This window comes from Leucopleurus acutus (genome assembly GCF_964270905.1).
Source record: "Leucopleurus acutus genome assembly, chromosome: 14".
NCBI lineage: Eukaryota > Metazoa > Chordata > Mammalia > Artiodactyla > Delphinidae > Leucopleurus > Leucopleurus acutus.
Window position 1 is genome coordinate 1394427 of NC_139156.1, and position 142645 is coordinate 1537071.

Consider the following 142645-nt stretch of genomic DNA (forward strand, 5'->3'; position numbering starts at 1 on the left):
CCAAATCCGACAGAACCCGCTGCAGAAGGGGGGCACCCATGTACCTTAACTCGACATCAAGAGACCCTGAGAAGACCGTCAATAGATCAAAACTTAGTGCTGAGAAAATACAGGACTGACTGATGCATGAAAGACCCTCTCCACAGATGCCAGAGAACGCCGCGGAAAACGGTACCGACCAGCCCAATGCTGACTTGCGTTTATGCAGCGGAGCGGCCTGGCCACACACCCTCGGAGAGGCTGGGGTCCTCGGGCATGGAAGGGCCTCTGTCCCAATCTGCCAGGGACCACGGCAGCCTCCCAGAGTCCCATGCGTCTTAGCAGCCCCCCTGCCCACGCCCCGGGCTGGGAGCGCCTTCTGTCTGCAGGCTGCCCTGCTGAAGCCTGAGAGCTTATGCAAAGTCAGGTGGAAAGCTGGAGGAAGCGTCCCGGAAGGAGGCGTGGAAATAGGTCACTGCACAGTGACGCCCCCGTGGACGCCCCTCCAGCAGCCCGCCTCCCTCCACACGCTGCCAGGCTCAACCAGAGTCTCTCCTCCCAGACAGGAGCCTCCAGCCTGCACCACCTGCTCTGTGAAGCCCCCGTGCCCTCGGGGACCTGCCCCCCTTCTAGCCCCTGACCGCATGCAGGCGGGGGACCCCGGCTCCAGGGGACGAGGCCCAGGTCGGACATACGCTGCATGGAGGGATTCTCCCCGATTCAGAGAGCTTTTAGCTACAGGAACTGCCGTGCGGCCAAGGCCTGAAGATGACCCGTTTCAGGGCAGCAACCTGGAACATCTGCTCTTGCGTCGCGAGCGGCGGGGACCAGCCTGGGGGTCTGTGAATGGGCTCTGGCCCAGCCGGGCACCGGCCACGGGCTCAGTCCTCCTAGCGCTGCACGCGGCAGAGGAAGCAGGGCCGGCCCGGAACGGCTCCTGGGGACGAGCCATCAGCAGAACTGCATTTTTTGCTGTATCTGCTGCTTTTGCTTCTTTGCTTTGCTTTGTGGCCACACTGCACGGCTTGCGGGATCTTAGTTCCCCAGCCAGGGATCGAACCCGTGACCCCTGCAGTGGAAGCACGCAGTCTCCTAACCACTGGATGGCCAGGAAAGTCCCTTTATCAGCTGCTTTTCAAAGAAGTGTCCCTTTGTTGCTTTTTTTATACGAGCTCCTCTCCCTTGTTACAGGGAAGGACGGGTGCGGGCAGCACACAGTCTGGCTGGTCTTCGCACACGCGTGTGGGCAGAGCCCGGCCATGTGCTGGGAGTCGCGTGAACACAGTTGGTGGCATCAGTAGGAAGACCCTATCCCTCCCGCTTCTCCCCAAGGACCACAGTCACCGGGTCGGGCCCCCTCCCGGGTTGCGAGTCTGCTCTCTGAGGGCTCTCGTGAGGTTGGCAGGGGTACAGACACTTAAGTTCTAGAGGGTTCTCTACACGAGGACCAGGGGAGGGCGGCCCATAGTTGCGATTGACTGAACCAAGTGTGGACCCAGCGAGCAGCCGGACGTGCCCCGCCGTCACCCCGAGAGCCCGGCCAGCGGCACCCGCTCTTCAGAGCACACACCTGGGCTCCGGAGGTGAGAGAAGAGGACCGGAGCCACCCTGGCCACCAGGAGCGAGGCCGGACTGGACTCAGATGCTCGCGCTCGAGCCAGGCTTTGAAAAGACAGACACTGACTGCCCACAAACAAGCAGGCGGCACTGGCCAAGGACCATCAGCCCGGGCGCTGCCGACCCACTGCTGCAGCTGACGGCGCCCGGCGGAAAATTCAGCTTGAATTACGAGCACGTGCTGTGGAGAGTCGGGGAGAGAGGCAGGTGCCACCCCACCAGGGGATGTTGGCACAAGACAAGGGGGAGGGGTCTGAGGGCCGGGACCCCAAGGGGAGAAGGCCAGTTGCTGGGTCCCTCAATGCCCCAGTGTCGGGCGGCACAAGGGACCACATGGGCTGCAGACCCTGGCGGCAGAGAACAAGGGAGCAGCTCGCTCCCCTCCTGCAGACCCGGGTCCCAAGTTCAGACGGTATTAAAAAAAAAAAAAAAAAAAAGTGAGGGTTTCCCTGGTGGCGCAGCGGTTGAGAGTCCGCCTGCCGATGCAGGGGACGCGGGTTCGTGCCCCGGTCCGGGAAGAGCCCACATGCCGCGGAGCGGCTGGGCCTGTGAGCCATGGCCTCTGAGCCTGCGCGTCCGGAGCCCGTGCTCCGCAACGGGAGAGGCCACAGCAGTGAGAGGCCCGCGTACCGCAAAAACAAAAAAAAAAAAAAAAGAAAGAAAAAGTGAAGCCAGAGTGGGCATTAATTAACACCAAGGTGGGCAGTTCACGGCTCGGACCTGCCGGCGGCACACCAGCTTGCTGACCGCAGGTGCGCTCACCCTTCCTTCCATCTGCTTCCAAACTTGACGTCATCACGGCCTGTGGGCTTCTTGGCAAAGGCTGTTTTGCTTTAATTCCCTCCCAAATCTTGCCAAAAAAAAAAAAAAGATGTTGGATTTTAATTGATTCACGCCACTTCGCAAGCCAACTGCCCTGAGCAGTGCTTCGCAAGACGAGTCGCCCCCGTGCGCGTGGCCTGTGGGGACAGCCGTGCGACCTCTGCATGACACCCCGGGGACGTGCGCAGCGATGCACCACCCCCGCTGAAGACAGAACCTGCGTCAACCTCCCAGTTAAGAGTCCAACCTGCGCAACTGCTGCTCTGGCTCCAGGAGAAACAGAACGAACTAAATAGACACCAGCAGTCCCAAGAAATCTGCCCCAGCGAGCCTCAAAGCAGCCAACGCCCTGCAACACACCCAGAGGGTCCGCCTGCCTTCCTCGGGGCAACGTGGGGTGCAGGACCCTCGGAGGACCTGGCCCGGGAGCTGGGAGTGAGGGGCGCGGCCTGCTTCCCACGGTGCCGTCTAGGGTGCTGCCCTTTCTCAACCCTCTTCCCGACTTCAGCTCCCTGACCGCGCCTAGTGGATGCTGCAGCAGCCCTGCCTCTACCTGACTCACAGCTGGCTTTGGGCGTCGGCCCTGCAGGGCTTCTGCGCTCATCGGGCTGCACGCTGGTGGCTCTGTCTGGACTCATCCACGCCCCGCCGGCCCAGTCAGCTCGACAACTCATCCGCCCTGTGTCCACCAGCTCTCTAACCGCTGGCAGGGCCTCCCGCGTTGGCCTGAGCCCCTGGGATGAGAGGTACCAGAAACATTAACCGAGAAGCTATTCCCTGAGCTTGTCCACAGAGGAAGCTCCCTGGTGACCTGCCCCGCATGCCCTCACTTCTAAGATTCTTGGTGGGCAGGGTGACCAGGAGAGAGAGAGGTGTCCAGCCTTTCCCAGGCATGCCCCTCACATGAACTGAACCCTCCCCAGAAACGCTGCTAGTTTCTCCAAGCTGTGGTTGGCACTGGCGCTGGCACTGGGATGAGAAGTTGTTTTAGGGTGTGGACACCTCATTCCACATCCTCTTCCAAGTTCACAGGGTAAGGTTCCCTGGTCCACCTGTGGTCATTCCAACTATGGCCTTGAAATCGTGACAATGTGGCCTCAAGGCTGCAGCCCCACTTTAAGGCGGCTTCTTGTGCTCACTGCCCCACCCTGGACGGAAACCAGCATCTCCAAACCATCTGCAATACTCCGTGGGAGCAAAGAAGAGTTTCAGAATTCCTTTTCAGGTAATGGTGGGCTGGTTGGGTCAGAACTCACTCACTCACCTCCCAACTAAAGGCAACAAAGGTGCTGAGACACCAAAGTCCCGGGAGCGCCTGGACGGAGAGGTAGCACATTATGGAAAAACTAAAGCAGCCTTTGCCTAAAGCCAGCACCTTCTGTGGACAAGACGGGGCGGCGTACTTGCTCCAGTGGGGAGTTCCACCAGTTACCCTCCTGGGGCTAAGCTAGGACCAAAGGGCTGACCCTCGGGGGCTATTCAGCTGTGCTCACCCCCACTGCATCCACCACCCCGTTCCACGGGGCTGCAGAGAGAGCTGCCGTGAAGGCAGCAGCCCCAGGAAGCCCAGCCCTGAGGAGTGCGCACACCAGCCGGTCCTCGCACAGCAGGAGCCCGGGGGGAACAAGGGCCTCCGGGCAGAGGAGGGGTCTGGAGTGGTTCCCAGCCAGGTGCCCCAGCTGCCCGGCAGGCGTGAGTGTGACCCTCTCCTAGAAGAGCACATTCACCCGAGGTCTCAGGGAAACCCACAGACAATTGTTCAAGGACAGCTAATGACACCAGGGAGGGCAGGGAACACGACAACAGAGACAGAACCAAGTTTACAAAACAGAAAGAGACCCGCCCAGACCTCAGCGCGGAATGAACAACTACGATCACAGAACAGCAACCCTTGCTGGGTTTCAACTAGGCTTTACTTTGGGGGGCAGCTTTGGGTTCACAGCACATCTGAGCAGAGTCCCCAGAGACCCCTTCTCCCCCCTCCCCACGGCCTGGCTCTATTTTTTTAAAAGAAATAAGTTAGAAGCTTGAGAACAACTTCATGGAGTAGAAAACGACAAGACGTAGCATCTTAAACATGAATAAAACAGAGAGCACTTTAGAAAAACAAATAGAGTAACTGGAGTTAAGACACAAGGGACACCTCGTAGCATAAGACTGAACTAGTGACTGGAAGATGACCCAGAAAACATGACCCAGAAATGAGCACGGAAAAGGCAGCACAGAAAAGAGAGGCGAGCGAGGCAGAGATAAGAGAGGAGAGCAAGGCAGAGGCAGGATGGGAAGGGCTCTCAGAAGGAAAAACGAGGGCGAAAACGTGGATGCAAGATTTGCAGATGCGACTGAGAATTCTCTGAAACTGATGAAAGACAACCGTCCAAAGATTCAAAGTCAGTCAAACTCCAGACGCATCATAATGAAACCTGAGGAAAAACGAGACAGAGGCAAAGAGAAAATAATAAAATCTGCCGGAGGAATGAAAGCTTACGTTCAAAGGAAGGACGGTTAGACTAACGACTAACTTCTCGTCAGAACAACAGAGCCATAAGACAACGGAATAAAGGAGGAAACGCACTTTAAACAGCACCTGCCCAAGAGGAATTCAAGCCCGAGTCAGAACAGATTCCACCTTCATTCTTGAAAGGAAGATATTTTCAGACCCCCCGAAAAGGAAAAAAGGAACCGAGAGCGTGGATGCCAGGACTGAACAAAGGAAACTAAAGGATCTGCCTCAAGCAGAGGAGAACGGTTCTAGAGGGACCTGAGAGGCCAGAAGAACACGGAAAGGCCGCAAAAGTGCTAAATATGTGAGGAACTAGAAAAATAAATGAGTGTAAAGAACTAACAACGATTACTAGTGGTGTTACAAAGTAAACGAGTTAGAAACAAAATGCCAAACAAGAAAACATAAAAGTTAGGAGAGGGAGAAACTGATGGAGAGTATCCCAAGTCCTTGTATTACCTGGGAGGAGGGTTCTGGTTCACTGCAGCCTTGCAAAGTTAATTTTGCCTGCTGTTTTTTGTTTTGTTTTGTTTTGTTTTGTTTTTTGTGGTACACGGGCCTCTCACTGCTGTGGCCTCTCCCGTTGCAGAGCACAGGCTCTGGACGCACAGGCTCACGGGCGCAGCCGCTCCGCGGCATGTGGGATCCCCCCAGACTGGGGCACGAACCCGTGTCCCCTGCATCGGCAGGCGGACTCTCAACCACTGCGCCACCAGGGAAGCCCTGTCTGCTGTTTTTTAGTGATGGTCATGAAGATGATAGAAAATAGAATATACGATGTTTAAATAGAAGAGAAGAGGAAAACCTCAGTCAATGCAGACGAAGGCAAGAAAGAAGAAAAGGGCGCAACAAATAGGAAGCAGAAAATGAAAGAGATTTCAACCCAAATACATCAATGGAGCCATTAAGTGGAAATTAAGAAATAGACTTCTGAGCTGGAGGCGAAATGGCTGCCATCATTCTCGAACCCCCCCAAATTTCCTCTCAATACTAAACAGAGCCACCAGAAAAGTAAAACAAAAAACAAACTAAAAACATCTTCCACAAAAAGATGACAAGGCGCTGCCTCTCTTCCGATCACTACTACCTGCCGGCTTAGAACAACCGTCTTACTTCACTGGGGTTGTGTGGTCAGAAAGGTGCGCAAAGCTTAGCGGGAGGCTCACTCCTGCCCCAGGTGGTGTCTGGAGCGGCTGCACCCCAGCTGGGCTCCTGCTCTCACTCCCTGGGTTCTGGGGGTTCTGCTTTGGGCGGGGGCTGGGAGCTCAGGATCCCTCAGCCTCTTACCTACGGGGGCTGTGCCGTCACAGTGGGCATCCCCAAAGCGAGCCTGCCAGGAGGTCTCTGCAGAGGCTAACTGCTTCCTGACACCCAGCCCCGGGCCTCACAGCATCACCACTAAACCCCACAAAGGAGCCCAGACTCCAGAGGAGGGACTTTGCAGCCAGCTTCACTCTGCCAGCCACTACTTCCAAACCACCACCACCAAACCCCTAAGTAACCGTGCAGGAGCTGGTGAGCCTGGGAAAAAGGATGTGTGATGGTTCTGAGAACTGGGAACTCAGAAACCACTAGCAAGTGTGCACCTCAAAACGGAGTGGTCCCCCTGAGATGGAGGCTTGGTGGGATAAACGCGTATGTGACTTTGCATGGGAAAAACAACAACAACAAAAGAAAAGCCTACCATAAGCAAAGTTCAATAATAAATGACAAAACAGAGAAAATATATGCAACTTATATCATAGGTCAAAGGCTAATATATAATGAACTTCCGAAAATTGAGAAGAAAAAAGCCAAACAACCCCAGAGAAGAAAGAAAAAAATGGGCAAGACTTACGAATAAACTGTCCACACAAAACACAATGCAAAAAGCCTTTAAATACATGAAAAGATGCTCAACTTCACTCCTGGTATGAGAAATGCAAATAAAAATACACTGAATTTACCGTTTCTCCCCTACCTGGCAAACCCCCAAAAGTTTGACAACATTGTCTGTTGGCAAGGCTGTGAGAAGCAGGCTCTCATGCGTTGCTGGTAGAATGCCACACGATAGTGCAACTCCTGGGGAGGGGATTTTGGCAACATATAGCAAAAGCACACAGTCATTTCCCTTTTGGCCTAGAAATCCCACTTCTAAGAACCTAGTCAAAGATATACTTGAAAATATATAAAAACCATGCGTGCACAAGGATATTCAACTGGAAACAATCCAAATGTTCGTGGACAGAGAGCTCGTCGACTAGGTTAAGATCCAGCCCCTCGGGGAATGCTAGGCAGCTGAGGACAAGAATGAGGGCAGTCTCTGCACAGCGATGCTGAGACCTGGTACTAAGTGACCACAATGAACAGTACAACAGGCTCATAGCAGGTTCCCCTTCCCCTAAGACGGCACAGGGCAAGTGGAAATACACATGCATTTGCCTGTATTACTGTTAAGTAGAAACATAAATCAAAAACTACTTTAAAAATATTACCAACAGAGGACAGAGAAGAGGGTTAAAAAGACAAAGATGGGGCTTCCCTGGTGGTGCAGTGGTTGGGGGTCCGCCTGCCGACGCAGGGGACACGGGTTCGTGCCCCGGTCTGGGAAGATCCCACATGCCGCGGAGCGGCTGGGCCCGTGAGCCATGGCCGCTGAGCCTGCGCGTCTGGAGCCTGCGCTCCGCAACGGGAGAGGCCACAACAGTGAGAGGCCCGCATACCGCAAAAAAAAACAAAAAGAAAAAAGAAAAAAAGAAATCAACCTTTTTCTTTACTAACCATACTCTCTTAACACATCGATATTATTTTGAAACTAATAGAATAAAGCAAAGAAGTAATCTTATGAACATCTTAGGAGCCAAGAATCTCAGCCTAAGAGAAAGAAGATGGACATATAAAAATAAAGCAATCATTATCTATAGTCTTAAATTTGAATTAAAATTTTCAGTATAAAATCACGATGCATTTTCTCTTAGAATTGTTTCTAGTGCTGTCCTCTGAAAATACACAAAGTCGAGACCAATGCAGAAGCCATGAGTTCCGCTAGCACCCAGCCGTGTGGGTCTTCAGATAACATTTCCCCAAAAAGACCTGGAGCTCCCGGGGCAAGTGGCGATTCCAGCCTCTGCAGGACACGGGCCAGCTGAGCCTCTCAGACCAGAACACGAGGAGGCTGTCCAACACTACTGGGGTCCTGTCAGAAGGGCACAGGGAGAATATGCAGGAGAAGACGGCTGGGACGTGGAGGAGGGCACGTTTCTTTGACAAGACACACAAAAAGAAATAACCACACACACACACACACACTCACACACAAAACCTGATCAATTGGACTTTCTCAAAATGTAAAACTTCTGCTCATCCAAAGGTCCACTTTAGAAAATGAATAAGCGAGACACAGATGGGGAGAAAATAGTCGCAAGACCTATCTGACAAAGAGCTGGCCTCTAGGATATACAAAGAACACCTACAACTCAATCATAATAAGACAAACAACCCAATAAAAACAGGCAAAAGATATGAACACGCGCCTCACAAAAGGAAACATACAAACGCCCAACAAAGATGCGCGCAATGTATTAGTACGGAGGGAAACGGAAGTGAAAACCACAAAGAGATGCGACCACACACTCCCCAGTGAGACTAGAGTTAAAAAGATCAAACGCCAAACGTTGGCACGCACTTGGAGCAGCTGGAATTTGCATACCAAATGGTGCAGCCATCTGGGGGGAAGTGCTGACAGTTTCTTATAAAACAAGACACACACCTACTCTGTGACCTAGCAGCTTCACCCCTAGGAATTTCCATAAGAAATGAAGACAAACAGACTTGGACAAGAATGTTCCTCAGGGAGATAATGCAGCTGTACAAGAATCGAGTCCCCCCAAAATCTCCTCGCTAAATTCCACAAAAGAATTTCACGACATCAAAGATTCTTTGCCAAACTACACCCTTGACATTACCTGAAGACAGAGTAGCAGAACCTCCAAGTAACCGTGAGTAAAGGGAGAAAAACCAGCAAATCCCGGGACCACCATCATTCACGCCCCCGTCCAGCCCCACCCAGCCCCCACCCAGCCCCACCCAGCCCCACCCAGCCCCCACCCAGCGCCAGGACAGACGGGGCTGGCGTGGATTAGTGGATAGCACTGGAAAGATGAAAGCCACTTTCAACACGAGAACCCCTTCCTGACTGCAGGAAGGGAGCTCACAGAACTACAAGGCCCAGACCCCATCAGAGGGCACGGCATTGCTAAGAGAGCAGATCTTACATGTTCTCGCCACAGAAAACAAATGGTAACTATAACAGGATGGGGACAGTAGCTAATACTATGGTGGGAATCATTTTCAATTTATAAATGCATCAAATCAAGAGGCTGTACATCATACATGGACAATTTTATGTGCTGATTAATCTTGATACAGAAGGTGGAGGTCAGGGTGGGCTGGGGAGGGCAGACATACGATGGAAAGACAGATAAAGGGCCAAGTGAGCTATTCAAAGTTAACAGATTCAAGTTAAGAGGCCAGAGTGATGTGAAAGGACAGCATGATTTGAAAGGTCAGCTTTCCAAACACAGAGCTTCTGAGGAGAAAAAGGGAAAAAAGGAAGAGAGAAACTCCTATTAGTAACCAGGTAAAGAAAGAGAAAAGAAGAAAAAAGAAATGCAGTCTTCAAGACAAAGACCCCCATCACCACAGCACACACACAACTCACGAAAACATCTGGACGTCCCCAGGATGACACAAAAGGGGGCCATTAAGCTAGGAATCTTGTAAAACACCCCAAAATCATAAATACAAACAAAAGAAAAGAAAGTCCACAGGAGACTACTGGAGAAAATCAGGAAACAAAATTTCACATAAAAGAATTGGTACAACTTCCCCCAGTTTAAAAGCAACCTGAAGCAGGAGAAAACTAAATCCATACAGAATTAAGCATCTTCAAACAGCCATCTGAGGGTGTGTAAAGCCACCCTGAATTAGAAATTCAAACACTAAAGTGAACCAAAAATGGGGAAAAGGGAAAAGACAGTTGATCAAATTCACAGAAGAAGGAGAAGGAGAAGAAGAAGAAGGAGAAGGAGAAGGAGAAAGCCATAAATGAGAAATAGGGTATAAGGTGCCCAAGGAAGAATAAACTTAAATGAAAATCTAATAAGGAGCATCGAAGATTGAAGACCAGGCCAGGAGACACCAAGAGAAGGGAGTGACATAAAGAAACAGTAAAGAGTCAGAGAGAAAGAAGGGAAGATAAGCAGAGGAGGGATAGTATCCATATCTTCAGGATCTCTAGAGAAGAAAAACAAAGCAATGGCACAAACAAAGCTAATATTTAAAGTATAATCCACGGAAACTTTCCATATACAGAAAAAGACCTGAATCTGCACATCTCAAAAGGCCCACTGGGTACCTAGAAAAACAAGTCCAGGCCAATCAACTCTGAAACATCCCTAGTAAAACTATAAGATTCCAAAGATAAAGATAAAATCCTCAAGGCCTCCAGGCAAAAACAACAGAGTCAAAAGAACGAGACTAGCATCAGATGTTTAAAACCAACACAGAAGCAAGGAAAGATGGAAAACATTAAAAAACAAACAAACAAAAACTCAGTGAAAGAAACCACAAACCAAGGATTTTTGGAACCAGCCAAGCCTGGAACATCCTGTAGTTCCAGAAAGTAAGACAATGAGAAAAAAAAATAGTTTAACTTAAGAGAAAGAAAAGATGGGCTTGCTGAGAGAGTCCAGCAGCAGCCTGAGGTTGTCCCTGAAGCCAGCGCTGGAACCATCTGCTGGACAAAATACTGTTACCACTGGATTCTAACCCATGGAGCAAAGCCATCATTCATGTGTCCTTACAGATAGGAACAAATAATCAACTAAATGGATGAGGAGAGGACACGCCTTTCCCTTCCAGGAGAATTCCAACCAGCAATGAAAAAGGAAAGGACAAGGGAGGCCTGACAGCAAACACCACAGTAATGACGCAGATGCAAGATGTGCGAGACACCAGCACTGGTGAGTGAGGATCCAGGGAAAGGAAGGATGGCCACTTCACACAGAGAAAGCATCGAGGCAGCCCTACATCACTGTCAACAAGCCGTGTGGACACGGCGACTTCCTGACGCAGTTCGTGAAGACAGGCACATGGGCGCTGGTGGGGGGGGGGGCGGGGGGGCAGAGGGGGTGGGGGTGGTCTGACCAAAAATGCATCACCTCGTTCCCAGCACGAGAAAAGAGAGATAAAGTCAATTTGAGCAGCATTTTACAAAACAACTCGTCAGTACATAGTTTCTAAAAGTATCAATGTCATAAAAGACAAGGAAAGACTAAGGAAGGGTCACCTACTGGAAGAGACCAAGGAAGCACAACAGCTGGGATCCTGGCGGGGCAGAAAAAGGGCATCAGTGGGGAACTGGTGAGAGGAAGGCTGGTTGTCCGGTGAATAGTGTAGAGGTGTCCTGGTTCTGACCATGATCTACAGGAAGATGTCACAGAGGACGTTAACACCAGGGGAACCTACAGAACTCGGTGCTATTTTTGTAACTTTTCTGTAAGTCTAAAATTAGTCGCTTGTAAAACTTTAAAAAAGCATTTGGGGACTTCCCTGGTGGTCCAGTGGTTAAGACTCCACGCTTCCAATGCAGGGGGTGTAGGTTTGATCCCTGGTCAGGGAACTAAGATCCTACATGCCACACGGCATGGCCAAAATAAATAAATAAAAATCTAAAAAATATCTGTAACACGTACATCACGGAAGGCTCCTCAGAGAAGGGGTGAACTACTCAATGTGGATGCATCTCAGAATCCCTACATGGCAGAGGGAGACAGAGACAGAGACAGAGACAGAGACAGAGGGAGACAGAGACAGAGCAAGCTCTCTGATGTCTCTTATAAGGGCACTAATCCCATCCTGGGGGGCCCACCCACACGACCTCATCCAACCCTAATTCCCTCTAAAGATCCCACCTCCAAGTGCCATCACATTGGGGGTCAAGCCTTCACAAATGAATTCGGGGGACACAATTCAGTCCACAGCAGCACCTATCCACGTGCAGGAGTCACCTATGCAGGTGTGAATTCGGGGTAGTACTGATTGTCTTGATCGCACTTCTCTATAATTTTAGAATTTCCTTTATAATCAGGAAAAAAAAAAGGGCAAAAGTCAGAGGTAAAGGGGCCCAAGTGCTTACCTAGTGTACTGGTGAAGACTTGGGAGGGGGAGTCCCTCACACATGGTGAGACTTGCACAGAGGGTCCCAGCCCTTTGGGGTGGTGACAGAGGCACCCCAGAGATCTGCCAGAGCTGAGTTGACCCAGTGCTCATCTGAGTCACAGGCTAGAGGCAGAGTCACGGAAGAGACCAGCAAGCAAGGGCCCCCCGTCTGCAGGATCTTTGCTGGATGCCGCTGTAGGGAACGTAGCCAGCCTGACAGCCCAGCGCCAGGGAGGGAGCGGGCGTCCCAAGGCTGCTTACCTGGAGTGCACAGGTGTGCCGCTGACTTAAGAGGTCTATTCCAGGCGCAGATCGGCTGGGAGGCTTGACCCTTTCACTGAGGTGGGCCGCAGGCAGGTCGCTCTCAGCAGGAGATCCTGGCTGGGTGCGAAGGACAAGGTCTCACAACTTTGCACAGGATTATGGCACAGCAGGTCGCTGGGGGCACGGCTCACAGCCCACCGACCCCTGATAGGGAGCAGGGTGAGTGTGGAGGCAAGGCAGCGCTGCTGGGAGATGGGATTGTCAGACCCCAGGGTCGGGCAGGGCAGAGCTGAGGACGCAGGCCTGGTGCGGGATCCAGGCGCCAGCGGAGGTCCCTTAAGTCCCCTGACTACGCCTAAGAGAAATGGGTCATAACGCTCGTCTGTGACTTGGGACGAGGACCTTCCCCTCCCCGGGTCTTAGGCTCCTCACTTCTGGGTGATTCACTGTGAGACCCTCACTTCCTCCCTTGCAGGCTCCTGGAGGATGTGCTCTGAGCCTGGTTCCCTGAAGTCCCACCTCTGTCCTCGGGCCTCTCCTAGGCTTCCTGCAGGGTGATAGCTACACACCTGAGCACAGGTAGAGAAACCAGAACAGTGCCTGGCATATAGCAGGTGCTACGGAATGGGTGGCATTTGGATTATGACCCTCCTCTGTCTCATCGTTTTCTTTCTTACAACAGTTTATTTATCGTATGCCATGTTCACAGTCGCCTAGATCTCGCGGGCATCACGAATGCAAACTTGTGGTGCTGAAGCCCCAGACCCCGGGGCTTGCTCACGGTGGTGCCATCCGCTGCCCTTCTGAAGGCCCGGCGGCGTTCTGGTCACGTGTCCTGGAAACACGTTAAAGGAGGAACTTCGCTCCTTAATACGGAAGTTTATGAGAAGGTAGGCAGGGATCTGCCTGCCGTGAATGTGGGGAGAAACTACTGCAAGTAGTTGCCAGATGGAGTCTTAGTTCACGGGCACAAATCAGCTCTCAGAAAGGTGCGAAGGGCTAGAAGCGCCCTGAACCCTGGCAGACGGCCTGCCCGGTACCTTTTCCCTCCACCCTCCCCAGGGCAGGGGAGCCTCCGGCCGGGTGGGCAGCAGGTCCTCCCGGCCCCTGACAGCGCCCGGCCCCGGCGTGGCAGCCGAGGCCGAGAGGCAGTTCCGATTTCCCGCTGTTCTGCAAGCCAGCGCCCCGACCCGCAGGTCCGTTCCTCGCATTTGCAGACAAGTGCAACAGAGAAGCTTTACCGCATTCCGTCGCTGCAGAACGAGGATAATGAATCAAAACCTAAGACGCCGAGCGGGAGGGAACTGCTGAGAATCGGATCCGCCTCTCCCAAGATGCAAGGTCAAAGGGAGGGGCAGGTTTTTCCAGGAAAACTGTGGAGGCTGGTGCCTCCTCTCTGACTCCTGACACCCAATTAAACCCTTTATTCTGTGGCGTCCGATTCTGTGAGCATCCGACAGCTACGCCACCACCCCCCGGAAACGCAAACACGTGAGATTAAAAACTAGACACCAAAAAAAAAAAAAAAAAAAAAAAAAAAATCGCAAGGGCCGCGCCTTCCTGAGGGAGGCTCGGTCGGCGACGCGTAAATGCCGGAGTCGCGCCCCGCCCCCGGCAAATACCTGCGCGCCCAGCCAGGGCCTATGCGCCTGCCGCCGCGCCCCGCGGGGTCCCGGGAAACCAGCGCAATCCAGAGGGGTGGCCCATGGCCCTCGGGGGCGCCTGGAGAGGCAGAGAGGACTCCTGCCCTCAGCAAGGGCGCCTTGGGGGCGTGGGACCCCGGCTTGCGGGATGTCACCCCGCCACCTTCGGGCCACACCCGACCATCTCCGGGTCAGCTCAAGGCCACCTCCGGGCCATCCCCGACCAACCCCGAGCCACCTTACAGCCACCTACGGGCCACTCCCGGGCCATCTCCGGCCAACCCTGCCACGCAGGGCGCCCCGGCCCAGGACGCACGGTGCCAGGCCCGGGCGCAGCGCGGAGGCCTGGCCCGGCCGCGGCTGCTCACCGAGGCTCCCCGCGAGCGGGCGGCTCAGGGGCTCCGGGCAGCGGCGTCCGACGGCCCGGCTCAGCCATTGCAGTGGCGCTGCGGAGGGCGGGGGGCGCGCGTCACCGCGGGTGGGGGCGCCCCAAACCCTGGCCCTCCCCGCCCGCCCCTCCCTGCCCCCGCGCGCGGCTCCGAGACACCCCACCCCACCTCCTCGTCTCCTTTTCTGCCCATCCGATTCTTCTAAGGAGCAGGTTTTCGGTCTATTAAAATCAGAAAGCCGTGTTGCCAAATATAACCCGGCTGCGGCGGGAGGGCGCGGGGCGGGGCGGGGCGGGGCGGGGCGGGGCGGGGGGAGAGGCCGGCCTCCGTGCAGCGCGCACGGCCGAGCGCCTGACCACCGGTTACCGTCCCGGTGAGAATTACTCACCCACACTTCATGTCGGAGATTAACAGCCGTGAGGAAGCACGGGATTGTTGCACGTGTGTGTTTTAACCATTAACTCTTGGCTTCCCACCTCCAAACGCTGCCTTTCTCCGCCCTGACGAGAGAAGCGCTTTGGGGAGACTTGCGTGGAGCAAATTAGTCCTTGCTCAGGATTCAGATCCACAGATCCATGGTTGAGACGCGCCTCGGGGCCTGCTGGCGCCAGGATCCCAGCGCCACCGCTGCTGCATCCTCCGGGGGTCTGGGTGCTCATCTGTAAAGTGGGAGGGATTGCCCACTCCCACTTCTTAGAGTTGGTGGAGGAGGTACAGTTATAAATGTGGCAGGAAGGAAGGGCAAATACTGTTTAGGAAAACCTGTGTACAGGCAAAAGCTTCCCCCGTGGAATACATTCCTTCCCAGATACCAAGACTTAATAAACCAGCAGATCCCAGAGTTCTGAGCACAGAGAGCAAGTGGGGACCCTTAAGTGTGACAGTGACAGGGGCCTCGCCCACTTTGCCCTGGACCCATGCTTTCTGGCCACAGGAAAACCAGTGCTGTTTATTGATTGCTGGCTGAGAACACATCTGAGAGCGCAGAAACCCAGCCTTCAAGGTTTGTTCCCCCGCTGGCACCCTGGGCACCTTACGTGGGCCATTCCTCCTCTCGGCCCTTCTGGATGAGAGACACGGGGAAGACTCAGAGGCCCCATGGGTGTCAGGCCTAGAGGCTCTCCCTTGGTTCCTTGGTCAGAGGCGATCGTGGATAGGTTAGTGTGAAAGTGAAGCAGGCACTCAGGAAGGATCCAGATGGGAAGGAAAACCACGCCCAGGATAAGCACGTCCTCAGCGAGGTTGGATGGGATGGACTGGCTGCCGGGTGGCTGCTGGGAGCCCAGGATATGGTGCCACGTCACCACTCCGTGTTGGTCTCAGCTGCTGAGAGACTGAGTGCTGGACGGCGGCCAGACGGGCCTCGGTGGGGAGAGACCTGTGTTGTTAATCCACAGACTGTCTGCAGCCATGCCGCCATTAGCACTTCTGTCATGGACTTTTTGTGCAGAGACTGGGATGGCTGGACAAGGCAGCGGCCAACATCTGAAGAATGGGCCATCTTCTCCACCTGGCTGTTCAGCGCATCCTACACTACAGGAACATCTGGTGAGATGCATGTGGAACGCAAATATTCTCACATCTGGCCCCACTCCAAAAGGTCTGTCCATCCCCCTACTTCCTCCCCAGATCTCCTTAACCCTAACCCTCCAAACCCATTCCTTCTCAGTCCCTGATCATCAGTGTAGACAAATATCTCCGTCAACTCTCCTTCCAGGTAAAGCGGATAACATAACCAAATCTATTGCTCAAAAATGGCCCACTGGCCACTTGGGCCAGTCCAGTAGGGCCAGGATGCCATCAGTCCTTTTCCAGCCAGTGCCAACTTAGCGTGACTGCAGCGGGCTCTATTTTTTATTGGTCAGTCAACTCGTTTTAGGGAACTCCCCATAAAATCAGAGATGCAAGCGGAGGGACCTGGAAAGGGCGCCTCCAGAAGAAGCTACCTGCTCCTGCAGCTTCCCTGGGTGACCAGGGTGAGCTTGAGAACAAGCTCATGTTAGTCTACTGGGGCTGCCAGAGCAAATTCCCACAGACGGCGGGTGGGGGGGGTTAGACAATAGAAATTTATTTTCTCACAGCTCTGGAGGCTGGAAGTCTGAGATCAAGGTGCCGGCAGGGCTGGTTTCTGGTTTCTCCTGAGGATCAGTGTTGGCTCAGAGTAAATGTCTGGTGATCCCCTGAAGGTCTGAATATTTTGCTCTCCCCAGGGCACCATGTGGGGAATGTGGCTGCAGGTCCTTTTCAGAAAGGCTAGGAGAAAAATTGTTGCTGTTGTTGTGTTAATACCTATGGTGCCAGCACAGGATCCGGCCCCGGGAACACCCATCTCTTCCTTAATTACAAGGACTCTGGGACTGAGAACTGACTCAGGTCTGACCACTGAGCTAGTGGCTGTGACTTCTAGCGCAGTGACTCACCAGCTGGCTGTGTTCATTAAAATTCCAGTTTGTTGCTTCAGTCAAATGTAACAAGTCCGCCCTTCGTGGGCTTCCTATCAATTTCAGTCCCGGGAACCACATGATAGCTCAGTGCCACCCAAAAGTCCTGTGGGTCAAGCCATTCTAATGACCACCCAACTCTTCTGCCGGCTGAGGTAACGGTACCCACTCTGCCCTTGGCAGTGAAGAGCTGTTGCTGGACCTGGGCACTACGGGATACAGACTCTCTCCCCTGGAATCAGGAAGCCCATTCATGGCAGCCCCTTTATCCCTGACCCACGGAAAACAGCCACTAACTGCACCGCTTCCCCAGGAATCAGGCCCTTGCCCCACCGATGTCTGTCTTAATGCACGTGATAACTCCATCCAACGTGCCCGGCTCCCTAAGGCTTTAGATTCTTTCCAGCACGTAAAGGAATTGCTTGCACCTCAATTTCATTCCGCACTGAGTTCGGGTTTCGCTTAACCAAAGGACAGGACACTTAGACCCATTCAGATTGCTCCAGCTAGCCCAGTGGATCCAGATTCTCTATTTACTCATGGATAGGCAAACCCGTGTTGAAAAATTAAGACCAATTTAACAAACACATTTTAAAAAGGACCAGTAGCTGAAAGTCTGATGATAAACAGCATTTGTAGGATAGATAAGTAGTCTCACCGTATCTCTTCCCAAGATACTTAGTAATCACAAAGGGGAAATAGTGTATCTGCAGTGGAGAAACCAGGCAGACTCCGATTGAACCTAAAAATGAAAGTTAACGTCTGCGATGGAACAAATCAAAATCAAGTGCCTCAAACGATGAGAAAAACACGATTTCATTTCTGCAGGATGCTTGCCCGGATTCACACCTGAATCTACTCGTGAGCAAACATCTGAGAAACCCGAACTGAAGGACACTTCTACAAACATAACTGTTATCCTGCAATAAAACTACCATGGAAAACAAAGCTGAGGAACTATTCCAAATAAGGGAGACTAAAGAGCTCACGGCCCAGGGCTTTCTTTCCCTAGAAGAAGCATTGTTAGGACAGAGGGGAAATTTGATGAGCAAGGAACATTTCCATGTTAATTTCCTGCCTTTGATAGTTATACTGAGGTTAGGTGAGAGCATGTCTTTGCTTTTAGGAAATAAACACTAAAGTATCTGGGGTGGTGGGGGGAGGTTTCATGCTTACAAATTACTCTCAGACGGTTCAGGAAAAAAAAATATATGCACACACATACGCCTACATGGAGAAAGAGATAAAGCAAATGTGATAAAATATTAATATTTGGGGAATCTAGGTGAAGGGTATACAGTAATTCTTTGTAAATATCAAAGTATTCTTTGTAGTTCTTTGTATTCTTGCAATTCTCAGTAAGTCTGAAACTGTCAAATTTAGAAGTTTATATATATATATATGTATAACTGATTCACTTTGATGTACACCTGAAACTAACACAATATTGTTAAGTCAACTATACTCCAATAAAAATTTTAAAAAATAGGACTTCTCTGGTAGTCCAGTGGTTAAGAATCTTCCTTCCAATGCAGGGGACACAGGTTCGATCCCTGACTGGAGAACCAAGATCCCACGTGCTGTGGGGCAACTAAGCCTGGACGGCGCAACTACTGAGCCTGCGCTCTGGAGCCCGCACGCCACAACTACAGAGCCCACGTGCCCCAACGAAAGATTCTGCGTGTCACAACGAAGACCTGACACAGCCAAATAAATAAATATTTTAAAAAATGATTAAGAGGGGCTTCCTCCTCCGCCTCCCACGTGGCCCAAGATGCAGGTGCAGAAGACAGACAAAGCGGGGTAAATACGTTCTAGCTTTCGGGCAAAATAACCAGAAGGAGATGCTCCAGGAAGCCGGGAAGCACTGGGGAGGCTGTAGAAAGGGAGGAGCTAAGAAAATTCACTTAAGAAAGTTGTTGTGAATGCCTGGGATCGCTGGCCCCAAGCAGCACACCACAGACTTAGAGGGTGCATGACGGGCTAGACCGGATCCCACTGGGTGGCGCACATGAGGCACAGAGCCAACCAGCCCTGCAACAGCTGGGTGGAGCTTTCAGTGTGGACTCACCTGCGTCAAGTGCCTGATAAAGTGAAATACATCAACAATCCCCACAGAACCTAAACAGTACCAGAGTCTCGTAACATAATATTCAACATGTCCAGGGCACAATCCCAAATTACCCAGCAAACAAGGGATCAAATCTCAGCTGGACTGTGGAGAGAGAGCAGGCAACGATAACAGTGCCGAGATGACAGAGGTGCTGGGATTACCTGACGAAAACCGTTATCTGACAAGGCAAGGATTACAGAAACGCGCCAACGAATAAGAGTAAACACTCTTGAAGAAATGGAAAGATAGAAAATCTTAGCCGAGAAATAGGAAAAACAAAGAAGAATCAAATGGAAATTTTATTTTATTATTATTATTTTTTGGCCCTGCCACACGGCTGGCAGGATCTCACTTCCCTGACCAGGGATTGAACCCGGGACCCGGCAGTGAAAGCCTGAAATCCTAACCAGTAGGCCACCAGGGAACACCCTCAAATGGAAATTTTAGAGCTAAAAAATATAATAACCAAAATAAAAACCTCACTAGATGGACTCAGTAGTAAAATAAAGACGACAGAGGAAAGAGGCAGTGAACCTGGAGAGAAATGATCCAGCTGATACGACAGAGAGGGAAAAGATTGCAAAACAAATGAACAGAGACTCAGGAGGCAGTGGGATGATGTCAAAAGATCTAACATTTGTGTCATTGAAGTTCTGGAAAAGGAGGAAAGTGTGGTTAAGAAAAAATATTTGAAGAAATAATGGCAGAAAACTTGCCAAATTTGGTAACGAAGGTGGAAAAAATCCTGAAATCAGCCAGGGGAAAATGATTCATTACATGTAGGGAAATAATCTGAATTAATGCAGAAGACGTGGAGGACAGAAGGCAGTGGAACAACGATTTTTAAATGCGGAAAGGAAACTGTCAAGATTCTATGTGCAGAGAATGGAAGTGCTATAGGCTGACTGTTTGTGCATCCCAAGTCCATATGCTGAAACCTAATCCCCAGTGTGAGGGTATTTGGAGCGGGAACCTGTGTGAGGTGATGAGGTCCTGAGTGCGGCCCTGTGAATGGGATCAGTGCCCTTATGACAGAGACCCCAGAGAGCTCTCTTGCCCGCTCTCCCATGAGGAACAGGGAGAAGACAGCAGTCTGTGAACCAGGAAGGAGGCTCTTACTACACCCTGAGTCTGCTGGCACCTTGACTTCGGACTTCCAGGCTCCAGAACTGTGAGAAATAAACTTCTGTTGTTATAAGCCGCCCGGTCTACGGTATTCTGTTACAGTCCTGAACAGACTAAGACAGAAGGTGAAATAAAATATTCCCAAATGAAGAAAAAAATCAGAATCTGTTGACAGCAGCCTTGCTGTAGATCAGGGGAGGACATCACAGGGGAGCAATGACTGAACCTAGAATATGGAAAACTATTTAGGAGCAAAGACACATCCTAAAACTTAAGCATGGAGGGAGCTTGAAAGTGAATAGATAAGGAAGAATAACACCACACAAATACCACCCTAATCCCCAAAGCCAGTGAATAGATAAGGAAAAAGAACATGACACAAATGCCACCCTAATCCCCAAAGCCAGTGTAGCTTTATTAATGTATGATAAAATAGACTTTATGGCAAAATGAATCACTAGAAATAAAGATAGTCACTTATAATAAAGTGTTAGATTCATCAGGAAGATATACGAATTTTAAATGTGTGTGCATATAATAGCGTAGCTCTAATGTATATAAAACAAACCTTGGCAGACACTGGACTTCCCTGGCGGTCCAGTGGTTAAGACTCCACCCTTCCACTGCCGGGGGAGCAGATTCGATCCCGGGTCGGGGGACTAAAATCTCCACGTACCCTATGGTGCAGCCAAAAAAAAAAAACCAATCCGTTATCAGAGCAGAAGAAATTAGCACTCCTGCCTCAATGATTATTAGAATAAATAGAAAATTAAACCACAAGCATATAAAGATTTGAACAACTTCATCAACAAACTCGATCTAATAGACCCATATAGACCTATATATATATAGACCCATATAGACCTATATATATATAGACCTATATAGAAGACCGTATTCTACAACACGCAATATTTTCAAGCCCAAACAGAACTTTTATGAATATCAAACATATTCTAGGCAAGTGTCAAAAATGTTTAAAGAATTAAAATCATACAGAGTATATCCTCTGATCATAATGCAATTAAGCTAGCAATCGATAATAAAAAGATAACCAGAAAATAGCCATCTGTTTGGAAATTAATAACACATTTCTAAATAACTTATTGTGGTCAAAGGATAAATCATAATAAAAATTAGAAAATGCTTTTAAATAAGCAATGATGAAAATACTAAATATCACACTTGTGGGATGCAGCGAAAGCTATACTTAGCTTTTTTTTATGCCTGAATGTATATAACAGGGGAAAACAGCTGAAAAGTAAGGAACTAAGCATTTATCTCAGGAACTTAGAAAAATAACAAACCAAACCACAAGGAAATAAAAGGAGGCCCTAATGAATACAAAGCAAAACTTAATGAAATAGGGGGGAAATACCCAACAGAGAGGGTAAGCTACGCCAAAGATGGGTCTTTGAAATACCCAGATATTTAATTAGCCCCTGACAAATTTATTTAAATGCTCCAGCTATTAAAAAAGAGAGAGAGCAAACTATGTAAATTTTATGCCAATGAATTTGAAAATTAGAAATGAAAGGTATAAATTCCTGGAAAGGTAGCAAAATTAACTCAGAAAAAAATGGATTCTTGAAAACGCTGAATCAGTAGTGAAAAAAATCTGCCCCCAAATAAAACTCTAAGCACAGATGGCTTTATTGGCCGTTTCCACCAAATGTGTAAGGAACAAAAGATAAAATCTTATACAAACTCTTCCGGATAACAGAATAAGGGGTAACAACTCCAACTCACTTCATGACAGTAGGAAAACCTACTGAGAACAGTGAGAGAAGGAAAGTCATAGGTCAATCTTACTCACATTAGTAGCTTAGGAAATGTGAGTGGGGAGATAAACGCGGGAAAAGTAATTGGATGGAATTCAACACTGACTCATAATTTTTAGAATCTAAGCAAATTTGGAATAGAAAAGAATTTTTGAAGCTGAAAGAGAAAGGAAGGAAGGAAGGAAGGAAGGAAAAGAAAAGAAAGAAAATCAAAGCTACATCAAAGATCTTCATAGTGGAATGACCATCACAATAAAATGATAAAGTTTCTGCGGGACGAGAAATAAGACAAGCATGCCCACAATCATAATTTCTATTCTACACCTGTATTTGGGTCCTAGACATCCTAGTACTGGATGGTAATAATAATAATGTATGCCAATTTAAAAAGAAAGAAAAAGCTTTCTTTTATATAATACCTTATGCATACTCTGGTTTCTCTTCAGATCATATAAATCCTTCACCTTTTACAGCACATGGTACAAAATTCAAAACTAAGCCAAATTAAACATTGGTGAAGTAGATAAGGTGATAAACATGTAAAAGAAAGTGAGGAAATGTTTACTATCGGAATCAGGATAGGGGCTGCCTTTGGGGGAAGGGCTGTGGGGTGGAGGGGGGCGACTACAGAGGGCTTCCATGTTCCCTTCTAGACTTGGGTGGTGGTCCCATGGTATTTACTTTATAATTCTTCTTTAAGCTGTACATATATGATCTACAGACTTTCCCGTATCACATTCAATACCCCAATTTTTGTCAATGCCGGTGGAAAACCAGGAAGCTTCCGCATGAGCAAAGAATCCCCCGAATGGAGGGAAGCGTAGAAAGGGCCCCACCCCTCACTTTCCAGATGCCCAGCCGAGGCCCAGAGAGGGGTGACCTGCCTCCAGCCACACCCCTATGGCTCTTCTGCGTCCAGCCCAGAGTCTTTGCGACACAGGAAGTACTGATTCGTGGTTATGAAGAACTTGCTTGCTGAAACCCATTAGCTTAAATGCCGAAACCCATTAGCTTAAATGCCAGAGTCTTGACAAGGAGGACCACGCCATACAGAGCAGCGCCTGGGACAGGAAGCCCCTCTGCAGGGCTGCTGGGCTGGGGAGCCGGCGCCGGTGCTGATGCAGCCCGGGAGGTGAGGGCTCTGTGATCTGGTGTCACCCGGGCTCTCCGTCCCCGCAGGGCCCTGGGCTCCTGGTCCTGGGATACAACAGCTGGACCAAGAATCCACGTGGTGGGTCTGTGGGAATCTCTCAGTGGCGTTACGATTAAAAAGCCAATGTGCCTGGCAGTGTGCTAACCAGCAAGATGGACCGTGGCTGAATCCAAGTGCGCTGGACGGGAGTGGATTGGCCCACTCCCAATCTTGCCCCTAAAATGTGGGCATTTCACGCCACGCCTCTGGCCAGTGGCATCCCTCTGGCCTCCAAAGTCCCCCTGGTCTGGCTTCCTGCTCTCGCTTGGCCAGTCTCCCCACTCCTACTGCCCAGCTGCACGGGAGCGTGCTGGCCACCCAGCACACCTGCTGGCTCCCTCAGGACCTCTGCACTGGCTGCTCCCAAGGCAGCTGTCTGACTCCCTCCTTCGCTTCCTTCAAATCTCTGTGGAGATGTCAGCCCTTCACGCAGCCTTCCCTACACAGCCCGGGTGAAACGGCCACCCTCCCCATCCACACCTGCGTCCTTACTGCTCTGTGTCTTTCTCTGTTACGCAGTCTAGCCTCTGAGATGTGATGTGTTCATTTGAGCATGTGTCTTTACGTGTTTCTCCCCACAAGACTGTAAATTTCACGAGGCTGTTTTGGTCCTGCTGGCGCAGTGTCCCCAGGGCCTAGAACAGTGCCTGTCTCTAGCAGGACAAACGCGTGCAAGGAGGCGACAAACACCTGCCGTCCTGTTGCTCCGTTTCCTCGGGGGCCCATCTTAATGGAAGATATTCATCTTCCCAAAGTGCACATCGGGTCGCAGCCATACCGTAGGGTAGCCTTTGGAAGCACCGTAAGCATCGCATTTGCCTCAGGTTAAGTGCAAAGTGCTCCACGTGGCCTCGGAGGCTCTGCACAGCCTCACCTCTTCCTGCTGCTCCGGCTCCTCAGCGCCCCGCTTGCTCGTTCTGCTCCATGGCGAACAGGTTTCTTTTCCTTAAACCCTCCTAGGTTTTGAAGCCCTCCTAGGTTCCTCACTCAAAGAGGAGCACTTGGGCTTCCCTGGTGGCGCAGTGGTTGAGAGTCCGCCTGCCGATGCAGGGGACGCGGGTTCGTGCCCCGGTCCGGGAGGATCCCACGTGCCGCGGAGCGGCTGGGCCCGTGAGCCGTGGCCGCTGAGCCTGCGCGTCCGGAGCCTGTGCTCCGCAACGGGAGAGGCCGCGGCAGTGAGAGGCCCGCGCACCGCAAAAAAAAAAAAAAAAGAGGCCACTTTTCCTCCCACGCTTATGACTCCACTTAATGGTACTTCCTAGGGGAACTTTGGATGGTTGGATGGTGGATGGATGGAAGGAGGGATGGAGGGAAGGAAGGAGGGAGGGATGATGGGCAGGTGAATAAATGAGTGAAGCTGCATTTAACTGCACTCAGTTTCTTAGAAATGCAGGCACTGCCTCTGGATCAGGTTCTGGGAGATATATACACACTCTGCAAGTCAGGTAACCAGAAGAATCCACAGAGGTCCATGAGCTCCCAGCCGACCACCTTGCCGGCCAAGCAGTGCAGACCTGCCCCTGCCAACACCTCTCTGACGGCCCCAGGGAACATCAGCTCCACACGCCCCGGCTCCTAAACCCAGCAGGTCACCACAGCTCTGAGAGACTCAGGAGCCGGGCCAGCGGCTCTAGTCCCAGCTCTCCACTTCCTCCTGGTGACCAAGACACTCACCCCCACTGTGTGTTGGATTCCTCATCTGTAAAATGGGGTAACGAGGACCAAATGTCTACATGGAAAGACTCAGATATACCACACAGCTTCTGGTGCTACGTGTGGTTACCTGGGCAACACCAAAATATTGGCATAAAAACAAGAACATGAGTAAACTGGTCCCAACCTCTCCTTCTAGCCTCTAGTTATGGGCTGACTGTGTCCTCCAGATTCACATGGTGAAGCCCTCCTGGGGGTGACAGTGTTGGGCGGTAGAGTCATGAGAGAGCTGGCTTCCCGTCTCTCCTTCCTCCGCGTGAGGACACAGTGAGAAGCCCGGCTGTCTGCAGCCTGGGAGATGGCTCTCGCCAGAGCCCAGCTGGACCTCCAGCCTCCAGGCGGTGAGAAGTCAAGTTTGCTGTGTAAGCCGCCTGCCTGTGACAATTAGGTACCGCAGCCGAGCAGACGTCTCGAGCAGACGAGCACGGCCTCTGCACAGACACGTGCCTCCTGCTCCCTTCACTGAAACGCATATGAAGCACCTGGCGTGCGCCACGCCACCCTGTGTGCACGTCCGTGTGCCGAGGACACACCCGACCCTGCGCCTCCCTCCCCGCGTCCACTCACAGCTGGGCCATGCCTGGACAGAGCCTCCGTGCCGGCTCCCGGGGCTCTGCAGGTCCCACCGTGCACACGGTGTCTGCATGCCACGTGCTACATGTAAACACCGGCCAACCCTCCACGGTGCTGCAATGTCCCCTGTCCCACCTCCCCCCACGACCGCAGTTGCTCCAGAGTCTAGGTTTTATCCACTCTTGAATCCTGCCCTTTGCAAAGCCAGACCTCAGCTAGGCTGGGTGCCTCATAAACAGTGGGTCCTCCGGAAGGTGTCCTGGGTCAGTGGCTGAGGGGGAGGAAGGTGTGTCAGGCCAACGGCTAAGCAAGCCCACGTCTCCAGGAAAAGGCGAGTCTTCCCGGGAAAGGGCTCTTTAAGGCGGTTGCCGGCCCCAGAGCGCCTCCTTAGTGCGGGCTCCTCCTGGCCTCTCCGGGCAGCACACACACCCACCCTGCTCCTCCGTCCCGGGAGAGCTCAGCTCGGCTGTACGTGCTCGCAGCACCTTCTGTCCTTTCCCTTTAGAGCCAAGTTCAATACTCAAAGGGATTCTGCACTTTCCCTCACTCTTCCTCCACCCCGGCGTTGTATTATGAAAATTTCCAGAAGTACAGGAAAGCTGAAAGAAGTGTGTGAGCCTGCACACACCCACCATCCGGGATCTTCGATTAATACGCCGCAGTCGCCAGCCCTCCACCCACCCGTCAGCCCACCTGCCTGCTGACGCACTTCCGGGTACGTTCCCGACCTTGGCGCCCATCACCCCCACACTGCAAGTTGCTCACCAGTCACTGGAGTTCAGTGTTTGTTTCTAGCTTCTCTCTCGGGAGGGAGAGATAAAAGTTCAGATTCTACGAAAGGCACAGGTCCCGTTTGGTGAGTTCTGCCGATGGGCTGCATCTTTGTCACCCAAACCCCCAACAGGACACAGAACGTGCCCACCTCCCCAGAGGGCCCTCAGGGCCCCTTCCCTGTCGGCGGTGCCCACGCTCCGAGGCCACCGTCCTCTGATATCGTTCACCGTAGATTAGCTCAGCCTGGAACGTCACGTAGATGGAGTCGCTTGGCGTAAGGCTTCCAAAGGACTGCACGGGTCAGCAGCCGGTTCCTGCTTATTGCTGCCTAGTGTCCTGGCGAGCGGATTTGCCACGGCTTGTGTCTCCTCCCCTGTTGAGGGCCACCTGAGCTCTTCCAAGCCGGGGTCTATCATGAATAAAACCGCTGCCAGCATTCCTGCACCAGCTTCTCATCTCGGGCGCTTGTAGGATTCTGCGTCTTGGACAGCAGGGGGTGTCCGCGAGCCAGCGGATGGAACCTCCAGATGGTTCCCCCAGGAGGAGAAAGCACCCCTGTACAGCCCTCCCTCGCGGGCGATCTCAGCGAGAAAGTCGTTATGCCGCGCATTAATGAATTTGTCAGGAGGACAGACCTTAGTTATCAAAAGCCGGTTATCCAATGGACGTGACTCTGGTGCCTCAAGCGCGGAGGAGTCCTCATGGCCCAGGGAGGCTGTACAGGAGGATGGGACAAGGGGAAGAGGCGGGGAGAGATGGACGAGGCCCCCTCACCACCGGGGCCGCGCCTGCGGGCACCTTCCCGAGGACCTGGCGTGGATATGCCCGCTGGTGTCCTCGTGCCAGGCCCCGGGACGGGCACCCTTCCTGGTATGCTCTGCGATGGACGTCCTCAGGGAGTCCCTATAGGGCCATCAGTGCGGCCCCTCAGTGCTCCCGTGACCTCTGTATTTCTCACGCATCATGTCCTCCCCGAGACGTGTCAAGGGCTAGAAGCCCCTGGAGACAGCTTCACCTGGACGAACAGAGTTAGGCTTGAGGCTTGAAGGAGTGAGACGCAGCGTGGTGCAGAATCTCAGTGCAGCTTTCAGAGTCACCGGGAGTCTTGTTTCAGATGCTGAGTCCTCGCCCCGTCCCCAAGCATCAGTAGGTCTGGGGTGGGCCCTGGGAATGTGCCACTCGACGGGTTTGTGCCACTGGGTTTGGAAGCCGCTGGTCTGGGCAGCTGGCGGGAGTGAGGCCGGGGCTGCAGTATCAGGGCCTGGGGACCCTGTGACCTATAAAGTCCCTATGCTCTCCAGGGGCACAGGAGTGAGCGAGGAACGCCCCCCGGGCACCGGGACCCCCGTCTCCACAGAGACCAATCTGACCTGAGGAGGTGTCCAGGGGCTAAACGTCACAGCCATCGGGGCGCTGGCTGCCCTGGCTCCTGGCTCCGCTCCCCAGCACCCCTCCTGCACCTGAAGCATAGGAGGTACGGGGTGCTCACCTGAGGGGGGTGGTCCGAGTCTCCTCCGCTGTCTGGTGGGACCCTGAACAGCAGTCCTCACCTAAACCGATGGGGTGGGGGGCACCCAACTGGCTTTTTATGTTATCTTCATTAGCAGCAGCGGCATCCAATAGTGCCAGCTATCATCACACAGCGCTGGGCAAACTCACACAGCGCTGGGCAAACTCACACAGCGCTGGGCAAACTCACACGGCGCTGGGCAAACCATCACACAGCGCTGGGCAAACTCACACAGCGCTGGGCAAACCATCGCACGGCGCTGGGCAAACCCAGTCGTCAAAAAGTATCGTCTACCCTTTAAAAATTGTGAATCACTATATTGTACACCTGAAACTTACATAACAGTGTACATCAGCTAAACTTCAGTATAAATAATAAACAAAAGGTTTTTCTTAAGTATCATCAGAAAGTATCAGTCATGTGGGAATTCCCTGGTGGTCCAGTGGTTAGGACTAAGGGCTTCCACTGCTGGGGGCATTTCCATCCCTGGTCGGGGAACTAAGATCCCATAAGCCTCGCGGGGCAGCCAAAAAACTAAAATAAAATGAGAGGAGGGAGAGGAATTCCCTGTTCAGGGAAGACCCGTCAGCAGGGGGAACTGCTTCCTCCAGCCACCTTCAGTTTCTGGCACGCCCCCGCCTTCCCCCCACCCCTGGCCTGGCGGTCCTTCACGGATGCCGGGCCTGGGAAAGGCAGCTTCATCTAAAGGCGAGTGCGCACGCGGGCCTCGGGGACCCGAGAGCAAAGCCGCCGGGCGCCCAGGGCACTAGCGGAGGCTGCCCCAGTGCAAGGACGTGGGAAAACGGTCCCTACTGTCACGCAGAGAAGCGCTCAGCACTCGGGAGTCAGGACCAGGAACTCGACAAGAGCCTCCCCCTCCAAGGTCACTGAGCTTATAGGTTTGAAACACAAAGGAGGCTGCATAGTAAGATCTCGCGCTGATTAAACACCTATCAGGCACTTTATCAGGCATCTAAGGCCTTGCTACACAAAGGCATCCGCCTGTGCACGAGACCCGCACATCCTGGAAGGAGGGGAGCTGGTCTTTCCAAGCCCAGCAGCGTCCAGACCCTCAGAGCCAGCACCTGAGAGCCCAGGATCCGGCAGGCGCCTGGAGCAGCTCAGCGCAGGGTTGCAGCCCCATCAGTCTTCATTTGTTTTGGCCACGCCCATGGCTTTCCGAATCTCAGTTGGCCGACCAGGGACTGAAAGCCTGGAATCTTAGCCACTAGGCCAGCAGGGAACTCCTCCGCACCCACTGCCGCTGCTGCCCTGTCACTCTTGCCATCACAGATGTTACTGTGTCCCCAGCAAGGACCTGTATCCTTTCTCCAGTCCTCACCAGAACTCTGTGAAGCGTGTATTCATAGGATTATATCCACTTACCAGATTGGAAAAGGGGGGTGGCTCTAAGAACACCCGTGTCTCTTTCTCTCTGCATTTCCCCTTCCATAACCCACTCAGGTATGGAAACCTGAAAACCTCTCTGAGATGTGCCCACGGGAGGGAAGGATGTAGCAGGAGGAGGGACATCCAAAGCCATCTCTCCAAAGGCCTGAGAGAGGCAGTGAGTGGCTTAGAGCTGAGTGTGCCCTTGGGGCAAACCTGGCCGCTTGTCCCAGAGGCCAGGGAGGGGCCAGCTCTCCGGGCTAAAGGGTGCTGGTGCCTCGGGCAGGAGGGCGGGGCAGCCTCCAAGGTTGACTCCATCCCCAGTGGGCAGATGGCGCGTCCAGGGGTGAAGTGGAAACGTCGCAGGGGCTGGGGAGGTTCTGCCGCTGGTCCAAGCCTAGAATAACCTGTGGCTTCAGGTGCCCGGCCTCGAGCTGAAGGACGTGGCCCTCGCCAGAGTTCTGGGCCAGCTGCGCCGGCGGCTGGGGGACCTGGCCCACCTCCCTCTGCCTGCGTGTGCCTGGGCCCCTGGCTCAGATCCACAGCCCCCTTCCCTGTCCTGGTCTCTCGTCCACACACATGCCCTCTGGACCTGTGGCGTCCAGCAGCTGTGCTCCCGTCCAGCCTGCCGTATCCTAGTGGCTCCCAAGTCCGTGTCCAGCCTGCACTCGGATGTGTGCTCCGAGACACGTCCAGCATCTGCAGCCCCAAGGGAAGCGCCCTGCCCACGCCCCTCCCGCTCAGTGGCTCCTCTGTATTCCAGACTCGGCAAATAGCATGCCCCGCCCCACCCGGTCACCCGAGTCAGCCCTGTCCCCTGCCACCTGGGCTCAGCATCTTCTGCTGAGCAATGGCCTCGTGGCCTTCCCTGCGCAGCCCCACCTGGTCCCTCTGGTGAATTCCAGAAAGAGCTCCCCTGTTCCCTGGGATGCAGGGACCAGGCCTGGCTAAGCAGGGCAGGGCTCTGGGGGCAATGTCTCAGTGCTTTGGGTGAGAGCTCTGCCACCCTGGGTGCAGCCAGGCGCTTCCACTAGGGGCAGAGCCACTGCCTGGTGGCCGGGTTCTGCCTGCTCTTCTGGGACCCAGCCAGCTCCCTTCAGTCCCTGGTCTGACGGATGCAGCCTGGACTTCCCCAGCCAGCGGTCCCCAGGCTTTTCAGACTGGTCACCTTAGCTGTACCACTGCCCCCATAGACCCTGTCTTTTTAGGGATAACGTGCGGTGAGACCAGGCCTTGGAGCCAGGAAGGCCTGTTTTCAAATCCCAGCTCATCACTGGACCTCTCCGGGCCTCAGTCTCCTTGTAAAACCTCAGGCAGGGGGCGCCTTTGTCCCCCTCACCGCTGGCAAAGGGCAGTACCCCAGGCAGCCCTCTCCCACCAAGGCAGGGCTCAGCACTTTGCATCCACGTGGTGGCCTGACCCTGCAGCTGCTCCCAGCCCAGCGGTTCAGGGCATTTGAGAGCATCAGCTCAGCCCCTTAGAGGCCCCCCTAGTCCCCCTAGTCCCTTTCCCTGGACCCCTGGTGTGCCGGGGAAGGTGGGCACGGGGAGCGGGCCGGGGGCTGAGCTCCTGGACCTGGGCTCACGGTCTGAGTTGTGCCTGCTGGGCCTGAGCGCTGAGACGAGCTTCTCCCCATGGGCGGGGCCGCAGGCATCGTGTGTTTGGTGTGTGGGCCCCTGGCCACCGTGCTTGTCATTACACACGGCGCGGCCTGCCACCCCTCCCAGCTGAGGAGCAGCTGAGCTAGTGCTTCATGGAAAAGGGGCAGAACACCAGCCCCGCCCAGCGCCCCGGCCCGTGGCCCCGGCTCGCAGGAGCACGCCTCTGCTCTGGGGCCTCGCCCTGTTTTGAACGTTTCAGGCAAGGGCAGGCTGTCATCCGAGTGCAGCCTCTCCTTGGAAAGGATCCTGTTTCTCCAGCACCACCGGGGACGGGAGCTGGAACAAACCAGACCCAGTGGGAGCACACAGTGAGAGCACACTGTTTACAGCTCGAAGTGTTTCGTCACACCGGCCGCTCCGAAAAGCAGCCTGCCACAGCCCAGACATCACTGGGACCTCGTGGTAAAGCCCATGTTTTACTGGAAGAGGACGGGAAACAGAACCGTGCAATCGGGGGCCGGCTCTGCGTCCCAGGATAGCGTTTCTGCGAGGACGCCTGAGTCTAGAAGGGAAGGAGGATAATCCCTTCCTGAAGGTTCTGGCCCCCGCGGTCAGGGTCACGCACGTTCATGTCTGGCCGCCTCCCCACCGGCAGCACCAGGGCGCTAGGGAAACAAATGACGTGCATATTCTGTCCCCAGGACAGCTCTTCCTTTCCCCTGTGAGACCCCACCTGAGGCTTTTCAAAATCATTTCCGGGTCACGCAGAATGCCCTCCACTGGCCCTGGCTGGGCCACCGTCACACCTCCTCCAGCCCCTCCTCCCCAGTGACAGCCCCGACCTAAAGGGTCAGTGCAGAGCGGGCGCTGCCTGGGCTGCACTCACACTGACTGTCCCTTGGGGCTCTGGGGACGCTGGGCCTCTCAACTGAGGTCCCTGGCGGTGGGGTCACCGCTGCTTGCTGCCCTGCCGGACGGTACCTCCAGCCTCCTGCTTGCCTTCCGGGACCCTGCTGGCCAGACCTAGACACCCCCAGGTCCCCCTCCACCCCCCAGAGCCCACCTGGGCCTGGGGAACGGACACTTTGGCCTGCTGGCCATGGGAGTCTGCGTCCTCCTGAGCGCATCCTCTATCCAGAGCAGGGTGGGTGGCATCACCCCAACTCCTCCTCCCCGGGCAAGGACTGAACAGACACTTGGGGCCCAGGGGCCTGGGGAACGGAGCAGTGCCCCCAGGGCCCCTTGGAGTGAGCGGTCGCGAGCTGAAAATGAAACCAGTTTGCATGGCGTGTCCCCTCTTCTGCTTTGCTGCTTGGATGCAGGCGTGGTGCCCTGTGTGTGTGGGGGGGGGCGGGGGGAAGCAGGTGGGTGCTGTGCTGGGAGAGGGGACGGGGCCCTGAAGCCATTTGCAGGGATGACCAGGCGACCAGAGGATGGAGACGAAGGCAGTGCGGGGCCGTGAGGGTGGAGGTGAGCGGTCTGGGTTGGGGACGCTGAAACGCAGACTGGAGAACCTACAGGACCGGCAGTGGTCACAGCTTGAGACAGAAACGGTCTTTCACTGTCTCAGCTGGGACTCCCTCCCCGTGGGAGCTGGAGCATCTTCTCACGTGCTCACTGGCCTTTTGGGTTTGTCGTTTGTGAGGTGCCCATTCTTGTCCACTTACCGGTGGGTCGTCTGTAGCTTGCTGGGATGTACTGGGCCATTTACACCTTCCCCACACGAATCCTTCACCTGCTCTGTGGATTGCAGGTGGCTCCTTCCCGTCGAGTCCCTTTATGTCTCCAAATTCCCTTTACTTCAGTAAACCGTACCCTCCTCTTATTTTTTTTTTTAAAAAGAGCAGTAATCCTCCCATCCTCCCACCTGACTGGGTTGCTGTGAGGTCAGACGGCACCTTAAATGTCAAGGCTCAGAGCTTTGTGGGACGCACGGTAAGGTGACAGAGGTTGTCATATCAATTTTTTCTTTTAAGGACATGCTGTATCTTTAAAATCATAAATAATGCCTTTTCAAATTTTCCTGCAAAATTAAACCATTTTCTTCGTATCTTGAACAATTCTTATTAAGTTTATTCTTAGATATTCTGTTTGTTGCTCTTATGAATGTTTTCCACTTTCAAACTGCTAATCTGGAAGAAAGTAGTTGATTCTTCTGTGCTAGCCTTACTACACACATTTTACTGATTCTTATTTGTTCAGACTCTCTCCATTGGTTGTCTTCAACTTCCTAGGTAAACAACTTTATTATTCTTTGTTAATGCATTAATTTCATTAACAAACATTACCTGAACACCTGCCAAAAGTCAGGCCTGGTTCTAGGTGCTCATCGTACACTGGTGAACCCAAGAAACCAATGGAAGTTCCTGCCCTCATGGAACTTACACGGGGTGGGGATGACGGGGGGTCAACACTGACCGTTTTGCATATTCCTTTTTGACATCTTGAAATGTTCATTTCTCAGGACTTCCCTGGCGGTCCAGTGGTTGAGACTCCGTGCTTCCAATGCAAGGGGTATGGGTTCGATTCCTGGTTGGGGAACTAAGATCCCACATGCCAGATTTTCATTTCTCCTTCCTGCCTTCCTGCATTGCCTCAGAACTCCAGACCAGAATGGTCACAGGTGCCCTGGCCCGTTACTGACTGCATGGAAATGCAGTAGCATTTCACTGTTAGTAGGCTTGCTGTAGGTTTCAGGTGAGTCCCTTCATAGTTGAAGTAAAGGAAACCAGCTCCAGCTGATGTCAGTGGAAAAGGGATTTTTCTGAAGGAATATTGGAGGGTGCACAGAATTGCTGGAGAGGCGCAAGGACTAGCCATGAAAAATGGCGGGAACAAAGGGCAGCTACACAGCCAGCACAGCAGAAGTCAGACTGCACACCTGGTCCAGTTAGGAAACCGCTGGACAAAACAAACGCTTGTTCCGTTGCCAGGCGGCACCAGGCACTGGAGGCTGCCGCTACCACAGCTACTCCAGGAAGTGAAGAGCTGCTCTTCCCCTACCCACCTGGGAGGGAGGCTAAGGATGTGAGACCCAGTATTTTAAGTTCCTATAAATGAAAAGTTGGGAATTCAGGCACTGAGCAGGGCTTCAGGAGTTGAGCAGCCAACAAAAATTATTAAATGTCTTCTACACATTAATTAATTAACTGAGGGCCTCCACCCCCTTCCCAGCTCACCAAGCTTGTTTTTGGTGTCTGTGTGTTGTCATGAATGCATACTGAATAATTATTTGCTTCTAAAATGATTCTTCTTTTTTTTTTTTTTTTTTTTTGCGGTACGCGGGCCTCTCACTGCTGTGGCCTCTCCCGTTGCGGAGCACAGGCTCCGGATGCGCAGGCTCAGCGGCCATGGCTCACGGGCCCAGCCGCTCCGCGGCACGTGGTATCTTCCCGGACCGGGCACGAACCCGCGTCCCCTGCATCGGCAGGCGGACTCTCAACCACTGCGCCACCAGGGAAGCCCTATTCTTAATCTTTGATCTGTCAGGTATTTCATAAGATGATCAAGATATTTTTTCTTCTTTAATCTTTTATTAAATATACTCTTACGCCGTCCTTACAGTCCCAGGAGAGACCCTCCTTGTTGTAATGTATTAATCTTTAGAGCTCAATTTGCTATCATTCTACTCAGTATGTTTGCAGGTGTATTTCTTTTTTAAAAACATTTATTTATTTAATTTATTTATTTCTGTCTGCATTGGGTCTTCATTGCCGCCTGCAGACTTTCTCTAGTTGCGGCGAGCAGGGGCTACCCTTTGTCGCTGTGCGCAGGCTTCTCATTGCGGTCGCTTCTCTTGTTGCGGAGCACGGGCTCTAGGTGCGCGGGCTCAGTAGTTGTGGCTCGCGGGGCTCAGTCGTTGTGGCTCACAGGCTCTAGAGCACAGGCTCAGTAGTTGTGGTGCATGGGCTTAGTTGCTCCGCAGCCTGTGGGATCTTCCCAGACCAGGGCTCGAACCTGTGACTCCTGCGTTGGCAGGCGGATTCTTAACCACTATGCCACCAGGGAGGTCCCAATACTGATGTATTATTATTAAAGTGCGTGTTTTATTCTTATCTTCTTCGTGTTTATCAGCCCCAGGAGGCGACCGTGGGCACCACATTTCATTCAGACTCGAGTCCCCCTTGGCTCCTCTCGGCTGTGACGGTTTCTCGGTGTTTCTGTAGTTTTGATGACTTGACGGTGGGAGGAGCGGGGAGCTTGTAGAATGTCCCTCTGCTGGGCATCGTCTGAGGTTTGTCTGGTGGCTGAACTGGGGTGGTGTGTTTCTAGAAGGAAGACACGGAGGAGGTGTCCTTCTCGTCACGTCCTCTCAGGGGCGCGTACTCTTGACACGACGCGTTTCTGCCGATGTTGACCGTGACCACCTGGCCGAGGCCGTGTCTGTCAGGTGTCTTCCTGTCCAGCGGCTCCTCCCCTGTCCACACTGTGCTCTTCGGGAGGACGTCGCTCTGCACGGTCCACACTTAGGGGGAGTCGTGCTTCCCTCCTGGGGGCACGACTTCTACGTCACTTACTCGGGATTTCTCTGTGTGGGAGGTTTGTCTCTTTTCCCTCGTTTACTTGCTTATTCAATCATTTATCTACGTTAACGTGGGCGTGGGAATTTCATTCTTTGGGTGATGACCCACTGCCACGTCATTGCTCACAGAGCTCCAGCTGGCCCCCGTGTCTTTTCAACACCCCCTCCTCACTATGGCTTCAGTGAATATTTTTAAATCAAAATAATATACACCCAGACAAAAAAATCAAAATAATACAGGTCACAAAATGAAAAGTGGAGATCTCTTATCTCACTCCCGAGAAGCAGCCATTTTTAACCACTTCTGCTTCCAGTTCTTCAGATAATGACCAACATAGCTTTGAAAAATAGATGTGAATAACTCCTTTTTCAAGTTAGGACAGCATCTACTGACTCCCTCATGAAAAATAAGAGATTAGCTCATTTCCCTATCGATTTATCCCTAGTTTTGATATTGGAACTAAACATGCTTTCTATTTAGGTCTTTTAAAATAATATACCTAAGTATCTATTTCTGGTTCTATAAACTTTAGACAGCACCTCCTGGTGTCTGCTCCCCTAGGTGGCAGAACAGAGCCTCAACGTTGCCCTTCCCCTCGGCCCCCTAGCCTTCCAACCTTGTCAGGGGGCGTGAGTGGGGAGACCTGCCCTGTCCACCTTCTGCTCCCCCTCTCCACCAGTGCCAGCACGAAAAGGGCTTCGTCAGCAGGGTGGTCTCAAGCTGGGGAGCACCTGGGTACACGGGAAGGCTTTTCAAGGAGGGAGAGACAGGATAGTTTGAAATAAATTGTCCTAAACTTTTCCTAAAACTGACCTGCCTGTGAACAGGTTCTCCCCACCCCCTTCCACCATCACCTCCACCTACTCGCATCCCTTCGATGCTGTGGAGCTTCGCTCTGGGCTGTGCAAACCATTATGTTTACAGTGATGCTGTCAAAAGTCTAGGCCTCAGGCCTCTCTCACGTGGGGTTCTCCGAGTGCTGGAACTTGCTGGGAGTTGTAGAGGGCTCCACACGGGGAGGGAAAACCAGGTGCAGTGAGAAACATTTCCGTTTAAACACTTTCAGGTAATTGCCTACAGACACTTCAGAGGACTTGGAAAATCTGTAAGTTTCAGTGAGCTTAGCAGGTTGCAGGATGCGACAGTACCCCAGTAGCCAGTATATTTCTACATGTTATCAGTGAGCAACCACATGAAATATACCCACAGTAACCACAATAGCATAAAAATATGAACACCTAGGGGCACATCTGACAAAAGATGCGCAAGCCCTGTACACCGAAAACCAAATGAAATATACCCACAGTAACCACAATAGCATAAAAATATGAACACCTAGGGGCACATCTGACAAAAGATGCGCAAGCCCTGTACACCGAAAACCAAATGAAATATACCCACAGTAACCACAATAGCATAAAAATATGAACACCTAGGGACACATCTGACAAAAGATGCGCAAGCCCTGTACACCGAAAACCAAATGAAATATACCCACAGTAACCACAATAGCATAAAAATATGAACACCTAGGGACACATCTGACAAAAGATGCGCAAGCCCTGTACACCGAAAACCACAAGATCTTGCTGAGAAAAATCAAAGAAGACCTAAATAACAGAGAAACACACGGTGCTCATGGGCTGGAAGGCTCCATATGGGCAGCTTCCCGGGTGAGGGGGACCGAGGCGCTGGGAGAGGCACCAGGGCAGAGGTGCATTGTCCGGCGGGCTTTGCAGTTTGTCCTCTGCGGGGACGCTGCTTGCTGTTGTCCCCGGCTGTACCCACTAGCGCAGGGCTGGGACAGGGCGCCGTCTGGTAAATGCACGTTGACCAAGTGAGAATGAGGGTCCAGCTGAAAGGAAGGCCGGTGCTTCCACAACCAGAGAGAAAGCTGAGAAGACCAACGCCCCTCCAAGAGCATCCTCACTCAGAAAGGAAACCAAACCCCCAAATGAGCACAGCGGTGGCTCCTACTCAGAGCTGCTGAGCGGCGAGCCCCACGTGCGCGTGTTTACAGAGACCCAGGGCGGGCGGGCGGGGAAGGGGGGCCCCCAGGAGGAGGGGCTCAGGTGGGCCCACGGAGGCGGGGGCCGTGGGGTGTGGCGGCCCACTAGAAGTGGTGCTTGGTTGGGGGACCGAACGTCGGTCATATTTGGCTTCCTCTGGTTGGTCCTGAGTGGGAGACAGGGGCAGGAATCGGGGAAGCTGTCAGTCAGTGACCAAGTCCTGGACGCTTGGGCTGATTGTTCCAGGGGCTGATGTGTGGTTTGCTGGACCAGCTGCTAGAGACACTGTCTGACTTCCTGCCGGTCCAATTTACAGCAGGTGGTCGCTGCACTGCAGGTGAGGGGCGGCCTCGCCGCCGGCCGCAGGGTGCGGGCCACAGCCCCGGGTCCGACTCTACACGCAGCCCCACTGTCAGCACCCCCATCCCTTCCCCGGCCCTGTATCTGAGGGGGCGCAGTCAGGCCTCATGCAGCGTCGCGGAAACGAGTCACCCCGCCGGGCCCCGCCTCCCGCCCGCCTGTCTCCAGGCGGTGCCCGCACGTCCCGCGCGCACCTGTTAGACGCCCGCGCCCCGCCCCCGCCCGGCTGCGCACGCGCGGACCCCTCCTCGCGTCCCGACCCGTGCACGCGTCGCACGCGCGGCACGCGCCGCGCGCCCTCGCGCACGCGCAGGCCCCGCCCCACGGCCAGTGGGCGGTGCCGCCGCTTATCCGCGGAGCTCCGGCCGCGAGCGTCAGTCATTCGGGGCCGCGGGCCGACCGCGCTCTAGCTACCGCGACGTTCCCGCTCCCTCTCCCTCTCCCTCCTGGAGCGCCCGGCGACCCCAACCCCGACCCGCCGGCCGCAGCGCCCTCGCCCTGCCGCCATGTCGCAGAGCGAGACCCCCGGGCTGCCGGAGGAGAGCCTGCACGGTGAACGGGGGCCGGGGGCCGGCCTGGGTGTGGGGGGCCTGCGGGAAAGGCACCCGGCCTGCAGAGGAGGGGCCTGCGGAGGGATCCCCGTCTCCGGGTCGGGGCGACCGAGGAGCCGACGTCGTCCCAAGCCCGCGCGGTGCCTGGTCTTCCGAGGTGCAGCCCGGTGCTGGTTTCGGTGCCGGTGCCGCTACCGGCGAGCAGGCGCCCAGACTTGCGGTTGGACTCGGCGACTCGGGTTGTGAGCCGTCCGCGGCTCGGTCCGGAGTGGCTGGGGAGGACGGGGTCCCGGGATTCGGGGCGAGCCGCCGTGAGAGGAAGAGCCCTGAAACGCTGGGCCGGGGGCGCGGCTGGCCTTTCCTTAGTTACGTTCGCTCGTCCGGGGGTCGTTCAGAGCCCAGCTCGGGGTTGACTTGCGCGGGGGAGCACGAGGCCCCGTGGCCGCGGTGCATACACCCCGCCCCCTCCCGGGAAGCCGGGGCCGGTGGCGGCCTTGACCCACGCGACTCTGGCCCCGCGGGGCAGCCCCCGGGCCGCCGCCTCCGGCCCCGGTGAGGAGCCCGAGGCCCACGGGTTGGAGGAGGGGCCGGGCGCCGACCTTTATTCTCTGAAGCAACAGTTCAGGCGGCGGCGGGAGCTCGTAAATAAGTTTTGGAGAGGGCAGTTGACGCCTTAGAGAGTGAATTTTAAAGTTTCGTTAAGATTTAAAAATCTTTATGCTGTCTGGATTTGAGCTACTAGTTTCTCGTATTCCTCAAAACAAGATTTCACTAGGCAAGACTTGGTCTACTGCGTTGTATAATTTAAAACTACAACCGCAGCTTAAAACTCCTGCAGTCGCTCCTTAAATTTCGACAGTGACTGTTTTCTTTGAAACAGATTAAGGGATTGAATCTTTGTCTTACAGAAGATCCAAGGAGTGTTTTCTAAACTGTCTTTTAAAGTCAGCCCTGTTAACAAACTACTTCGTTGCTAACACGGTCTGTTTATTAGTGGGTCAGATTTGTCGGGAAGAGTTCGGAGTGTCCTGAGCGGCTCCATCTTCGGTCCTCGATTGGCAGACCAAACTGCTGAGTCATTGGCAATGCAGAGTGCCAGCTCGTGGGTTAAAGGATTTTTCTGTTTTGTGTATTCTATAAAAAGACAGTTACACGCTGAGTGGAAAGTGTCGAGGATTCTCCGGGCTGCGCTCTCCGGCATACGTGCTGCGGGGCACTCGCTCCCCGGCCGCCCGGTGTGGGAGGAGTCACGTGGGGCCTCGGCCGCTCTGGGAAACTGAATCCGAGCAGGGATTGGTGGCTGGGGCGACACTTGTCCTCTGCTCTGTGTTGATTTGATTACCTCTTGTTTACCTCGGAAAGAACGGAGAGCCTTGGTAGCTGAGCCCGCAGACAATGGCAAACCTTTTCCCCTTTGCTTGTATCCTCGGACCAAATGTTTCCCCTGAGTTCACAGCGAAGTTGCCGTTGCCTCTCGGCCCCCTGGTCCCTTCTAGTTAAAGTTGTGAACCAGCAGCAAGATGTCGTATATGCCTTTCTTGTCCTCAGATAAACAACCCCTAATATGCAGGGAGAAGATGGAGTTTTGTGATACTGTGTCACAGCATCATGGGAGGGGCTGTGAACCTTACTTCCCAGAAGACCCACCCCCAACCCCTGCTGTGCTGGGGGGGGTCAATGCAGTAAGGTGCTCCTGGTTTACCCTGAGACAGCCCCTGCCCCTTCACGCACTGCTCTGTCTGCAGCCAGAGGGTTCTGCTGTCCCAGGCACCCAGCGGCTGAAGGTATATGAAGAGGAAGAGAATTCGCAGTTCTCGTGCCATGCAGTTTGGGAGGGAAGGGGTTTCAGGCATCTAGATCCTGGCCCAACCTCTACTTTTCACAGATGTTCACAGTGAGGCCCAGAGGTGAAGTGAGAAGCAGGGCAGGCAGGCGCGTCGGCGACAGAAGGCTGGGTGCGATTTGCCAGCTCCTGTTAAGATCCAGGAACCTGAATGACTTGCCTGCTTGACTTTATGTTCAAAATCACTTGTCAGTCGAGCCTCTCATTCCTGTCCCATCTAACTTGAGAAGCTTTTAAAAACAGTCATTTCTTAAATCCCACCTCTCCCAGGGAAGAAGCCCTCTGATGAGGGTGGTAGTTGCTCTGCCCCAGGGTTCTCCTCAGGGATTCCACCTTCTCATTAATCCCATAGTCGTGTAGGTCGGTCCCCTTGTAGTTTTCAACCCCGGCTGCCCGACATCCCCGTTACGGCTTTTTCAAAATAAATGTACCAGGGTTCCACTGCAGCATTCCCAATAAGGATTTTCAGGCCGCTGGGTTAGACTTCTGGAGAATGGGGGGGAAAGCACAGGTGGTCCTCCATAGCCAGGGCTGAGACCTGCTACCCCGGACTAGGGATACTGTCTGGATTTGAGCTACTGGAGCCTCTGCCAGCTGGGGCTGGAGGGGAGTGTTTGCCCCGGGATGTAGGAGGGCCTGGGGTCCCCCAGTGGCGGCAGGAACTTTGCGCAGAATATTTAGGATGAACAGCGTGGGTGCTATATTAAAGGTACTTGATAGGGTAAGGGTTCCTTCCACAGGTTGAAAGAGTACTGCTGTCTGTCTCTGTTTTCAAGTTGGGTAAATCAGAGACAGCTGGAATCTATTCCGCCACCCAACTAACCAAGCAGTGGCTCTGTGAACTACGGTTAACGCTTCTGCATGTGTTCCTAGCTTGCACTCAGTTAACAGCAGTAGAGTTTAGCTGAATTAAATGGCACCTGTGGCTTACGCAGTACGTAGCTGTGTGTTTGGGTAATTCCTGTAGCCTCTCTAGGGCTCTAAGATGTGATAACATTTTGAGTTACAAATCTTGGGGCCCACAGGTCATCAAAGTCAAAACATGGCCTTTATTTTCTTTGGGACCAAGGATCGTGGAGGTCACAGGAGATTTAAAAAAAAAGAAAAAAGAAATGGGTTAACTCTAAGGCCTGTGGGTTTTCTTTCTGTGGTGATGTAATATTGGTAGCCTAGGCTTTCCCTCCATCTCATCTGCCTTGTGTTCGTGCCTTGTGTCTTGTTGGCGTAAATTACAGGCCTTTGTGGGCGGGGACAGAAATCGGGGAAGCTTGCCTGGATCAGCGGCTTCACCACCTGTTTTGTTTTTTTTTCCTGAGGCCTAATTACACCAATTATCTGATAGGTTATTTGGGATTCTGAGGAAGCCTTACAAGGTTACCCTTCAGGACCTGAATCCCGTCTTTCTTGCTTAGGAAGGTGAGTGATCTTAATTGCAGATGCGAGGAGATTAATGGCACACCTTGTCTTCAATTTCCAGGAAGCTGCTTTCCCTACCCAGGTGCTGCAGGTTAATAATAAAACTGTTGTCCTTTAGTAAATCATTTCTTAGAATACAGCTTTTGGACCCAAAGCTTTTGCTGTAGACACCCCAGAATGGGATTTTTTTCTGAAGGATGCTTGAGACTTTCTATGAGATGATTCTAAAAAGCATATATATTTGTCTCCATGGAGTTTTGAGTTGGCCCTTGTGGTATAATATACATACACCTGAAACTGATAATGCTATATGTCCATTATATCTCAATTTGAAAAATATATTTCATCTTTGTCCCTGGTTCCTGACCCAGACAGAGCTCAGCTCTAAAAACCCTTGGGATTTCCCGAGAGATGTTGTGATTCATGAGGAGCCCCTTTGGTGAGCGCTTGAGTCCGCTAATGAGGTAACTCACGAGGCCCTAGGTAGCCTCCGGGTGGGGACGGGAAAGCGCATTGGAGCACGAGGGTGGGAACTCAGCACACACTCCCCACTGCCGCCACCGCCACCGGGAGGGGAGGGGCTGCAGACCGGGTTATAAGAAACTTTGAAAAAGGCTGCTGAACCCACTGAGGTCCTGGGAGAGGGTATGGAAACTGTCCCCTTCCACTCCCGCCCCCCACACCCTGCCCTGTGCACCTGGCTGTTCCTGAGCTGTAATCCTTCTGAGACTGCGGAAGTGTAAGCCAGGTATTTCCCGAGTCCTGTGAGTTCTAGTGAATTATTGAAGGGGGTGGGGGTTGTCGGAACCCCTGAATTCTTGGTCTACCAGGCATGTGAGGCTGTCTGATGGGGGGACAGTCTTGTGGGACTGAGAGCTCTTCAACTTGTGGGATCTGACACTGACTCCAGGTAGTGTCAGAACTGAATTGTTGGACAGCCAGTGGTACTGGAAATTGCTTATTGGTGTCGGTCTCCCCCCGCCCCAATTTCATGTCAGAAGTGGTGTCAGAGAAGACATTGCACCTCAAACTCCATTTATGTCGGACACCGTAAGTAAAAGTGATCTGGGCAGCCAGGCCCAGAACCTGACTGAGAACCTAGAAAAATGGAACTGTGCCCAGAGCAGGGCGCCGTGGTCCTCTTCCATGCTGTGGGGGGCCAGAGCTGCCGGGCCGAGTGTCACGTTGCTCCTGGGAAGGAAGGAGGGCTAGTGAAGGAGTCGCACGGTGGAGCCTCTTATGGTTTGCTTCAGGGCTTTCCTAACGCCTGCACAGCCACCAGAGTAGGTGGGAATAGGGTCCCCAGTCAAGACGTGCTGTCTCAAGAATGGCATGGAGTCCTTGTAGCTTCTGCTGACCTGCAGAGGCTGAGTGGCCCTGGCTTCTGTCCGGGGAGCCCTGGGCTCCCAGACAGACCCTGGCCTGCCTTGTGCGGGCCAGGCCAACGTGAAGTAACTTGAGAGGCTGAAGTGAGAAGTGTATCAGCATCTGAAAGCTGCTGGTGATCGTGTTGTTAGCAGCCAAGTGGGAGGCTGGACGTGGTATAAACTGTTCACGGTTCATTCCTGGCCCCTTGATTTGCTTTCTTCGGATGAATGTGACCTATTCTGCAGCCAAGCTGCTGTTGAGGGCAGGCCCGGGCTCTCAGGGGAGGGGCTGACGTGTAGGGTCCAGGCCCCGAATGGGTTGTGCTGTGTGGTGCCCCTGGGGCCCTGGTTTCCGCGCGGAGCAGCAGCTCTGGGTCATGGTTCCTGGAGGAGCCGTACAGTGACCACCAGCCTCGGTCGGGGTTTCAGTCCGGTCTGCGTTTGCGCTCCCCCTCCTGCACCCACCCCGGAGAGGCCTGGACCCACGACACACAGCAGAGGAACCGCCCTGGGCCCAGGAGACCTGTGTGCGTGGCCAGCTGGGAAGCAGGACGGGGCAGAGGGGACCGCAGAGGCAGTCTTGCCAGTGAACGGAGCCTGGCAGTGGAAGAGTGAATTGAAAGCAAGAACTTTTATGTTCAGCAAAAGGCTTGAGTGGAAAGGCTGTCTTTCCACAGCGAAAGTTACCTGCAACACATTCAAATGAAGAAAGGCTTGTGGGGCTTCCCTGGTGGCGCAGTGGTTGAGAGTCCGCCTGCCGATGCAGGGGACACGGGTTCGTGCCCCGGTCCGGGAAGATCCCACATGCCGCGGAGCGGCTGGGCCCGTGAGCCATGGCCGCCGAGCCTGCGCGTCCGGAGCCTGTGCTCCGCGGCGGGAGAGGCCACAACAGTGAGAGGCCCGCGTACCGCAAAAAAAAAATAAAATAAAAAATAAATAAAGGCTTGTGTCGGGAGTTCCCTGGCGGTCCAGTGGTTAGGACTCGACGCTTTCACCGGGGCCCTGGTTCAATCCCGCAAGTCTCGCGGTGCGGCCAAAAAAAGAAAAGCTTGGGTCTTGAATATCGAGCTAGATGGAGAAGGGTGGACCGCTCAGTTGGAAAGAGGAGCAGATTTCAACAGCTGCTTCAAAAAAGATGCTCTCCACATGGCCAGTAAGCAAGTGAGGAAACGTTCAACCTCAGTAGAAATCAGAGAGGCGCAGAACAAACCATATAACCTACCACCACACACCCACAGAACGGCTATATTTAAAGACGATGCCAAGCGTGAGCCAACAGAAATGCTCACATTGCTTCGGCTGCGTCGGAAAGCAGCGGCGTTGCAACACATTAAACGCACACCTAGAACTTTTCCACCCTGGAACCCTGCTCCTAGGTGTGGGTTCAGAAGTGAGAGCCTGTGGACACCGTGAAACGCTGGAAGCCAGCCTGGGTCCGCCGCACAGCGGCAACAGGATGGGGGGCCCCTCTGGTCCAAGCCCCCAGGTGTTGCTTCCGGGCCCTGACCGCCTGCCTTGTCCGCACACCTGTGGGTGGCTCAGCCCCGCTGCACAGAACTTGTACTTTCACCCCTTCAGGACCTCTCTGGGGTTCACACCTGTCCTCCTGTGGGGCTTGCCAGAGTTGATCTCATCTTCCAGCTCTTCCACCCGTCAACCCTCAAAACACACACAGCCGAGCGCGACAGCACCTCCTCCCCTGCCTGTACCCACCTGGACCTCGGCTGTGCCCGGACTGGGGACGCCTCCCTTCACGGGTGCCCCTGGAGGGGCTCTCCCCGGTCACTCCCGATTCCAGAGCCCAGCACGGCTGGTGCAGCAGAGCGCCCGCCGGGTCAGCTGTTGGCTGCTTTGGTGAATTCATCAAGTCAGCTCCCAAGTCGTGGGGCTGGAGACACAAATCTAAGCTCCGAATGCCGGCTCGTAGGATCTGGGGTGGTAGCTGCTTTGTGCTACATTTAGTAAGCAGGTGACCTTGGCGCTAAGGAGTTCTCTGTTTTGATGACACCTGGGTGTATACATGTCAGTTTTCAGTTTGAGTTAAAGAATGCTGGGTTTACTTGCTGCACAGACTTGGCTAGATGAGCACTTGGGATGGTTTGCTTGCTCTGGTTAATCAGGTTTAGTTACCTTTGTTCTATTCATCTGATGTAAGATACAGAGCAGTAATCGTAATGAATCCTGTGGGACCTCAGGGTCAGAACGTGGCGCTGGAATGTGTAAATAGGTCGTAAAGCTTTCCTTGGTGTGTAAATCCCTAAGGCTCTTGCTGACACCCTTTGCTTTCTAAGCGCTGAGTGCAGGAGAGTGTCATGGTCACTGGGACCCCACAGGTAGTCTGGGAGTGGCAGCAGGTGCACTGCCTTGGCTCCCAAGGGTCCCTGAGGAGGCTCACTGTAATGCAGGTGCCAGAGATGGGCCTCAAGGGCGTTGCAGCGTGATTCAAGGCGATGGTTCCTTGCGAGTCCCCGGCACGTCTTGGGAATGGGGGCGCGAGCTGGTTATTTGTTAGGACCAGACTCCAGAGTGGGTGGAAAATTGCAACCATGTCCTTTTTTTATCCCCATCAGGCTCCTGGGTAGAATTACACTTTGGCAGTAACGGGAGCGGGAGCAGCGCTCCAGACTCTGTTTCTATTTATAATGGCGACATGGAAAAAATCCTGCTGGATGCCCAGCGTGAATCTGGACGGAGCAGCTCCAGGAGCTCTCACTGTGACAGGTGGGCATAAACGTGTGTATCCCGGCGCTGGCAGGCCAGGTAGGAGCAGGCACGGCTGCAGACGCCCGCCTGGCCTCAGTCCAGCCCTCCCGAGACAGCGGGCCCTTCGCCCTTAGGTGGGAGGAGCGACTGGGGCCTGTGTGTGTGGTGCTGGGCCCCTGCTTCTGCTTGTTGACTGTGGGGCATCAGAGCTCAGCTGACGAGGTGGAGGGACGCTTTGGCCCTGGCCTGGCCCCAGGTGCTGGCGGGAGCCTCCCGGCCTTGGAGGGTGGCCCCTGCCTGTGGGGTTTTGCTTCTCCTGGTGGACAGAAGGTTAACACATTGTGTTTTCCCCAAGCCCACCTCGCTCACAGACCCCACAAGATACTAACAGAGCTTCTGAGACAGACACACATAGTCTTGGAGAAAAGAACAGCTCCCAGGTAAGGTGCGCACGTGCACACATTTGCGATCTGTTTGTACCAAGTTCTGTGGAATCCAGCCCTCAGAAGCGGGGGGTGGGGGGGGTGGGGCACGCCCCGCACTCCACGCTGGACCGGAAGTGGCAGGGGCTTAGGTTGGTAGGCCGTGTGGCCTGGGCGCCTCTGCCCTCACACGCTGTCCAGGGAGACAGTGGGAGTGGCCAGGGGGAGGGGAGCCGGGAGCCAGGCGGCGGGTCTGTCTGCTGGGCAGTGTGCGGGTGGGAGAGAGCCTGGGGCCCTATGTGCTGCTTCTCTGGTGGCCTCGGTTGGGCCGGGGCCAGTGCGGCCTTGCCAGGTCCTTTCTGGTTGTGATGCCTGGGGAGTGTATTTTAGGAACCCGTGGGTCCCCGACTCGCTGTGAAAGCTGTCAGGAACTGTGGGCTCGGTCAGTACCACTTGGTCCCCCCTCCGCCCGTGCTGGTCTCCCCTCAAGGCCTCCCTCACCGAGGAAACCAGGAGTCCCTGGTGCTCAGGCCTCCTCAGGGGCGGCGCCCGGCCTGCCCCCAGACACGTGGGGTCCACCCCAGCTTTGGTGCGCCCAGGCGTTTGGTTGGTTTTGGTACCGTGTTTTTGAGTATTTCCAAAATTTGAACCAATTTTTTCTCCCCCCTGATTTTAAGGAGGAATTAGATGATCAGGTACAGAGTTGTTCAAATGCAGAGAAGTAGGGGAGAAACCTATAATCCAGCTTTTAAAAGCTCTTTAATGAGTGTATTATATACTTTAAAAACTGTAGCTGCAATCAGGGGTACACGTAAGTTTTTGGCTTTTTTCTCTCCCGTTTAACATGAAAGTGTGTCTTGCTTTCATTGCCGTGCAGTATCCTGCTTGCTTAGGCACATCCCTGTTTTGGGCCATTTTAGATGGTTTCTGTTTTCATCTCTGGACGTCTGTCCTCATTTGGCATCGCTTCCTTGGGGCAGTGTCTGCGGCTTTTCGAGTCTGAGTGGGGCCTTCAGCCTGGCGATGTGTGTGGAGGAGGGAGGAGAACCGGGGGGCGCAGCCCTCGCCTCCCCCCGTGGCTGGGCTGCGAGCTCCGCCTGCTGGTCCGATGCTTGGGTGGGAGGTGAGCGTCCTGCTGCGGGTGCGGCAGGCACCATTTCGCTTTCACCATTCGCTCTGCCCCAGTCTGAGGAAGACTATATGGAGAGGAGGAAGGAAGTCGAAAGCATCTTGAAGAAAAACTCAGACTGGATTTGGGATTGGTCCAGCCGGCCGGAAAACGTGCCCCCGACCAAGTGAGTGTTTGCACCGGGGGCCTGCCTTGGCCCGGCTGGCCCGGCACGCCTCCGCTGACCAGCACCTCTCCCCCAGGGAGTTCCTCCTCTTCAAGCGCCCGAAGCGCGCGCCCACGCTCAGCATGCGGAACACGAGCGTCATGAAGAAAGGGGGCATCTTCTCGGCGGAGTTTCTCAAAGTTTTTCTGCCGTCTCTTCTGCTGTCCCATCTGCTGGCCATCGGGTTGGGGTAAGTAAGTGACTGCCCGTGTGGATGGCACAGCGCGGGGTCCTTCTAGGTCTTAGAAGCACGGGCGACGTGGGCGTGTGAAACAGCCCGTCCCGGTCAGGAAACAGAGCCCAGGGCCGAGAGCCGGGGCGGCGCTGCCCCGAGCGTCTGGCAGCAGAGGCTGGTTTCGCGCGCAGGGGCGCTCGTCTGGCTGCTTGACCTGGACCGCTGCACGCAGGTGCGGGTCAGCCTCACTCCTCGCGGGGCGGCTGCAGGGGGGCGGTGTCAGTAACGCGGGCTGCACGTGTCTGTTGGCGTCCACTCAGCAGTGAGAAGAGGGCGCCAGTTCTGACGACCGTGCGGAACAGAGGGGCAGCCTGGGCCACGGAGACGCTGCGCCCAGACCGTGCTGAGGAGCCCGAAGCTGCCCTCGGGGGCTCGTCCCCAGCCTCTGACCAGGCGGGCGGGGTGTCTCCCTGGCCCTGGTGCGGACGGACGGGCTTCTGTGGCTGCGGCTTCCTGGACGCCTGGATTCTCAAGATGGCCTCCTGACGGGGGCTGGTGCCACCGCAGGCTTCGTGAATGTGGCAGAGGAGACGCCAGCCCGCCTGCTCTGGGAGGCGAGAGCAGCGTCCCTCCCGACCTCCCGAACCCCAGCCCACAGTCCTGCCTGCCCGGGGGGAGGGCTCCCTGGCGGGGCCAGGCCCCCGGCCTCTCCCTCCTGGTTCTGCCCTGGCCTTCCCTCTCAGCACAGTGCTGCTCAGAGTCAGACTCTGCCAGTCTCACGCGGGGAGGTTGATTTCTGGAGCTTCCTCCACAACTAGCAGTCAGATTCTGTGGGGGCCTCTGCCGGGTTGAGGTCAAGATGGATTTCTGCAGCCAGCCCCCAGCAGGGGTGTCTGCCCTTCTTACCAGCCTCCAAAGCGGTCAGGATAATAAAACCCACCCCGACCAGTTGCTCTAAGGAAGCTCCCCGTGCTGGGCTGCAGGCCTGAAGACGTGCTCCCCAGCCCCCTCTGCCCGGACAGCCCTCTGATGCCCATATGCCCCTCAGTTCTGGGCTCCTGGGGGCGTGGGCTTCACTGCTCAGCAGGGCTCTTTGTGAGGTTGGTGCTGATAAACTTGGCGATATCACCTGTCCTGCAGGCAACTCTTTCTAGCAGCGTGTGGTCAGTTCAAAAAACAGTGACGGGAGTACTGGCATTTCAGGTTGGGTAGAATCCTCTCCTTTGTGCTTGTATTGAGTGTATCCACTGCATGGCTGTTAGAGCACAACTGGATTCTTCTAAATTAGATGCTGAAATGTATACACACTGATGAAGACTAAAACCCAAGTTTTAACAGTGGGTGTAAGAGAGCCAGTCCCCTTACGTAAATAAGCTGGGACCAGCGTCAGCTGCCGTCTCAGCTGTGCAGACTTGCCCGGGAGTTGCGAGACCACGTTAACCACCAATTCCTTTTTCTGTTAAGGATCTACATTGGAAGGCGCCTGACGACATCCACCAGCACGTTTTGATGAAGAACTGGCGTCCGGCTTTCTCATGTAGTGGGGATGTGTGTTGTCCGCAGCACAGCGTACAGAGGAGGCTGTCGTGGTCCTTGGGTGGCTGCATCACTTGTGTCATTTCTTCTGTAAATGCCACGTTCCTAACTCAGTAAAATAAAGACTAAGACCATGCTCTCCCATAATCATACTTATGGGATAAGTAATAAGCCTGTCATTGATTAATATCTATTAATAATTTGGTGGTAGTCTTTCTTCGGATATTATAAATATTTAAGTACAAATAATTTTAACGTATCCATGATGTATGTAGTACTTTAACACATTATCTGCAACCTTGATTGATTGAGTTAAACACTGTATTTTGAAAGAACGAATACTGTTGACATTAAAAGGACTACATGAGGGCTTATCCCGAATAAACACTGTGGCCTTACAACCCTGTTGTAGACCGTATGTAAGTGGATGCATCCGTCTACTACAGACGCCCCTCAGCTCTCTCTGTGCTGGTGGTTCTTTGTGACGTGACATGTAGAATCCAGGCTGCAACACGGGCGGGCCAGGTCGTCCCCACACCGGCACCTTGTGCAGCACAGGGCCTCTCGCTGAGACTGACGACCACCCTGGACGGCAGCCGCCGGATGATCAGTGTCTTTTATCTCGGGATTGCTAATTCAGTCTGTTTGTGTTCAGTGTTTGTGTGCTCTTAGGATCAGCTTTATTCTAAGCTATTCTGCGTCTACTTTAAAAGCCTGGAAATAGAAAACAAATGAATCTTTGCCAAATACTTCGTTACGGTATTTATGTACGTCACACAAGCTTTTTCATTAAACCAGGTGTATCCCCACTGCATGGTTTTTAAGGCCGCCCCTTTGATATACTGTATAAATGCTGTTGTATTTGTTTCACTTTTCCACACTAAATTCGGTTGTGTTAAATAAATGTAACATTCTAATTTTTAAGATATTTGTTTCTATTTGAACAATTACCTTGGCGGTAGAGGCCTACAGCCCTTTCATCTGGAGACGGCTGCTGGAGCGGCATCAAGATTCTTTATGTAATTTATCCCTAAAACATTAAGCCTGCATCCCACCGACCCACTCTGGCCAAGGGGATGATTCCCTTTTAACAGCAAATGGTGGCGGTTCAAGTGTCACGAGCACAGGCTGCACTCAGGACCTTCCAGCAAGGCCTAGCGTCCTCAGAGCCAGCACCCCTGGAGAGCTCTGTGAATCCATCACTCAGGTGACCCGGCCCATGATGAAGGCCTCTGTGCATTGATATGCAAGGCATCCCCCAGGTCTGGGGAGTTCTGAGCTATTAAGTGTAATCTCTGCCCCCCACCCCCACCCGCGGCCTCGCTCCCTTCCTTCTCTGGAGACCGATTTTAATTTATGATTGATTCCAATAGCTGCCGTCTGATTTCTTCACTTTTTAAAATCTTAGTTCTCTCTCGGCTTCTAGCTGGATTATTACTCTATTCCTCTCCTCCACGTTATGTATCCTTCCTTCCATCTCCGCCCTGTTACTGACGCTCCCCAGGGCACAGGCTGAGTTGCGTGATGGCGGCCGGAAGTACCTGCTGCAGCCAATCACAAGGTTTTCCCCTCTCACTGCAACATTCCAGTGGACGTTTGATTCTTTTAAAATGTGTGACTATATATGTAGTTTTGTTTTGACCTTTTGGGCAAGAGGATAGCAGAATGGCGACAGCCTTTCCACACACCCCTTATGTTAATGCAAGTAACAGCATCATTCATTTTATTCACAGAATAGCAAGTTTACAGAATATCCAGACAATTTTGGATTAAAATAACACAGATCCTGGGGGTCGAATCCATTCTCCCATAAACCAGAGCTCCTTGGAAAAGTGGGAATTCCAGGGCAGCATGAGGAACATTTTGGTGCCAGGAGGTGAGGCCATGCTTGAGGTGAAGGACACGGAGCCAACCCGAGGGACCTGCAGTGGCTCAGAGTGGGTCAGCCTGGTAACAGGTTCCTGGTGGTGATGGGCTGTCACCAGACTGGAGCAGGATCCCCAAGTCCACACTGATGGAGACCAAGTAAGCGGGGGAAGGGACAGTTCTTCCCGACAGAATCTAATTAATAAACGGGATGAGGGAACGAGTGACCGTCAGGCAGACAGCTGCTGACGTGGGCCCGGTGTCACTGCTTCCCCAGGAAATTACCGCCAAGGGAACCTAGGGTACCGTGGATCTGACTCCAACATCTCTGTGTTCTTGCTAAGATGTGTAACTGTAGGTTAGTCATGAGAAAATATCAAGCCATCCCAAATTGGGGGAGGTTCTACAAAATAACTGTCTGAGGTCAAGGTCATGAGGAAATGAGGATCTGTTAGAGATTGAAAGATACGGAGTGGGCTCCCCTGGTGGCGCAGTGGGTCAGAATCCGCCTGCCACTGCAGGGGACACGGGTTCGAGCCCTGGTCTGGGAAGATCCCACATGCCGTGGAACAACTAAGCCTGCGCTCCTAGAGCCCACGCTCCGCAACAAGAGAAGCCACCGCAATGAGAAACCCGCGCGCAGCAACGAAGACCCAACACAGCCAAAAAAAAAAAAAAAAAAAAAAATTCCAAGATGCGGCAATGAAATGCATCGTGGATCCCGGGCGAGAAAAAGACAACTGGGAAAACAAACACGAAGGTTTGTGGATGAGCTACAAGTACTGTGGGGTGACTTCACCCGCTTTACGTGGTGTTAATTAAACCTGGGTGATGGGTGAAGGGCAGGCAGGAACTCTACAATTTTTGCAACTGATTTAAAATTATTTCCAAATAAAATGTTACAAAAGTAAGATAAATAAACAATATCTTTTTACTCAGATAGCATCCCTGGACTGGCAGGGAATGCCCCCCCAGTCTGGCTCCTGCATCCTCGTGGTACTGGATGTTTCCTCCCAACGGGGGGGAGATGGCCAGGACCACCGTGCGGTGGACAGAGCGAAATGCAGGCGTGGACAGGTCACTACCTTGTGTGCAAAAACGGGGGGAGGGGAATGTGTCACGTTCGTGTTTGAATAAGAAAAAGTGTGGCCCAAGACGAGGCCAACGAGTTACCAACACCACCAGGCTCGGCGGAAGGGGCAACACTTCGCTATCATCCTTTTAAAGAGTTCTGAAATTTGTACAGGTGTTACCAGTTTAATACTTAAAGTAAGAAAAAACATTTATCAAAAAGAAATAATAGTATTGGCAAGGATATGGAGAAAAGAGAACTTTCACGCACCGTTGGTGGGAATGTAAATTGGTGCAGCCACTACGGAAAAGAGGATGGAGGTTCCTCAAAAAATTAAAAGTTGAACTGGCATGTGATCCAGCAATTTCACTTCTGGGTATTTATCCAACGAATGAAAACACTACTTTGAAAAGATACATGCACACCAGTGTTCACAGCAGCACTATTTACAATTGGCAGGATATGGAAACAACCCAGGTGTCCATTGGTGGGTGTGTGGATAAAGAAGACGTGGTACATATACAACAGAGCACCGCTCAGCAATAAAAAGAATGGAGTCTTGCCATTTCAGACAGTGTGGATGGACTTGAGAGTATCATGCTGTAAGTCCAAGACAAATGCCATGTGATCTCACTTATATGTGGAATCTAGAAAAACAAAGCCAATCTCGTAGCTAGAGATTGGTGTTTGCCAGAGGCAGGTGTGAGTGTGTGTGTGTGTGTAAGTATGTGTATTTATGTGTGTGCTTATGTGTGTTTGTGGGGGGGGGAGGGAGAGGGAGAGAGAGAGAGAAGGGGGGTAAAAAGGTACAAACTTCCAGTTATGAAATAAGTCCTGGAGATGTACAGCACGGTGACTATAGTTAGTAACTATCACGTATTTGAAAGTTGCTAGGAGAGACCTTGAAAGTTCTCATCACAAGAAAAACAAACTTCCTGTGTGGTGACAGAAATTATCTAGACTCACTGCGGTGGTCACTTCACAACATATACAAATACTGAATCATTATGTTGTACACCTTAAACTCATATAGTTGTGTCAGTTACACCTCAAAAAAGAAAACCAAAAACAACCTAACAACATTTCTCATAAGAACTGTAGATTTACACTGCATTCAGATAATTAGATTTTAGAAAACAAATTTTCCCTTAAAGTTAGTTCTTGGAATAACAAATTAGCTTCCCATCCTTAAAGAACACACATCTTTTTTTTTTTTAAATTAATTTATTTTATTTTTGGCTGTGTTGGGTCCTTGTTGCTGCGCATGGGCTTTCTTTTAGTTGCGGCGAGCAGGGGCTCCTCTTCGTTGCGGTGCACGGGCTTCTCATTGCGGTGGCTTCTTGTTGCAGAGCATGGGCTCTAGGTGTGCGGGCTTCAGTAGTTGTGGCGCGCGGGCTCAGTAGCTGTGCTCACGGGCTCTAGCAGGCTCAGTAGTTGTGGTACACGGACTCAGTAGTTGTGGCTCGTGGGCTCTAGAGCGCAGGCTCAGTAGCTGTGGCGCACGGACTTAGTTGCTCCGCGGCATGTGGAATCTTCCTGGACCAGGGCTCGAACCCATGACCCCTGCATTGGCAGGTGGATTCTTAACCACTGTGCCACCAGGGAAGTCCCATCTTCCCACCAGGGAAGTCCACATCTTTTAAAGATGTCCCAAGACATACAAAGATAATTTACTACTAATAAACTCTGGGGCAAACAAGTGAATCACCTCAGGACACACAGCAAACCCCAAAGGAACACGGAGCAGCCTGGTGAGGATCGGCCTCCACAACCAGCACCACAGGAGCCGGGGGCCCGCCCGGAGCCCTGGCTTCGGCCAAGGTCCCGTGTCCTGCCTGGGGGGCCAGGGACCCTGTAGATGTGCTCAGGATGCAGACTCACCCGAGTTCCGGTTGCTGGCATCACCGTCCGGAGGGTGAGCAGGGAAATGGGACCAGCAAGTCCTCTCAGTCACTCACCGGACGCTGACAGGGTCGCAGGAGATTGTGGGCCCCAGCCCCAGGCCTCACTCTTCAGATGTGGGGCAGCTGAGGGAAGCCCTCCCGGGACGGGCTCTGCGGTCCTGGGGGGGGCGCAGAGGCGGGGGTCAGGCTGGGCTGCGGCTGTCACCTTGGATGCTTCAGGACCCCCCAACCCCCCAGCCGGGACTCCTGTGATCTCAGCTGCCTGTTCCCCATCCCCCGTCCCGCCGCCGTGACTCTGCCCCTCGCGGGACTCGCTGGTGGCATGAAGGAAGGGGCTGCCGGTCGAGAGGGGCGACAGCTGAGCAGAGCGCCTGAGGTCTCCAATTCCCCCTTCCGCGTGATGTCAGGGCCGCCACGGTTCCTAAGAGATCACGGTGGCGCTCCATCCCCCGGCTCACCAGCTCTCCATCAAGGGCTCGGGTGGGACACGGACCCCGGTGACGCCGCGCTATGGCGTGTCCGTCCGGTGAGCACCGCTGGGTTGGTTCTGGGGAGCCCGCGCCGGGTGCCTGCCCGCGGCCCGCCCGGTACAGGAGGGCTGTCACCAGCCCCGTGGGCCGCACCGGTCAGGCCCCACCCGACCCCCCGCTGTCCCCGCCCTAACCACACCCCCGTGGAGAAGCCCTGGCGGGGTGGGCCCCGTGTGGCATCCCCTCCCTCCCACTCTGGTCCCCCCAGCGCCTGTGGAAGCTTCTCCCGGCACAGCACCCAGGGGGCAGTTCCTGATGGGAGGACTGTCCCCCGCCGCCCCATCATGACCCTGGGGCAGCACCGGGTCTCAGACCGGGACTTGGCACGCGGAGCGCCGTCCTCCCCACGGGGGGCGCGGCCCAGCCCGGCCCGGCCCGGCCCGGCCCGCCCCGGCTTGGTCTGCGCACCCGCCTCTGCCCGCGGGCAACAGACACGCTCAGAAGAAAAAGCCTCAGCGCCAATCCTGGACCCCCTTCGACAAAAGCGTGCAGACAGTTCCTCCTCAGACGGCCACGCAGCACCAGAGCCCCGGGCTCGGCCCGCGGGGCCTGGACCCCACCGCGCTGACCAGGGGACAGTCTGGGCCGGCTCCCAGCTGTGAGGCCACGGCTACTCAGCTCCACGGGGGAGGGAGTTTGCTGCTCGTCCTGCGAACGCCCACGACTGGGGGACGGTTTAAAATCAGACTCTGAGTCCTGTCCTGTACTGGCTTCTAGAACCGCCACTGTTCTTTAAAAAGTGCACGTTTAAATCCACACACGAGTAAAGCGTCCAACCCAGGCCATCAACCGAGACAGCGTTAAAGCTTCAGGACAAGCAGGAGCACAGAATTCTAAGGAACGATGAAAACTCACAGGATTACCTTTCAGGAACAGATAGAATTTCTCTAGCTTTCTCTAGCTTTAAACGGGAGAAAAGGGGTAAGCTTTGTAAGAACAAGAAAAACAACAGATATTTTTTAAACAAGGAATATAAAAGAAATAAACATCAAGTCTGAAACCCATAGGATTTTTACCTCATCAGGAGGGGAAAAAGGCTTAAATGGAATCAGAAGTGTCTAACGGAAAAGAACATGGAAGAAATTGCTAGACACCTCTTAAATTACACGTTTCTCAAGAGCATCTCTGAGAAGCGTGTGCCTGACTCGGGGGAGAAGAACCCACAGACACAGGGACCCCCGCCCGGCCGGTGGCAGCCACCACGCATGCGCCTTCTGCCCGGGGCCGTCTGAGAGGCAGAAGGCTGGTTTCCTGTTTGGTAGGAAATACGTCTTAAAGATGGAAAAACGTCGTAAAAAAATCTGGTAAAACATCTGAAATTTATTAAACTTTTTGGTCAAAATAGTTGAACAAGTAAATACAACCCCATCTTACTAGAACTGCTTTACCTTAAGGGCCAGGATTGACTGATACTCAGACAACTCCGTTCCACATCTCAGGTTTGTGAACTGCGTCAACCAATACGCAGTAATAGAATTACCTTTAAATTAAAATAAATGGACTTGTTGATTCTCTATTTCCGACGTAATGTGAGCTAACGTGGCATCCTGTTAACATTAATTCAGGGGAATGAGTTGACAAGACATTTGTTCTTGCATCTCCATATCACCAGTAACCAAAATACACCTTAATTTCAAGAGCAGCACGTGAGCCCCAGCTGTCCCGTCCCCTGGAGGACTGGGTCTCGGGCTCCTCTGTGAAATTTCACGACAGCAAGCGCCAATCACTTAGTGTTGTTACCTCTGTATTTTTTTGTCTTGGGAAATCTTGATTTCCGATATCAACCTACTTTTAAAGTAAACCACCAAGGTACTGGTGGCATTACATAATAATTAAAATTGTTTAATTTTTGCTGGCTTGAAATGCAGTGAAATTCGTCATGCATATAATTCCAGCAGTTTTTAGAAGCCTGTTACCCTCTTCCCACGAAGTACTGTTACAAAGGTTTAAAAAGCACGTAAGTGTCAACTGCAGTGAATTTGAGGCATGCTTTAAACCACGTGTTACTTTTTCAGCAGCGATTCTGTTACTACTCCTTGGGATTTTCTTTCTCAGAGGCAGCTGCAGTTAAGGCTCTTCCCAGACCTTACCTGGTGTGTCAGATGTACCATTTCTACAGAAACAAAAAAGTTATGGAAGTTTGTGGATACATACGTTCAGAGTTTGAAGTACTGCACACGTTCCACCATTCTGTTAACGAAGGACAAAAGATTTTTAAAGTTGAATTCTGCATAATTTCATTATATGCAATTAAATCAAATAAAAAGACGATACTGATTTTGGACTTAAAAACACTTTTTAGAGTGTGTTGCTTTTATTAGGCGGTTACACCAGAGGCGCGATGGGAGTAAAGCGGCCTGAGCCCGCTCGGCCGAATCTCCGCGCCGGCCGAGGCCCCGCCTGGGCTGAGAGAGGCTGAGGGAAGGCGGGCAGCAGCCACACACGTGGAGGCCCCAGGATGACAGCAGAGGAGGAGGAGAGCTCGACAGGAGCAGACACTGAATCTGACAGCTTTCCTCTTGGATGTTAACTTTCGGTCTATAAATTGGAAGGAAGGCTCAGACTTCAATAAATATGTTTATTTTAGCAATGGCCTCTTCTGAGTCCCGTCCATCACTCTGCTTCGAGCGGGCTTCTCACCTGAGCAGCGACACCCAGGGCTCACCTTGCTGAAGCAGAAGCCCGCGGGCACCCGCGTGGCCAGCCCGTGCAGTCTGGGCGGAGGCAGGAGGGCGTCCCTGCTCTTCACAGAGAGGATGTCGCCTGTCCTCTGGCACCAAACGAGCAGGCGCGATTCTGCACGAGACGCAGGTCCCGCTGCCTCCTTAGTTGGCCTTGTCCTGGAATATGTACAGGTTATTGGTGGCAGCCACGGCAATGATGTTCTCCACTGGGTGCCAGGCTGTGTGCAGAATCTTCTTGCTGAAGTCCAGGCTGTCCACGCTCACCTCGTCCTTCTTTCTCTTCCCACCTGCACACACTCTGCGAGGCTTCAAGCTGGCGCGAGGCTTGCTGTTCTCCCTGGAAGCTTCCAGCGTAACATCCCTCCATGTAGTCCTATCGAACATTCTGAAGAAGTTGTTGTAGGACCCAGTCATGATTGCACTGCTCAAAACAAGGACAGGAAGACTTCTAAGTGACCACCTCCAACCCCCAGCCCGGCCCGGCCCTGGACGCATGGATAGAGCTGCTTACCTCTCCTACCCCCAATTCTACACAGCAGCGTCATTTTTACAAATAAAAAATGAAAAATCATAATGGTCAGGAGAGAGATGCAGTGAGAATTTCTTCCTAAACTTCGTATACATAATCCTATCAGTAAAAATAAATACAACGGAAAAAAGTAACGGATTTACACTTTTAATTACATTAATGTGTTTTCAAACAAGGTAAAAACCCCAACACAGTCACTGCCCCAGGCTCGGGTAACGGTCTGACCTCCTGCACTTTGCCCCAATTCGGCAGGGCTCCGCACGTGCTCGAGAGACATTCGTGAGATCTGTTACCATCTTTGCTCACGACTGACCAGACAAGGTTTTAAAGTTCATTTTAATCTTAAACGCGTTTTTCTCGTGAAGGAACAGGTATATAAATAGTTAGGAGGGGCCTCAGACACGGGGTCAGCGTGCAAGACAGCCGGGGCCTTCTTTCCCGACACTCCAGATGCTGCAGCAGCGCCCGTGGTCTTTTCCCTTCCGGGCTGGTTCTGACGCCTTTCCGCGTCTCCACTGAAGCACACAGCACCGTGACGCGCTTCTATCACACTGGTGAAAACTTCGGGTCTCTCTACACAGCTAAGAGGAGAGTGGCTGGTTGCCGGCAAATGCTTCCACGTGCGTCCAGCCCCTGCCTCAGCGGGCCCGTCGGGCGCGGTAAGACCAGACTGCCCTGCGGCCTCCTCCTTGGCACCCTGGGCTCCCGGGCCATCCCCACATCATCAGGGGCGGATCTTGAGGCCCCGCAAGGCGCGTGCTGCCTCATTCACACGGCGCAGGGCTGACCCCGACTGTGCAAATCCTCATCTAAGGCGCAGGGCTGACCCCGACTGTGCAAATCCTCATCTAAATCCTCGCACCACAAAAAAAGATAAGCTCTCCTGGCTTATCTCACCTGTACTGTTGAAGCCTGGAATGCACACACCTCAGGGACAGAGGGGCCCGTGTGGCGGTGGACGCAGCAGGGCCGTGCAGTGGGGCCCAGGAGGGCCGCGAGCAACTGGCACCTGCCCGCATTAATTTCCACACTGAACACGATGTTCACAAAAGGATAAGCAACAAACGTGCTGATCTGAAGCTTACATTTGTGTTATTAAACTTAACCGCAGGGACTTCCCTGGTGGCGCAGTGGTTGTGAGTCCACCTGCCAAGGCAGGGGACATGTGTTCGAGCCCTGGTCCAGGAAGATCCCACATACCGTGGAGCAACTAAGCCTGTGCACCACAACTACTGAAGCCCGTGCTCTAGAGCCCGCAAGCCTGCGCCTCAGAGCCCGTGCGCCACAACTACTGAAGCCCGCGTGCCTAGAGCCCGTGCTCTGCAACAGGAGAAGCCACCGCAATGAGAAGCCCGTGCACTGCAAGGAAGAGTAGCCCCTGCTCGCTGCAACTAGAAAGCCCGCACGCAGCGACAAAGACCCAACACAGCCATAAATAAATAAATAAATTATATATATATATATATATATATATATATATATATATATATATATATATATATAAACTTAACTGCAGTGATTATTCCAAACAGAGACCAATGAAAGAATTTTTTCGGGAAGGAGTATTTTATCATCAATGTTGATTAGAGGTGCTGGTGCGTGACAGAAATGAAAGCGGACCAACCTTCACGCCGTCCATTACGATTATTACTATTATTCAGCAGTCCTGACGGCACCTGCATGGGCGTGGATGTCCCCCCGGCCCGCTGCTCCACACGGCGGGAATGAGAGCCTTCCCCAGCACCTGGCCAGGTGCTGCCTAGGCGGGAACACCGCCAAACACAGGAGTAAGTGGACTTGCAACTTAATGGTGATGCCTGTGTTTGCTACAAACCTGGAGCACGATGAAGTGGGGCAAAACTTAACTTCTGGGCAGCGCCGTCCCAGGCGGAGTGACTGGGATGGTGGCAGAAACCTGGCTCTGCCCCCGCCCCCGACTCCACACAAGCTTCCAGGCAGGAAGGCAGGGCATGTTGGCAGGAGTGAGGGAACAGGCAGGCGCCACCAGAAGCTTCAGGATGTGCCGGGGATGGTAATTTACACGTATTTTGCAATATCTCGGATCTACCGCGAAGCATAAAGAACCGTGCAGGGAATATTCCTATACGTGGTTGTCCTTTGAACAGTTACACGGTCTTAAAAACAAAACCGTCTTGCATGCTCTAGACATCAGATGAGTCACTTGTGTGATCGCGTACAGGTCTGCGCAGCTGTAACCCTGGCTTTCACTGTGTCTGGTCCACACCATGAACAGAGGATGATTCCTCGTCCGTCCATCCGCCCGCCCAGGGAGGAACCCCGACATGGCTCAGCTGCCTCCAGGGCATGTCTTGGAACGTGTTTTCTTGTCTGTATATTCGAGAGGTTCCCGGCCCACCCGGCCACTGCCAGGGAGCCTCAGAAGAAGGGCAGTGGCAGTGGTCATGCCCACTGGCCTCCACCTCCACCCCAACATTTCCGTCACTCTGATGGATGTGAAGGGACGTCGCTGTTGCTTTGATCTGCTGATTACTAATGAGGATGTGTTGTTATTCATTCCCCCCGTTTCTGTTAATTCCCATTCATGAGTAGTTAGGACTTTCTCACTGACTTACGATTCTTCACGTATTCTGGATATTCATCTCTTTGTTAATTTTACGTGCTTTTGTGGGTTTTATTTCCATTGTTTTATTATGATATAAAGAAGCTTAAAGTCAATGTAGTTGGATCTCTTTGGGTTTGGGGCCTTGTTTAAGGCACATTCCTGCATGATCATTTATCTCTGGACACAATTTCAGGAAGCGAGTCAGAAGGGATCACGACACACCGCATCAGAGCGCCTTCCGGCTTCCACTGCCGGGCCGAGAGGTCTGCTCGCGGTCTGAACACCCTTTCTCCGAAGGCAATGGGTCTTTTCTCCCCTGGCTGCTTTTAAGATCTTTTCTTGTTTTTGGTGCCCTGTAACTTCATTATGATCTGGATGTGGATTTCTGTGCTTCTTGAATCTGTGTATTCATTCAGTCTTGCATCAGTTATAGAAAATTTCCTGGCCATTAACACTTTAACTGCTACTTCTCCACAATCCTCCAATTTGGACACTTCGTTACGTTGGACCTTATCTGACCCTCCATGTTTTCCAAGTTTTTTCTGTCTCTTTGGCTCTCTGAGCTGCATCCTGGATAATCTCTCCTGATCTTCCTTCTTAAAATATTTCTCATCTTCAGTTCACTAATTCAAGATCTTTTCAGCTTCACGGGGTCTGCTAAACTCACACAGTGATTTCTCAACGACTACAGTTTTCATTTCTAGAAGTCCTGCATGATGCTTTTCCAGATGTCCTGGGGGGTTTTTAATGGCCTTGTGGTTCCATGTTCAGGTTCCGGTTCCGTCCTTTCACCTGTGAGTATTTCCATGCTCTCATTTTATATTCTGTGGCATATGATCTCAGGACCTGATTTCTCAGAGGTCACAGTTCTGTGGCTGTTTCTGCTGGCTCGCTCACACTGGCTTTCCTTCATGTGTTCGGTGCTTTTCACCTGTGAGCTCCTGTTTAAGTGATTTTAATCTGGGGAAATCCTGAGCCCTGGAGCACTGGGAAAGACAAATCCGCCACGGGTGCCAGGCACCCCTACGTGTTTTCAGTGCGTTTGCCAAGAATGCGTTTCTTCAGCGCTCTCTACCTGGGCCACATCTCAGGGCTGCAGCCTTGTTTACCACTCTCAGCTTGACCCCCAAGCTCAGTGTGTGCTGGTGTGAGGCCAACCCCGCTCCATGAGCGGCCTCTGCCCGGGCCCCCTGTGTCACCCCCCAAGGCACTGTGACCAAGCTCGTGCTGCTCTGCTGTGCTGTGAGGAGTGAGGTCCTCTCCTCTGACCCAGGGGCCCTGTGTGTCTGCAGCAGGAGACACTAACAGGTGGCACGTCAGCCTGTGAACAGTGTGGATGCCCGGGGCTGCCTGTCTGCTGGGACTTACCCTCAGTGAGCTTCTCCAGGTCAGTACAAATACAAACACACGTCCCTGGCGGGGAGGGAGGCTCATGGTCACAAAGGTCAGGGGACTTCATCCACTCCAATCCAAGGTCTCAGACAGATACATTTCCCTTGGGACGCATCTGAACGTAGATGGATGCCTTTTCCATAACCCCGAGGGTCCCAGTTTCAACTGCCAACCCTGTGTGGGTCCAGGGCCACAGCTCTTGTACCATCCTGGGCTGCAGGTTCCTGGTTCCAGCTGGTGCCCTGAGGCCAGCGAGGGCTCCCTCCTAGTTCCTGCTTCCTCTTCACTCCTGGCCTTACTGGTTGTGAGCTCAACTATACCCACAAAGACATCTGATGTTTCTAGGTGTTTGTGCCAAAGGGTTTCTCAGAATGTCCGTCAGTCCCTCTCTGAAAGTGGCGAGGTCCTCTGCTCACTGACACCCTTGACAAGCAGCACACGGCACAGAATCCATCACAGACGATGCAAGCTCATCTCCTTCCATCACGTGAGGTGCGACATTTCGTAGAATATGAAACAGACCTCTCGGCAGCACTAGTACTGCTGTCACCTCTAAGACACGCACAAAAAGGTGGCGGAGGCCTCAAACCGCCTCATCACGAGGTAGACCGTGGAGTCACACCAGCCACCCCCACTCTGTCCAAGCACAGCAGCGACTCTGAGGTCTCGTCCTCCACTTGTCCCCAAAGGCAAACTGGAACGTGGCCATCCCACACACGCCACAGTAACTACAGTAACTAACCTCCCCACCGCCTTCCTTTCACTCATCTTGGAAATAACAACAAAAAAAGAAATTATCATCCACTAAGCGTTTTAAAAACAGCCAACATGAACCTTGTACTACGCTTGCTGTTTAAATACAAGGTGGAATCATAAGCAAGGTGAGAAGTGTGCCCAGACATCCCATGTTTCCACCTTGCTAGGGCCACCTCACAGATGGCCTGGAAAACCAAGGCCATCGGGACTCCTCCTGGCAGCCTGGCCCGCCTCTGAGGACATCAGCGTGCTTCGGGCCTGGTCACGACGCAGGTCTCACCTGTCGGAGCCGTTCCAGCAGCACTCAAACTTGTCAAAGATGCAGTCATTTTCGTACAGGGAACACAGCTTGCTTCGAAGGTACTCGTGGACCTTAATGAAAGTACAGGAAGGTCAGAGGGACGGTTGTGTGCAAGACGTGGCAGGGTCCATGCCGCGGCCTCACCTGGTGGGTCTCGACAGGCCGGCTCTCCATGTTGAGGTCCCACACCTTCACCGACAGGTAGTCTCGGGTCATCATGTACCGACCGCTGTGGCTGAATTTCACGTCGGACACAGAAGAGATTATTTCTGAGAAGAAGGACCTACTGCTGGGGTCTTCCGGCTCTTCAAAAACTGGAAAATACAATGTTTTCAGCTTCTGTTTAAAAACCAGAGAACAAATCATTTTAAAGTCCAAGCGAGACTTGGGCCCTCCCCCAACACCGCTGCGGCCTCCCATCTTCCTGAAGCGCAGGCCCCAGGCTCACCCAGGCCCTGGTTGCAACCCAGAACGCTGCTCGGGCACTCAGTGCATCCTGGTGAGGCCTCTGCAGTAACCTGACGCTTCCCTGCAGATCCTCGAAAGCCAGTCCCTAGCAAACCACGTCCCATCCTGTCCCTGGCACAGAAAGACACAAAGGGCGCTACAGCAGACGCCGACACGGTGCCCCGAGCGCCCTGGGGCCGACGAGCCTGCGAGTGCACTGCAGGGCCCGACCCTTAGCCGCGAACGCCTGGGTCAGATTTTAACACCGGAACAGTCCCATCTGCCAAAGCCTGTCAGGAAAGGGGTTTTCCTTCACTATTCAACAGTCGAGACTTACGCTAACAAAACCGAACTACTAGTTTCAGAAAGATTCTACAGGCGTCCATGGCAGACCTTTCTTTCCCTGACACTTTTGCTTTCCCAGCAGTAACTCGAGTGCCCCCTCACTCGCCCCCTGCCCATGCGCCAGACCCCAGAGCCCCCAGTGCACTGTCGAGCCAGTGGCTTGGTGAACTTTGGGTGAGGATTTCTGTACTTCCTTTCATTTGCAGAGGCTTGTGATTTTCTTTTTTTGTTTTTTTCTCTTTTATTGCGGTACGTGGGCCTCTCACTGTTGTGGCCTCTCCCGTTGCGGAGCACAGCCTCCAGACGCGCAGGCTCAGCGGCCATGGCTCACGGGCCCAGCCGCTCCGCGGCATGTGGGATCTTCCCGGACCGGGGCACGATCCCACGTCCCCTGCATCAGCAGGCGGACTCTCAACCACTGCGCCACCAGGGAAGCCCTGATTTTCTTTTTTTTAATGTAGGAACCTATGTTTGTTGAGTCTGCATCTGAAGTTGATTATAAGCAAGCTGGTGGCAATACTCTGAGCATTTACTCAAATAAGTAACTTTGCTGACAAATAAAACTACTCTTGGAATCTAAAATTGTTACTCACGAGTGTTCTCTTGAAAACATAGGCCAAACATTAGAAAAGACTCATTTTTCACTGCAGGAATTCTACTAAAGTACAAAGTTCTTTTAAAACACACTATAGGGGCTTCCCTGGTGGTGCAGTGGTTGAGAATCCACCTGCCAATGCAGGGGACATGGGTTTGAGCCCTGGTCCAGGAAGATCCCACATGCCGCGGAGCAACTAGGCCTGTGCGCCACAACTGCTGAGCCTGTGCTCTAGAGCCCACGTGCTGCAACAACTGAAGTCCGCGGGCCTAGAGCCCGTGCTCCGCAACAGGAGAAGCCACCGCCGTGAGAGGCCTGCACACACAACGGAGAGTGGCCCCTGCTCGCCGCAACTAAAGAAGGCCTGCAAGCAGCAACGAAGACCCAACACAGCCAAAAATAAATAAATTTATTTAAAAACCTCCAAAAAACAAAAAAACACACTATAGTGGACTTCCCTGGCAGGCCAGTGGTTAAGACTCTGTGCTTCCACTGCAAGGGGCACGGGTTCGATCCCGGACTGGGGAAGATCCCACATACCACGCAGTGTGGCCAAAAAAAAAAAAAAAAGAAAAAGAAAACCACAAACCCCAAAAACCAAAAAATAAAACTGCAAGAAAACCCCCCTCCCCCTATACTTTAGTCTCAAAAAGAGACAGAATGAGGCAAAAAGGCTCCTAAGAGCCAGTCATCAAGGACACTTCCCATCAGGCTCTGTTGGAGCTGCCCCACTTTACGACAGGAGACACTCTGGACAGACTGACCGATACACTGACTTAGCTGCAGGACCAAGTGTCCAGAACACGAAAACCCATGGCGCTCCAGGCTGGGATGGCGTCACTGCTCAGTACTTGGGAACGTGTTGGCAAAGTTCTCAGGACACACTCTGTATGTCTTGTGACACACAGACTTCTGGTTTTCTACAAAGTAGGGCCTGTTGGTTATGGCTAAAAATAAAAACAAAACCAAAGCTCTCCTCACCTAGAAGGACTTCAAGACTCAGTGGATTAAAGACTAGACTTTCACCTCAGGGAACTGCCTTCAAGTTCAGCGAAGCTCTGTGGGAACAGAGCCCATTCCGAGAGCCGAGAAAGGTCACAGGTGGACTGTGTCTCCAGCCTCAGCAGAGGTCCTAGTGCACAGAGGTGGAGGCGACAAGGGGCTCTCACTGGGCCCACCCAGGGAGGCGGACACCGCATGGAAGTGCTGGCAGGAGTGACCTGCGGGCTCCACCGCGGCGCCACAAAAGCAGGGCCTCTCGCTCCGCACCCCGCCAGCAGTGCTGCGAGGACCAAGGCCGGCCTATGCTCGCGCAGGCACATGCGTAACAAAGAGCGCCTCTAAGTCTTCGGGGGCGGCTCAGCGCCCAGACAACACGGGCTCTAGACGGGACGTTTATATACACGCCCGGCACTTACACTTGGAGTGGCGGTCGCACAGGGCGGAGGAGCGCATGTCGCACAGTCTGATGGTCCCCTTGCTGCTGCTGTAGACGAGCACGTTACACTGGTGTGGGTGGAACTCGGCCGCTGTGATCACCTCCGTCAGCTCTTCCATGTTGGCAGGCTTGATGTCCACGATGTCTGAAGCGCACAGTTAAGGCAGGGCGCTCGCAGGCATGAGATAACCCACGTGACGAGGTTTAAGAGATTAGGTGTGGAGGAGGCGATTACACGTACTGTATGCCGGGCGAGCACGCCAGTAAGAGGATCTACGTTAATACCCTCATCAGACTCCAGTAACGTGCCTGACAGGGGCCACGGCCACGCAGATACGAGGGCGGCTTTCACCTCGCTGCTACTGCTAGCATTCTAGGAAGGAACTTTCAGAGCAACATAACACCCGTTAAAAGATAAGGAAGCAAGCAAGTGCCCATCTGCACAGAAGTCCCATAGTAGCATCCACAAAATGACACAGACAAATGAGTACTGCCAGGTTCCACAAGATTCTGCTTTGCTAAGCATCTGACACCAAGAGCTTGCCCTAAGCAGCCAGAACGACGTCACATGCTAGGTTGCCAAATACAGAACTCACTCAACTGGAGAAACAAGGAAGTGTACAATTTGGCTTTGGGCCAAGATAGGATAGCAGGAACAGATGACAACTAAGGAAGCTAAAAAACTTGGTGACGCTACAGCTCAAGTCTCCAGACACCAGACACCGTGGGCAGGGACCCTGGAGGGACTGGAGCCCTACAGTGCCCAGCACGCCGTCGTGGCTGTCTCCAGGCCACCGTGCAGAGCGGGGACCAGGCTGAGCCCGCTGACCGCCTGGAGTCCGGGGAAGCACACGAGGCACGCAGGGCCGGGTGCCGGAGAAGAGTGGCCAACAGGCTCTGGAGGGCCGGTCAGCAAAGGCCTGTGAGGACACTGCCCAGCTGGGGAAGGAGCCATGCCCAGAGATGAGAGAACGGCACCCCAGCTCATGCGAGAGCTCGCCAAAGAGCAAAGCTGAGCTGAAAGTGAAGTGGGAGGGGAGGAGCCACGAGGGCACCAACTAACTGGCCCCTGTGAGTGGATCCAAGGTGTTTTTAAAGTGCTAACAGATAGGGGCTGCCCTGGTGGCGCAGTGGTTAAGAATCCGCCTGCCAACGCAGGGGACGTCCCACAGGTTTGAGCCCTGGTCCAGGAAGATCCCACACGCCGTGGTGCAACTAAGCCCGTGAGCCATGACTACTGAGTCTGCGCTCCAGAGCCCACGAGCCACAGCTATTGAAGCCCGTGTGCCTTGAGCCCGTGCTCCGCAACGAGAAGGCACCGCACCGCAACGAAGAGTAGCCCCCGCTTGCCCCAACTAGAGAAAGCCCCTGTGCAGCAACGGAGACCCAACGCAGCAAAAAATAAAAAAAAAAAAAAAAACCAAAAAAAATTACATATATATGTATCTATATAAAAGTGCTAACAGATAGCAGAAAGCACGTGCCTGTTTCTGTGCTGTGTGATCTCAGTTGCAATGAAGGGCATTTGAAGCATGACAGTGGGACAAAATCTTTAAGAAAACCACGAAAGATATGACTGCATAAATGAACCCTTCATGAATTAGAGTCCTCACAAATCATTGAGAGAAAATGTGAGCTTCTGACAGGAGAAAAAAATGACAAAGGACAGACTCTGAGACAAAGGGGTGTAATGAAGATGAGAGGACCTATCCAAGAACGATCCTATAAAAATGCTGCGATATCCACCTGACGAAGGATACTAAAACTTCTGTCTGTGATTTCTAAATGCCACAGATTAATTCTCAGGTCATCTGCAGAAAGATACGTTTCATGATCACTATTCACTGAAATGGAATTTATATGATATGTGTGAGCATTTGCAAAAACTCGTCGTGGACTTGCTTCTACCATAAGGTCCATGGGCTTCAATATTGGGACCTAAAAATGGAAGGAAATAGGAATTCAAAACAAAGATCCCAGCAGCAGAAAATCAGAACACATATAGCAGGTAACAAAAAGGAACAAATGTGTGCGCACAGTTAAGTAACAGCAGGTACAGACAATACCGCCAATAAGCAATAGCTTCTGGCTGCTCGGTAAGCAGATGGCCCCTGACACTGATGCCTGATGTGGGGCCTGAGTTGAGCCCCCCTTCCTCCTCTGGCCTCGCAGCCGCGGCCTCCAGAGTGAGAGCAGGCGCATCTCCTCGTCCCCCCACGCCCCCCGCGCCCTGCAACAGGGCTGGGCGGGTGGGGTGCAGGGACTGGGCGGGGGGAGCACGCCTCTCCTGACCTGGTGCCCGCGACGCGGTATGTCCAGCCTGCAGACGGCAGCGGAGCTGCTCACTTAGATGGCAGAGGCATGTTGGGTACGTACGTTATACTTCAATAAAACGTTTTTTAAAAAAGGCACAGAAACCCCGACTGTGATGAGTGCTGTGGCCAGGAAGGCTCCCAGGGAAGGGGACGTCCACACAGAAAGGGAAAGGGAGGAGAGGTCAGCCGGGCCAAGGACGAGAGAGAGAGCCGGCACAAGAGTGGCCAAAGCCAAGGGCACGGTTGTGGGCGACGGTGTCACACGTGCGGAAAAAGGAAGAAGGCCCAGCATCACTGACATCTAGTGGGGAGGAAAACAGAAGCTTTAAAATCAAAATAGAAAACTAAAGTGTGCTATTTTTTAAATTAAAAACCCAAGGAGTGTACCTAGAAAGGGTAGGAGAGAACCTCTTAATTGAGTTTTCTCCAGCCAAAATGCTGTAAAAATGAACTTGGGGAAACATGTATAAAAATACTCCCCTCATTTTAAACCAGCCAAGTGCTGAGCACACGCTTCCCTCCTCTTGTGCAGGAGCTGTTGGTTCCACAAGGGACAGGACAGACCTGTCATGCCCTCTAACAAGTCTCTAATTAATCAAAACGCGAAACAACTGTAATATGGGTCACAGAAAGAGCCCCTTTCCGGCACCCAAATAATTTAGGAGGAGAACAAAATTTCTGTTCCCCTTTCAAAATTTTGTTTTCCTCTTAAAGTTCAAAGGAGTCCATGAACTCACAAAGGTAAATCCACATACAGAGTGACCTGGCCTGCGATCGCTCCCCCGCTGCAGCCCACCCTGCAACTGCGATGACCTCACACCTGTCACATGCTTCGCCATGGCCCTGGACGAGACCAGCTTGGTTAGGCTAATTGTAGAACAGCAGCCTTGACCAGAGTGAAGACTGGGCCTCAGAAGCCCTTACAGACTTCCCACAGCTGGGACGGATGTGAGCATCACGGTGGAGAAGCAGGCCTGGCTGGGAGGCAGGGGGCTCCCTGGAGAGGGGGAGCGTGCCGGGCCGGGTGCAGGGGAGAGGCGGCCGAGACAGGGGATTCAGGTGCACCCACAGGGCACCCCAGGCCTCATCCTTCCAGTGCACTTAGTTTCCAAGGAGCAGTTTACATGGTGGTAACTGTAAAACTAGTGTTACTGTCACCAACAGTGATTTGCCTACAAACTGTCACTAATTCATGGGTGGGAAAGCAGCAGCATGGCACAGAGAAACCACCATTTGGATCAGAACATCTTGGTTCAAAGTAGGGTTTAGATTTGAGCAAATTACACAGCTTTCTTGGCCTCAACTCCCTGGAAACAGGGCAATACCACTGACCTACAAGTTCCCACCCCGCCCTTCTCCTTGGCAGTGCTTACCTGTTACACCCTGTGCTCCTGTCGGGAGCACCCCTGCACGCTGGGCTGCGACTCCGTGCTGCGCGCCTGCTGCCTCAGCACCTGCGTGCACACGGCCAGCAGAGCACGGGGAAAGAGACCGAAACCCACCACACGCACCCTGGCCGGGGCCCTGCAGGGCGTGGGATGGGGAGCTTCCTGCAATTCCGTGCCCTCCTCTGTAGCTCCTCAGCTACCAATACAATGTGTCCACCCACTAGGTCTTCACCTGATAGATCGCACTTCCACAAAGGTTTTAAACCTCTCTGAAAAACCAACCAACTGGCCAACAGCTTTCTAATGAACCAGGCGGTCGGTTCGGGGAGTGCCTCTAAGTCACCGCTGGTCTCCGCTGTGGCCCGGCCCATCGGCAGCACCCTGGGGTCTTAACCAGGGCGCATCTGGGCAGGGCTCAAGCTTGTTTAATCTCCTTCTCATACTCCATTTAATTAAAGCCGCCACCCCAGGACACTCGGTTTTAAGTTGTACTCAATTTCATAGATGTTAAAATGTGAAAAGAATCGAGGTATTAGAATTGATAAAGCACAGTCATTTCATACTGTACCTAGGGGCACCAAAGAGGGAGTGAAGAATTTATTTTAAAAAAAGAAAAAGAAGAAGTAATGCTGCTCATGGATTGATGGGCAAAGAATTCTGGTCAGAATCTGCCTTAGCTAACTCAGAGGAAATCCAGTGAAGGCCATCCTGCTGGTCCACAGGTCATCTCTCAATCTGCAACCCGCGCTGCTTCCTCCAGGGAAGTGTGCCGAGTTCCATCTGCTCCAACCCCACCAATGTGCTACTCTGAACCTTCAGAGTGAAAGGCAGTGGATGTTTTTAGAAAGATTTCTTATGGAATTAAACCAGAGTCTTTTCTTTAGTAGTAGTATATTTTCTGAAGATGTGTGACTTTTTTGTTTTCGTGAGAATACAAGGACTCCCATTTTAACAAGTATACATAAAAATGATTACAAATAACTTTCAAGATCAAGAAGACAGATCCCACAGTATTTCATTTAACAGTATTTTCTAAACAGCTGACTTAAGCATCATTACTGATTAATTTATGACAAGTATCGGCTAGTTGAAAGAAAATGTGACGTATACCCGTAGTGCCGTGATTCTAAGTGGATCTCGAAGTCGTCCATCTTCATCTTTTAAGTTATAGCCTTCTGCTCTTTTATCCCGTTCACTTATTTTCCATAATTTAATAGTTTTATCTGAAAATAAAAACCTCATTCTCCATATTAAAAGAAAAACCATATATCATGCACCACTATTAGCTGAGTATCATACAAGAAAACTCTGTGGTTCTATGCTGGTTTAGAAGCTAGGAGTATTTGAACATTAGTACTTCCAGTTGTATATGAACATTTTGTTTCCTACAATAAGTAAAGATGTAGAAACGTCTGCAGAGTTGAGAAATGTAATACTGCGAGTGTGTGTTTGAGTACTTTGAGTTTTCAACCTGAGTTTTCTTCCTGCCTACCTAATGCTTTACCCTCCCCCAAAGTTTAGAGCAGAGATAACCTCTAGAAGGGCTAAAATCAAAAAGAATCTACGCACAGAAAATTAAAAACCCAGCCTAACTCAAAGGGCCGCATGAGGAGAAAAGCTCTTACCGTTTGTAGAGAGCAGAAAACGAGCAGCGCCCTGTTGTGGTAGCCACCTAATCTTATTAATTTTTTCTTCAATTTCTAGACTCTTCAAATAGTCAAACTCTGGTTCGTGACTTTGAAAGGTACTGTAAACGTTATATTCCCCCCTGGAATGAGGGCGGCTTTTATTCTGCAAGGAAACATGAAGCCATTTTAATGAACAAAGCACAGTGCAGAGAAACTTCAGTTCTCCCAATTTGAATATCAAATGACCACACACATTTTTAAAAGTTAATAAAAATCCTGGGTCAAAAAAATGTCAAACAGATGACGCTCAGAATTACTTTACTTGGAAGAAACAAATAAGAGAGCTGACTCCGCAGCTTCCTCTTGCACTTCCGGGCATCTGCTCTAGGGCAGGGTGTGGAGTCGAGCTTCCCTGCCAGTACACTGGCTCTGGCTGCCTCTGCGCTACCGCTACCGGAGCAGCTCTGAGAGAGGCTGAAGGGCCCACAGAGGCGGCAGCGGTTGCCATCTGGCCCCGTGGAGAGTCAGCTGGGCCGGCCCAAGCCCTCCAGGGCTGAGCCACGGGGACGCACACTTCCCCGTCACCTGGGCCAGCCAGCCAGCACACAGCTGCGCTGCCAGGGAAGGGGACTGCCAATCGGCAGAGTCACAAACGAGCAGTTACGGCAAAGGAGCCACGGAGGGCAAATCCTGCAGAACGTGTAAGAGAAGCAAGCTGTGCAAACACACCCACAGGAAGATCCTCTTATGAAAAACGTCAACACACACGACAATTCTACACGTTGCAGTAAAAACAAAAGGACAAGCTACGGCCAACTCGGGGGAGGCAGAGGGATAATAAAATAGGATGCGGAAGTAACATGGAAAGATAGAATGGGGGAGGGGCACAGCGTGTGCTTCACCTACACGCCCAGGGTTTCCTTTTCTAAAGGAATAAAAGCCTGAGTGGTGGGTTCATAAGTATATTTATATTAATCCCTGAAATCTTCTGCATGTCCAAAATGACATTTTCTATGAAATAGTAAATATTTCATAATTAAAACTCAAGGAGACCAGTATTTTAATTCTTGTTCTATAACCAGTATCTAAAATCTTACATTTTTAACACATTAGTGTGTGTCAAATAAATTGAACTAAACAAATAACCTTCACGTCTAGATAGATACCCCTTTATGTTTCTGAAGCAAGACCATGTATTATGAGAAAAATCCCCCCAAACTCCCTCCATCTCTCTACCGCGCTGCCCTGGTAAGTAAGTACTGCGCGCCCTTGTGATCAAGCGATCCTCAGCAGGACCGTGGAAATCCCCTACCCCGTGTCCCACGGGTGTGCTGGACTACAGGCTTATGCTATTCACACTACTCTCCTGCTTCGTGGCCCTCACGCTCTCTATGAAAAAGCCTAATACACCAACGGGTACTTCTAACTCTCAAGTGAACAAACCGAGATTGAAATATTTAAAAGGGAAAATCTGTGGAATCGGTCAGTCCCATGCTTCAGACACGAGTCCCATCACAGCTCTGCCCGTCCTTCCTGGGCCACTCTCTCCGGGAACAGCGCCCTGCCTCTAACGCTGCCACTAACTGCCCTGATCTCTGCCCTCAACTCCTGAAACCCAAGGCCCCTGCTAATCCCCCGGCCTTGTCCTCCACCGGAGACCTCGCATCAGCGCCTGAGGGCCTGTCCAGGGAGAGGGAGGGACTCTGAGGAAGGCTGGCAGGGCACAGTGACTGGACTCTCAGCAGGAGAGTGGGGCGGGAGCTGCCGAGACTGCTGGTCCAGCTGCGGGGAGCATGGGGACGACGAGGAGGCGGGCCTCGCTTTGTCTGGGAACATGCTGATTCCCAGTTACAGTTCTGATGTTACTGGACGGACCATGCAGAGGGACGGCATTCTGCAGAGGGGTGGGAGCCGCGGAGCCACGTCCACAGACTCTGCTCGCCCCAGGTTGACACGCTAGAGTCCCTTGGACAGAGGGCTCCACCACTAACATGGAAAAAAAGTTCGAAAATCACGTCGCCATAGTTTCTGACGGCTCCCTCTTGACTGAATGTCCTGCACCTTCCCCAGCCAAGCAGGGTGCTGCTCTATCCTCCAGGAACCTCTACGCTTCACTGATTCTAAAACACATATTTTGACACCTCTGAAAGCTTACTGCAGTTTCTAATCGAGAGCTGCTGCAGTTTAACAGGCAGCAGCCTCATCCCAGTGGTGCTGCAATATCATCAACTGTCTCTTTGATGATGGATGAAGACAGAGTCTTACCCACACTGGAAACACTCAAGTCCACAATGAGGATTATACAGCAACCACTAAAATATCTGAAAGGCAGATGGGATACAAAACCTCTTTTTATATTAACCAAAATACGAAGAAAAAGATGGGGAAAAAAGTTGCCCAGGATTTATGAAGTTACAGTTGGTCGGGCTTATCAAATTTAAACAATTTTAGGGACCTGCTACTGTACAAAACTGTAGCAACATTGACTTAATACATCTTCACTGAACACAATATGATAACTTCTCAAAACTACAATACTTAACACATTTTATAGCAAGATGCTTGAGTTTTATAATCTTTCATATTTGAAGCTAGCATATTTCTAGGTTTAAACAATGACCCCCCAAAACAAGATAAAAAACTTCATTTTCTAAAAGGACATCATTCAAATGGCAGACTTTACGGAGCTAAAAGTGAACTCTTAAAGTTAAGATAGCTATGGCTAAGTAATCTGTTAAATAATCCTTCTGCTAAAAGTATTATTCAAACACCGCCACCGACTTTTATTTGTTGAAAAGTTCTTTGTAAGTAGCACTGTGATGATCCACCTCCAAGGTTATAATTATAATCTAATTATAAACTTATCAAATTGTGAAGATTTAGAAAGATTCATGATAATATATATGATATTCACAAAAGAATTCTCACCATCCCGAACCAGAAAAAATACAATTAAAAAATTTTTAATCAACATTGGAGCTGTAACAGGTGTATTTTAACCAGGAGATGTTGTGGGCCCAGGGCTTGCCCCCTACAGACGCCACCAAGCGCCCCTCTGCAGTGCGGGGCTGGCGCTCCCCGCCACGAGGAAGGGAGCAAGGGCCCACCCGCCTTGACACCGCAGTTGTTTTACCGCAGGAAGTCAGAGGGCAGAATTTGGAGATGAAAAGCAGCTGCACGCCTACCCGCTAGGAAGCAGGCAGGAGGGGCGCTCTGTCACGGAACCCCCGGGCCTGGCTGTGCTGAGGCTCCCGCCTGGGGCGCCCGCACAGCAGAGCCTCATCCTGCCTTACTGGGCACTCGGCGAGGCCTGCTCACCAGAAACGAGAGACGACAGGGGCTGGCAAGGCCTGGCGACAGCTCCCATTCTCCTCTTACGTGTAACTAACTGACAAAGTAGCGCTCCTCTCCCCTTTTCCCCCAGACGGGAAGGACCCAATAGCCAGTGTTCGTGAGTGAGGCCCATCTGTGGCTCCTCCAGGGCCCGCGTTCTGAGGCCCCAGCCCTCGAGGGTGCGGCCAGTGCTGCGGGCACTCAGAGTGCCTGCACCGGCCAGCAGACCCCGGGGCTGGCGGCCAGCACCTCCATGGCCGGCGAAGGGGTTTCATTTCCTCCGGGATGAGAGCAGACAGATCCAGAATCCCAGCAGCCCACACCCTTCACTTGGTCTGGCCGCCACCTGTGGCAACTTGGGGCGGGGAAAGGACTGCCCGCCCGCCCCGCAGATGAGGGCACTGGGGGCTTAACTGGGACGCGGGGGCTGTGCGTCCGTAGGGCACTGGGGGCCCAACTGGGACGCGGGGGCTGTGCGTCCGGAGGGCACTGGGGGCCGAACTGGGACGCGGGGGCTGTACGTCCGTGAGTGGAAACACAGGTCTTCTCGTTCGCCCCGAGATAATTTCTGAAAGAAGATGCTAAATGGTGAATGTGATATAGTGGAATCAAATGAAATTAGACACTGGGAAAATAACTGTGCTCCCTTCCTTACAAGTGATGTGAGAAGTGCTGGATGATCCCACTTGGTTCGTGGATTGTACATTACTGACCTCTTGTTCCCGCTGGAAAATAACCACTCTGCCGCCCTTGTCTCCTGTTGCAAGAAGGTCTCCAGAGTGACTAAACTCCACGGTTGAGATGACATCAGCTGTCAGACAACAGAAGCAATTTACCAGTTTATGATTCTGAAAGGGGTTGTAATAAATATTAAAAACATCGATCAAAAGGATCAAAAGAAAGGTACACACATAAAATGTCCTCCAAGGATAAAGCAACACTTTCGTGGGAAACTTGTAATTACCAAGCAGCCCCTTCTTGGTTCTGGCGCCCAGAGCCCATGGGGATTTATGGGTCACTGATCCAATGCCTGGTCCCTGGCACACCAGCATTTATCTAGACTGGGTTGTCTTGATATAAGATATAGGGTAGAAATTTAGGAAATTAATTTTGAGAAAAAACAAAAACAGATAAAAGTTGGCTCTAGAAGACTGCTGCCTAACTTTATAATGCATGCCTGAATTACCTTGAAAATTAACCTGATTCTTACATTACATTAACACAGTGACTGGTTGGCTTCTGTACAAAATAACATTACAGACAGTACCTAGCTTACTGTCTGGGTAAAGTCACTGCCATTGATAACGAGGACATCGTTACCTAGTGAGACACTGCTGGTCAGACACCGAGATTTCTACACCATCAACACCAAGATCTGGACACCAGCTCACAAGGGGTAAGGGCCACAAGGTACAAAAACGAAGTCAAGCCTAGAAAAGTCTCAGGTGTCCTAAGGTTAATACTTCAGGTAGAGGAAACGGATCTGGATTTATGACACAGACTACTGAATCAGAAAGAATATCCCAGGCTGGGCTTTAGGGGAAAACCACTTTCTCCGTAGTTCAGATTTGCTGAGCACTAAGAATCAGACAAAGGTACGGGCCTGGTCTCCCAAGGGGCTGCTGTGAGCTTGTTTTCTGACTACAACTGGACGCTTCACCCTAGCTGCCGCAGAAAATCTCCTCTCTGGCTGCTCCGAGGAAGGGATGGACCACTACCGCCCCGTCCCCGCTGCCGGGGCCCCAGCTCAAAGGGCATATCCTTCCTACCAGCAACTGAAAATGACCTCTCTGGGGTGCCAGGGCCCCAGCATCATAGAGGTCGTTTAGTGTTTACACATAAATAGCACTAAACAGCTGTTATAAACGACCTACATACTAATGAGAAATGGACCGCAAAGTTGAAACTACTTGAAGAATGCTTCCGAAAAGTGGTCATAATATACTGCAATTCTTAAAGGTCTGCAATACATTTTTTTGTTAATATACGATATCCTTCCTGCAAAATAAGTTCTTACTGCATTGGTGTGGTTTATTGACATTTAAGAGCACACCGAATTCTACCGCCTGGGATTCTTTTTTTTTTTTTTTCCCCTTAAATCTTCAGTAAGCCTTGGGGAAAGGATTAGGCTTCTTGTTAGAAGTGTCACTTTTTAAATTAAATTACCTGAAATAACCTAATTTGCTTAAATGAAACTAAAATATTCTGTACTGGACTAAAAGGAGCTAAAAATTTATGTCATTTATACCCAGGGGGTGCACAATATAATTAATGGTATTCTAGCTCTGTCAGTGATTTTCTTTCACTCATTCATTCATTCATTTATGGCTGCGTTAGGTCTTCGTTGCTGCACGCGGGCTTTCTCCAGCTGTGGCGAGCAGGGGCTACTCCGTTGCGCGGGCTTCTCATTGCGGTGGTTTCTCTTCTTGCAGAGCACGGGCTCCAGGCACGTAGGCTTCAGTAGTTGTGGCCTGTGGGCTCTAGAGCGCAGGCTCAGTAGTTGTGGCGCACGGGCTTAGCTGCTCCGCGGCATGTGGGATCTTCCTGGACCAGGGCTCAAACCCATGTCCCCTGCATTGGCAGGAGGATTCTTAACTACGGCGTCCCCAGGAAGTCCCTGTCAGTGATTTTCAAACTTCATTAAAATGGAGTGAATCTTTTAAGAAAAACTGCATGACTGCCAGTGGTGAGAAATTATTTTCATTAGGCTACGTAAATAAGTACGAACCTAAAATTAGAAATACCCTCTGCAGAATTTAGAAGAGCTCTAAAATCAAAATAAACAGACAAACTAAATACTAAAATTGCACAACCAATAAAATTTAAATCACCAGCATGAATTTGATGGGTATTACTGATGCCACAGAGTAAATGTGGTCCTGACTGAGGGCACCCAGTTGGGCATTTCAAAAGCACCACGGGCTGTGCAGTGACTCAATTCTGCCACTTGTTCTGCCCCAGTGCCCCGCGGCTCCTCGCGTGGCAAGAGTACAGTGCCTTCGCGATGGCACAAAGAGCGGTGATGTCGCCCTTTGCTGCAGGGTGGCTGCCTGGAGGATGCGAAAACCATGGAGAAGGCCCAGCAGCCCCTGAGGAGCATCTGAGACTTGCAGTCAAGCGTGGGGGCAGGGCACAGGGGCCCCCCACCCCAAGGCATCAGGAGGAGACGGGAAAGGTGTCCTCTGCCAGGCCGCCAGTGTGAGCGGGCTTCCCTAAGCGCCGTAGACGATGCTGGGGGCGTCTACGTGTGCATCCACGGCCTGGGGCAGGCTCCCTGCCAGATGCTGGGCACCGAGATGGCAGGAAGTCCATCTGCTCTGCTGAACTGCTGGGTCCCCAAGCCGGGCCCCGTCCGGTCAGGCAGGAGCACACAGCTACTCCCACTTCTGGTTTCCCAAACGCTGGCTGCCAGGAGTGGATCGTTTCCATAAGGGTTCCTCTCCAAAACACCAAAGCCCGAGAGAAAAGGCCTCGAGATTCAATCACCTGAGGTCCTTAAAGAAATGACCAACCACAGGAAAGTCCTCCGGCTGAAAAGCCCACCTGCTCACAGACCTGCCTCTCTGCTCCACAGTGGCTCCACTTAAACAAGAACCAAGAGCTCAGGGTCGAAAGACCTGTGAGAGAAAACGTCACAACAAAGAAGGCACACGGAGGGAAGAGGGACGGTGCACCAACAAAAGATCAGAGAAGCGACAACTACCGCCGCAGGGAGCTAACCCCTAAGGAGAGCGATGACGTCAGAATGTGGGCCTAGCGCTTGCTGAGGTGCCAGGTGCTCCTCGAGGAACGCACTCGCCTGGACTCACCCAGGGAGCCTCACCACCGCCTGCAGGGCAGGCGCTGGGCACGTTATCTGCATCCCACAGTGCAGGGCGCCAGCACATCCAGCGGGGCCCTTAGAAGACAGCAGCGCCCCGAGAAAGGAAGAACGAGGGAGTGCTCCTGGAGACGCAAGGGGTAATAATAGTAATGTAAAAACCCAAGACCCCTTCCAAAGGGAAAAACAAAAAGACAAAGAAGTGGGCAACAGGAAAGAAAAGATAATGAGAGGATAGGTTTAGGTGGCCCATCACCCAGTTACCAAGTTCCAGAAAGATGACAGAAAAAAGGAAGGGAAAAATCATCAAAGGAGTAAGACGAGCATTCCCTTAAACAGCAGCAAGTACATTCCCAGGCTGACAGGGCACAAGGCGGCCCCAGCACAATGAATGAACAGACTGGCCCAAGGCCCATCTCTCTGAAATATAAAACACCAAGGACAAAAGGGAGATTCCAAAATTCTCCAGAGGAAACAAACAGGTCACACACAAGAGGCATAGATGGCATCCCACAGGAGGCAGGAGAATGGTGAATAGAAGACCATCTACCCTCAAATTCTGAGAAGAAAAAATTTTCAACCTACAATTCTACACCTAGCCAAATTTTCAAACAAGTTTGAGGGAGGAGTAGAGGTGTTTTCAAACATGCAAAGAGCAAAAACAACGAAATCCCTTTATCAGGAAACCACTGGAAGATGCAGTGTGGCAAAAAGAGAATAAACCAAGAGGCAGGAAGACGGGGATCGGACATCTCAACAACGGTGAAGAGGGTCCCGAGACTGGAGCCACGTGGCCAGCAGGCCTGGAGGAGACTGCAGCCAGGAGAGGTCATCTGGGGAAAGGAAAGAAGGGCTCGGGATTATCTGCTGGGTTTGGGTAAAGTCACTGCTAGGTATCTGACAGATTTGCTGAGCGACTGTTTTTTAAAAAAGCACTAAAGACAGAGAACTAAGCATATGAAAAAATTAAGCAATCATTAGCTCTAGACAAAATGAAAAGTTGTATGAAAACGAAAATGTACACTTTAGTTCCGTGATGAACAATATTTACAAAGTCAGCACAATACTGATGTAACCAAGACTCGCAAGAGAATTCTCTTAAAGCCTCTCTTTAGGGGAGGAGGGGAGTATGTGTGGGTGGAAGGTGATGTTAGCAAAAAAGCTAATAAATCATCAGTTACCATTAACAGGAAGTCAGTACTTACCGTTCAAACTCACAGATCAAAAGCTAGCAGTGTCTGACATTTCGCAGAGGCTGCTAAGGATGCTGGCAGGGGGCAGTTGGTAAGGAAAGAGGCACTGGATGTCAGATACCATTTTTACTGCGACACAGGGAGGCAGGGACAAGAAGTGGGGAGGGGGCGGACTCGAAGGGGAAATGTGCTCACTGGGGTTTTTAAAGGACAGAGGATATAAAGTCGTGTCCGTGTGCCATGGGCATGACGTGGCAGCAGAGGCAGAAGCGAGAACAGGGTTACAGGACGAGCAGGCAGGGACAGAGATGCAGAGCGCGAGCGGGGTGGGGGGGTGGGGGTGGGGCTGCCAGAAGGAAGGAGCAGGGACACCTGCATCTGCGGAGGAGGTCACGGTGCACACGGCACACATGTGGCAGGCTGTGAACCTGAGCTTGGGACAATGAGAGCGTGTCCGACTATCTCTTTTTTCTGTGAGGTATGAGAGGAGATGCACCTGCTAAGAGTCAGAGGGAGAGGTACAGGCAATCTGGGAGAACATATGAAGGAGGTCTTCTCAGAAAGTCAGGAGGGACCGCACTGGGGAAACGCAGGCCTGTCTCATAGCATCAAGGCCCACGTGAGACTTGAGGGCAGTCTTCTAAATCCAGCACACATCCTGAATGACTACTACAAGCCGGTGCTGCACAGGCACTGGGGACACAACGAACAAGGCCAAGTCCCTGCCCTCCTGGGATGGACACTTCTGTGAATGAATAATAACCAGCACAGCTCCCGCAGCCGCGTGTTTCCACCCTGCCCGGTGACTCGGGTGTAGGCTGAGAGTAAGCAGATGCTCGGTTCAACTGGGTTTGGGGTTTTGCCAGGAGTATGAACCCAGGGGCTGAGAGAGGCGAGAAGGTTAAGAGCGAGCCAGAAGTAACACAGCATTAGACCCTGGAACCCGGCTGAGGGGAGGGAGCAGAGCAGGGAGAAGGGTGAGGGACAGGGACAGACAGTACTGAGGAAGGTGCAGTGGGGGCAGGAGCCCAGCTGAGCTGGAAGCATGGGAGGGAGGCAGAAACGCCAGGGAGAAGCACCTTAAACTAAGATTTCAGAGGTGGTACAGCTGGTGACGACCAGGACGCACAGGGTTGTGGACTAGCTCAGACGGGGCAGCACCGAGGAGATCTAGAACCATGCTACTGGATCCCGGAGCGCAGAACCACAGACAGATCACTTACACATACAAAGCCACAGAAATGAAGGAAGACAGGCAGCTGTGGTGGCAGATTCTGGGGGGGAGTATACAGGTGTTTGTTATATTATTCTTGTACTTTTCCAAGTTTTTAAGCTTTTCAAAACAAAAACATATAGATGTATTTCATTTCCTCTACTTTCATCAGTCTCACTGCCACTGTCTTATGTCCAAAGTGACCATAATCTCTGGCTGAATTATTGTGACAGCCTCCTAAGCGCCCCCCCCACCCCCCACCTTGCCCCTTCGAGTCCAATCTCCATAAGGCAGATGGAGGGATGTGTTTAAAGGAATAAGTCACATTACCACCCTGCTTAAAACCCTATCAATACTCAACTTTCACAATCAAAATGAACCCACAACAACAATCAGACGGGAGATGCAGTTTCCAGCAGTTTGTTTCATTTTCTCCCTCCCCTTCTCCTCTAGTTCAAGATGTGCAGGGCTACTTAAACACCACCTCCCAGCCTGCGATCACAGTGTGTTCCCGATAAGGAACACAGCTCTGCTGACCTACACAGCCGTCAGCAGGATTAACGTCTGCATGTCCCTCATGAGACCACTACCCCCTTCCTCACCACTAGGAACTGCATTAGGATCAGTCCCAGGAAGTGGTCACTGTTAAAATCAGTCATCTACTCCCCACTAAGGTATCATCAAAACTAATCCTAGGCCAATAAAATAGGAAATGGCGTTCAACCTCTTCAGCCGTCAGGGAAAGAAGGCAAGTAAAAACCACACTGAGACACCACTACACGCCCAGGGAAATGGCTGAAATTAAAGACTGTTCCAAGTGTTTGCAAGGATAGGGAACAACAGGAACTCTCACACCCCACTTGTGGGAGTGAAAACTGGCAATGTCCACAAAAGCTAAACGTCCACACATCCCAGGACCCCACAATCTCACTCTAGATGCACAGCCACCAGAAACACATATGTGTACCATTAAAGCACTTACAAGAACGTTCACAGTAGCATGTTTGCAAGAGAGACGACTCAAATGTCCATCAACAGCAGAAAGGATGCCTAAATTGTGGAATGTTCACATGGTGGAGTACCACACAGCAGTGGAAGTGAACAAACAACCGCTGCACACAACAATACGGATGAGTTTCATGAAGAAATACTAAGGAGTACTTACACCACGATCCTATTTATATTAAGTTCAGAAACAGGGGATGGAATCCATAATGTCAGCAGCTGGGGTGGAACAGGGCTGTGGGTAAGGGTTAGGTGCTTTCTTGATCTGGGTCACTTCCAAGGATGTTTGCATTTGTGAACACCGCCGTGCTGCACACTTGGGCATCTCCCCTGTGTCCTGTTTACTTCTATCCATCTTCTCCACATTTGGCCCTGTGCTTCCCCAGCCTGCCTCGAGAGTCCAACCTCCCCAAGCCTCTCTCTGACTACAGCCTCACCCTCTCCTTGGAACGCTCCCTCCATCTTCTTGCTCTGAGACATGTCGATCCCTGAGCTCCCCCAAAGCCCTCTCCGGCGGCGGCTGTTTGCTCCCCAACGCCCGCTCACAGATTTTCGTCTGATGCTCCCAGACCACTGAGCCCTCCTACTTCACAACACCCCCTTCACACCTTTTCCTCTCACACTTCCAGCACCTCAGCCACCCACACCTCACTTTCTGTTAATAATTCTGTGTTATTTCTCTGAAAAACAGAAATGCCCAGAAGAGATCGTCCACACACACCCACAAACAAATACAGCACCTGCGGGGACTGACCCCCCCTTCCCTGTGGCAGCGGAAGGAGCCGCTGCTTCTAGCTGGGACCAACCAAAGCAGGAGGCCCTATGCTACTTGGCCTCCTCGAGGACTATGCTCCTCTGTCAATCATCCCTCTTCTCCCCTCTAATAGACTGCTCCCATTTTCAAACAGGGGCGCTGCAATCTCTCATCTTAAGGAAAAAAGTGGCCCCACCCTCTTCTGGCCTCTGCCGCACCGTGGTCCTCCTAAAGCAGAGCCGGCTGGCTCACTGCACTCACTGCCTTCCACTCTCTCCTGAGCCCCCTCTAAGGACTGTCTGCTCCCACCACTTGGCAAGTGCACCTATTTCAACCCACCCAGCTCCTCTGCCACCATCACCAAACCAGTCAACTTTCCCCGTGCATGAACGTGTAAGACGTGAACTGAGGGTGTGGCCATTTATCTCATGCTCCCTTGCACCTGTCAGAGTGGCATGCAGCCACCTATTATATGACTTCATTTAAATGAAATGTGCAGCACAGGCAAATCCATAGAAACAGAAAGTAGGTTAGTGGTTGCCAGGAGGTGGGGGAGGAAAGATTGAGAAGGGACTGCTCGTGAGTTTCTTTTGGGAGTGATGAGAATGTTCTAAAATTAGCTAGTGGTGATGGCTGCACAACTCTGCGAACACACTAAAAACACTGAACTGTACACTTTAAAAGGATGAGTTTCATGCTATGTGAATTATATCTCAATAAAGCTGTTTTTTGAAAGTACACCATAAAATGATTGGATCGAGTCATTAAAAGGGTCTTCACGACTTGTAACCTTTCTCGGTTATATTCTAAAAGTAGACTACATTATTTCAAGGTTTTCTAAACAAAACCCTGCTATGAATTTTTCAACAAAACACTATTTTTAATCCCCCTTCCATTTAAACCTAAAGATCCCTTGCTTTTGGTTTTTTCTTTTTTTTTGGTTACTTCTTGCAAAGCATGTGCATAAGGAGACAAAGGCAGCAGAAGGATATGGTGAATCTTTTATTGTTGTTTATCAGGAAAATTCGTGTTTACATCATTCCCTAACTAGATGTCTTACCTAATGAAGTTCAGCAGACTTCAAAACTTAGGAAACCACATTTAACCTGTTATTAAAATTAAAGTCCACTGGAAAACTAATCACTCTTTTCAAGGAAAATCCAATTCATACAGAATATTCCATTCTATTCCCCCCACCACATGTTAAAAATTAGAAAGTTTTAACCCAAAAGGCTATCTGACTGTCCATTTTAACCTTTCTCCCACACTTGAATTACAGCCAGGAGATTTTATGCTTAATTTCATACTAGTATTTCTTTCGGTGAATTAGAACTGTGTGGTCCACGGCAGAAGCCTGACCCAAAGCACGCCAAAGCCCTCTCTCACTATGAAGGACAGGGCACTGTCTCTGTAACACAATCATCAACGTACTTGCTAGGCTCTTCTGAAAATTAAAAAGCAGCATCTTGCCCTAAAATGATTCCAGCCCACCTCTGCACACTGCATCTGGAGCAATTTTTATTTTTAAACACAAATGCGATCGCCATGTTCCCACTAAGACACATCACGTGAATCCCCACTGCCCTTAGGAGAAAGATCAGAATCCTCATTCTCTTCTCCCCTTTCCTTTCTATGGTCTGATCACCCAGGTCTCTTCCAGTTTCCTGAACTGATCATAATTCTTCCTGTTTCAAGCCCTCTTCCACGTTCTACTTTGCCTGGACCACGCCTCCCATCCCTCAACCCAGTCCATGCCCATCCATCCTTCACTTTAGAGCTCAAAGGGCCACTGCCCAGGGAACCCCTTTGACTCCTTCTGGAGCCCTCATCACAATGGCAATTAACTAGTTAACTGCTTCCATCCTAGGACCGTGTCTGTTGAAGAGCAGTGCTTTGCTCAGGGTACCTTCCACACCATGGATGGATGCACAAGAAGCAAGAATGAGGAGGTCAAAGTTCATTTATTGCCTCGGGTCACTAACTATTCTCAGCAAAGTTTCTTCTTTCAGCCCCTCTCCCCTGCTGCATACCTAGACATGTAACAACACACAGCCCCTCACTGGATTTCAGACTCAGTCAAACTAGCAAGAAGACAGTGACTAGTATTTTTGTCATCTACAGTAAAAAGGTCATTACCTTGAGGAACTGGTACCAAAAGAAGAATAACCTGTGTCTAAATTTGAACCTAGTCCATCACATTAGAAAAACACGGCTGCTAATGTTTCTCCTTAAATGCCAACTTTTGTTAGCATCTGTTAGTAACACACACAGCCTTGAGATTCTTCCTTATAACTAAGTTCAAAGTTAAGTATATTTAAACACACATGAAAGAACTCACAGATATCTAAGTTAGAGAAACCCTAAAATAGGCAAGATTATCAAGTAAGTGAGAACTTTACCAGGTGAATGATAAAACAAGTCAGAGTTTACCAAACTTTAAGCAATTATCCACCCCAACTTTGTGATTTTTTACTATAGAAAAAACTTATAACAAGCTATTTTTGACCAGTAATTTCACTCCATGAATATAAATAATCCAATTTCCAAATACCTTTTCAGGAATACATTTATTGTTTAAGGGTAAAAATTTTAAAAGTATATTCAATGACCAAAAACAAAATAAAAAATGAGGTTAGAAACGTATTATTTCTATTCCAAAAAATCCATATCTAATTCTGCCATAAAATGGAATGAAATTCTGATACATTCAAGAGAATGAGAAGACAAGCTACAGACTGGGAGAAAACATTTGCAAAAGACACATCTGATAAGAACTGGTGTCCAAATACACAAAAGAACTCTTAAAACTCAACAATAAGAAAACAACCCAATTACAAAATGGGCAAAAGACCTTAACAGACACCTCACCAAATAAGCTATACACGTGGCAAACAAGCATATGAAAAGATGCTCCACAGCATATGTCATCAGGAAAATGTAAAGCAACACACAATACCGCTACACACCTATTAGAATGGTCAGAATCCAAAACCACTGACAACACCAAGCGCTAGAGAGGGTGCGGAGCGGCAGGAACTCCCTTACATTGCTGGTGGGAACGCAGAGCAGAGCAGTGCAGCCACTTCAGGAGACAGCTTGACGGCTGTCTAACAAAAATAAACGTCCTCTTACCATATGGTCCACCCAGCAACTTTGTTCCTTGGTATTTACCCAAAGGAGTGGAAAACGTACATCCACACAGAAACCTGCACACAAATGTTTGTAGCAGCTTTATTCGTAACTGCCAAAACCTGAACAACCAAGATGTCCTTCCGTAGGTGAACAGGTTAATAAACTGTGGTTCATCCAGACAATTGAATATTATTCAGCGTACAAAGAAACGAGCCACCAAGCCATGAAAGACAGGGAAGAACTTTAAATGCTTATTACAAAGTGAAAGAAGCCAATCTGAAAAGGCTGCCTACGGTATGATTCAAACTCTACGACATTCTGGGAAAGGCAGAACTATGGAGACAGTAAAAAAAACGATCAGTGGTTGCTGGCGTGGGGTGGGGGGCCGGCGGAGGAAGGGAGGGGTGAACAGGCTGAGCAAAGAGGAGTTTGAGGGCAGGGAAGCGACTCTATGAGACTATACTGATGGAGACGTGTCACCACACATTTGTGCAAACCCACAGAATGCACAACGTCAAGAGTGAACCCTGAGGTCAACTACGGACTATGGGTGATGATGATGTGCCAATCTTGGCTCTTTGACTGCAACACGTGTAACATGCTGTTACGGCAGGGGGTGCTGATCGTGGGGGAGGTTGAAGGGGGAGGGTGGTATATGGGCAATTGTTGTACCTTCCTCTTAATTTCGCTGTGAACCTAAAATAGCTCCAGAACAATAAAATCTTTAAAAAATTCTGATACACGCTACAACTTGGGTAGATCTTCAAAACATTATTTGTAGTGAAATAAACCAGATACAGATGGACAAATATTGTATAATTCCAGTTTTATATGCAGTTCCTGGAACAGGAAAATACACAGAGACAGAAACCAGAATAGAGATTACCAGGGGCTGCAGGGAGGAGAGAAGAGGGAGTTGTTATGTAACCAGGTATGGCGTTTTCGTTGGAGATGATGAAGAAGTTTTGGGTAGAGGTAGTGGTGGTCACACAATATTGTGAATGTAATTAATGCCACTGAGTTGTACACATGGGAATAATTAAAATGATCAATATTAAGCTACGTATAGTTTATCGCAATTAAAAAAAATTCACAAACCTTAAAAAAAAAAAGCCAAATCCACGTTACCCTGAGTGTTATTTTTTTCTCTGTAGGTCAAATGAAACAAGGAGATGCAACCTCAGGAGCCAAGTCTGAAAGGTGAGGGTACCTGTTCTCCCTAAACCCAGCCTGCCCTCTGCCGGCCACCACCAGGCCTGCACAGCCAGCAACCCCAAACGTAAATTTTTTTTTTTGGCCGTGCCACACACAGCTTGTGGGATTTTAGTTTCCCAACCAGGGATTGAACCTGGGCCCTTCCCTGGGCCCTCAGCAGTGAGAGTGCAGAGTCCTAACCACTAGACCACTAGGGAATTTCCCCAAAGGTAAACTTCCAATGGATTTCTAAAGCAACAATTCATACAATTATATTATTTTACTTAGGAATACATTTTACCCTGAACAGTACTTTAAAAGGCACACAGAAAGTCCTAAGTGGATAATTCCAATCAATTTCTCCTTTTCCTGCTGAATTCTACTGTGCTTTAATGGACGTTAAGTAAACTGAGAATGGTTAAAATAAAGACTTTTTGCATTCTCTCATTTTCAGATTGATATCACTACTACATACCTGAACATAACCAGGGCTTAATGGCAGAAAAAAATTAATGATCACTGTGGCTAATACTACTTCAAGAACTACCTCTGATATTTCAGATGACTTCAACAACTGACAGATACATGCTTTTTGTTATCATAACCAAAGTCAAAATCTAAGAAATGTTGACCTCTAACATTCAATTAGATCCTTAAGGTCTAACAAAAGCAAGACAACTGGAGAAAAAGCAGCAGCAGTACATCTATTTCGATAAAAATTCAGAAGCAGGGAATTTATAGGCCAACTTTATGGTAGAAGTTGCCACTGGTGAAGGAAGGAGAGAAAAGTACAGGAAATGGAACTGGGGAGTTAAAAAAAGAGAGAGAGAACTTCAACTGTAACTTTTACATCTTAAATCTGAAACAAATATGACCAAATGTTGAGAACATGGGTGTTTACAATTAGCATATAATATTATATATATTTTAATAAATAAATATACCTTACATTTATATGTAACTGTATAATAATTATATAATAATTATTGATATTATGTTAATAATATGTATATTACTACTTATTTTAAAGGAAAACTACAAAGTTTATCAAAATGTGAGGTGGCAGGGACTTCCCTGGTGGCACAGTGGTTAAGACTCTGCGCTCCCAATGCAGGGGGCCAGGGTTCGATCCCTGGTCAGGGAACTATATCCCACATGCATGCTGCAACTAAAAGTTCACATGCCACAACTAAGGAGCCTGCCTGCCGCAACTAAGGAGCTGGCAAGCTGCAACTAAGGAGCCCATGAGCCGCAACTAAGACCCAGAGGACCAAAAAAAGAAAAAAGAAAAAAAAAAGCTACAGAGAAGACAACAGATATTGTTAAGAAAAAAACAAAAAGTGAGGTGGCAAATGGTTGTCTCAAGATTTAAAATATTTCTCCTAGGGACTTCCCTAGCAGTCCAGTGGTTAAGACTCTGCGCTTCCACCACAGGGGGCATGGGTTCTATCCCCAGTAGGGGAACTAAGATCCCACATGCTGCACAGCGCGGCCAAAACGTAAATAATAAAATAAAAAAAAATTTCTCCTATATGTAAGGTATATCCAAAAAAAAAGAAATTATGACATTTCTTTAAAACATGTATATACACAGGACACTGCAAATGGCCGAAACCAAGCCACAAGCAGCCCCCATGGGATGGATAGTTAGGTCCATTTGCAAATGCACTGATGTACCAGGCACTGAAGGCCCCCCTTTCAACAATCATCATCAGCTGGGCTGTCATTTTGCTTTGCTTTACATCTAGTTACAAATACTAGAGCTTCAGTAATATATATTCTTATGGATATCTATTTTGTCATCACAGATACCTGGAGCAGAACAATTAAAACTCAGAAAAATGGGGTTGATACAAACTACATAAAACAGATAAGCAAAAGGATTTACTGTACAGTACAGGGAACTGTAGTCAGTGTCTTGTATCTTATAGTATAGTAATAATCTATAATAGAAAATAATCTGGAAAAAATATACATATAACTGACTCACTTCGCTGTACACCTGAAAGTAACACAATATTGTAAATCAACTATACTCCAAAAAACCCCTAAGAAACAAAAAACCTTACAAAAAATGTTTAGGGTGTTTTCAAGTGGCAGCCTAAACAGCAGGTGTTCATAAGTAGCAGGAAGGGAACCCTTCCTCCACTGTTATAAAGCTAGTCTTTCCCTTTTCTTAACTGGTCTTTTTCTTTTTATCATCACAAAAACAATGCTGCGTTGGTGTGGAACATTAAATAATACAGAAGCATGTAGAATAAAAGCCAAAGTCCCTCTGATGCAAATCTGACCCCTCACTACCCCTGGGTCCCCACTGATGTTAGCCATCCTGCATCTTCCAGACATTTACAACCCCACTCAGATTTACACGTGATCACTGTTCTGTGAATTGCTTTTTTTCACCTAATACGTCACAAACTTCTCTCTGGCAGGCACAGACCCCTTTAAACCACAATATGGGTGCACCACAATGCATTTAACCACTTCACTACTTCTGGGCATTTTTTTCCCTGATATTTTATTGCTGCAATGCACAACTCTGTAAATACACCTTCATGAAATGCTGGCACAGGACTTCCCTAGTGGCGCAGTGGTTAAGAATCCGCCTGCCAATGCAGGGGACATGGGTTCAAGCCCTGGCCCGGGAAGATCCCACACGCCACCGAGCAACTAAGCCCGTGTGCCATGACTACTGAGCCTGCGCTCTAGAGCCCACGAGCCACAACTACCGAGCCTGCGTGCCACAACTACTGCAGCTGGCGCGCCTACAGTCTGTGCTCCGCAACGAAGAGCAGCCCCTGCTTGCCACAACTAGAGAAAGCCTGTGCGCAGCAACAAAGACCCAATGCAGCCAAAAAAATAAATTAAAAAAAAAAAAAAGCTGGCATATTCCTGTAAGTGGAATGAATCATAGGCTCCCAACCCTTGCTTAAGGTTTTATGGATACATGTGAAATTGCCCTCCAGAAAAATGAGTGTAGAGATACTTCTTCCAGAAATGTAAAGCAAAAATAAAACCTCACCACTGCTTTAATTAAAACATCTTTGTGGGCTTCCCTGGTGGCGCAGTGGGAAGATCCCACATGCCGCGAGCAACTAAGTGTGCGCCACAACTACTGAGCCCACGAGCCACAACTACTGAAGCCCACGTGCCTGGAGCTCATGCTCCGCAACAGGAGAAGCCACCGCAATGAGAAGCCCACGCACCGCAATGAAGAGCAGCCCCCGTGCAGCAACAAAGACCCAACGCAGCCAAAAATAAATAAAATAAATTAAAAAAGAAGTCTTTGCCCATTAATGCCCTTTGATGATTTATATGAACTCTCTTGCCCCTTTTTAAAAATGAATGACACGTTTACAGATATGGTTAAAAATGAGGACTCATCGTTTGTTCCTTTTTTACACCCAAATTTTCCACATCATTAACAGGGAACTTAGTACCTTTGGGGCAGGTATCCTGACTCACTAAGAATTCACAATTTATTAAAATACTTCCTATGTGCCAGCACTGTGCTACGTCTAGCACAAGATACAGAATTCATACACCGCGTTTTAGTTGCTACTTTCTTATCTCTGGAGATCTAGATAAAACGGGCTGAAGTCTGCTCCCCAGTCTGTGTAAGTCTAACAGCCTTACCAAGCTCTCTGTGAACTTTCCAAGCTCTTCTGTGTTCACGGTCACTCTCTGAGCTCCGGCTCTCAATATTTAGTCCAGCCTATGAATCACTCCTGTTGTCCCGCACCGCTCCTCTTCCACACCACTACTGACCCAACAAAGATCTCAGCCTTTTCTTAGTTCCCGACAGCGGCAACAGCAACAAAAAAACCTGCCTACAGAAGACACACATACAGGGGACATAACTGAAAAATTAAAACTCAAGGTTAATAAAAAATATTCAGAGATTAGTACTTATAATGTATTAAAAAGCTTTTAAAATTCATTTCTAAAAGCCTCAGTAGAAAAATGGACAAGAGATACAATCTGACAATTCACGGAAGAAATAGAAATAGTTGACAAAAAAAATCTCAATTGCCTAACTGTAAGAAAATGCAAACTACAACATTAAAATTGACAATAAACTAGCTAAAATTAAAAAGTTTGATATTCCCAGCATGAGTGGAGAAGGAAAAGTTTGGGGAAGGTGTAAGTCAGCACCGTCTTTTGGAGGACAATTTGGCAGCCAAAAAAGGTAAATGTTGGAGGCCTTTGAGTGTGTCTGTTTCTAGGACTCTAGCCACAGCAACGCCTGCCCCAGACAGATGGATGGACAAGTCTCTTTACTGCAGCATCTTTAGTAATAGCAAAACTTGGAACCCACCAACAGAGGACTTGTTAAATAAATGAGTAGTCTGTACAACTATATACTCTGTAGCCATCAAAAAGGATCAAATCGAGCTATGCAAGAAGGCAGCATCGTTAAAAATACCGACGTATGGGCTCTGGATCCAGAACACCTGGGCTGAAATCCTGACCTCAGCACCCACTAGCTCTGTGTCCTTGGGCAAGTGACTACATCTTCTGAGAGTCAATGTGCTCATTTGTAAACACAAGCAACAGTAGCACTGACATCTCCAGAGGCTATGTTCAGGGTCAAACAGGCTCAAGTGTGTGCACAGCTCAGCAGAAAGCCCGGGTCACTGTACGATCTCAAATTACACACTGCTGATGCAAACAAGCAAGCAAACAACATTTATAATAGGATTCACACTTTGTAAGGGATTTAAAAAGTGCTGCTTACACGCAAACTAAGTTTTAAAACAAAAGTACATAGATAGATGAATAGGAAATGGTCTATAAGACATACGCACATTGTTAAGGGTCATTACCTCGGGAGGAATGAAGAAGAACGTTTGCTTTTGCTCTTCTTACATCTGCATCGCTTGAGTTGCTTTAAATAATGGATGCTCTGCTTTTGCATTCTGAGACAAAAATGGCAAAATCCAGTAAAGATGAGAGGGGACAGTTGATCTTAAAATCTGCCCTGCTCTGTTATTCCTATTGCTAGTAGCTAGCTTTAAAGCACTAGTTCTCAAAGTGTGGTCTGTGGACCCCTGCAGGTACCCAAGAACCTCTTCAAGGACCACAAGGTCAAAACTATTTTCACAATAATACGCGTTGCCATTTTCACCGTGTTGTCATCTGCATGAAAGAGCAAAAGCAATGCAGCTGAAACTGCTGGTGTCCAGCACACATCACTCAGCAGCATGGAACCGCACCAGCAGTCCTGCTGTTCACACCACGCAAGGGCAGGAAGAAAAGAAAGGAAAAAAGCCAGTTTTACTGAGGAATATCCTTGATGAACCATCAAACGAATTAATTTTACTCAATACCAACCCATTAGTATGAGTCTTTTCTCTTTTTTTAAGTTTATTTATTTTTGGCTGCGTTGGGTCTTCTTTGCGGTGTGTGGGCTTCTCACTGCGGTGGCTTCTCTTGTTGCAGAGCATGGGCTCTAGGCACGCAGGCTTTAGTAGTTGTGGCTTGTGGGCTCTAGAGCGCAGGCTCAGTAGCTATGGCGCACTGGCTTAACTGCTCCACGGCATGTGGGATCTTCCCAGACCAGGGCTCGAACCCGTGTCCCCTGCACTGGCAGGCGGATTCTTAACCACTGCGCCACCAGGGAAGCCCCCAGGATGAGTCTTTTCAATATGCTTTGTGGTAAGGTGGGCGCTAGGCACACAGCAGGTTTGCTGTACCCCCGAGTGCAGTGACTGTCTCAAGGAAAAGCATGTGCACGGTTGTCAGTGCTGCAGGTTGAACCAGCCATTTTCATGGAATGCCACTTTTATCTGAAAGAACAACTGACCAACTATGGTTGTTTAGGTTTTGACATCTGGCAGAAATTTTCTTAAAAATAAACAAAGTGAGCCACTCACTACACAGAAAACAACTGATGGTATTTGCTGCCAATGATAAAATCCAAGCTTTCAAGAGAAATCAGAATTTTGGAAAACTTGTTTCTACTATTAATTTGACAGCTTCCCACTTTAAGACTCTTCTAATGAGATCAGTGGTGATTTTCTTGATCTTGTACAATGAAATGTATCAACATTTAGAAGATCTGAACAACTCAGTGTACCAATATGTATTTCTAAATGACCAAGGTGTGATGCTACCAAATTACCCACATGAGCAAGGGATACAGTCAAAGCACAAGATAGAACTATGGACTTTAATGTTAACAGGGGGTAAACAATTCATTGATATGGTCTCAGGTTCCAAAGTGTAACTAGAAGAAACCACCACGTGTGCAGTTCTGTTGTAGTATTAAAGTGGAATACCTATAATTACATGAAAAGGCTATTAAATCACCCCTCCCTGTTCTAACTACATGTAAGTATAAGGCCAAATTTTCTTCATATATTTCAATAAAACAATTGTAACAGATTGAATGTGGAAGCAGATCTGGGAATCCACCTGTCTCCTATTAAGCCCTACACTTAAAACACTTGCAAAGTATAAAACAATGGCACTCAATCTTTTTTGGTTTTGGTAAAGTTGTTTTTCATTAAAAATGTTATGATAACATGTAATAGATTTATTATTAAAGTGAAATAATAAATAGTTTCAGTTGTCCTAATTTCCAATACAGTAAATATTGATAGACATAACCCTCATGAACAAAAAGCTCTCTGGTCCTCAAAAATTATTAAGAGTATAAAACCAAGAGGTTTTGGAACCAAAAGGCTTTGAGAACCACCAGCTTAGCACAGGGCAGGCAAACTACCATGTGAAATCAAAATCTGGCCCTTGCTGATCTGTAAGTAGTGGTATTGGCCACCGTCACACCCTCATGTTCCTGGGGTCTCTGGCTGCTTTTCTGCTACAAAGGCACAGCTGAGTTGAGTAGATGAGACAGGACTGGCCTGCAAAGTCCGAAATATTTACTATTGGGCCCTTTAAAGAGAATCCAAAACCCTCTGACTTAGTGTAAGCTCACATTGCCAGCCTTTGTTGTTGCAGTAGCTGAGCAGCTGCATTCCTGTCTCCACTCGTACCCGTCACCACCCATTTTCCAAAGGCCAGAGTGACCTTCCGTAAAGTTGACGTCACTCCTCTAGTGAGAACCTTAAACGTTTATGATCACATATACTTCGAAACACAATTCAAGGTGCTCAGCACCATATTCAAGGCTTTTACTCATCACTCTGGTCCCTGCCAGCCCCTCGTCTCGGGCCTTCCCCTTCTTTGCCAGACAAACACACCAAGTACTCTGGTTTCCCAGAATGCGCCACGCTCTCTGCAATCTCCACTCCAAGCCCCCTCAATCTGGAACATTCTTCTCCCTTTCCTTCCTCCCTCTTCCTACACCCTGATTTCCTTCCCTTCACTCCCCACCCAAGTCTTGTGTACTGGGCACTGTATCACATTCCCTTCACATACCCTGCTCTCACGATGGTGCCAGGACCCAACTGCTTGCCAGTCGCTGTCTAAACACATGGTTGCGTGAGGCAGAAACTGGGTTTCTCCACTGCAACATTCAGCACGAGCAGACCTTCAGGACGCTGTTGCCAACTTTTTAGATGAACTAAGCTGAAAGCTAGCCCCCATAACACCCTTCATCTTCTTAAGGTGGCTCCCTGGAGCAACACAGAGTAAGTTACTCTCCTAGGCAAGAGGGTCTCTTAAGACATCAACATTTTGCTATCATTAAAGAGAACACAAACAACAACTGTTGTCAAGGATGTGGAGAAAGGGGAACCCTCCTCCACTCTTGGTGGGAATGTAAACTGGTGCAGCCACTGTGGAAAACAGTGTGGCAGTTTCTCAAAAAACTAAAAATGGAGTTATCATATGATCCAGCAATTCCACTCCTGGGTATATATTCGATAAAAAACAAAAACACTAATTTGAAAAGATATATGACCCCAATGTCCATGGCAGCACCATTTACAATAGCCAAGATATGGAAACAACCTAAGTGTCCATCGACAGATGAATGGATAGAGAAGATGTGGCACATCTACACAATGGAATACTACTCAGCCATAAAGGAGAATGAAATAATGCCATTTGCAGCAACATGGAGGGACCTGCAGGGCATTATGCTAGGTGAAGTCAAAGACAAACGCTGTATGATATCACTTATATGTTCAATCTAAAAAACACAACAAACTAACTAGTGAATATGACAAAAAAGAAGCAGACTAAGAGATATAGAGAACAAACTTGTTATGGGGTGGGGGGTATATAGGGGTGGGGAAATGGGAGGTACAAACTATTGGGTATAAGATAGGCTCAAGGATGTACTGTACAACATGGGGAATAGAGCCAATATTTTGTAATAACTGTAAATGGAAAGTAACCTTTAAAAACTGTATGAAAAATTAAAAAAAAAGATACCAACATTTTAACAGTTATCAGTTACTGTGAGCCAGTTTGTCAAAGCTTTTCCTGCATTACCTGGAATCTTTCTACGAACCTGTAATGGTCACAGGAAATAGCACCCTGTTTTACAGCTGAGGAACAGAAGGTAAGTAACTGTCACATTAACACGAAGCTAGTAAGAGGGATGAAGTGGAATTTGTACCAAAATCTTTCAATATCTTGATTAACATCAAGTTGAAGAGCAAGCCTAACCCATATGAAAAAACTAGAGAACAAGCAGGATACAGCCAATGCTAAACACCATGACATGCTAAGTGACAGGAAAGGATGTTAAGAGTGGCTGAGCAGTGTTTCATAAAGAAAGTGGAATCTGAGATGGATTTAGATGGATGACTAGGTGTGAAAGGAGGAGAGGAAACTAAAAGAATATAGAAATCCCCCACCTTTTTTTTTTTGGCCGCCCTGCATGGCTTGCGGGATTTTAGTTCCCCGACCAGGGATCGAAAGTGAAAGCCCGGCATCCCAACCACTGGACTACCACAGAGAATTCCTGAGAAATCCCCCATTTTTTGAAAGCTCGCTGTACGTCATTTCGCTTTTACCAAAGACCTACAGCTTGCTAACTGAAAGAAATCTGAAGATTTCACTTTTGGGAAAAAAAAAAAAGGGGCAAAATAAGCCTTCAGCATTTGTTTCGCAGGAAATGATTATACAGGTAGTGCACCCTGAGCAGTGAGAGGGGCCCCACCAAGCTCCTTCTCCAGGAGCTACACTGAGCATCTCAGCATCAAGCTGTCAGAGCTTTGAACTGTGTCTGAGCGTCTGGGCTTTACCTTGACTCCTTCTGTGCCTGTGTCATAAGGTAATTGACACCTATGGCTAAGGTAATTATTGCTTCTCCCTTTACACCATTTCGGCTTACGAAAGGTTTTGCAGGAATGCTCTGCTTCCAGATAGGACAGCAGGGGAAAGCTGTGGTCTACGTTGGGAGAGAAATACGAGCCAAGGTCAAGGCGTGGGAAGATCACTGAATAACGATGGAAAAACCAAGAGGTCAGGCCCTATGGAAGGGATCTGGGGTGAGTGGGGAGATTGCGGGAGGTCGGGAAAAACTAGGAGACTGCTACTTTCACATTTAAACATAGCTCCAACTAAACCCAAACACCTTAAAATACGTGAAAATTAGTGAACAGCTGTACCCAACACTTCAACAACACCTTACAGGTTCAAAAGCACAGCACTGTTTTATCTCAACAAAAATCTTATGATGTGATTTCTAGATAAGCAAGTTGAGGTTCAGAAAGGGCCTTCAAGCTTGATAAACAGCAGACATGAACTGAACCCAGAACTTCTCATCAAAACAACAGATTTTTAAAATCAAGGAATAAAAAAATCAAGGAGTATGATGTGATACTACCATAAACCTGCACCTGATTATCTAACTAAGATCAGTCCCGCTTCTTGAATGCACAGCCTGATTTCAGAGACACTACAATGTAGCTGTGCTCCGTAGGTACACTGAATGCATTAATCTTAAAAAAGCCATACACATCTGATTTCTTTAAGGCAGACTCTCCACAGGAAAAAACTATCACAGTACTCTAGAAATAATGACTATGACTGAGAAGTTTTGTTTTTTTTTTTTGCGGTACGCGGGCCTCTCACTGTTCTGGCCTCTCCCGTTGCAGAGCACAGGCTCCGGACAAGCAGGCTCAGCGGCCATGGCTCACAGGCCCAGCCCCAGCCGCTCCGCGGCATGTGGGATCTTCCTGGACCAGGGCACGAACCTGTGTCCCCTGCATCGGCAGGCGGACTCTCAACCACTGCGCCACCAGGGAAGCCCGACTGAAAAGTTTTGCATTCACAAATATGGTATTTCATTGATTCTAAGAAGCACATTTTCTTTCATTTTCACATCTTTGAAATCACATGTATCTTATATTCAATGAAACACAATAACTTCCTGCTACTGACGCCCAAGTGCTCTTAATTTTTGTTACCCTTCGCCAATTTAAATGTTTCTTTCATAACATCTATGTAAACCCTTTCAGAAAGGCTGGCCATACCAGATTACCCAGAAACCTACATTATTTACACAACTTCCCAGACTCAAGCTTGAATTAAGCAGATGAACCTTTAGTTTTGTTAAGCATTATGTCTTTAGAAAAAGATTAATGTCTAATTCCAAGCAATAGATTAGATCGTGGATGAAGAAACCGGTTAAAATAAAATCATCAAATAGAAAGTCTAGACACTTAAACCTACACACTCTGAGATGAAAAGAACCAGCTGCGCTCAAGCTATGCAAAAAACTATGTCAATCCAGGCAGCAGTTCATGACAAGCCCTTCCCTCCTCTAACCCCTTCCCTCCTCTAACCCGTTCCCCCTGTTCCTCCAGAAAATCAGAAGAGCGATGAATGTACAAAAGCAGCAGACCCGGAACTTCCCTGCAAGAGGGCAGCTGAGGTCCTGTGAGAGTAGCTCGGCAGGCAAGGCTACCGTATCACTCATTTGACATTCAGGTGTTCCCCCTGCTTACTGTCTCTGTAGTATCTATTCTTAAAATACTTTGAGGATGCCCGTTCTGAAAGCCTTGTTACTAATCTTACACCATTTTGATAGGCACTCGCTTTAAAGACAGCTCATTTTCATTTGCTTTCAGAGGTCGTTTCCTCTAATTCTTGGTAGTGAGACCTCTCCTGAGCTTTGGAAGGACAGAGCAATCCCACGGCTGGGGAGCCCCACCCCGCAGTGGGCCTTCAACAGTACCGGCCACAAACGGTCACTGATGCAGCACAGCATGCATGGGCCCTGGAGCCAGCTGGCCCAGCTTCCAACGCTGGCTTGGCCACTCTGCGGACCAAGTCATCTGTCCTCTGGGCCTTGGCTTCCACACCTAAAACTGGGAAGAACAAGAGTTCCTCCTTTGCAGGGTTGTGTGAAGACTGAATTAATGGGCACAAGTAACTTGAAGCAACCTCGGGAACATAATAAGACTTAACCATCTTTACCTCCAGGCTGGGTCTTCTACAAGGCTGTGGGGCGAGGCAGGGGCACCTAGTCCTCAAGCTTTAAGTAGAGCTCACACTGCTGAAGACAGACCAGCGAAGGACTGTAATATCGTGTGACAACACCTGCAAAAGATGTTCATGCAGTGAGTGTTGCCCCAGAAAAGGGAGTAGGGGCTGGGTGATGGTGACTAAACGTCACGCGTGAAAAATACTAACGAAGTGTTAAACATTGAACAACTTCCAAAGAGTGGTCATGCTTAGAGCACAAGTATCTGGAGGCACGGGCTAACAGCCGCCCTCTCGCTTCCTTCCGGAAGCCCCCCCCGGTTTTACCATTTTGACTCTGCTCATCTAGGCATAAAAGCTCACCTATTCCACCTTCAGGGGCGATGCCTACCACCCTGGCCAGCTTGTCATGGGGGAAGGAGAGGGGGCACGCCACCAGGGACTGTCACTCACACATCTTGTCACTAGCAGAGCAAGTACGAGTTTCCTCTTGAGCCCACCTCTATCCCTATCTGCAGGAAGATGGGAAATCCCTGGTAGCACGATGGGCTGACCCGACCCACAAGCAAAACCCTGTTGTTTCTAAATATATATATATATATATATATACTCTAATAAAGAAATATTTTATTAAAAAAAGCCATCATCAAATTTTACACATTACAATACTTTCTTCAGGTGTCCCCCCCAAACTCCATTAGCTTTAAAAACAAAAAGGAAACCAAAAGCCTCTCTCCACTCTACGCACTCCCCAACCTTCAAAAGTCAGGGGAGACCACACTTGCCCCTGTACCCCTCACATCCATACTCAGGCAAGGAGGGGCCCACCTCAGTCACTTTCTGATCACTCACAGCAGCGGAAAGCAGAAAGACGGTACAAAATTTAGGGTTACCAGAGAACTCTGCAAAGTGGAGCTTGGAACAGAACAAAGCCTTAAAGAGCGGAACACCTCACCACCCACAAATCTGCACAAATAAATTTACTATACTTCTAGTCCTACAGTCCAAGTATCCACGTCCAGTGACCTCCCTTAAATTACATCTCCCGTTAATTATCTCTTATCAACACTTCTTCACCAAGGTTGAATCTGGGCACAAGCTTCACCACCAGCTTCTTTATTCTGGTTGCTTAACAGTCGCTAGCTGTTAACAATTACTTTTTTCTTCTTTCTCATGGACTTTTATGGAAATAGTACAATTCAAACAGGTAGTATCACGACTACTTGACAAAATAATGAATGTTATAAATGTGTTAACCCTGATAGAAGATTAAGTATGAAGTAAGACAGAGAGCTGTGAATACACACGATCAAAAAAACATGTGGGGCTTCCCTGGTGGCGCAGTGGTTGAGAGTCCGCCTGCCGATGCAGGGGATGCGGGTTCGTGCCCCCAGTCCCGGGAGGATCCCACATGCCGCGGAGCGGCTGGGCCCGTGACCCATGGCCGCTGAGTCTGCACGTCCGGAGCTTGTGCTCCGCAACGGTAGAGGCCACAGCAGTGAGAGGCCCGCGTACCGCAAAACAAACAAACAAACAAACACACAAAATGTGGTAATTACCACAAAGCGATCTTACAAAATAGATAACTCAAAATACCAAACTTTTAGATGTAGTCAAAATTTTACTTAAAGTAAGGATGTAAAATTGCAAAAAGTTCCAGTTTAATTCAGAGAACAAAATATTTCCGTCAAGACTTTTTAAAAGTAAAGAATACCATTTTCGAAGTGTAACATCACACTTAAAATACACCATTTTAGTTAGACTTACATTTTAATTCATTCGGCCTATCAACTAAACCTTCTTATAAAAAGGGAAAGAAACCAGAAGTTAAGACAGGCATTAAGCCCTCCCACCTTCCTACCCGTGAGTAAATGGGTTTTGCTTTATCCCTGATAGGAATTTTGAGTAAGCTAACCGGTCACCCACTTGGCACTGCAAAGTGAAAAAAAAACGTACCTTATGTGAATGTAAAGAAAAATCTCAATCTCAAATCAGATACATCTTCACAAATTTCTGAAGCACCGTTTTACCTGCTTACTGATCTGGGCACTGTTTGTCTCCAGATGTCAGAGGATCTCCAGATGTCACTCTGCCAGGGGGAGGTGCAGAGCAAAGGAGGACGGAGCCAAGGGTCACGGGAGCGGGCACGGGGGAGGAAAGGCGCAGGACACCTGACCAGAGGCTGCTAGTTACTTGGGGCAAAGAAGGTGTAGCTCACGCAAACACAAAAACTTTTTAAGAGAGGATTAAAGGCTCACCATGTTGAGTGAGACGGCTGAACAACAGCAAAAGAGTCACTGCCTGACTTTACGCTCCCGAGCCGCTGCACCGCGCGCACGGGCACGAGTCTAGGCGTTCTTCCTTCAGGACGACACGCGGCGCCATGGGAAACGCCCCCGCCCCCCGCAACGCCGCTCCCCTGCGACCATCGTTACGGAAAAGACCAACCAACCTCAACACCGCAAAGTTCAAAGGCGCAATCTGCAGCAGGAACTTTAAAACACGCCGCCGGAGAAGGAGAAAGAGCTGATAAGAAAACTGAAAAACTTCGGAGCCTTAGAAAGCAATCTAAAGCACCAAGGGGTCCGACCCTGTTTTTAAAGAAGAAACTGAGGCCGGACAGGATGCCCCCAGCGCACAGGTGACTGGACAGAGGCCCCGACCTGACCCAGGCCGGAGCGATTCCCCACCCGACTCCTACCAGTCTGCAGTTACCCCAAGCTTCTGTTTCTCGAGTCCCCGGCTTCTGCAGTTATTTCCGGAGCTCCAGCAAACGCAGGAGGCAGCCACTTGCAGCGCAAAGAACCCAAAATCCACTCGGGAGACCCGACATCTGCGCGCTCCGCGACCTTGGGCCCCTGACATAACCCCCGGGGCCGCTTCCCCTAGGGACCGGGCCGGCGTCGCCTCCCCGGCGGACCGGACCTCCGAGCGCGCGCCCGCCCCGCGCCCCGGCCAGGAGCGGCCCAGCCGGGCTCCGGGGCGCCCAGGTGCACGGCCTTACCTTCCGCCACGTCCTCGTCCACGGCCCCCTTGACCTGCGAGAAACACCACTGCAAGTCGTTGCCGCCCGCAGGGCAGCCGCCGCCTCCGGCTCCTGCGGATACACCGGGCGCGTCAGGCTCGCGCCCCTAGCCCCTCGCCCCTCGCCCGCCCCCGGCCCCGCCCCGCGCGGGCCCTCACCTGCCATGGCCGGTCGGCCGGCGCGCAGCCGGGCGCGGCCGGGCGCCGAGGCGGCGGCGGACGTACGAGGCGGCCGCCGCGCTGCTGCCGCCCAAGCACCTCAGCCCGGCCGCCGCCGCCGCCGCCGCCGCCGCCGCCGTATTTTTTTTTCCCTTTTCAAAATGGCGCCCAATACCCGTCGTCCCGCTCGATGACGTCATCCCCCGCCGCCTCCGACGGCCGGGGGCGGGGGCGGGGCCTCCGGGAGTCTCCGGGCGGGGCGGGGCGGGGCGGGGCGGGGCGCACGGCCGCGGGGGGCGGGGGGTGGGTCCTCCCGGTGCGCCGACTGCGTCTGCGCGACCTGCGCCGCGCCCCGCCCCCTGGGAACGGGGCTTCAGGGCCGCCGGGGACGCCCCGGCCGGCGGGCGGCTGTGAGCCCGGAGCTTGGTGCTCCCCTGAAGATCAGGCTGCTGCCGGCCGTCCGTCCCTTTGGGGAGTTTTGGAGGCCGCGAGGCCGAACCGGGCCCGTTCCTAGAGTCTTCGGCCAATGAGAGCGCGATCCTTCGGCGGAGCAGCCAATGGAGAGCGCGCTCAGTGGCCAGTGGGCGGAGCTTCCGGGCCGGGCCACGCCTGGAGCGCCCCGCACCTGAGAGCATCATGCCGGCCCACCGACCCAGGCCGCACTGCAAATCACTCTCCTCGGACACAGCTGGAGTCCCGGTAATCAGTGTACACCTTTGACGGCAGCCCTGCACAGAGCTCACGTTGTCTACCAGGATTCCTTGAGCCCCCATCACTGTACAATCTTAGGGAAACGGTGTTGCGGTACAGCGTGCCCATCGTTCGTTCCTTCATTCCTGGGTGTGTTTTCTGTGGCCTACGGAGGGATTATTCATTTGTGGGATTTATGTGTCCGAAATCATAACTTCTTTCAGTGATATTGTGAAGTTGGTAGTTACCATGTGGCATCTCTAGAAGATGATCATTCCAAATCAGGAACATTTGTCCACTTAACAAATATTATTTTTTGATCAGCTCGTGCTATGTGCCACACTGTTCACGGCCCAGGAGATGCGGGGGTAAACAGAGCAAATGCCTACCCTCAGGGAGCTTACATCTCAGTTTAGGGATCCAGAAAATAGCAGGAGTGGGCTCCCCTGGTGGCGCAATGGTTAAGAATCCTCCTGCCAATGCAGGCAACACAGGTTTGAGCCCTGGCCCGGGAAGATCCCACATGCCACGGAGCAACTAAGCCCTTGTGCCACAACTACTGAGCCTGCACTCTAGAATCTGAGAGCCACAACTACTGAGCCCGCATGCCACAACTACTGAAGCCTGTGCGCCTAGAGCCCGTGCTCTGCAACAAGAGAAGCCACGACAATGAGAAGCCCACACATCACAACGAAGAGTAGCCCCCGCTCACCGCAACTAGAGAAAGCCCGCGCAGCAACAAAGACGCAACACAGCCAAAAATAAATAAATAAAATAAATAAATAAATTTATATATAAAATAAAAGAAAATAGCAGGAGTAAAGCAAAGTAGGTAGTAAGTCAGATGAAGTTGGATAGAAAAATAAAGCAAGGAAGGAGGGCAAGGGAGTGCCTCTAGGGAGGGTTGCAGTTTTAAACAGGGTGACTGGAGAAGACCTCGAGGAGGTGAGGCAGCCACGCGGACATCGGGAGGAGGCTGTGCCGGGAAGCAGGATGGAGTCCAGGCAAGATAGGAAGCTATGGGGCCATGAGCAGGGAAGGGTCACGGCTGACTTGGTCTTGAACGGGGCCACTGTGGCTGCTCTGCTGAGGATGCACTGTAGGGAGCCAAGGTCGTCCAGGCAGAGGGATGACGGTCAAGTGGTCATGGATGTGGTGGTCCTGGGGAGAGGGCTTGAGAACAGGTCAGGCTTCAGAGATAGGCATTTTGAAGGCGGAGCGCCCCGGGGGCTGACTGTGAAGTGAATGCGGTGTGAGAGAGAAGGGACTTGGGGATGACTGCATCCATGGTCTGAGCACCCGGTCCAAGGGAGTTTCCTGGCCCGAGATGGGAACAGCTGCAGGAAGAATGGCTGGGCCGGGGCAGGGGTGCAGGCCGATTGAGAGATTGGTTGTGAACTTGCGCAGCGGTTGCAAAGGTAGCTGCACATCCAGACGTGGAGCTCTTGGGGAAGTCGCGACCTGGAGCTGTAGGTTCTGGAGGCGCCAGCATCGAGATGCATTTCAAGCCAGAAGAGACTGGGTGAGCTCACCCCAGGAGGGAGGGTAGGTGGGGAAGAGGACCGAGGACAGAGCCCAGGAGGAGGAGCCACGTGGAGGTGGGCTGGAGAACCAGGAGCGCGTGGGGTCCCGAGCCCATGAAGATGGGGCAGGAAGGGGTCTGCTCTCAAGCTCCGTGGGAGGAGCTCCAAGGAGGGACCATTTGGTTGTAGCAGCTGGGACGCCCTTACTGTGACAAGAGCAGTCACTGTGGAGTGGCTGGTGCATCCCGCTTGAGAGGCTTGAAGAGAAAGTAAGATGAGAGTGGAGGAAGTGAGGGGCAGCAATCCTTTGTTGTGAATAGGAGTGGAGAAGTGGGGCTGTAATCTCCTTCTTTACTGATAGATTTAGCTGGTCTTTCTCTGAGCAGTTGAAAACCCAGGTTAACTCTCAGACTCTCTTATATGCAATTGCTTTAATGTGTGTTAAAGATAGGTCTTTGGAAGTGATAGCAAGAGAATTAGTTTTAGTTTAGACTGCATTCTTTGGTTAATTAGCTACCATTAAATTAAAATCTTAAAACAACAAAAATAACACAAAAGAAACATATTCCTGAAAAGAGAGCTGCCTCCTTTGTGTCCCACTGTGCCTCAGCTGATATCAAGAGATTTTAAACCATTCTGTTGCATAATGCCAGCGAACTTTAAATATCCAGTGAGTTACTCTGGACTCTGATTGGTGTTTAAAAGTCACTGGGTATCGCAAAGCATTTTTCTTTTTTTATTATTTGTAGATCTCATGGCCAAATTGTGAAATGCCTGGTGCATATTAGAGTCTAGCTTACTGTTACTCATACAAGGGAACACTTCTCAGTAATAAGAGGGAAGCAGCTACAGATACAGACAAGAGGGGTGACTCTCAGAAATTTACGCAGAATGGAAGGATCCAGAATAACTTCCTTTCAAACATAAAAACATTAACTCCAGGATATTCCATAACGTGGCGTTGTTCTCCAGATGATAGAAATTAAGGCAGATCTAAAGCAGCTTCGAGCCCTCATGTCAGCAAAAGGATCTGAATCGCAGTTCAGAATATCTTGCAATTTTCCTTTACTGGGAGCAGATTTGAATTTTAAATTATGTGCGAGAAATGTCAAATCTTCCCCCATTTATCTTAGTAACTCAGGAATTCTGTATATTGAAAAAGATCTTTGTTCTTCAAAGGCTCCTTGGCAATCTGAGTCTCCCAGCCTCCTGAGGGAGATGAGTCAGCCTGACTGATCAGGTGACTGTGAGAGGCTGCAGAAGGCCCCGGGAGGAAAGGGCCCGCCCACCCCAGCTGCGCTCCAGAACCCACACGTTTGTCCTCCGTCTCCTGCATCAGCTCAGATATGCCTTGTGATGAGACCCCTTTTCTTGAACTCTTTCTTTCTGCCTGCGGCGACCGTCAGCTTCAGACACTGGCCTCGTGAGGTGCAAAGCGCCCATTACACCTAGGGGTTCACTCGGGCACGCTACTGGGTCTCACGCCCCCAAGTTGAGACAGAGTTCCAGAATCAACTGAAAATGCAAAGTGCAAGGGTGTGCCCTTCCCACCTGCCCCAACCTTGGATCGTGCTGGTTCCCAGGAGCTGTTTGAGCTCTAAAAACAAGTCCCAGCACGTGGTCGTGAACTTGGAGGTGTGGACCCCCGTTACTGCAGCCTCTGGGAATTGCTCTGAAGTGGGCGCGCGCAGTTGGGATGGGCGCGCGCCCCAGGCGGCCCCTGTTTTGGGAGCGTGGTGACCAGAGTGCTCAGCCCCGGTTGGGTGCCGGTGTCCACACGTCCCTCCCGGGGACGGGGGCGCCGAGGCGCTTGGGCTCTGAGTCACAAGTTTCCGAATCCCGCTCTGCACCTCCAGCCGCAGGCCCGTAGGGATCCCGGGGCCGAGTTTGTCTCCTCATGCTTGGCAGACAGGAGCATCGGCCATCCCCGTTCGGCCGCAAGAGGTCACGCGGTCGCAAGAAAAGACAGGCAGAATCTCTGAAAACTGTCGCCTGTGTCTAAATGTGGGTGATTTTAGTCGCTGAGCTTTAGAGAGGAGGGGAATCATGCTACGGCCCCCAGCGCTTACTGCCAAAGCGGGGGCGAGGTTGGAGGATGTGGCCGAGGGGCTCTGGCTGCCCCGCCAGCGGCCGCACCGGCGGGACCCAGGCCCTGCCCACCTTTCCTCGGCTGCCTTCTGCCCTCTGCTGGCCGCGCGGGGAAGTGCGAAGGTGCTTTGGGGACAGGCGAGAGGGTGCACCGGGAGCTGGGCACTGTGCCCACAAAGGCATCTTGGAAATGGGGGGACCTTCGGGGCGGGGGCCACATGGGAGGCTCAGCGTTCTGGGTGGGTGAGCACCGTGGAGGGGCAGTAGCAGATACAGAGCCCTCTGTGTCTGCGTCCTACGTGGAGGGGAGGACCACTGGGCTGTGTGTTAGCGTAGACTTGCCTCGTGGTGGCGACCAGGACCGCCTGGGGGGTGGACAGTTCATCTGACCTGTGCCAAACCACCGTTAGCAAAGAAGCAGCATAGCCCTCATTCGACACGGGTCTCCGTGAACAGGGCTGTGGCTGGCCCCTTGGGAGGCGGAGCTGGTCCTCAGGCCGCTGGTTTCAAGGGTGTGGCTCTTGAAATCCAGCCTCTGCTCGGAGGCCGTGGCTGCCCCACGGCCACTGTCTTGCAGTGTGAGTTTGATGAATGTGATACATCCTGGGAGGAAACGCATCCTTTGATTTATTTTTATTTGAATTTAAAAAATAAAGTGCAGACTCCAAGAGGTAGAAGGCACGAGTTGCCCTGCCCTGTGCGAGGCTCAGGGCTCAGGCTGAGAGGGGCAGAGGGGAGCCAGATCCGGGTCCCTTTAGTGCCACCCGTGCTGCCCCAGGACGCAGGCCAAACCACAGCCGGGAATGACTTCCACGGCCCATTGGGAGGGCTCTGCCCCCCAACCCCTGCTCTCTCTAGGAAGCCAGGGATGCTGGCTGCCCATCTTCTGGGACACCAGCTCCCCTCCTGGGAGCAGAGCCAGAATCCAGGGTTCACCACGGCCCATCCTTGTGGGACGAAGCAGATGAGCCATTTGGCCAAGTTGGTAAGAACCAAGACTTCCAATGTGAGAGACGCAAATTTCAACCAAAGACTATAAAAGGAAACCTGAGAAGAGTCAGGTTGCATCATTATGAATGTGGCCTTACGCACGCACCCAACCTAGTAAATGTTTAATAGGGTGGAACTTCCCCAACTCGATAAAGGACATCTGCAAAGACCTTACAGTTAATGTCATATTCGATGGTGAGAAACTAGAAGCTTTCCCTCTAAGGTCAGAAACAAGGAAGAATGTGCCTCTCATCACTCCTTTTCAACATCATTCTGAAAGTCCTAGCTAATGCCGAAAGCCAAGAAAAAAAGATAAAGGGATCCAGATTGGGAAGGAAGACACAAAACTCTGTTTGGTCACAGATGGCATGACTGTCTATGTAGAGAACTTGAAAGAATTGACGAAGAAAACCCTCCTGGAACTAATAAGCAATTATAGCCAGGTTGCAGGATGCAAGGTTAACATACAAAAGTCAACTGCTTTCCATATCCCATGCTCTTGGATTGGAAGAATTAATATTATTAAAATGGCCATGCCACCCAAAGCAATCTACAGATTTAACGTGATCCCTATCAAATTACACATGACAGTTTTCACAGAGCTAGGACAAATAATCCCAAAATTTATATGGAATCACAAAAGACCCAGAATTGCCAAAGCAATCCTGAGGAAAAAGAACAAAGCTGGAGGCATAATCCTCTCAGACTTCAGACAATATTACAAAGCTACAGTAATCAAAACAGCTTGGTATTGGCACAGAAACAGATATATGGATCAATGGAGCAGAATGGAGAGCCCCAAAGTAAACCCATACACCTGTGGTCAATTAATCTATGACAAAGGAGGCAAGAATATACAATGGAGAAAAGACAATCTCTTTGGCAAGTGGTATTGGGAAATCTGGACAGCTGCATGTAAATCAATGAAGTTAGAACACTCCCTCACACCATATACAAAAATAAACTCAAAATGGCTTAAACACTTAAATATAAGACATGACACCATAAAGCTCCTAGAAGACAACATAGGCAAAATATTCTCTGACATAGATTGTAGCAATGTTTTCTTAGATCAGTCTCCCCAGGCAATAGGAAAAAAACAAAAATAAACAAATTGGACCTCATCAAACTTATAAGATTTGCACAGCAAAGGAAACCATAAACAAAACGAAAAGACAACCTATGGAATGGGAAAAATATTTGCAAATGAGGTGATCAACAAGGGCTTAATTTCCAAAATATTAATATACAAACAGCTCATACAACTCAACAGCAACAACAACAAGACACAACCCAATCAAAAAATGGGCAGAAGACCTAAATAGACATTTTTCCAAAGAAGACATACAGGTGGCCAACAGGCACATGAAAAGATGCTCAACATTGCTAATTATTAGAGAAATGCAAATCAAAACCACAATGAGGTACCACCTCACACCAGTCAGAATGGCCATAATTTAAAAATTCTACAGGGAATTCCCTGGTGGTCCAGTGGTTATGACTCTGCATTTCCACTGCAGGGGGCTCAGGTTTGATCTCTGGTTGGGGAACTAGGATCCCACAATCCTTGGGGCCAAAAAAAAAAAAGTTAGAAAGTCTACAAACAATAAATGCTGGGGAGGGTGTGGAGAAAAGGGAACCCTCCTCCACTGTTGGTGGGAATGTAAACTGGTGTAGCCATTATGGAAAACAATATGGAGTTTCCTTAAAAAACTAAAAATAGAACTACCATATGATCCAGCAGTCCCACTCCTGGGCATATATCTGGAAAAAGTGAAAACTGTAATTTGAAAAGATACATGCATCCCAATGTTCATAGCAGCACTATTTACAATAGCCAAGACATGGAAGCAACCTAAATGCCCATAGACAGATGAACGGATAAAGAAGATGTGGTATATATACACAAAGGAATACCACTCAACCAAAGAAAAGAAGGAAATAATGCCATTTGCAGCAATATGGATGCAACTAGAGATTATCATATACTAAGTGAAGTCAGACAGAGATAGACAAATACGATATCACTTATATGTGGAATCTAAAAAAAAAGATACAAGTAAACTTATTTACAAAAACAGAAATAGATTCACAGCCATAGAAAACAAACTATGGTTACCAAAGGGGAAAGTGGGAGCAGGGGGAGATAAATTAGGAGTTTGGGATTAGCAGATACACACTACTATATATAAAATAGATAACCAACAAGGACCTACTGTATAGCACAGGGAACTATATTCAATATCTTATAACCTGTAATGCAAAAGAGTATGAGAAAGAATATATATATGTATAACTGAATCACCTTGTTGTACACTTGAAATTACACATAATTGTAAATCAACTATACTTCAATAAAAAGTCAATTGCTTTTCTATATAACATCAATGACAAATGGGATTTGAGATTAAAAACATAACACTGTTTACAGTAGCACAAAAAAGGAGAAACACTGAGGTATAAATTTAACAAATATATACAAGACCTATATTAGGAAAATGACAAAACTTTGATGAAAGAAGTCAAAGAATAATTAAATAAATGGAGAGATAGTCGATGTTCATGGATAGGGAGACTCAGTGTTGTCAAGATGTCAGTTCTTCCTGACTTGACCCATAGATTCAATGCAAGCTCTTTCAAAATCCCACCAAGTTGTCTTGTGGATATCAGTGAACTGATTCTAAGGTTTATATGTAGAGGCAAAAGACCTAGAATAGCCAGACCAATACTGAAGGAGAACAAAGAACACAGCCGAGGATTGATGCTCCTCAACTTCGAGACGTAATACAAAGCTGCGGTAATGGGCACAGTGAGAGAAGAGAAAAATAGACCAGTGAAACAGATTAGAGAGCCCAGAACCAGACTCGCATAAATATAGCTGGCTAAGCTTTGACAAGGGAGCAAAGGCAGTCAATGGAGCAGATAGTCTTCAGCAAGTGGTTCTGGGCCACCTGGACATCTACCTGCAAAAGAACGAATCTAAAAAAAAAAAAAAGAACAAATCTAGGCACAGACCTTACACCTTCGCAGAAATTAACTCAAAGGGGATCACAGACCTAAATGCAAAATGCAAACTTCTAGAAAATAACATAGGAGAAAATACCGGTGACCTTGGGTTTGCAGATGAGTTTTTAGATGCAGCACCAAGGGCAAATCCAAGAAAGAAAAATGTATAAGTTATACTTCGCTAGAATTAAAAAACTTCTGCCCTGTGAAAAACGCTATCAAGAGAATAAAAAGACAAGCCACAGACTGGGAGAACATGCTGGGAAAAGGAACATATGATAAAGGACTTGTATCCGAAACTCACAAAGGAGTCCAGAGAAGGCACATGGGGTGGAGTATGAGTTTCCTGTGCCGCTGTAACAAGTCACCGCAGGTGTGGTGACTTAAAACAGCAGAAATTTGTTCTCTCGCAGTTCCGGAGGCCACAAGTCCAAAAGCAGTACCACTGGGACAAAATCAGGATGCCGGCCAGGCCATGCCCCTTCTGGAGGCTGGCGGGGAGAGTCTGTTCCTTGCCTTCTGCAGCTCCAGTGGCTGCTGGCATCCCTTGGCTTGTGGCAGCATTACTCCAACCTCTGCCTGCGGCTCACATGGCCGCCCCCCCGACCCCATGCATCTGTCTCCCTCTGCCTCCCTCAAAAAGACACTTGTGAGGGCCCCCCAGATCATCCAGGATGGTCTCGTCTCAAGATCCTTAGCTTAACCACACCTGCAAAATCCCTTTTTTCCAAATAAGGTCATTTTCACAGGTTCCAGGGATTAGGACCTGGGCCCATATCTCTGAGTGGTCAGCAGCAGGAAGGGTCAGCACAGAGGAGACAATGACACCCAGGGGGAGCAAGTGGACTGCAGCTACCGGGCTGAGTGAAGAGCTGGGGTGAAGCCTGGGAAGAGGCCCCGTGGGCAATGGAGAGGCAGACGGCAAGGACTCCTATGGGGCCGTCCACCTCGATGCCTTCTGCGCAGCCGCAGTAAAGATTTTAAACGGTGTTTTATTCCTTTTGGATGTCAGCCCCATTTCTGTGCTGCATTTCTTCTAAATGCACTGTGGAACTTAGACAGACACCTTGAAGATGAGGCTGTATTGGGAAAACCTTCACTTGAAGAGTCACAAAAACTGAGGCAGATGCAGGTGAGCTCCTGCCACAGGCCAGTCTGCAGGGAGGCCCAGGACACAGGGGTGACCCGCTGGGGCTGATGAAACCCCTCCCCCCGCCGGCCAGCTGGGGCCAGGAAGGGAGGAACTGATGGGCTCATGTGGCCAGAGCTCAGGAGGCAGGGACGGTTGGGTCCAGGGTGCTGACCCGGCCCCTGAGTGGGGGCAGTGGCACTCCTGCGTGGGGTCCTTCAGGCCTCAGAGGGTGGGCACTGGTGACAGTGGGAGTATGGGGAGGGGGGGCATCACCTCCCTCCGAGGGCGGCAGAGACCTGAGGACCACAGGCTTCGTGGCTGATCTGCTGTCCCCGACAAAGCTCTCCGCCAGGGCCGCTCACACCCTACCCCGTCTCCCAGTCCCCAGTCAGCCTCTGCCCCAGCCCGGCCCTCCTACCCACGCCGGACTCCTCCTCTGGCCCAGCAGCCCGCTGGGGAGGGCAGAGGCGGGCCCCTCCCTGGGCGACCCTGTGACCGCCTTCTAAAGCAGGTGATGGCGGGAACTGGGGCCCTTGTCCCGTTTCCACACATCAGCTCAGCCCCTGCCGTGCTCTGAGCCCGGCTCTGCACTAGAGACTATGAGTGGGGAGCAGTGTCTCCTCTCACCATGGGAAGGGGGACCCACTTCAACTCCTTAGGCTCCACCCTCGGGCCTGGGGCCCAGGACTCTGGCCCAGAGCTGGCTACCCTGGGGCCCAACAGCCCTGCTCCGAGGGGGCCAGAAGGGGAGTGTTGTTTCCCAGCCAGCCCCTCCCTGCAGGCTTTGCCCCCTCACCTCCTGGGTCTCAAGGCCATCCCGGGAAGGGGTCCCCGATCACTGACCCTGGGGCTGGGGGAGAGGGCACGTTGCCATTGGCCAGGGTCCCCGATGGAGCCGCACAGCCTCTGCTGAAGTCTTCCAGCCGAGGTCCACCGCTGCTATAGGAGGAGGGAAGCTGCTGGGTGGAGGTGACCTTGGGGGTCTGGAGGGTTGGGGTTGGGGTCAGGCCAACAGCTGGGGATAGGAGACAAAGTCTGGCATCCATCCCTGGGCCCCAGAGAGACAAAGCGTCCTTTCTGGGTTGCGTGAGCAACCCCAAGGTAATTGGGGTTCATGACACACTCCCTGACTTGGTAGCAGCCTCTCCCGGGGGCATTAAGCCCCACCCACGCTGAGCCCCTTCGCTGTTTATCCTCCAGGCTCTGTGGTTGGGGCTCTGCGCATACCGCTTGGGGAGATATCCAGGGGCACACTCTCAGGAGACACCCCCTCGGCCAGGGTGGGGCGGGGTCCGGACTCCCCGGGGCAGAAAGAAGGCAAGGCGCAGCCAGGAGGCTGTCCGCTGACCATCTGGCTCCCCCGGGCGTTCCGGCACGATGCGGGACTGTACGTGCTGCGTGGGGTGTGTGGACGTCCTAGGCACCCAAATAAATAAACTTAAAGAAGGAAGATGCAGAACGCACCATAACAGAGCCGGAACCTAGAAAGTGGCTGCAAACCAGATGAGAGAGAGCTGCCACAGGGTGGCGCCCTTGCACCTCATTTAAAGGGTGGGCGCCTGCGGCCTCTGCTCTAGTGCCTTAATTTTTGCTGGACTTCTGCTAATTTGCGGAAAACCAGAGGACGTGTGAGATGAGACAGTGCTGTTGAGTTTACTAGGATTTCCCGGTTGTATTTTCCAAGGTTATTCCCCCATCCCCCAATCTTCATCGTCTTGTAACTGTCGCTGCTTTAGAGATGAGGACACAGGCCTTGCCTGGCCCCCTCTGGAGGAAGATGCCAGTTTCTCAGGACTTCCTCGGGCACTGGTCCCTCCGCTGGGGTGGACGCGGGAAACACAGTTCCCCGAAGGGAACACGGATGAAACTGCCCCGGCTGCGTCGTCGCCCCCGCGGAGGGGTTCCGCCAGCACCCTGAGCAGAGAGTGCCGGGAAACTATCCTCGGCGACGCTTCACAGGGCTTAGCGCTTTCTTTCCTGATTTGTGTCACAAATCAGGCTCCGCAAGGCAAGAGGAAAGAGGCCAAGCCACCCGCGTGACTGTGGATGGGACGATGGGCACCTCCCACCCTGGTCCCCAGGGTCCTGGGTCACAGCTGAGCCAGAGCCACGCTGGACACACCCAGCTGCGAGGGGCCGGGCCCTGGGCCCTCACCGCCTGCAGGAACCACCCGTCCACCACGTTCGGCCCACATTTCATGCAGACCTACGGCCCCCGAGAGCATCAAAGCTGCTTCCTAGGATGGAGGAGGGACACTGGCTAGCGACTGGCCAGGATTAGCCATGAAGAGGCGGTTCCTCTTGGGGGGATTGGCGGTCCCAAGCCAGCCCCTTGCCCTCACCTGGCGACCGGGGCAGGGCCCCCGTGTGTCCCAGGCCTGGGCTTCTTCTCCCGCAGCCCCGCCACCCTGGCTCGGGATGAAGCCACTGGGACCGCCAGAGCTGGGAGGCTGCGGAGCTCACCACGGTCCGGTGGATGAGACGAGGGTCACCCTTCTGGGCTGAGTCGAGTCCACGACCAGCACTCCTTGTCACACTAATGGAGCGGCGTCAGGGGACCCCCAAGGCCGACCCTCCCCCTCCCCATGTGGAGGGGGGCTCCTGGCAGCCAGGGGTCAGGTTTGGGGGTTCTCGGTGGATGGGACCCCCCACTTAGATCCCCAGGCAGGAAGGACCTGGGCCACCCGAGGAGGCTGGCGCGGGCGGTGTGGTGAATGGCGGGCCGTGGGAAATGGCTGGTGGTCAGCGAGGACTGGAGAAGCCGAGGCTGGACATCTGTGAACCTCACAGCCTGGGCAACTGGGCACCAGGTAGAGGGCTCCACGGGCTACAGTGGACCCTGGGCCTTGTCGCTGCAGTGACACCTGGTAGCAGCAGGGGGCAGTAGCAGGCGGATTTAGAAACCACGCCTCTTAGGTTCTCCCAGGTGGGGTTTGAGGGAGGGGCACTGGCAGCCCCCAGGTGGAGATGCCAGGGGCCCAGGAAAGACATCATTTGGGCAACTAGATGTGACGTGATGGCTGTTACCTCCCGAGTCCAAGCACAGAGTCTGGTGCTTTCCTCCAGACTGAGCAGCTTGTGGGCCTGGTGGGCCCTTGCTTCTCCACTTCTGCGCTGGTGGGTACAGAGGACCCCTAAGTAAGGCCCCGCCCATGGGCCCGGAGTCCCACAGTCTCCCCTGGGCTTGGTGCGTGGTAGGCGGTCATAAAACACTGGGGGACAGGAGCGAGCCTTGCACGGACCCTGGGCCCAGAGGCTGAGCTGTGAACGGCGGCGATGTTTGGTGGGCTTATCTGCCCACCCACTGGATCTCCCCTTGGTTAGGCCTGGCCTCTGCAGCTGAATGAGTGATCGAGTGATGGGTGTCCCACATCGTAAACACGTGATGCCCGCACGCGCTCTGTAATGTCACCAGAGTTCCCGTGATGAAGCGATAGCTCCTTACATTTTACAACCTTTCTCTACCATCTCTCAGTTATCTGATATTCTAAATACACAGTGTTCAAACAGGCTTCAGAAACGTCTGTCCCAAGACCTGAAGGTTCATTTTGCTGTAATTTGGATCTCAGTTTGTGTTCAACATTTTAACGCTCGTCATTTTAGATCAGTAAATCGGAGTGGAGGAGAAAATATTCAGTAATTTGTTTGGAAAAACGAGACTCCATAAATAATATCAATAACAATAAATGAGTAATTTGGGTACATTTGTAGAATACAGAGCACTTGCATGCTGGCTGGGAATGGTGCCCCATCGTTGCCGTTAGTTGGACACACAATTACAAGTGTCCAAGGCGGCTGGTGCGCTGAGTCTGGGCCGTTGGGCCACTTGACCGGCCACGCGTTTAACAGCAGCGGAGTTTGCCTGCGGACGCGGGAAGGTGCAGGCGAGTCCAAACGCCCTGAGGTTGGGAGTTGCTCCACTTCGTCCTTAATAGCGCAAGTGTTCGATCATCCTTGGCCAGGTCTCCACCTGCTAGGCGGCGCTTCTGTCTCTGCTTCTCAGCCTGGACTGCTTCCCTCTGTGCTGGGGTCCCCAAGCACACAACCCACTGGGTAAAAAGGATGTACCTTCCTGGACCACTGTCTTACCCCGTGGTAACTCACTTAGCAGTATTTCTATATGAAGGTGAATGAGCATATTATATATAGAGAGAAATAAAGTATTGGAATTAAAAAATCGTGAATAAAACTTGTACGAGGGCTTCCCTGGTGGCGCAGTGGTTGAGAGTCCGCCTGCCGATGCAGGGGACACGGGTTCGTGGCCCGGTCCGGGAAGATCCCACATGCTGTGGAACGGCTGGGCCTGTGAGCCACGGCCACTGAGCCTGTGCGTCTGGAGCCTGTGCTCCGCAATGGGAGAGGCCACAACGGTGAGAGGCCGGAGTACTGCAAAAAAAAAAAAAAAAAAAAAAAGATTAAAAAAAAAAACTTGTACGATACTTTCTGTGTGTGGCGCGTGGCAGGCAGTCCCGGGTCACACCCCAGATCGCTGCTGGCGTGGTGAGTTCACTTGCCTCTGAATTTGGAGAAAGTTCAAGCAGCCCTGGGTTAGGTGTCATCCTACCTGTCACAGTCTCCCTGGTGTGGACCCTGTCATTTCTCCCTGGGCGATCGTGGGCCCTGTGCCTGGCGGGCCTGCCCCTGCCCCTCTCTTTCCCTCCTACCAGCCAGGAGGACATCCCCGGGTTCAGCCACTCAGGCCTTTGGTGGTGTTATCTGGAGATGTGACTGCCTGAGTGTGTTGAAACTTTTGTCTGGGAGTTGATTGGATTTTAGTCTTAGGGCTCATTTTTACCTCTTAACAACAATCTCCGTGTCATATATGGGGGAAGAGAGAAGCAGTACTACTGAGAATGAACAGAGCTGTGGAAAGAGCCCGGCGAGCTGCACCCTGCAGAGCTCCCCTCCACGGACCTCTCGGGGACATGGCTGATTAAAGGGGCGAGGGCAGCTCTTTAATAATGCTGCTCTCAGATGAGCCCGTTGGTCGTCAATAAGAAAGAGGAATGTGGACACCCGAGCCTCGGAACCCTGGGTCCTGTCAAATCACCCGCGTTGCCTTTCCCCTTTCTGTGACCCCCTCCTCTCCCACCCCGGGGTCTAGCGCGAGGCCCATCCACTTACCTCCCCTACCCCCTGACACAAGGCTTTGCAGGTAATGGCCCCCCACGTTTATCGCCATAGATCAAATATGCTTTGGACAGCATTAAATGTTCATCAGCTCTGACTTCTGAAATATTTGTTAAATTAGCAGCAGTTCAGTTTTTTCCCTTGAATGGACTAGAGCCAGTGTTGATTTATTTAGTCTGTTCGACATAATTGCAGGGTAAGGGCTTTTATTTTTATTATTATTTTTTTACATCTTTATTGGAGTATAATTGCTTTACAATGGTGTGTTAGTTTCTGCTTTATTACAAAGTGAATCAGTTATACATATACATATGTTCCCATATCTCTTCCCTCTTGCATCTCCCTCCCTCCCACCCTCCCTATCCCACCCCTCCAGGCGATCACAGAGCACCGAGCTGATCTCCCTGTGCTATGCGGCTGCTTCCCACTAGCTATCTACCTTACGTTTGGTAGTGTATATATGTCCATGCCTCTCTCGCGCCTCGTCACAGCTCACCTTTCCCCCTCCCCATATCCTCAAGTCCATTCTCCAGTAGGTCTGTGGCAAGGTAAGGTCTTAAATACAGCTTATTAACACTTTCAATAGGATGCAAAAACAGAAAATTTCAACTGAGATAATAATAAAAGCAATTACGAAGGCTTTAGGAGGTGAAAAGTCAACTGCATGCCTTAAATGGGTAATGCTGCAGCTTTATTTAGTGAATGTGGATCTACGCCATCTGAGAGGACGCCCCAGCAGGGGGCGGCAGTGTCATTCTCTCCCGCCAGCCTTCCCAAGCTGTCCTCTGTTTTCCTGGGACGCCAACGGGATATGGTTTCATTGGCTGCTTACACCCTGGGGGACATTCCAGAAACGTCCACGGAGCGTGTGGGCAGAAAGGCGGAGCTCTCTGGAGTTTTCCGTCTTGCTTCTGGAATTGCTCAGTTCTTGGGGCCCACTGAGTAGATGTGAAGTAACTGATCCTTGAGGTGACCTTGGTACCCGGACTGGGAGGGTGTGGCCTGGAGGTGAGAATCAGAGTTTTACACCTAGGAGAACTCTGCAGATAGAATTTCATGCCGAGATGGAATGTTCTAGGGCTGCACCGTCCAGCACAGTTGCCACTAGCGACTGTTGAAATGGTGTTATTGAAATGTGGCTAGTGTGGCTGAAGAACGGAGTTTTAAATTTTATGTAATTTTAATTAATTTAGGTTTAAGTGAACTAGCTTATGTGGCTAATGGCTTACCGTATTGGGAGATATACTCGAGTAGGTGGCCTAGAGCTCATCCTTCTCTTTACAGAAGGGCAAGGAGCCTCTGGGGCAGCTGGTCTGCATTTCCACCTCCAGTGAGGGTCCAGCCACTGCTGTGCCTGCTGGGAGAATCCCAGGATCATGGGAGGGTCAGGCCATCGCTGTGCATGCTGAGAGAATCCCAGACTCAGGGAGAATTCAGGCCACCCGGGGCATGCTGGGAGAATCTGGCCTGCCCTGAAGGGTTCGCGGGGGTCAGGTGGCACCGCATGGCTGCCGCTCCCTCCTGGCAAGCCCATCTTTCTCCTGTTGTCCAGCCCTCTCCTAAATCTTCTCGTGTCCGTTAATGTAGGTTTAGGACAGAATTCACAATGATTATTATCAGGGAGCCACTGGGGACACCTATCCCCATTTGTCCTCAGCTTCTCAAGAAACCCAGAGCCCTTTCTTCCCAAAGCCTCAGGGTAGCAGTGGCATTGCTCTGTGGCGGAGGATGGGGAAGCCAATCCGTCTACCAGGCCTTAGGACTCAAAGACCTCCTTGGAAGGCTTGTTGCTGTTCGTCTATTTGTATATCACTTATGATAAAGGCCCTTAAAGAGTCCAAATGAGTCTCCCACTTAGATCTTCAGGCTGGGTACAGAACCTCTTCAACCTCTCAGAGACTTTTTCAGACCACAAAACACCCCTTGTCCCCTTGTGTAAAAGGGCAACCTGGGCCCGGCCCTGGGCCTCGGGGCTCTAGGTCTGCTCTGTGGCCTTGAAGGACACAGGATCTGCTGAGTCACAGAGCAAAAGCTCTCACAGGGCCTGTTTTGCCTCAGTCTGAAAATGTGGTGGGTTATAAGTTTGGGACAGTTTCAATATAATCAAGTTGAAATTTTAGTTTATTATTGTTAGAACACAAAATGATATTCACTCTTTCCTGCGGTCAGCTTGAAAAGCGCTTTCTCAGGTCTCAGGGCGTTTGGGCACAGACTACGATGGCCCACGCCTGCAGGCATCCTCCCTTCCCAGGCCCGGGCAGTGCCACTCACAGCCTTCTGAGCTTTTGCATTTGTCTTGTCAGGCTAGTTGGGCAGTTGTCTTGATACGGACAGCATTCTTGGCTTCCCCGATCAATAGAAATTGATAAGAGGCCAGACAAGAAATTCAGACAAGGCTTTATTGGGGCCCCTGCTGCAGCAGGGCAGCGTGAGAACCACAGGTTCCCTTGCTCGCTCCCCAAGGTGGGGCGAGCTGCTTCCTTATACGCAGTGAGGGTAGGGGTGCGTCCAGGGGCTGGGCCGGAAGCGTGGCGTCGATGGTTTGCTCACCCCTTCCGTGCCGTGTGCAGGGGGCCTGCGCAGTGCCCTGGTTTTGCTCCTGACCCCCTGCTTTTGCGCCCAGCTGTTCAGAAGTGGCAGTTGGGCTTTTTTGGTCTTTTTGCATCTTTCGTCCAGAATTTGCCCCAACTGCACATGACACAGTTATTTTTAGTCCCTTATAGTTTTTTTTTTTTGTATTTTGTTGCTCTAGGAGAGGTTTGTCCAGGTGCAAGCACTGCAGCAAATGGTCCCAGGTCCCAGCTTGTCTCAGTCTGTCCAGGCTGGTCTAGGGGCTGTCAAGGGACCTACCCTGAACTTTTTAAAAGTACCTTTTAGTTTTACTTTTACTTTTTAAAAATCGTGGTGAATATATGTAACATAAAACTTACCATTTTAACTCTTTTCAAGTGTACAGTTCAGTGGCGTTAAAGTATATTCATAATGTTGTATAACCATTGCCACCCTCCATCTCGGGAACTTCCTCATCGTCCCAAACAGAAGCTCTGTCCCCATTAAACACTAACTCCCTACCCGCTCCCTGAGCCCCTGGCAACCTCAAATCTACTTTCTATCTCTATGAATCCAGCTAATCTATGTATCGTGTATAAGTGGAATCCCACATTGTCACTGGCTTAACTCATTTAGCTTGATGTCCTCAAGGTACATCCATGTTGTAGCCTGTGTCAGAATCTCCTTCCTTTAGAGGCCGAATAGCATTCCATTACGTGGACGGGCACATTTTGCTTCTCTGCTCATCCACTGATGGATTGGATTCTTTCCACCTTTTGGCGAGTATGAATCATGCCGCTATGAACACGGGTCTACAAATATTAGGTTGACTAAACAGTTTGTTTGGGTTTTTCCATAACATCTTATAGAAAAACCCGAAAAAACTTTTTGGCCAACCCAATACCTGTTTGAGTCCTTTCTTTGAATCCTTTTGGGTCTATACTCAGAAGTGGAGTTGCTGGTTCATATAGTAATTCCATTTTTCCTTTCTTCTTTCTTCTTTTTTTTTTTTGGCAGTGCGCGGGCCTCTCACTGTTGTGGCCTCTCCCGTTGCGGAGCACAGGCTCCGGACGCGCAGGCGCAGCGGCCATGGCTCACGGGCCCAGCCGCTCCGCGGCATGTGGGATCTTCCCGGACTGGGGCACGAACCCGTGTTCCCTGCATCGGCAGGTGGACTCTCAACCGCTGCGCCACCAGGGAAGCCCTGTTTCTGGATTTTCTGATGATGGCCATTCTGACCAGTGTGAGATAATATCTCATTGTAGTTTTGATCTGCATTTCTCTAATGATTAGTGATGTTGAGCATTCTCTCATGTGTTTGTTGGCCGTCTGTATATCTTCTTTGGAGAAGTGTCTATTTAGGTGTTCTGCCCATTTTTGGATTGGGTATATTTTTCTTACTCACCTTGTTTCTGTCCTCTCTCCCCCTCGGGGAAAGGTTGTGGAGTCTGCTGCCCCAGGCCACCCCAGGCCACCCCAGGGCCCCCGTCACTGTCTGCAGATGTTTCATACCCACTCCTTTGTTTTATCCTCACAGCCACCTTTGTAAATTCAGGGGTGCTGTGTGCATTCTGGGGTGTGGTAGGCTTGTAGCCTAGGCTTGTAGACCGCCTGGGAGCCCCCGCAGCCTCTGCCAGCACGGTTTCCCTTTCCGTCCCCAGCTAGCCTTCCTGCTGCCCAGGGGCTGCTGGGCTGTGGGTTTCTGGTGGGATACCCTTTCTCTGGGCCCCCTGGCAGTGACCCCGGGCCTGGAAGGGATTTCCAGGTCTCGGGGAGGCACAGGCAGCCTGGCCCCTCCTCCAGGTCAGGTGGCCGACAAGGCCTCAAGTGTGATCCCCTCTTTGCCACCCTCCTGGCTCTGCCCAGCTCGCCCCTGTGGGTGGCCACAGCAGACACAGCCCGGAGGCCACCCCCCGCATGCCTCACACAAGCCTTTCCCCCAGAGAGAAGGACGGAGGGAGCCCCCTGGCTCAGTGCCTTGGTCAGCCGGTCGCCATTCAGCCAGGCTGCTCCGTGTGGCCCTGGAGGAAGGGGGATCGCGGGAGCCCAGACTTCACAAATGCCTTCCGACAGAGCAGCTTCAATCAGGAAGGTTATTTATTTTTGGGGGGAAGGTTATTTTTCTGAAAAGACTGAGTCTTCTCGGTGTCTTTTGGCGACACTGGAGCAAGAATGGAAGAGCCTGCAGGAGTTTTCTGATGGATCCGGAGAGAAGCCAACTCAGAGAGCGACTCTTCTGTGTCCTTATCAGCCCCGTTACAGACTCAGGTCACCCTCCAGATGGAAGACAGGGGCTCTTTCCGCGGCCGGAGGAGGCTGCCCCCCTCCTCGGGCCCCCGCACCTGGCAGGTGCGTGCTGAGGCGGTGACTCGGGTTGCAGGCAGGGTGCCCGTGCCAGCCGCACGGAAGGCTGCCCCGGGCTCCCGGCCCGCCCGGGGTCCTCCCAGCCGCACAGCCCTGACAGCGGTTTCTTCCTGGCCCCCATCATCCACAGAGCCGGGGTATGGCCTCTGCTCCTTTTCAGCCTCGGGACACAAGGGTCGCAGTGGTGTCCTGTGTGTGTATCAGTGACAACCACCTTCAGAGAATCAGAGGCAGCTCAGCCTCTTGGGGACACTCTGCCCCTCCCCAGAATGGGCACAACTCCCTGGCCTTGTAGCCGAAGGCTCGGTCCAGGCTGTGACCTGCCTGGGGGCCACGTATCTTAAAGACATTTATTTATCAACATCCCCAGCTGCACGTCTACACAGATGAGTTACTGCAGTAGCTGGGAAGTTACCGCCCAAAGGAGGACAACGCTACCCTCCTGCCTCCCTAAACAGTCAGCTTAGCTAATTTTCATAGTAATTTTAATTTAATTGCTTTAAATTATAGATACAACTTTGAATCCTGCTTTCCCCCATATTTAAAAAGTCTTTTTGATCATCGTTTTTAACAACAGCCTAATGTCCTGCCCGCGCCCCATCGGAGGGCGCTTGAGCGGCCCCCAGGCCCCCCACGTCAGTATAGGGATATTTTTATGCAAAAGCATTGTGAACATTTAGCATCGGTTCTTTAGATTTCATTCTCGGTAATGCAAGAAATGGGTCAATGGAGGTTGTTTTTTCTTAAATCTTGCTTGAATGTGAAACTCCTCTCTCTTTTAGCGCCAGGTACCAGGGGAGGGGTCACGGGGCCCTTTGCTTCACATCATTCTGTTAACTCACTCACTCATTCGTTCATTCATTCACTCATTCATTCCCACTTTACACGGAACAGTCAGAGCAGGGGGACAGCCCGGAGAGGGGGGCGTGGAGCCGGGGCCAGGAATCGCACCCTCTTGTCTGGGAGGGGTGCTGGGATCCTGCACCCGCCTCTTGGGCCGCGAGCGTGGGCTCCCGGCGGCTCCTGGCGGCGGAGGAGGGCGGCCTCGGGGTGGGTGTGGGACCCTGAGGGTCCTGCCCCTCCTGGGCTTTGGGGACGGCCTGCCGTTCTCCCCGTGGGCAGCAGAGGGCAGTGTTCCGACGCGGATGGCGGGACCTCCCGCGACCAGGCCGGCTTCGCTCTGTTCACTGCTCTGGATCAGAGCTGGAGGGGAGAGGTTCTCAGTACACGTGTTCCCTGAACGTTCCTTAACTAAATCAAAGCTCGATGTGAAGTGGAAAAGTCGTTTCATACCTGACATGAATATAGGTTTCCAGCCCAGCCTTCAGAGGCTGAGGAACGAAGCCGTCTCGTTTTGGAATGAGGACCCCCGAAATCAGGCATCGTGCGATGGGGTAAGTGCTGATCACCCAGGGACACCTGTCCAGACCTGACTGACACATGCGCTTGCAAAATAAATTTCTAACACCTAAATCCATTTCACACATAGATAATCCATAATAAATTGCCAGGAAAATGGCTACATCGTCAACACTGTTGGGACAACTTTCCCCGAAGTCTGCCGCGGACGCCGAGCTCAGTTCTCCCCTTCGTCTCCCCCTTGCTCTGGCCGGTCTTCAACCCCTCCTCCTCACTCTTCTCATCCACCTTCACATCCTCTTTGCCGGGGATTTTTCTTCCTATTTCTCTCTCCCCTCCCTCTGCCCCACGTTTTAAATCCCTGCATTTATTACAGCGCGGAACTTCTTCCTTTTCTCTAGGAAGTGGTTGTCGAATGAGATTCCCCCTCCTTTAGCGATTTAAACTTTAAAAAAATGTATTTATGTCCTTTATTTTTTGGCCTCCGACTCAGGACTCTTTTTTAAAGCACCAAAAAGCTGCGGTTCACACGTGCGCAGCAGTCACGGTTGGCACTTTCCTGAGAGAAGGTTTCCTCTGATGAAGAAAGGAAGTTTCCCGCCTGTGCTCTGGAAAGCATCTGTGCGAGAAAGCACCGTGAGAGATCACTTTGTACATTTCCCTGCCAGTTAAATACTCAGACTAAAAATGTACCTAACACAGTTGATGGTAGGTGTCTAGATCGGCTGCTTTGCTAATGTGTCCAACACCTGCCCCTCGTTTTCAGTGGCTTAAACTAATTTTGTAATTTCATGGATTTGCTTTCTGATTTTCTGACTATATCCGCCCTCTAGGAACGATTTTATGTGTTCGGCTTTAATTGCATTTTCCTAGTACTATGACAGGCGTATCCACAAGATAATCCGTCCAGGAAACTTACGTGATTTTCCAATTCTTTCCTACTTGATAATGGCTAATTTATCCCCCTCGCCTCCATTTTATTTCCTTCATTGCTTCTTTTGTCCCGACAAGCTCTCAAATTTAACTTTAAATACCTATTGGAATAACAGAAAACTTTCCAGTTGAAAACATGGGAGGATATCTTCATGACCTTGGGTTTGGTAAAAACTTCTTAGGTATGATACGAAAATCACAGCCCATAAAAGAAAAAAGCCAGCAAAGTGACCTTCATCAAAATGAAAAACTTCTCCTCTGTGAAAGATGCTGCTAAGAAAAGGGAAAAGCAAGCCACAAGCTGGGGAAAAAACCTTTTCAAATCATGTATCTGAAAACGTTACCTTCACTCAACCTGTCCACGAATCTTTGGAGTGGTTGTATGCGTAACTGCCCCTAACGAGGAACAACCCAAATGCCCTTTGACTGGCGAGTGGATGGGCAAACTGTGGCCTGTCTGTGCGAAGGACCATGACACGGCAGGAACGGGGAACAGACCGAAGCCACACAACGCCACGGACAAACCCGAAGGATGTCACGTGAAGTGAAAGAAACCAGATTAAAAATGCAGTGATTCTATTCATACGACATCCAGGAAGAGAAAAATCCAGAGGAACAGAAATTAGACGAGTAGTCGCCCGGGATCGAAGGCGGAGAGAGGGTTGATTGAAAAGCCAGCAGGAGGAAATTTTCGGGGTGATGACGTGTCCTGTATTTTGACTGTGGCTGTTCCGTAGGGCAACAAAAACCCTATGCCTTGCGCCCCGCTTCTCCCCAGAGGGGACCCTTGGAGTCTCACAGATGCAGTATCGTTTCTTATAACTTTAGAAAGTTTCCTCCGGTACCCGGCACTTCCTCTGTCCCCCACCCTGCTTCCTCTTAGTTTAACAGGCTTTTTCTCAAGCATCTTCTGGTCCTTGGTGGCCCCTCAGTGTCAAAGAGTGAGGCAAGTGAGAGGGACCAGAGGGTCCCCGAAGAGGCCTTGCTGGGGGGCCTCCCTGGACACTGGGGGCTGGGCTCCAATTCCTACACCTGTGGGTCTCCTCAGTGTGGCCCCTGACGACCCCTAACCTCACCTGGGGGCTGAGCTTAACGCTTAGAACTCCCACGTTGCCCAGACCCCTGCCACTCTCCGGAAACTTTTCCGCCATCTCTCTCCGGTGGCCTTCTGTGCTCGTGGGTTCACATTTACAAAACATTTCTTCTGTCATTTCAGGGGGTCTTTGGACGGAGTGGCCGTAACGCCTTTGTTTGAAGAGAAACCCCCATTTGTGCCTCAGGATAAGGTCTCAGAAGTGGGCTGTTCTGGTAAAAAGCACGAACGGTTCCAGGCTTTCGATGCAGCATCCCTGCGTCCCCACCGTTTTCCTCCCGGGGTCCCTGGGTTCGGCGTAGGGCTCCTGTTCTCTGCAGCTGCTTGTGGGACGGGCTGCATAGCTCTGGCTGGGGGTAGGGGTGCTGCATCCGGGGAGGAATGGGTCACTGCAGGACACATGGGGAGCACTGGTGGGACCCCTAGGAGCAGGGCCGAGCCTGTTCTGCTCCCGGGGATGGCGGGAGCGCGAGCTCTCAGGCCTCTGCCTGGGTGGGTGGGGGGTGACCTCTCTCAGGAAGCAGCTCTGGGCCCCAGAGGGCTGGGCTCCAGCTGGGCCAGTTCCGGATGCTCTGCTCCTCCCGAGCGGGGCCTGGCGAGCTACGGTGGCTCTCAGGCCCGGGGACCACGTCACTGCCCCACAGGCCAGCAGGCCGGGACCATCCTGCAAACGGCAGCCCTTCCTCGGGCAGAGGGGCTGTGTCGGGGGCAGGTGTTTTACGTGTTAAGGCATCTCAAAGGAATGAAATAAATGGTTTCTCCTGTAGTAAAGGTCTTGTGAGCCAGGAGTGCGGCCAGCAGGACGTCTCGTCCTGAGGTCTGTTTGCTTGTGTGTCGTGGGGTTAGACCGTGCTAATGCTTTCAAGAAAAATAGACACTCGTTCACAAAAACCGCGTGTTTAAAGTCAAGTGTTTGTTTTCCTCTGTGGTCCGGCCTTTCTGAGCCGTCTCAGACCCACAGTCCTCTTGGATCACTAAACGGGAACCTCTTCGAGCTACCCAGAGGGTCTGACGCCCTTCCCCAGCCGGGGTGCCACGGGGCACCTGGAGGCACTAGTGGGTCCAGAGGGCGCTGGCCGGCGCCTCGGCCACATCGGTGTGCGGCTCTCCGGTGGGCTGCTCCCAGGGAGGAGAGGAGGGCTGGGTGCTGGCCCAGGGCGGCACCTGCCCGCTGCCCTGGACTCTGGGCGCGGCTGCAGCTGGCTATCAGGAGTGCCTGTTCCGGGGTCAAGGCACCGCCAGACACAGCAAGCATCCCATGAGGCCGAGACTGGGGAGTGGGGCACCACGCTCCACCTCCCCCATTGCTTTTTTTTTTTAACATCTTTATTGGAGTATAATTGCTTTACAATGTGTTAGTTTCTGCTTTATAACAAAGTGAATCAGCTATACGTATACATATATCTCCATATCTCCTCCCTCTTGCATCTCCCTCCCACCCTCCCTATCCCCCCCACTCTAGGTGGTCACAAAGCACCAGCTGATGTCCCTGTGCTACGCGGCTGCTTCCCACTAGCTATCTGTTTTACATTTGGTAGTGTACACATGTCCATGTCACTCTCTCACTTTGTCCCAGCTTACCCTTCCCCCTCCCCATGTCCTCAAGTCCATGCTCTAGTAGGTCTGTGTCTTTATTCCCGTCTTACCCCTAGGTTCTTCCCCCATTTCTTTTCATTCCCTTTTGTTTTCATGGCCAACTCCTAGGGTGGCGTGTGATCACATTACAACCTGGGGCTGGCCGAGCTCTGAGCTCTCACTTCTGAGGAAGACGTCCTTCCCGCAGCTCCTACTGGGCACAGCAGCCATGCTGGGGACCATGGTCACAGGTGGGGGTCAAGGGTGCCAGGCTCGTCAGTGACCTCTGACCCCAGGTTCAGTGGAAAAAGTCTAGCCGGCCAGATGGTCTAGATCTTATGGCCTTGATGTAAGCGAGACAGAAAGCACTGGTCACTTGGGCAATGACCCTGGAGGGTCAGAGCCGGTGGGGCAGAAGCTGCGAGGGGCCACGGGCGGCTCTCGGGAGGAGGGTGGAGAGGGGCAGCCTGGCCCTGCTCTCTGCAACCACCCAGCTCAGGGTCTGTGGCCTGGGGTCCTCCCCAGCAGGGCTGACCTGGGCTTGCCCTTGAGCTGTTCAAGTGGACCTCATCACTGCCAACCCAGCCAGGCAGAACGTCGGGGTCGGTGGTGGGCTCCACGTGGCTGCCTGCACCCCGGCCCAGGTCTGGCCTCCCCTGAACCCGCTCAGGCCTTGTGAGCCCCAGAGAGCCACCAGGGCCCCCGCGTGCTACCGGGGGCGTGGCCTCGGGCGGGGTGGGGAGGGGGTCGCCTTGGATGGTGGAGTTCTGGCGTGCTGGCCTCCAGCGTGGCCTGACCCCCGGGGAGCCGGACTCCCTCCGTGCTCGCTAGGGAGTACGACTGCGGGCCCCCAGGGGACCCGGGGGCGCTGCGGGGTCCGATCCCCTCCCCCGGCACCACTCACTGTAACAGAAGAGCTGCAGCTGCCCCTCCCCCTCGTCTTCTCAGGTACACAAGACACCTTCCTGATGGATTCTCCCCTGAGGTTGTATGCATTTGTGTGTGGCATGTGCTTCTTTTTTTAAATTTTATTTATTTATTTACTTATTTATTTATTTGGCTGTGTTGGGTCTGTGCGAGGGCTTTCTCTAGTTGCGGTGAGCGGGGACCACCCTTCATCGCGGTGCGCGGGCCTCTCACTGTCGCGGTCTCTCTTGTTGCAGAGCACAGGCTCCAGACGCACAGGCTCAGTAGTTGTGGCTCACTGGCCCGGTAGTAGCTGTGGCTCGTGGTCTCTAGAGTGCAGGCTCAGTAGTTGTGGCGCATGGGCCCAGTTGCTCCACGGCATGTGGGATCTTCCCAGACCAGGGCTCGAACCCGTGTCCCGTGAATCGGCAGGCGGATTCTCAACCACTGCGCCACCAGGGAAGCCCTGGCATGTGCTTCTTAAAGCTGGGGCTTGTGTTTGGTGTTTTAAACAGGCCTGTCTTCCACAGCGGTCCAGAACCTGCCACGTCCGTGCGAGACAGATGTGGGGGGGGGAAGGCGGGGGCGGGCCCCAGCGCAGGGGGTCCGTGTGCTCCTGCAGGGGGCGGGGGGTCCCTGTGCTCCTGCAGGGGGTGGGGTTCCGTGTGCTCCTGCAGGGGCGGGGGGCCTGCTGGAGAGAGCCAGAGGGGGTGGTTTTGAGGGGAAGGTGGCTCCGGCTCCCCCGCTTCAGCCCTGCTCAGCCCCCGTGGGATGGGACGACCTTCCCTTGGTCGATGGTTGTCGCCTGGCTGTAGGTGCTGGGCATCAGCTCCACAGCCTGGCTGCCAGTGTGCACCCCACTCCTAGCAGAGGGTGAAGGGGCTGCCCGAACCACCTGCCAGCCCCCCGGGACTCTGGGGAATGTGCCTTTTGCAGGCAAATGCCTTACATCCTTTTGTTTTCGGGAGGGGAGAGGGAGAGGCACTGGCCTCTAAAATCTCAAGGAGCAAGTAGGCGTGGAGAGGCCCTGGGCAGGGGCAGGGCATGACGTGGGCACACCATCGGTGTTAGGGTCCCTGGTTTTAGGAGTGTTTTAGGGAGGAGAGCGGGGCCTGATGCAGTCAGGCAGCCTTGGGGGCTCTGCCTCCCGCCTCTGGTGTGGGATCTACGACAATTTACAGGACTGCCCAGGTCCTGTTCCTGCTGCAACAGCGGGGCTGGTTCTGGGGAGGGGGTCCCCCCAGCACACCCCGCGCCTTCCATTCCCCCATCTCCACCTGGCTTCCATGCAGAGGGGCAGGTGCATCTCTGGGAGGAGTGGTAGGTGCTGCAGTGGTTGCTCCGGAACCAGCGGCTCGCTGGCCCATCCCTGCCCCTCCTACCTGGACTGGTGAGTGTGGACGTGTCTGGTGGCCCTGCTGCCCAGGCAGCTTCAGATCTGGTAAATTATAGCTGGACTGACGTCCTCCTCCATCATCTAAAGAGGTAGCGTCTTCATGGGCAGCTTAGGCATCACGTGTGGGCGCTAATTATGTAGCATTACTATTTTAGCTCACAGAGGGGTTGTTACGGGCAATAAAATGAGTTATAGAGTGTAGAAAAGCCACTTATTTTGTCTGACGATCTAAAATTCGAAGTAAAGACCACCTTTCGTGGTTTTCTGCTTTGGGGGAACCGGTGACCTGGATGGAATAAATATCGCACGTAGCTTTTCCTGCCTTCACGCCGTTGATTTCGGTTTGGAGCTGCTCTATTTTTAGGTTGCTCCCAGATGTTTACAGAGCTCAGAGGGCTTGCATGAAACGCATCTTCTGAGGGGATTAGGTACCGTTTTAACTTGACGATGCCAAATCTTTCAAAACTAGACAGCATATTTGTTAATCTTAGAATGAGCTGGATTAGAATGACTTGTTTGAGGTGACTGGTGGGTGGTGGGGAGATCCTATGGGGTGGGCGTGGGAAGGAGGGGAGCCCGCTGCACCCCAGGAAGGTCCCCGAGTGCTGTCGCCTGCTGGGAGGTGTCTGCTGCCAGCCTCGTTGTGAAGGTGAAGTGCAGGGGTTCGAAGGACCCCCCGTCTGCTCCCCTTGGCCGTCCTGGGTCGTTTACCTGGGACAGACAAGGGAGAGGCCCCGGCGCCCAGCCAAGCTGGGAGGTGCAGGCTGGACACAGCTCATCTTTCTACCTGCACTTTCACCTGCCCTTCTGCACCTCAAATGCCACCAGAACTGTGCAGAGTTGAAAATAATTGAAGCATGACTGTGGGCTTTTCCCTTTTCCATTCATGTCCCTAATGAGCCTCTTCTCCAGTTGTGTTAACAGCGCTGTGAACTGGCTTCTCCTCAGTGCCCGGCACCGATGACCTGACCCTGCCACCCAGGGGCCTCCGTGGTGGAGCGTGGACTCTGTCGTTGGTGCTTAGCGGCTTCCTTGCGGATTTTGGACGATTAAGTTTTGCTGTAAGTAACCGGAAGCTGCTCTTCGGTCTGAAGTCGTAGATAATCCGGGTGAGGGTCAGAAGGCCTCCATCGCACCAGCGCCGCGACCTTGTTCTCAGCATCTGTGCTCTCTCTGTGTTGACCATAATTTCGTGCCAGTAACCAGATTTAAAAGTCAGTGCAGTGTTCAGACCGATGCAGGTCAGTTCTGAATTGGGGTGAGTCCGGAGCGTGCGTGGGGCTGTGGTGGCGCTGTGGTCGCTGGCCTGGGGTCCCGCTGCCCCGGGAGGAGCTGTGGTCACCCTCCAGCTCCTCCTGTGTTTGGTGACTGGAAATTGGCCAGGCAGGGCCTTTGCCACCTGTTTGAGAGCTGGGGTACCTCGGGGGACCCGTCACTCTGGCTGAACACCCATAACCCACCACGCCCTGCACGTGCGGCCCCGGGCCTCGCCCCCCTGAGCGCCAGCCACCCTGGGCTTCCCCCATTTGGTGGACCCACGTGCTGGCTGAAATGGTCTGTCCCTTCCTCTTCCCCTCCCTTGGGAGGCCCGCCCCAGCCTGGGCAGCCTGCCCTTCCTGCCCCCAACGATGGGCGGGTCATCACCGTCACCTTCCCAGCTCTCATCGCATAACACCCCCCTAACCCAGCACAGCCCAGTGTCTGCCTCAGACTGTCTGTCACTCATCAAGCAGGTGGTGGTGGAATGGGGTGTCTGCCCTGGGGAATGGGTGGCCGGCCGGCTCTGGGCACCGCCCCGGAAGACATCAGGCTGCAGTTGTGGGCAGGTCAGGTGCACAGAGGCCGATGGAGTCTGCCCAGCAGGCAGACTTGATCAGTGAGGCCTGGGAGAGCTGGTGAGGTGCAGGCGCCGCTGTGGGAGCCCCGTGTGCAGTGTGGCAAGGCAGTGGTTGCAAGAGCCAGAGCTGGAAGCTGGCAGCTTGGTGGGGGCTTGTGAACCTATTCAGGTTCTGGAGAAACGGGGGGAATCCAGCACCTAACGTCTGCGCTGAGTGTGAACCTTACCTTTCACTCCTTTTCCCACGTGGAGAATTTAGTGTCCACAGCCAGAGTATGAGAGTTGAAAGTGGGGGCTGCAACGGGGTGCACTGGGGGGGCCCTGCCACCCCCTTTGCCCTTGGCTGTCATTCTCGCCATAGTGACAGTGTTTGCACGTGGGCTCCTCCCATCATGATGGTGACTATTTGCACATGAGCTCCTCCCATCACCATAGTGACAGTGTTTGCACGTGGGCTCCTCCCATCATGATGGTGACTATTTGCACATGAGCTCCTCCCATCACCATAGTGACAGTGTTTGCACGTGGGCTCCTCCCATCATGATGGTGACTATTTGCACATGAGCTCCTCCCATCACCATAGTGACAGTGTTTGCACGTGGGCTCCTCCCATCATGATGGTGACTATTTGCACATGAGCTCCTCCCATCACCATAGTGACAGTGTTTGCACGTGGGCTCCTCCCATCATGATGGTGACTATTTGCACATGAGCTCCTCCCATCACCATAGTGACAGTGTTTGCACGTGGGCTCCTCCCATCATGATGGTGACTATTTGCACATGAGCTCCTCCCATCACCATAGTGACAGTGTTTGCACGTGGGCTCCTCCCATCATGATGGTGACTATTTGCACATGAGCTCCTCCCATCACCATAGTGACAGTGTTTGCACGTGGGCTCCTCCCATCACACTTGCTCATATGACGGCTTTATCTTGTATCAACTATCAACACTGAAAATCCACGTTTCCTTTGACCCAGTAATTTCACTGGGTATCTACCTTCTACAAGGAAGACTCGTGAACCCAGGCCTCCTTCTCCAGAATGCTGACTGGTACCTGTTCACGGAGACAAAGCCCTGGGGACACCTCGAGAGCCCAGGCAGAGGGGCACAGACCCGGAGGGTTAGCCAACTACTACCAAGAACTAAGTGGGGCTCAGCAGGGGGTCTTGGGGTTCCTTAGGAGAAAAGCATGTCTCAGAAAAATGTGCATATCGTGTTTTTATTTTTGTAGTGCAGACAAGGCAAACCCTCTCTAAATGTATATTTACCTAAATAGCTGTACCTTTATGTCTATGTGATTGAAGAGAAAAATGTAGACACATTCATATGACATTTTCAACATGGTTACCTGGGGGCAGGTGGGAGAGCTGGGGGGAGGGTGGGTGGAGAAGTCAGCAGGTAAAAACAGGTAAAAAAGTGGAGAGAAAAACAGCTAGGCTTTAAAGTGGAGTTCGTATGACCTGGCACACACATGCAATTTTGTTAAACTGTACATCTGTGGATACCTGTATAAAGACATTTAAAAGCCCATGTGGCTGGTAGATTTGCTGTCTGGATTGATTGAGGGTCAGGTCTGTGCCTTGCAGGACAGACTGGTCCTGTCTCTCCCTCTGGGTCTCAGCACAGCATCTCTCAGCTGTTGGCAGCAGCCAGGGAGCTCCGTCTCAGGGTCGTGGTCTCGGGCTCTGTGGGCACGGCTGCTCTTGGGGGCCGCAAGGAGAGAGGGAGCGAGTCTTGTTTAAGATGCTAGTGGCAGACAGTAGGATTCCACTCTGGAGCCTGTCCAGGCTTCCCCAGGGCACTGCTTTCAGAAGAAGAAGGGTTAGGAAGAGAGAGACTTTAAGACGGAAAGTTGGATCCTGTTCGCGGATCCTTAAATGAAAACTTATGAAATAATAAGCTACACAACATAAAACGAAACATCCCCATTTACTAGTAATTAAATGCTTAAACATTTAAATTATCCACATTTTTATGTTTATCAAATTGCTGGTAGCCTTCAGGCTATAAAAACATGTGTTCCTCCAGTTTCCCAGATGTTTCATAGCTTCGCTATGTTAAATCTCAAGTTGTCAATTAAACCTCTCTCACGATGGAAATGGCACTGCAAAGGCAAACATTAACTCTAGCACGCGACGGATCCGCCGATATCGGGATTCCCGTTATTAGGGAAGTAAATCTCCTTCTAGAATAAAGACATAAAGACCATGTTTTTTGCTAGAAAAATGATGTGGGAAGATGGCCTCCAGAGATGGTCTGTCAAACACCCTTGAAGAAACATATCTTGGTGTATTTATTGCAACAAACATTCTCTACATGGAATGCCAACTGCAGGTCTGCTCTGCTCTGCACACACACTGTCCTTCCCTGCACGGAATGAGGTGTCAAGTTCAGGGGCAGACTGGGCTTGTCAATGCAGACCTGCCTGAGGCACCCACAGATCAGGAGGGCGAAAAAGAGCAGGAACGTGAGAAAACCCACCAAAGAGGTTTTGCTGTCACCTAGAAGCCTGGGATTAATGAGTCCAGAACGGCCTTCGACTGAGAAGGTTAACCAGGGCCAGGCACCTGCCGGGCTCAGCCAGGTTGGGCAAAGGGATGGTAACTCCCTGGTAAGTGCTGTCAATGTTCCTCTTTTGTAACATGGAAGAGGAGAGCTATGGACCGGCGGGCTCGGACCAGAAAAGTATTTCCTCATCAGCATGAGAAGACAGAAGATGTTTTGTGGGCTTACTTCCCTGGGATGTCTCCCTTTTGTCCAAAGCTTTGAATCTCTTGGGTACAAATGACATTTTAAACTGTGGTTGACACAGGCAGTGTTCCGGTCACTACTGCTGTGTAACAGGTTACTCTAGGAGTTAGCGGTCGTTTCATTGTGCCTACGGGTTCAGAAGGTCCGGGGGTTGGACAGGGAAAAGAGGATGGCTTGTGTCTGCCCCACAGTGTCTGGACCTCAGCTGGGAAAACTGGAAGGTGGGGGTTGACAGCGCAGCTGGGCGCTGGGATCATCTGGGGGCTTGGGCACCGTCTGGATGACCAGAAACCTAGGACTGCCGACGGGGCCTCTCCGGGTGGCCTGGCTTCCTCACGGCAGGGCGGCCTGAGGTGGCACACGGCCAGGCACCAGTGGTCGGTGAGCAAGGGGAAGTGACACCGTCTTTTGTGACCCAGCCTCAGAAGTCACCTGCTTCACCTCTGCCTTCCACAACCTCACAGAGTTTGCCTGTGGCCAACCCCAACCTGGAAGCACACAGGGAGGGGCCCCTGGGAAATGCAGCTCTAGCCTGTGGGTGGTACCACCCACCGGGGGGCCCGTTCTCAAGGCCCGTCTTGCTAACCTAAACGTTTCCTTCTCTGGAGCCTGGGGGTGTTACGGGTGTCGGGTGGGTTACAGAAGATGTGGATGCTAGCGCCAGACACCAGGAATCGGAGCGTGCGGGCTGGGATTTCCACGTGAGGATGAGCAAGTTCATAGCGTGGACCGCGGGAAACGAGGCACGCCGTGCCAGCTGGGCCTCCCGCCACTGTGGGGTTCTCCCCCCAGGCGCACCTGGGGCAGTTTGGCCTGAGAGTGACCAGAGAGAACGTGGACAGAGCCGAGGGCGAGTCTAAGTGACTGGGCGCTGACCCCGCAGCGGCTGCCCAGACATCAGAACAAATGCAGGGGGCACATCCCGGCTGAACATCAGCTCTGCCAACAGACAGGAAGGTGACACTCACAAGGACCATGACGACGTGAAATAAACACTGGAGTTCCGCTGGCGGTGACGGGGCTGAGCGTGAGCTAGCCCTGGGCGGGGCTCCTCCCTCCCCGCCCGCACCCGCCCTGCCCAGCCTGCTGGGCGGCCCATCAGCACCGTGCGTGGACGTGGGCGAGGCCCACTGGCTGGCTGTGACTGGAGGTGTGGCCTGGCGCCAAAGGATGGTTCTGTCCTTGCGGACTGGCCTCAGAGCTGGCCAGGCTGAGAGGTGCCACGAAGGGCCTCTGTGCTGACCGCAAGCCTGAGACTCGACTGCCCCCGCTGTGAAGGTCAAGCCCCTGTGCCTGCCTGGGACAGCCTCACACACCTGTGGGCGCAGGGACTGTGTGTGTGTGTGTGTGTGTGTGTGTGTGTGTGTTCGCGAGCCGCAGGAGTGCTGAAAACCCTGCTGATAACTGGTGGTCTGGGCAGAGCTGCTGCTCGGCGGCTGATTTGTCAGGGAAGGTTGGCCCAGCCCTGGCGTCCTACTGCCCGCCGGCTTTGTGGGTGTCTGGGAGCTCGAGTCAAAGCTAAACATGATTTAGGTCCCCATGCCGGCTGCTGACCATCCTGTGTCATCAGACCACAGCGGGCCGAGGCTGGAGATCCGCACGGTGGCGGCAGCTGCACCTGGACAGAGTGTGGGGATCTGCGTCAGCTGTCACCCAGGGGTGCCTTTGACCTCTACAGTGTGCTCCAGGGCTGGGCGCACGAGTGTGACGTCAGGAGAGTTGGGAGTTTGGACAGCCCGTGTCCTTCGACCACGGAACTGTGTTTTACGAACTTGGCCTTCCTGCTGTGGCCCGTTACCAAAGCTCGTGAGTCCCGCCCATCAGAGGAAAGGCCAAGGAGGAAAGTACCGTCTTAGTCACGTGTCTGACACGCTCGTGCGCCACGTGCTCGACTCGCTGTAAACCTTCCCCATTACGACCGCTGCCAGGAGGCTCGCGCCAGTGCCAAAAGGCAGGGGCAGACGTGGGGACCCGGGTGGCCAGGAGGCTGCACAGGACAGGCACCCGCAGACTGTGTGACTGCCTAGGAGGCCCCGGAGAGCAGTTTCCAGTGAAAGACCAAGAAAAACCATCGCATTCCATGAGCCTGCTTGCCGTCCATATTTCTTTTTAGGCAAAGTATATGTTCGAAGTATATGGTCGTTAGATTTCCTATGCTTTAGACAATTATTTATAAGTCCCTTATCAGATATATGATTGTAAATATTTTCTATTGGTCTATGACTTGTCTTTCTGTTCCCTAACAGTGTCTTTGAAAGAGTAGATATTCTTAATTTTGGTGAAGTCTAATTTATCAAGTGTTTCTGATGGATCATGCTTTCGGTGTCCCATTAAGGACTTTCTGCCTAACCCAAAGAGTTAGATTTATGTTTTCTTTAAGAGTATTATAACTTTTCGTATTACATTTATGCTGGTGGTCTCTTTTGAATTAATTTTTCTATAATGTGTGAGGTATAGGTTGAGGTCCACTTTTTTTGGCATATGTATATCTAATTGTTCCAGAAATATTTCTTGAAAAGGTATTTCTTTCTTTACTGAGGCCTTTGCACTTTTGTCAAAGATCGATTGATCATATTGTGAATCTATTTCTGGTCTCTCTCTTTTGTTCCGTTGATCCATGTGTCTATCCTTTCACCAATATTACACTACCTTAATCATTGCAGGTTTAGGGTAAGTAAAACCTAGCAACATGAGTCTGCCAATTTTACTCTTTTTCAAAAATGCTTTTGTCCATTACGCTTCCTTTGCCTTTCCATATAAATTTTAGAATAAGCATGTCTATTAAAAAAATCCTTCTGTGAGTTTTTTTGGGATTGTGTTAAATTTATAGACGATTTTTGGGGAGAATTAACATCTTAACTAAATTGAGTGTTCCAATCCATGAACATGGTATGTCTTTCCATTTATTTAGGACTTCTTTGTTTCCTTACACCAGCATTTTATAGTTTCTAGCCAATAATCTTTCACTTTTATTAGATTTATGCCTACACATTTCATTTTTTTACAGCTATAGTAAATGGCATTATTTAGAAAATTTTCTTTTCTAATTATTCATTGCTAGTATATAGAAAAATAGTTGATTTTTGTATGTTGACCTTGTATTCTGTGAGGAGTTTCATAACTTATGTGTTGGTTCTAAAACTTTTGTAGATCCCTTGGGATTTTCTGCATAGGCAATCATGTTATCTGTGCATAGGGACAGTTTTTTTTTCCTTCCTTTATATCCTATACCTTTTTATTTCATTTTCTTTTCTTACTGCATTGGCTAGGACTTAGTAGGATGTTGAACAGGAATGGCAAAAGAAAGAGAAGACATCTTTGCCTTGTTCCTAATATTATAGCAAAAGTAGTTAGTTTTCTGTCGTTAAGTATGATGCTATTCATAGTTGGTTTTTATTGTTTGTTTGTTTTTTGTTCTAGTTTTTTTCGCCAGTGCTCTTTACCAGGATAAAGAAGTTCTTTTCCTGTTGAGAAAGAAAGGTTGTCAAATTTTGTCAAGTGTTTTTCTTGCTTCAACCTATATGATCATGTGGTTTTTGTTTCAGTCTATTAACCTGGTGGATTCCATTAATCAATTTACAAATGTGTATCAACCTTGAATTCTCAGAACAAACCCCAGTTGATTGTGATGTATTATTCTTTTAAAAGACGGAGGAATCCAAGCTGCCTGGAGTCTAACCTGGGAAAATGGGAGGAAATAAACCAGGAAATTATCTGCTGTCTAATCTCCCTTTGACATTTGATTTCCAGCTCCAATCTTCTGTTGCTATTTACTTTTCAGTGTTCTCAGAGGGTTGCCTTATGTTTTTTGCCTGGTGTTTTTACTTGTAATCAGTGGAGGAGATGTGTGTAGTGTGCTAACTCCATCTTAACCAGAATTAGAAGCTTCTCATTTTTCATCACTTCTTAAAATTGTCTGATTTACCCACTTTGCTTTGATTCAAATACACTGACCAAGTTTCTTTAAAAAAAATTGCTTTCAACTGAACATTGTGGACAAAGTGCGTGCATCTCTGCCCAATGTCATTGCCTGGGCCCCTCTGACTCCAGCTTTCCCTGAACTTGTGGCCAGATGCAGGGGGCTCCTTCCTGGGGCACCCCCACCCTGCATTGCTTGGGATCTGAGGGCCCTGGACCAGGCTGTCCCCTGTGCTGGGGATGCTGTGGCCGGACTGAGACAGGCTTTGACACTCAGCCCAGGTTTGTGGCCTGTTGTCATTGTTTCGGGCACACACGGTCCCCTGGCACGGTTCCTGTTCCCATCTTTTCTCTAACACCATTGAACGACTTGGAGTGTCGTGCGAACAGCCTCTTCCACACAAAGGATGAGCTCCAGAGATGTGGGTGCCTGGCCTTGTTAACAATAGAGACAGCTTCCCGAGCTTCTAACAGGAGTGGAATCAGCCCCTGGGGGTTCAATTACCAAGTGTCATTGTAAATTCTCTCTCAGCGGTGCCATCTGCCTGGAAAGTCTGAACCCCTCATTAGGGGAATCTGAGCCACCAGGTGGGCTGCCTGGGGTGTCCTTCAGGCAGAGCTGGGGACGGGGACTCCCAAGGGACCAGCTGATACAGGGTGGGACCCACAGTTTGGCCAAGGGTGGTGGATCTCGTGTGGCTGCTGAGGTGGGACGTGCTGTGAGGATCCGGCCCCAGCCTGGCTCTCCCCCTTTCCTCTCCTCCCTCAGATTTCCAGGACATGGCTTGGGGCCAGCTGTGAGGTTTAGGGAGCCCCTCTGGGTAGCCTCCAGGTCACACGCAGCAGCCGTGGGTCCTGAGGGCTCGTCTGGCAGAGGCGTCAGCTGTCACACAGCTCGGTGGACGTAGGCGAGGTGTCTGCACCCTGCGTCGTCCGAAAGCTGTCCTTCTGTTGCTGCTTCCTGACAGAAGTGCAGCTTCATCGAGGGGCGGCAGAGACTCCCACCAGGGAACTGCACGAACGTCCTGGTCATTCGGTCCTGCAGCTGGTCTGTGTGTTGTCTCAGAACCAGCGTCACTGTGGGGAGTGTTACACTCAGATTCCTGCCCCCACCCCTGGCGGAGGGGAGGCGGAAGTGAGGCCAGAGGACTGGCATTGTCAACGTCCCTAGAGGCTGTCCGCTCCCCGGGGTGGGCTCTCGGGCTCACACTCGGCCTTGCCCTCCCCCTTATCCAGGCCGGGGCCTCCCCACCTCCACGTCCTGCCTCCCCACGCTGTCCCGGGGTCTCTGAGGCAGAAGGCCACCCCTCACCCTAAGCCCCCTGGGCCTTCAGCCTCCTGACTCTGGGAGGGACCCCGGGCTGTCCCCACCCCCCGGGGAGGCCTGGCACCGCCGTGACCCACCAGGCATCCGAGCTGCCTCGGGCAGAGCAGTGTGTGTAGCTTGGCTTTCAAGTTTGCCACCTCGTCTGGCTTATTTACTGTCATAGCTGTAGACTTTCCCCTCGTTCTTATTTCCGTGTTTGCGAAATAGAAATAATTTAGGAGGAGAAGACCTCTGGCTTTTCCTTGTTTACCTGCGTGACTGCGGAGAAAACGTCCGCCGCTCGGACCTGGAGAATCGCTGCCACCACAGAATGAGAATGAAACTTTGTATCAACAGGACAAGCCGAGCCCTTTCTGACACCTGAGCAGCGGACGCAGGCTCCTCTGCGCGAGTAGATTGCGTCCATCGCTATGGTTTCAGAAAGGGTGCAGCACAGACTCAGGAATGGGAAACTGCAACCGAGGCTACTTAGTGATGGAGCCCGGATAACACCCGTTTATTTAGAAAGCACAAAAATCGCGCTCGCTGTGAGCCTGGAACCGCTCTGAGCTCTTCGTGCGTGTTGACGCATTCAATCCTGCGACCCTCCTATGGCCAGGTCTTGTTACCATCTCCCTTTTGCCGAGGGGCAAACTGAGGCTCAGAGAGACCCAGAACCAGCCAGTGGCAGAGTCGGGACTCCTGTCCCCCGTGTGGCTGCGGCGGGGTCCCCACCCATCACACTGGCCGCCTACCATCTCCCTGCTCTTTACGGGAAATGCCCGATGCGGCTCAAGGGGGCACTCGTGTGGCCAGGTGTGTGTGCACTCCTCCAGAGGCCAGCGTTCCCTGGCCCAGGGGTCCCACCTGCTCCCATCAGGTGAAGGCACAGGTGAGGCCTGCTCATCCTTGTCGGCACAGGGCTGGGCCGTGGGGAGATGGGCAGGCGGAGGCGACCTGGGCAGGGTCCTGCCTGTCCCCGGGCACCGTCTGGGCAGTGAGACCCTGCTGGGCTCACACACTTGGGGACATTTCTAGCCTCTGTAGCTAAACTTGCCTCAGTGGGGCTGAAGGGCTGTGCTTTCTGAACAGCAAGAGTGCTTTTCTCCACGACGGACCCCAGAGGTGACACCTGCGAGGATTCCTGGGGATCACAGTCATGGCAGGCACCCCGAGAGGGGTTGGGGAATCCTGCTGGAAAACGCATCTTTACAGACGCCCAAGTGCCGTTCCTGCCCAGAAGAGGCGATCTGCCGGCAGCCACTGCCCGAGGCGAGTCCTCGCCAGGCTCCCCCGCGTGCAGGCTGCGGAGCGAAGCGCATTTCCACCCAGATCACCCTCGGAGCCAATTAGCGATCACACGTTCACCGCCTCTCCCACTTTTTATCTGAGTTCAGCACGGGGCTGCTCTCGTCAAGGGAACTTTTTAGACGCACGAGGTTTTGGGAGGGGTTGAGAGGGGTGAAGATGACAAGGGACAGCACGCAGCCTCCATCCGCCTGTGGAGCAGCAGCAGCTGAAGCCTAACATGGCGGGGCTGCGGGGGCGGAGACAAGCCCTCTTCCTCCTGGGTGGACTCCAGGTTCTAAAGTCCCTCACTGGTCACCGTGATGCATTTAACCAAAAGACAGCTCTCTTTCGAGTAACTGACACAACGTGTCTCGTCACTTCCATGTTTTCCAATATAGAATGTCAGTCTGAAGAAATTTGGGGCAGTATTTTGTAACCGTGAAAGCGCTTTTCCTCCCCTCAGGGAAGCACTTTTCTTTCTGAATGTTTGTGTTTTGTTCGCTGGTCCTGATGACGCCGACCTCTGGCATGGGGCGAGGTTGCACGCTTTTCAGTTTGAATTTCTGCTCTCGTTCTGCGTAGGGGCTGCTGGATGACAGCTTCTTGCAGGGAAACTTAAGGTCTGAAGTGCTCTCAGATGCAGCATAAGTTCAGGGGGCTTTGTGGACCATCGGGAAAACTCTGCAGGGCAGCCCAGCTGCTCCTGGGTGCCAGTGGGAAGATATGAAGAGGCGTCAATGAGGATCTGAGGGTAGTGTTTTGGAGCAAGATTAAAAAATCTGTGCCAAGGGAAGATGAAAACAGGAAGCCCAGCCGGATGAGCTGCCTGGGCATCAGGCGCCATCCAAAGAGATGCCCTCAGGCCGGAGGGAAGCTGGGCGGCCCTAGCTGGGTGGCCAGTGCCAGTTCCTCTGGGTAGAGCTGTGCTGGCGGCCCTCCAGGGCCACAGCCTCTGCTCCCTGTAGGTGCCACTGTCCCAGGTGGGATGTGTGGTGAGCGTGGCGGTGCCAGGGACCCTTCCTTGCAGTTATAAACCTGGTGGTTTTTCTCTTAGGTGCACCCTCCTGATCAGCTAGCTCGGGGGCAGGGCCTGGGGAGAGGGGTGTCCCCAGACCAGCCCTTCTCAGGGTGTGGACAGACACTGGGGGCCCCAGACCCTCCTGGTGGTCCGGAAGGTAAAATCTATATTCATAATCACGCAGAGACGCTATTTCCCATCCTCACGTGCTGACGTCGCCCTGATGGGGAAACCTGGAGCCTCAGCAGGAATCAGGCCGCGGCCCCTGGTGACACACGCGGTCACACGGAACTGGCTCCGTCTCAGAATGCCCTCGATGGAGCAAAAGTATTATTACCTTTTGCAATCTCCATGTTTGAGGACTTGTCGTGTTCCTGGTCTGTCTGTCCCACAAAGTGGGATGTGCGTGCAGAGGGCGTCTGCTGAGGGGCTGTGGTTTGAGCTGTGAGTTGAACTAACTGCGTTTTTTTTCCTTTTTTGAAAATGAAACGCCACTTATACTTGAAGGAAAGACCAACAGGCAAACTACAGTTATTCTGGCTTTGATATTTCACAGATTTTTTTCTCCAAATGAGCACAGTAAACTTGCCACTTTGAGGAAAACTGTGGGCAGTATTTGTTGCCAATGATGAAATTTCAGCTTTCAGGCAAAAATTAGAATTTTGGAAAACTGGTGTCTGTCACCCTGAGTCTGATGGATTCCCAATATTTAGCAACTTTCCTAGTGGGGTTAGTGGTGATTTGAGCAAATGTGGTATTTGGACACTGGACAATGGAATGGGTCCACATCTGGGAGGTCTGGACAACTCATGGAACCAGTGTTTCCGATGGCCAGGGCCTGACGTTACGGATAAAATTCACCACGTCAGCAGAGGACCCACTCAGGGTGCAGGACACTCTTGTGAAGCTCCAGGCATGGGGCGGGAGGTACCTACTTGGGGTCAGATGCTGCTGCCAACCTCTCACAAACTCCCACTTGTCCAGTTGGGTGTAGTATTGAAGAAGATCGTAAGTCTCTGAAAAGGGCTTTACACACTTCTGTCCTTTCTACCCACTTATTCGTGTGGGGTTGCATTTTCTTTGATAATTACAGACAAAATAACATAGCATGAAAGACGGAATGCAGAAGCAGTTATGAGAGGCTAACTGTCCTCTATCAGCCAGACATTTAAGAGATGAACGTATATAAAACATTGTCCCTCTCAGTACGCTGTTTTTGAAAATCTAGGTTTTTTTCATAAAAATATGTTATGTACGTTAACATACACTGGGTTTATGATTGTTATTTTTTTTTTTTTCTTTTTTTTTGCGGTACGCGGGCCTCTCACTGTTGTGGCCTCTCCCGTTGCGGAGCACAGGCTCCGGACGCGCAGGCTCAGCGGCCATGGCTCACGGGCCCAGCCGCTCCGCGGCATGTGGGATCTTCCCAGACCGGGGCACGAACCCGTGTCCCCTGCATCGGCAGGCGGACTCTCAACCACTGCACCACCAGGGAAGCCCTATGATTGTTATTTTTAAATGAATCAATGGATAAGTATTTAAAATTCTCTCAGCTTTAACTTGTACTACGATGTAAGTAGACAGAACTAAGCCTGTAAACAGAGCTCTTTGGAGCCACCCTCCCACCCCAGAATTTTTAAGCGTGTGCGTTTGAGACCTGCTACGTACGTAGACAGAAAAGAGGCCCCTACAGGACTGGTGGTCATGGCTGTGGCTCCTGGCAGAGCAGAGGGAAGCAGACGAGTGTAAACTGAGGGACACGCTCTCGTGCACGGTGGGTGTCAGTGCACCCGCTGGGGCCGCAGGCCAGAGCAAGGGCCCCAGCGTGGATGGGGCGTGGACCTTCAGGCAGCCCTCTGTCTCCTCCCCCGGCGGGCCACCCCTCACTGTAGGCAATGACTTTCCCTGAAGCAGTCTCTCTCACTCTCTATCTGGGGCTTCAGGTTTTCATGTTCGGGGGCGATTGGCGTGCACGCCTTACGCTAAAGCCCACATTTTGACTGACGTCCACATTAGCCAGGAAGGGCTGGTTCACAACCAGACCTTGGGAGACAGAATAAATGTGTCTATATTTTCTCATGGGGATCAGTACCTCTGAAAGCAGAGGGCAGTCATTATTTCTTGAACCCACTTAATAATAAGTTCTTCATAATTCCACAGTTAGATGGATTTCTTTGGTAATGTTAGAATCGATTTCCCATCATAGTCACTGGCCAGCTTTGGGGCTTTAGTTTTCCTTTGATGGACACAGACGTAAGGAAGACACTGTGGTCTGCCAGCAGCTGGATGATCTCTGTACACTATACCCTGTAGTATATGTTCTCTAGTATAAGCACGTGGCCCGCACGCAGAGGGGGGCTCCGTGAGGGCACTTGGGATGGACACTTCGCAGAGGCTGCGTAGAGCCTGAAGGGGTCTCAGAGCCTTGATGTTCCTGGCGAGGCCGAGGCCTGACTTAATGGCAAAGAGCAGTCAGGCTTCTCTTCATTGTGATGCTGTAGTTTAAGCCACATCAGAGCTGCAAGCTTCTCGACCTCATTCGGGTTACTCATGCTTTGGTCTCCTGGGATGCTGGGCTCAGCATCTGTGCAGAGCAAGCTTGGACTTTGCTGGGGAGGAGCAGCCCCTGCCTGCTGGGAGGCATTGGAAGCGTCGCATGGGTGGCCCAAGGGCAGGGCTCCCTGGCTGTGGGAGGGCCGGCTTCGCGGGTCGTGGGAAGCCTAGATGGTGCGGGGTCCATCCTGGGCTGCAGGGCCTGGCTCCTGTCTCTGCAGTGACAGTGAGACTCCACCCTCACTCTGAAGGGGTCCTGCCTGAATGGCTTTTTCTTTTCTTTTTATTTTTCTTGCAGTACGCGGGCCTCTCACTGCTGTGGCCTCTCCCGTTGCGGAGCACAGGCTCCGGACGCGCAGGCCCAGCGGCCATGGCTCACGGGCCCAGCCGCTCCGTGGCATGTGGGATCCTCCCGGA

The 142645-nt window shown here is 51.5% G+C and overlaps 2 protein-coding genes across 3 annotated transcripts; one reads left to right on the forward strand and one right to left on the reverse strand.

Annotated features, from left to right (window-relative positions):
* The first annotated feature begins 37916 nt into the window (after positions 1 to 37916).
* On the forward strand, positions 37917 to 49754 carry BNIP3 (BCL2 interacting protein 3). The gene is made up of 6 exons (XM_082853823.1): positions 37917 to 38073; positions 45269 to 45419; positions 45757 to 45841; positions 47009 to 47118; positions 47195 to 47347; positions 48797 to 49754. The coding sequence occupies exons 1-6, from the start codon at positions 38028 to 38030 to the stop codon at positions 48840 to 48842; spliced, it is 591 nt and encodes a 196-aa protein (XP_082709949.1). The 5' UTR covers positions 37917 to 38027; the 3' UTR covers positions 48843 to 49754.
* Positions 49755 to 55540: 5786 nt separating this feature from the next.
* On the reverse strand, positions 55541 to 100960 carry PPP2R2D (protein phosphatase 2 regulatory subunit Bdelta). Of its 2 annotated transcripts, XR_014326721.1 has the most exons (11): positions 100816 to 100960; positions 100637 to 100729; positions 74689 to 74786; positions 70640 to 70805; positions 70125 to 70237; positions 67072 to 67249; positions 65292 to 65456; positions 62631 to 62800; positions 62466 to 62557; positions 56906 to 57345; positions 55541 to 56430 (listed from the first exon to the last, which is right to left on the reverse strand). XR_014326721.1 is itself a non-coding variant. In XM_082853987.1 (10 exons), the coding sequence occupies exons 1-10, from the start codon at positions 100820 to 100822 to the stop codon at positions 57066 to 57068; spliced, it is 1362 nt and encodes a 453-aa protein (XP_082710113.1). In that variant the 5' UTR covers positions 100823 to 100960; the 3' UTR covers positions 56554 to 57065. The 2 variants fall into 2 exon arrangements, 1 of the variants encoding a protein (XP_082710113.1); XM_082853987.1 differs by lacking the exon at positions 55541 to 56430 and having other exon boundaries at positions 56554 to 57345.
* Between the last annotated feature and the right edge of the window lie 41685 nt (positions 100961 to 142645).

Excerpts from the sequence above, each read along its gene's own strand:
- PPP2R2D (XM_082853987.1), bottom strand. Across the intron at positions 70,238-70,639 it reads TTTTCTGCTCTCTACAAACG|ATAAAACTATTAAATTATGG; the intron begins GTAAGAGCTTTT and ends TTTTATTTTCAG. Across the intron at positions 62,801-65,291 it reads GTGCGACCGCCACTCCAAGT|TTTTTGAAGAGCCGGAAGAC; the intron begins GTAAGTGCCGGG and ends TGTATTTTCCAG.
- BNIP3 (XM_082853823.1), top strand. The coding sequence starts at position 38,028 with ATGTCGCAGAGCGAGACCCCCGGGCTGCCGGAGGAGAGCCTGCACG. Across the intron at positions 45,842-47,008 it reads GAGAAAAGAACAGCTCCCAG|TCTGAGGAAGACTATATGGA; the intron begins GTAAGGTGCGCA and ends GCTCTGCCCCAG. Across the intron at positions 47,119-47,194 it reads GAAAACGTGCCCCCGACCAA|GGAGTTCCTCCTCTTCAAGC; the intron begins GTGAGTGTTTGC and ends CCTCTCCCCCAG.